Source organism: Nelusetta ayraudi, unplaced genomic scaffold (genome assembly GCF_046127955.1).
Source record: "Nelusetta ayraudi isolate G7.1 ecotype Tasmania unplaced genomic scaffold, CSIRO-AGI_Nayr_v1 ptg000097l, whole genome shotgun sequence".
NCBI classification, from domain to species: Eukaryota; Metazoa; Chordata; class Actinopteri; order Tetraodontiformes; family Monacanthidae; genus Nelusetta; species Nelusetta ayraudi.
In genome coordinates, this window is record NW_027466147.1 from 1822522 (window position 1) to 1966270 (window position 143749).

The 143749-nt window shown below is 49.1% G+C and overlaps 1 protein-coding gene across 1 annotated transcript; it reads left to right on the forward strand.

Moving 5' to 3' along the window:
- Nucleotides 1-673: 673 nt before the first annotated feature.
- fat4 (FAT atypical cadherin 4) lies at nt 674-98869 on the forward strand. Its single transcript, XM_076048029.1, has 17 exons — nt 674-6292; nt 53335-53466; nt 59673-59934; nt 60600-60950; nt 62361-63283; nt 65160-65334; nt 76443-76623; nt 78644-78894; nt 78979-83328; nt 84799-84903; nt 85538-85845; nt 87961-88046; nt 88599-88778; nt 89219-89343; nt 90679-90896; nt 93821-94082; nt 95613-98869. Exons 1-17 carry the CDS (start codon nt 1190-1192, stop codon nt 97517-97519), a joined length of 14919 nt encoding a protein of 4972 aa, XP_075904144.1. The 5' UTR covers nt 674-1189; the 3' UTR covers nt 97520-98869.
- Nucleotides 98870-143749: the final 44880 nt, after the last annotated feature.

Below are 143749 nucleotides of genomic sequence, written 5' to 3' on the forward strand. Positions count from 1 at the left end.
TGAACATAACAGTACCCCAATTCGGCCGCTAGGTGGAGCCAGTCACCCACATTTAAGAGCTTCCTTGACGTGCCCTTTCATGCGTATATGACACCTGTACCGATAGTTTCAAATTACAAATAGTTTACACCAACAAATACCTTATTATTATTTTTTTAAATATAGCATTTCTGTTTATTTAATTCAATGTGTTCACAAAAGAAAATGTTAAGAAAAAAAAAATCCAAAAGAGTTTGGAATAGCTGATGTTGAAGAAACTATTTGCTATGTCATGTTTACTCATTTTAATTCCTATGCATTGTACAGCGTCAATGTCTGACACTGCTTTAGTTCGAATAATTGACTCTATTGTAGGTGTGTGTTATCGTTGTGATTCCTGGCTGTCCTGCACTTTGCATTCTTGCCTTGAGTTCAGCCTCTAATCAATATTCCAGACTCATTGGAAGCCAATTAAAACAACAGAATTTACATTAATTAGTCGGACAGCGGACAGCTGCGGTCTGGAAACGCCTGCGCAGCATCGCTACCTGTCCCGGCTGATTGACGCGCCGTTGTTCAGGCGGGGACAGCGCGGCACAATAGAGCGGGGAGAGGCGGTGGGAGGGCGCGCGCGAGCGCCGCCGTCCAATCAAATCAGGGCTGGGAGGGAGTTTGTGGAACTCCAGCTTTGTCCTAAGTTAGTGGGACTCCTGAGCACAATATGACTGAAGCGCCTGCACCGTTATTCCACGGGACGGTGCGCGAAGGGCTCCAGCCGCCTGCGTTCGCTTGGATACGCCGCGCACACCGCGCACCAACTTTTCGGGAGGATACACTTTTGTTCGATTTGACTCCCGAGGAAGTGCAGGAACTTTGGCTTTTGTTTTTTTTTTTTCTTTTCTTTTTGTCTTCCGGCGGATTGTCAATGCGCTGCAGTCTGAGGAGTTGAAATGAAACTGGGAATTAACTGCGCGCATCCAGCGGATTTCGTTGCAGTGGAAAGGCAACGTTGCGCAGGATAAAAGGGGGAGCCTCTGGAGTTTTTCTTTCTTTCTTTTCTTTTTTTTTTTTTTGTTGTTGTTGCTTCTTTCCCCCCTCTTGCAAATTCTTCCTGGAGTACAATGCTTTTGTGACTGATTCCACCGAGGAAAAAAGTTGATGCATCATCGGCATGGACTCTGTCTGAGAAAGGTGGACTGGCTAACTGACCATGGCGCGCATAGGTAAGGGCTCCGGCCGCCTTTATATGACTTTATTGATGCTGTGGACTCTGTCGCGGTACTCAGCATCCAGCCAAGTCCGTCAAGAGTTCCAGGTGCTGGAGGAGCAGTCCGTTGGCACTTACGTGGGCACCATCGAGACCAAGCCCAGCTTCACGTACCGCTTTAGCGAGAACCACAAACTTTTTGCCATCAACGGCACCACCGGCGTCATCTACACGTCCACGGTGATTGACAGGGAAGTCCTGCAAAGTGATGTCATCAACGTCGTGGTGCTGTCCAGCCAGCCCACCTACCCCACCGAGGTCCGCATCGTAGTTTTGGATATTAACGACAACTCCCCGGTGTTCCCCGACGCGTCGATCGTCGTGTCTTTCAAGGAGGACGCCAGCAGCGGCAGACAAGTGATCCTGGACACCGCTACGGACTCTGACATCGGGAGCAACGGCGTGGATCACACCACCTACCGTATCGTGAAGGGCAACGAGCAGAGGAGATTCCGCCTGGATATTACAGTCAATCCGAGCGGAGAGGGGGCATTCTTGCACCTTGTTTCGAGCGGGGGCTTGGACAGGGAAGTCACTCCCTTCTACCAGCTACTGATTGAGGTGGAGGACAAAGGGGACCCCAAAAAGTTTGGCTACCTGCAAGTGAACGTCACCATTCAAGACATAAATGACAACCCCCCTGCTTTTGACCAAGAGCAATATCAGAGCAGCGTGTTTGAGGACGCAGCGGTGGGTTCTAGCGTTCTGCAGATCACAGCGTCAGACCAGGACGAGGGAGCCAATGCTGAAATCAGGTATTTCTTAGATGAAGGGACACCTTTCCAAATTGACCCCAAAGCAGGCACAATCATAATCAAAGAGGGTTTAGATTATGAGAGCAAGAGAGAGTACTCCCTGACGATCCACGCGGTCGACAACGGAGTTCCCTCTCTGTCAGGCAGAACCGAAGCCACGGTCAAACTTTTAGATGTGAACGACAACGACCCTGTGGTGAAGTTCAGATACTTTCCAACAACTTCAAAGTTTGCCTCTGTGGATGAGAACGCACAGATTGGAACAGTTGTGGCTCTCCTGACCGTTTCAGACTCAGACTCCCCCACAGCTAATGGTAACATATCAGTTTCCATCTTAGGTGGCAACGAGCAGAGACACTTTGAAGTGCACACGAGCCCCGTGCCCAATTTAAGCCTGATCAAAGTGGCCAGTGTGTTAGACAGGGAAAGAATTTCCTCGTACAACCTGACTGTGTCAGTGTCAGACAACGGCAAGCCTGTTGCCAGGTCCTCCTTTGCTAGTCTAGTTATTTTTGTGAATGATATCAATGATCACCCCCCTATATTCCAGGAAGCTTTGTACAGGGTTGATATCAGTGAAGACATACCAAAAGGCAGCTACATTAAAGGGGTTTCTGCAACAGATGGCGACTCTGGGCAGAATGCCAATCTGCGCTACTCCCTGGTGTCTGGAAACGCTTTGGGCTGGTTCTCCATCAGTGAAAACAGTGGTCTGGTTACCAGCGCCACTTTGCTGGATAGGGAAATAGCATCTGAAATTGTGCTCAACATTAGTGCCAAGGACCAGGGGCTGCAGCCCAAGATTTCTTACACTAAACTCATAATTAACATCACTGATGTGAACGATCAGGTTCCCACATTTGTGCAGAGCACATTTCATGTTTCCCTGGTGGAGCACGCTCCGGCCGGAACTGAGCTGCTGGTGCTCTCTGCCACAGATGACGACCTCGGGGCCAATGGAACTATCCGGTTCTCGTTTGATGCAGAGACTCCGGCTGCAGTCCAGGAGCTGTTTCGCCTGGATGCCTTGTCAGGGCGATTAAGCGCAGCCGCGGAGCTAGACAGGGAGGATGTGGCCTCCTACTTACTCCACATCCAGGCAGCAGACGGCGGCAGCCCTCCTTTGCGCTCTGTGGGGAAAGTCAACATCACCCTGAGGGATATCAATGACAATAGGCCAGTGTTCTACCCCGTGCAATATTTTGCCAATGTGAAAGAGAACGAGCCCTCGGGTTCTTATGTAACTGCCGTTTCAGCCACAGACCCCGATTTAGGCCGGAATGGCACAGTCAAATATATTATTACGGCTGGCGACGTTTCCAAATTCCGCATTAATAGCAACACAGGGAAAATCAGCACGCTGGTGCCTCTGGATAGAGAGGAGAAAACTGCTTACCAGCTGCAGGTGACAGCTGCAGACGGCGGCAGCCTGCGCTCTCACACCCAGGCCATTGTTACAGTAACAGTTATAGACACGCAGGATAACCCACCCGTGTTCAGCCAGAAGGTGTACAGCTTTGTCATGTTTGAAAATGTGGGCACGGGGACCGTCATAGGGACTGTGTCGGCTACAACTATTGATTTGAACACAAACATTTCATACCTAATCACTTCAGGGGACCAGAGGGGTCTTTTCTCTGCAAACAGTGCAGGTCAGATCACAGCAGCAAGCCAGATCGACAGAGAGGAGCAGGGGTTTTATCAGCTCAAAGTTGTAGCTAGAGCCGGGGAGATCACAGGGGAGGCTTTTGTTAACATCACGGTGAAGGATTTGAACGATAACGCCCCTCACTTTATTCACGCTGTGGAGCACGTGAGCGCAGTGGAGAACTGGGGGACAGGTCATATCATATTCCAGGCCAAGGCCTCAGACCCTGATGAGGGAACAAACGGCATGGTGGTATACAGCCTCAAACAAAACCCCAAAGGCCTTTTTCATATTCATGAGAAGCACGGCCTCATTACGCTGACTGGGCCGCTCGAGGTCACCACAAGCTCTTATGAGGTCGAGGTCATCGCAGCTGACATGGGGGTCCCCAAGCACACCTCCAGCCTGGTCCTCATTGTAAGCGTGTATGACGTGAACGACAACTCGCCTGTCTTTGACCAGCTTTCCTACGAGGTCATCATCCTGGAGTCTGAGCCTGTCAACAGCCGCTTTTTCAAAGTAGAGGCAACAGACAAAGACTCTGGTTTCAATGGGGAGATTATGTATGACATCGTTGGTGGCAACACCGGCGACGTGTTTGGTATTTTTCCCGATGGACAGCTGTACATCAAAGCGGAGCTGGACAGAGAGATACAGGACAGATACAACCTGGTGGTGGTGGCCAAAGACCGGGCCGTGGAGCCACTCAGCGCCACTGTCAATGTCACTGTGATTCTAGACGATGTCAACGATCACCGCCCTCTCTTTAACAGCACCAATTATGTGTTTCACTTTGAGGAGGAGCAAAAGAGGGGCTCACTGGTGGGCCGTGTTTTTGCAGAGGATAAGGATTTTGGGCCCAACAGTGAGGTCAGATACACGTTTGAGACCCCACAGTCCAACTTTGAACTTAACGCCATCAGCGGGGAGTTGACCAGCACGCTGCAGTTCGATAGGGAGTCTCTCATGAGACAACGAGGAGCTGCCGTGTTCAGCTTTATGGTCGTCTCATCAGACCAGGGTCTCCCGAAGCCGCTCAGAGATCAGGCTAAAGTGCAAATTTACATTCAAGACATCAACGACAACACCCCTAAATTCACAAAAGACATTTACCAGGCCTCCATCTCCGAGTCAGCACAAAACATGACGCAGCTCCTCCGGGTCTCCGCCTCCGATGTGGACGAAAGCAAAAACGGACTGGTTCATTATCACATCCCCGAGGGCAACGAGGAAGGACAGTTCACGATTGACAGCGTCTCTGGTCAGTTGACACTGATAGGACGACTGGACTATGAGACGTCTTCCTCTTACTCTTTAAAAATCATTGCTGTTGATTCTGGAGCCCAGCCTCTGTCTTCCTCCTGCATGCTGAGCATCAGTATCCTGGATGAGAACGACAACTCCCCGTCCTTCCCAAAGTCCTCGCTGTCAGTGGACGCCCTGGAGAACATGAGGATAGGTGAGCTTGTGGCTTCTGTGACAGCAACAGATGCAGATTCTGGTCAAAATGCAGACATAACTTACAGCATCACTGCCACAAACAACCACGGCACTTTTAGCATCAGCCCCAACACTGGCAGCATCTTTTTGGTCAAAAAGCTGGACTATGAAACTCAGTCGTTGTACAAACTCAACATCACTGCCAAAGATAACGGTCGGCCGTCCCGCTCCTCCTCTATCCCTGTCATCATCCGTGTCAGGGATTTTAACGACAACCCGCCCATCTTCACCCCAGGTGACATTTTCAAGTCCATCTCTGAAAATCTTCCCCTCTCAACCTCAGTCATGACCATCACAGCGCACGACACAGACGCAGACATCAACGGCCAGCTGGAGTACTCCATTGTTCAGCAGATCCCCAGGGGAAGCCACTTCAGCGTTGACCCCAGCACCGGTGTTATTTACACAAACAAGGAAGTTGACAGAGAGTTCTCAAATCTGTTTGAGCTGACGGTCAAAGCCACCGACCAGGCCGTTCCAGTCGAGTTCCGACGCTTTGCCCTAAAAAATGTCACAATATGGGTCACCGATCTGAATGACAATATTCCCACCTTTGTGTCCCAGAACGCCCTCGTGGCCGAGCCGAACATTGTTGTGGGTTCCATACTGACAACTGTGGTTGCCTACGATCCTGATGAGGGGGCGAATGGGGAGGTGGAGTACGAGCTCCTAGAAGGAGACTCCGGCACTTTCATCATGGACAGGTACAGCGGAGACATCCGCTTGGCCTCGCAGCTGGTGCCCTCCAGAATCATGTACACCCTCAAGGTTTCTGCCACCGACCACGGCACCGACCGTAAGACCTCCAGAACTGAGCTCTCCATCATCCTTCAAGGGTTGGATGGACCCGTTTTCTCTCAGCCCAAGTACATCACCATTCTGAAAGAGGGCCAGCCGCCCGGCACCAACGTCATCTCGCTGGACGCTTCAAGCCCGCGGGGCTCGGGGACCCGAGTGGAGTATTTCATCGTGGCGGTGCGCAGCGGTGGGAAAGCAGTCGGACGCCTTTTCACCATCGGCCGCCACACTGGAGTGATACAGACGGCCGCCGAGTTGGACCGAGAGCAGGGCTCCGACCTCTACCTGGTGGACGTGTACGCCGTCGAGAGTGACGCCAGCCAGCCCCGGACGCAGCGCACCGAGGTGAGTAACACCGCTGACTTTCCTACTCCCCTCTCCCTCTATTAGCGTATTTCATCCGTTTGGCAGGCACAGGGCATGAACTCGCCAACATTTGGATGAAACAAGTGTAATGAGATCAAGCTCTGTACTGGAAAATATGGGAAGTAAAGACCCTGGCGCGCACGAGAGAGACACTTATTGCATTCGTCTGCTCATTAATTAAGTTCCTCCTATTTTTGCTCTGTGTTATATTAAAAAATAATTTCCTTGGAGATTAGTGCGATGACTTTGCTGTTTGACATTTGACTTTATTGTTCGAATGTGTCACCAGTTTTTACATTAAGGGCAAAGGTTTTTAGGAAAATGTTTTTTAGGAAAAAGTATTTTGCGCAAGCTTCTGTCATACTTTTACCGAAGCAGCATTTTTGATGAATGTGAAGCACTGAAATAAGGAAAGGAGCGCTTTTAATTTCCGCGCCGTCGACAGAAATCAGTTAAGGCTTCTCTTTCGGGTTTAAGGCTGATGGTGGTTTCTGCATTGTCTCACGGCAGAAATGAGAAGGAGATTCATAAGGTCTTCCAGCGCAGGTATGCATCATCAGCACCAGCATTACTTTGAGCTGTTGAGCCCGAGGCTGTTTTTGCTGCTGGGGGTGGTCTTGGGGTACCTTCATACCACCAGGAACTTCTCCACAGGCTATAAGTGACCATTAAAATTGGGTGACCTCTTAAGGCTTGCTGAAGGCAGGGAGAGTGAAACTTAAGCTGGCCATGAAGTTTGCAATATTCTGCGCTGCACCTTTTTTCAGGTTTCCCATAAAGCAATAGAGGGTGTGGGGGGTTGCGGGGGGGGGGGGGGTTGGGTGTCAGATATCTCAGAAGTCTAATGCTGGAACCCAAAACCCAGTGTTGAGTGGCTAAAGCTGAGCTGCCAGGCTGAATTAAAAACACTTGTGAGTCTAAATATGTTTGGAGATTTTGTTTTTAAACGGGTCCTTAAAATTGCCGTATCATTACAGGCTTGGCGACATGCGTGCCGCCTTCAATTTAGCCCTTTTTAGAGCACGTAAAAATTAAAACGTGTGAGTCTCCTCACTCCGCAGCAAATGTGTTTCGCGTTACCGCATTTCAGAGGGCCCCGGAGCGGGATGATTTAGGGGTTTGAGATTAGTGGGGATGCTACTCGACAGACGTTATTGATGCGTTTTTAACTGCCGCAAATATTGCAGGCGAAACCCGACGCAGCAGCTGTTTGGAGGTGAGCTCCAAATATTATTGAAATCAGGGGACGTCTTGGCTAAGACCCTGTGAGCCAGGTTGACTTGAATATCGAATTGTTTTCTCTCGCCTTGCCTGCGGCGATGACGGCAGTCCGCTTCCCCGCAGACGCGGCTGCCGGCCTAACGAGAGCGCCCGGCGCTCTTTTCCCAGGAACTCCAGCTCCAGATTGGTTTCACGCTGTGCTTGAACCTTTTCACCCCTATCCCAGAGACGACTTTACCACGCCGCCTGGCTAAGTGTTCAAACTCGGTGTTTTTGAGAAGACTTAATAACTCTGGAGGAATTTGAATTACCGTACACGTTTTGGACGTGTACTGGTTTAGTGCTAAAATGTAATGGACAGCCGGCCTTTACGGCTTTATTTTCGAACAGCAAGAAATAGGTCGTAGTATTTGTTTCGGGCCCTGTCAGTGAGATCTCAAAGGACGGCGTCATATAATAGCGTAAACTTTCAGACTTAGACTAATGTTTTTCCAGTGCGGTGTTTATATACCAGATACCCGGTAGCAACTGGGGGATTATATCCATCCCCGGGGTCGTGACCCTTTCACATTCTCCATTCCCCATTTTCCCCATTGATTGGAAGACTGGCATTTTTTTTTTTTTTTTGCTATCCTGCTCATGTGATGTTTTGGAAATACTCAAACAAAGAGAATTTGGCTGGACATGCTTTATCGACAGCTCCGATCTTAAACAAGGCAGAGGCCTGCTGCGCCTGCACAGGCACTTTTTTTCTCTCCCTCCCTTGAGCTTCTTGGCAGCTTCGGCCGTTTCGTTGTCAGTGGCTGTTGATTAGATCCGTCACCGTTGGACTTTACGTGCCTTTTCTTTTACATCTGGCTTTTGTATACGCAGCAATTTACGTGTCTTTTAGCCAACTATAGGTTGTGGAAAGACTTAAAGAATTATAGAATTTGTTTTTGTGTGTGTGTGTGTGTGTGTGCGTGTGTGTGTGTGTGTGTGTGTGTGTGTTTTCTGCCTCAGCCAAACCCAAATCCGACAGTCGGAATGTTTTGCACGTGACTTCATCACTCAGAGACCTTTGTGTCTTTTCCTCTGACACAAAATGTCCTGGCAGTAGGTTCATCCATTGTTGATGAATCCAAATTCCATTCATACTTTTCAGTGGGGGGGGGGAGGATGTTTCTGTTTTTTTTTTTCACTATTCCTCTCCAAGTTGTGATTCATTACATCCTGCTGTGTTCCTGGTAGGAGGTGTGCATAAGTGGTTTGGACCCGTTATTGTCTCCGCTTTTCTCTCCAGGAACTCTTGTCTTTGTTCAGATCAACACAGTCGGCGACGCAGCGGCAGGTGTTGAAGACGAAACACCTGCTCGGCCGCCCGAGGTGTTCAAACGCCGGCAAACTGCCGGCTGCAACCGGGCCGCCGCGTTCCCTCTTCTTGTTTTTCCGTCCGCTCCGTTTACCTGCATCGTTTCGACGCCGGTCCTTTCCACGTGTTTATTCCCAGCTGCGGAGCAGCCATTAATTACTGCCTGCCGATTGATATCTAAACAGGGAATATTTATTCCAATGGACGTGTTTACCCGCTCTCAAAACAACAGTGACGGGGAGCCTTTCGTGCAGGAAGCACAACAAACACGACGGTTGGCTTTTGAAATGTGATGGCAGCGTGCGGCGGCGCTGCAGGTTAGAATGGATTCATCTTTACTGTCAAGTGCAGAGCAACCGAATGCAGTTAGCATCTAGCCAGGAGTGCTTAGCACTGAATTAAATACAAATGTACTGGACATACACATATTATGATAAAAAAAATATATTATAGATTTGTATGTATACATAGTGCAAATTAAGATATAACTCTTGTGATAAAGTGCAGGTATGAAATGAATAATACATATTGTTGCACATATGTGCAGAATCAAATCAAAAAATATACAGATGAGATTCGCATAATTATATGACAGTAGTGTTGTAGTGCAGATGCCACGATGTGCAGTTGAGTTGGATTGTCAAAAGTTGTGGAACTGGACCTCAATGTTGCAACTGCAATATTTTTTAGGTCATTCATGTCCGTGTGAAGGCCAACTGTGGAAAGAGTTTTGTTTGCACAATCTCAAACTAATTATTCATGATCAGGCTTTTCATGCATTACCAATGCCAAAATAATAATAAAAAACCGAGCCACAAATATTATAAATAATTGACGAGCGCGCCGCGGCCCAAATCATGTTTGTAGGACAAAAGTCTGTAAACACTGCGTGCGCTGCGTTTGCCAGCGTGACCTCGTTCTCAAGTCCTAAACAAGACGCAACCGCCAGTATGTCAGCGTGTTTTTTTTTTTTTTTTTCTAAATGGGTTTTGTTGTGGAACACCCCTTCAGAGAGGCAAACAAACACAACCCTGGGACAACTCGTCAGCCCAAGAGGGACTAAGCAGCGGGCCACTTGTGGGTGTCTGTCTCCTCAGCTCTGCCTCGTCACCGTCAAACCCCTTGACCCCGACACCCGCGACCCCCCCCACCCCTGCTTTGTGACTCCATCGCCGTGTGTTTCTTCGGAGAGAGGCTCTCGAGTGCCACATCACTCCTTGCCCCCACCCCCGTCCCCCTCCTTCCCCTCTCCTCTCGAACGCATTGTTCTGAGTGGAAAGTAAACACAGCCACGGCGAGTTCTGCTGGCCCTTCCTTTGTTTGGCCTGCTCAGATAAAGTGTTTTGCGCTGCCCCGGCGGCGGACCGCAGCCTTTTCCTCGTCCTGCCAGTGCCAGCTTTGGCAGATTTAGTGTCGTCCATATGGATGTTGCTGTCAGCCAAGTGTTCCTCCCCTCTGTGCCCCCGGGAGTTTCAATGTATGGAAAAGCTATTAGGGGTTGTGTGAGATAATTTTTTCTTTTTTTTAAAACATTTTTTTCATGACTTCTGGACATGTCAGACAGTGTTATTGTGAGCTGTGGGAATTGGGAAGGGGGCAGGGGCGGTGGGAGAGGTGCTGTCTGGACTCAGGACGGCCTGTCTGTTGTGTATGGAGGAGATCAAGTGGAGCAACTTTGCACGATAAGTTTAAAAAAAAAAAAAAATGTGTTGAAGGGGAGGAAACGCTTAGACGGTCAAAGGGGGAGGGGCCAAAACCTGGCTGGGGGTGGGGTCACAAAACTGGGAGATGTACCACTGCCCTTCGTGACGTCACAAAGAGACTCTTTTTTTTTTATTTAACACTTAAATGTCGAAAAAGTGAAGCAAGCAAAATAAGTACAAAGTTTTACTGCAGCGCTAGCGACAGATTGTCCTTGCATCATGTGTGACCTTTGAACTGTTTCTGCAAAGGTCAACAACAGCAGCCACCGGGGTTGCGAATCCTTTGCTGCCTTGCTAAAGGTGACTTTCAACGTGACTCTTTCAGGTGATTTTCTCTAACCGACCGACCGACTTGCGACACATTTTTGCAACGTGTTGCGTGAAGGAGCGGTGCATTGTGGGAAACACTTGGGCACCTGCTGAGGATTTTAAATCAGCATGGCTCTGGGTGATTTTCCCTCGCCGCCTTCTGCTGCTATTATTTGCGTGCAGCACGCGAACACTTTGGCAAAGTACGTACCGCACTGCGGGCAGGGAGTCAGACACTCGCCTGAACACGACATCTGCGCGTGTGGCGCTGCAGATATTGCAGGCTGACCTTGAAGCTCACAGGGCAGTCGAAGCTGCCCTGCTCGGCCTCCTTGTTGTAATGTTGTGTGTCTTTGTGTCTTTGTGTCTTTTCCCTTTGTACATGGAGCCTGTTGTGCTCTTCTGGGAATCTATTTGTGCCTCCCCTCTGTGTTGTGGACGCAGTCTGATTCACAGACCTAGCGAGCAGCGGCCTTCAGTTGCCGTGTCTCTCTCTCTCTCTCTCTCTCTCTCTCTCCATATATATATATATATATATATATATATATATATATATATATATGTATATATATGGGAAATACTGACACGTGACTGAAGGCAGAGGCGGCGACGCTGACAGGCGTCGATCGATTTAATTTGACAACTGGCGGACGCCGCAACGCCGGCATTAAAACGCTTTTGTGCGTCTCGGAGGAAACGTTTCACAACAGCTGGACGAGGAAGGGCGCCTTGTAACTCACGGTCTAATTTATTTGAGCGTGTCTCAGCTCTCTCTGGCGGGTCATTTATTTATTTTCTTTCATTCTTGGAATGGGCCATTTTGCCGGCGAGTGCCTTGCTCCGCTCCGTCCATCTGGTAGGTGGTCGTCTGCTGGACAAGGGCGGGACGTCCCGGAGCGCCGCGTCCAGCTTTATTCATTTTTATTTTATGAGATTATGGCCATAAAAGTTGGATAAACACTCAGTGCAATTCCAGCCGCGCACACACACACACACACACAGACGGCGACCACACTTTTTCTCACATGGAGGAAAATATGGAATAGCGGCCACAGTCAATAGAACACATTTCTCCTCCGTTGTCGTAATTGCGCGTCTGTCACATCTGATCGTCGGGATCCCGGTGAGCCGCTCTAAACGATCCTCCGCCTCCTTTTATTACGGCGAGCCAATTTGTTAGTTTGTGTCTCGGCCCATTTATTGTGCGGTGGGTTTCGGCTTCGTTTGGACGTGCGTGCGTTGAGCGGCTGAATATTAAAGCCCCTCCCCCGGCGCCTCTAAAGTTTCAGCCGCTCAGTCGTCGCGCAACAAGCCGTCTCGCCTTACGTTGGGACTTTCTTTTTTTTCCTTCCCTGTCAGGAGGCGACAACCGGCACTGCGCTTAATACTCGTTTGTCATATTCCGGGAGTAAGGGGCCTTAAAGGTCACTGGTGCGGTCGCGCCACTGCGTGGTGCCACATTCGTTAAAACAAAGCCAAATGTCACTGGAGAGAGGAAATAAGGAAAAAAAAACCTAATGAGTTTTTTTTTTGTTTTCTTATTCTTCTGGCCAGATGTTAAATCTTGCTTTTTTCATTTGGTTTTGTTCACATTGTATCCCCCCCCCCCCCCCTCCCCCCACAAACCAGACAGGATTTGAGGAGATTCAGATTTCCAGACGAGACCGAGGTGTCAAATTCATGGTCCGTGACATCGTCTTTCAGTACCGACACACTCGACACTGTTTCTAACGACCTGTGATGACAAGAGGAAAATCCTTCCAGAGCCAAGTTGTCTCCTGCAGAGAGAGGACAGTCAAATGATGGTGATTTCACACGCTAAAGCAGCACTATGTTCAAACAATGGCTTCAGAATCACTTTTCTGACTCGCTGACTTTGTAAGAGGAAGAAGGACACCCCTGTCATTGACACAGCGCCCCCTTTTGCCTCCGTACAAGGATTGTTCTCATGAGCGGGTGCTGGGCAGGCGACCAAAGTATCCCAGTGCAACACCAGGCCAGGCGGAGGCGCTGTGGCAATAGCAGGGTTGGACTTCTCTACCCCCCCCTCCCCCCGTGACAAATCAATCAATCACAGAAATAACTCTGACACTGTAATTATAAGCAGAGGGGAAAAGTACAAACTGCTCCTTTAAAGACCTAATGATAGAAATTGGCAATAGACGTCAGAAATACGATCGACCGCTTCCTGAGGTTTGTGTTCTGACCTTTCACCAGTGAGAGAATTTGCAGTCATCCCACTGTTGTGCGAGTCGTCAGCGTCGCCAGTGGCTGCAGAGACGTTTTGGCTGAAGGCTTCTGCGGTGACTCCTTCGCCCCAATTTTGTTTTTGAAATCGGAAACAAACAAAAAGAAAACCCTGGCGGCCGACTTTCCGCTGCGTCGTCGACGTGTCACGTCGCCACCAGTCCAGATACTGTCGCACGGCGCCGGCGCCGGCGCCGCTCACTGCATTGTCCTCCGCGGTCGTGGCGTCTCCGCCCCGTCGCTTTCTCCGAAAACAGGTCGCGACGCCAGCAAAAGTAGAAAAATAAATAAATAAATAAAAAATTATTCACAAACCCCATTTTTAAAACCATCGGTTTGCCACCGGTCCGCATTTCCCAAAGGGAATGTAAACTGCGTGTATATTAAGACTCCCGCTGCCTCTGCGGTCCACCGGCGGCACATTTTCTCTTATTTTGGAACGCGGGAACGTTAAATTACCGTCCATGTGGTCGCAGCCGCGCACCCAGCCGCAGAGCTGTGCATCATCGCTTCTTCATTTTCACATGGGAGATCCATTTCTCCCGCTCGGCGACTCTGATTGTCACGCCCCATTTGGGACGGATCGGAGCAAACGTGCGACTGGGGCCGTATTAATCTCTGCTGGGAACGATTTTCCCCCTGGGCTCCTTCGGGAGCTGTTTACTGTTTGCTACAGTCAGTCCCAGAGGGAGGGATCTTTTTCTTTTTCTTTTCTTTTCTCTTCCTTTTTTTTTTCTTTTCAAACGCAATCAAAAAGGGTCAATCAGAAGCTGCGATCTAAAGTTTCCGAGCTTTATAGTCAGCGGACCGCGGCCACGCTGATTAGGAGGCGGGAGGAGGGAGGGAGTGGGGGGGGGATCAGGTACGACTTTTGCTCCGGGTTGCGCAACAAAGAAGGGAAGCAAAACCTTTGCCCAAGTATGACAACATCCCGGAGGTTTTTTCTTCATCGCTTTTGCTGCTCCGCTCAGGGCTCGTAAAACATACGTGCGCAGAGTCGTGTGCGTCTTAACAAAAAACAGCAACAACGACCCAAAAAAAAAAAAAAGAAACGTTTTACTTCTTCCTCCCTCTTGTAAAAGCGGAGGGACAGAAAGAAGGAGCGCGGCGGAGTTGACTTTGGCACGAGCCCTCTCTGCGGTAATAATGGATCCCAGCCACACAATGATTTGTTCTTCCACGTGACTCGCCGAGCTAGCGGCTAGCGTCAACAAACGCTCAAACACATCCACGGGCAGCGACGCAGGCGGCAGGTTCCCATTGTTTTTCGGAGCTTCAGACTTCAGCGCGCTGTCTAGTTGACCCGTCTCGCTCAAATTTAATATTTTTGTATAATTTTTTTCATGATCAAAAAATGTTTTTCTTTCACAGCAGCAACATTTAGCTTCACCCCCCCCCCCCCCCAAGCAATCTTCCAGCGCCCCCTCAAACCCTCCTCTTCCTCCTGCAGCCCCGACAGATAATTTAAGAGGTAGAGGGAGGAGGGGGGTTTAGTGTCAGATGCAGGAGACAAGCAAAGATAGACTGGCACCAGAGATCCAGAGCCCCTGTTATTGTTATCTCCCCTCTTATTTTATGAGTTTTCCATCAAGAGATCCAGCGCTCCGGCTCCCCGGCGAGCAGCGCCGCCGCGTCTCCTTGCTTTACGAAGAGGATCGCTGCTGCTGCCGCTGCTGCTGCTGCTGCCGTCGAGCCCGTCGCCTCTCCGTGACTTTTGTTGCAACACGCGCTTGCGCACGTCGCAAGCAGGGCCACAGCGCAGACGCAGCTGTTTTCCATTCCGGAGCTAAAACATTTCTCCCTTCAAATATGCCCCTGCTTGACTTTTTGGCGGCACTCTGTTTCTTCGTAAGCTGTTGGGGTTTTTCTTGCAAGAGTGCGTCGGGTCGGGCTGTCTTTTTCCTCCTCCTGCTTGTTTGGCAGCTTGTTGGCTTCGTGTCCAAATATGTGATCAGGATGCTCACACTTCAGTTGATCATTTGGTTGAAAGGGAAGTTTTTCAGCATTTGGGTGAATTAGCCTTTTAGCTAAATAGCACAGCATATCGCCAGTTGGTTTTTATCTTCTTTGGATGTTGTGAAGGAAACGGGACGCCATCCACTGGCACAACGTTCAACTAAGACGATTGCTGTTCTATTCTATATATAAAAAAAAACTTTGCTAATGGAAAAATATTGCACTGGCATGGATCGGAGGGGCTAAAGTGTAGCCGTAAACAGCAAAATGGGTTTCATCAAGTTGTGCAGCACCTAGTTTCCTCTTGGGAGCCTCGACTTCTTCTTTTAATTACCGCCGTGCCAAGGTACGCCGCTTGCACCGCCACCTACTGGCAGGACTGCCACTGCTTTTTCCGCTCCAAGCACTCCAAACCAATGCGACTCATTTGCATTTCTCCCTTTTTGTCTGCTTTTGGGCAAAGGTTGCAAAGATTGGCTTTACATTAACATGGAAACCCGTCCAGCGTCGGGAGAAATTTGAATCGACTGATCCGGTGTCAGGCGGAGAGAGAAGCGAGGCCCTCGCCAGTCAGCTGCGTGGAAGCACCCAGCCCCCCTCCCCCCGCCCCCCACCTACCCCCTCCTTCTTTCTGCGCTCTTTCGGCCGGGTTTAATTGAAAGCAGCTGGCGAGGGCTCTGCGCGGCTCAACGTGACTGGCGTACCTGAGTTGCCCTCTGCGTCTGCGTCGTTCAGACAAAAGGTTCTGTTTTCACTAAGAGAAAGGAAGAAAGAAAGAAAGAAAGAGAGCGGGGGATGTGCTGCGGAAAAAAACTGAACGGGAGCCGCCGGAGGGCCAGAAAAAGAAACGCTTGCGGCTCTGGTTTTCGATTACGGCTCAAAATGACAATGTGCTATTTTTACTCCTCCGTGTCGTCGTCTTCTTCTCCTGCGTTTCTGCCCGCTCTGTGATTTTCCTGTGTTGACTGGCTGAAGTGGCCTAATTTCACCGGCTTCTTTTTGGATGTTGATGTGCAATTTGACAAAGTGTTGCCCTGAAAGTCGACCTCACGATTTTTCCTTTCCAGACTTTCCGGACTTTGCGTACGTACTAGCGGCTCACGTCTCGGAGTTGAGTTTAAAAATGCATCTAAACTCGACAGGTCCGGTGTGGATGGGTACATAGTGAAGCTCCCCTCTGTGGACGCTGTGTGTTTTCACCAGGTGACCAGGTCATTCATGCTGTCTGACTCCCGGTCTCTCTGTTGGTGGAGGTCCGGCCGACCGGGGGGAAAGGCAACTTGTACGACTCGACATCACATGAAACTAATTCTCGGCTCCCTCAAAGTCTGCCTGGAAAATTCTTTTCACGCTGCACGAAATCTGCAAAGTGTTAGACGAAACAATCCGGCCCCTGTTTCCAATACAAGTGCACTTGTTTCAAGATCTCGGGCTACACAATAGTGTCAGTACCGATGACGCCAAGAAGGTCTAAGGAGCTGCTGGAGAATTGTGATTTTTCGAGATACGCATCAAATATCCTCCACTTCTCCCGTCTTTGCCGCCCCGCTGCTGGTGTTTTCTGAGAAAACCACATTTGAAAGGAGACCGCAGCGATTTGTACGCGTCCAGATCGGTTTGCGCGGATCGGCCCGCCGTCAACGGTTATCCTTGTCCCCGCCGGATGCCTCTCGCCAACGGGCTCCATTCAGGCTAATCAAAGCCAAACCTCGGCAGGATGAAGTGCTACTTTGTCGGAGGGAACTCCAACCTCACGCCGCCTCCCTCCAAATCCCCCGCCGTCGTGCGGGGGGGCGCTAATCCCTCCCGTTTGCTTTACCCATGATCCCGTCTGATGCGGCGACTCGATAATGAGCGAACGATCCGGCGGAGGGCGGCGGTGGAATCGGGCGAACTCTGACCCCACTTGGCCGCCTCTTCACTCGGTTCAGCGGGTCACCCGAGGTGTGTGTGCGTGTGTGTGTGTGTGTGTGTGTGTGTGTGTGTGTGTGTGTGACTGGCAGCGGCCTGCGAACCCTCGCGCGCCTCCTTTTATCACTCTGACGTCTGACCAGGCCGAGCCGCTGCGAGCTAATGATGTGGTTATTACTTCCCATCATGCCTCTCTGCAGGCCGGGGCCCGTAAAAAAAAAAGTGCGTTGCCGGGGCGTCAGGGGCGCTCGCTGTGAAGCGCTTCGTCCGTACATGCACTCTGCGACGCTCGTGGGAGCTCATTCAGGGAAAAAAAGGCAAAAAGAAACAAAAAGTGCAGCGTCCGTGCAGCCGGACGTGCGGACGTCAACGCGCTGCGCTCCCCAGATGATGTTGCCATGTTGCCTCTTTTATGTTTTGCCTTTTTTTCTTTTCTCCGTTGCCCTTGATTAATGTGGAATCCTTCGCAAGTGCTCGCAGATGGCGAAGAATGAGGGCCCAATTAGAAAATAGAAATATTTCAAGAAGAGCTTTTCAAGGTTTTTCGTTCATAATTTATGAGCGAATATGCTGCTTGTAGCGATAGGAAATAAAAAACACCTACCTGCCTAGCATGTGTTTATGGAGTCCATATTCATGAAACAGCAAATAATATCCTCTCCTTATAATAACATGTGTAATAAGTTACATGTGTTTTCTAGTAGTGGAAATACTGTTTTTTTTTTGTTGTTTTTTTTTTTGTCCAGGCTTGTAGATGCAGTGCCATGCGTGGGTGATTACTTTTTTCACCAAAGACAAGAAATTATATGTATATATAATTAATTTAGAAGATGAAAAAAGTAGAAAAAAATAATCCGATACTAACATTTTTCACATAAGATCCTTTTTTTTTTTCATCGTCTCTTAAATGGAATTAAAGTTTTTTTTTTTCCCCTTCATGGAATTAAAACAATAATACAGCTGCAGTGTAGAATTTCAAACAGTCTTTGAAACCCAAGATTTATTCCCGGGCTTTATGCACGACACCCGCTGCTGCCCGATCTCTCCAGACTGGGAGCCGCGAGGAAGCCGCGGTTTTCTGCTGCAGGCCTGGACCGTCGCCAGCTGTGGTCATATGGAAAGAGTTTGATCCCCCTGGTTGTCATGGTGCCACAGCTGCCCACCTCCACCAGCAGCACCAGTATGACTCCACATGGAATTGGTTTGTGTAATTAATGAAAAGAAAATCAATTCCTCAATATGTGTTTTAGTTGAGTTACAATTCAAAAGGCCCCATATTGAACTTTCTTTTAAAAAAAAAAAATCTGAGAATCAAGTGAGGAATCATAGAATTGTCTCTACTTACATTTGCATTGCATTTCCAGCCTCTTTCTCCACATTTGGAAGTGGATATATATATAAAAAAAGAAGTTTTGGTCGTATGCGTGACGGCCATTGTATCGTAACGTCTCCAGACCTTCACGCGATATAAATGCAAACAAGATGGAGCCCGGGCGCGTTGCCCAACCTTCAAATGAGTTTGTTTGTTTGTTTTCTCTCATTATTCCAGCCAGGCTCATACATATATATGTATATTTAAAAAAAAAAAAAAACACACATCTAAATTCATGCAGTTACGACACAAATTAGCCCGCCTGCCCCCTCCTGCGCCATCATTAGCCCATTGTCGGCGCTTGTTTACGCCGTAGTTGTTGTTGTTGTTTTTTCTTTTCCTTCTCATTCTCCTTCTTCCTCTTCTTTTTCTTCTTCTTGCTGATGTGCATAAATCAGCCGGCTTAATTAATTCTTCAACTGGAATTAACTCGGGAGATGTCCCCGGATGATTCATTTAGGGCGTGTGTGATTATTAGGACCGGCCGGCCGGGAAGATCAGAGGAGGCTTTTTAATGTGCTGCACCACAGCTAATTCATCTGGCGGCAGACACACACACGCACACACACACACACACACACACACACGCACACAAGCCTCCGCCCGCTTCTCTTAGTTCTTTGCCGTCTTGTTTTTTTCTCTCTCTCTCCTCTCATCGCCCCCCCGCAGATCCCCCTTTTCAAGCGATGTGTGTCAGATGGAAATGAGGTGAATCGGTTTTCCGTGAGGATGGGACGGGCAGATCAGGGGATGATGGAGGGGTGGGGGGGGGGGGGGGGGTGGGGGGGGGGGTGGTGGTGTCTCCATTGAGTGGAGATTACATCGCCAACCGGTGGCGGCGGCGGCGACGAGGTGCGACGAGGCGGCGGCGACGCTCCTCCCCTGGCAGACAGCGGGACGGGACTCACGGGAGGCCCCCCTTTTCAAACCTTGGCCATTGTTGGGCGAGGGATTATTCTTCGGCTTGTTATCCCATTACGCTGTAATAGTAGCAATTTTCTGCCTCGGAATTGGGATTTTTTTTTTTTTCTTTTTTTTTTTCTATCGGGGAGGGTGGCGGCAGAAAGTTTATGCGTTGGCCGTCTCTCGACGCTGAATTTGGGATTTCTTTTTTTTTTGCAGAATCTCTGCACTGCACTGCCTGCCCGCCCATCCATCCATCCATCCATCCATGCATCTCAAGTGCTGGCACCCTGTGTTATATCTATTTATTTTAATAAGCGGTCAAAAGCTGAATTTCATTTTCTCATTAAAGCGACAGTAAAAGCGAGCGGAGAAGCAGGCGTTGACTGGTTGTTATTCCAACTATGCGGCTGCCCAGAACTTTAGCGGATAATACTTGAGTCAAATTCTTGGGATATTTATGGTATGAAAGCCTTTTTTTTCAGTTTTTTTTTTTTTTTTCCCCTCCCATCCCGACGTGAGCGACGGCGCTCTCCCCACTATGGGACATCAACGAGCCTTTTCAAAGTAATGCTCTTAACAGGTCATTAAGCTTTTTTTTTTCTCTCTCTTTTTTTTCCTCTTTTTTAAATAGCTTTTTTTCCTGTAAGTTTGCCCAAACACTAAAACCTTGTGTCTTTCACGTCTGATTAGTGACACTTTAATAAAGTCGTTTAAAGTTCAGCGGACTGAATTTTCCCCCGTTTCCAGTGTTTCTATGGTCACGGGGGTGGAGGGTGTGTGTGTGTGTCTGTGTGTGTGTGTGTGTGTGTGTGCGTGTGTGTTGCATTCAGGCCTCCACGCAATCTTTTAAATGCAAATCCTTTAAAAGTAACTGTGTAATTCTGTCTGTGGGGGGACTCTCCTGACTTGGCTGCCAGGGAAAGTGTTTTTTATATATATATATATATATATATACGGCTGTTTTTGTTGTTCTTTTTTTCTCCCCCTCCTTCCTGTCTTCTTGATCTGACAGCAATTGACTAAGCCGGTCCTTGAGCCGTGACAAAACCTTGGCAAAATCTTTACATTTCTTTCTCCGCCTCCCCTCACTTGGCTAACTCCTCTCGGATGTGCCGGACCGGACAAAGCCTGTCTTCTCTTCCACTTGATTGGGTCAGAAGGCTTGAAGTTAGATGTTTCCTTCAAAAAAAAAAAAAAAAAAAAAAAAATGCCTCGGCAATTTTTTTTTTCCTCTCTTTTTTGGCTGTTTTTTCTTTGTTTTTCTCCCCCCTCGTTTTGACGTCTTATTATGGCCCCCTTGTGGGAACGCCGCGTCCAATCGGCCCACAATCGGATCGTTTACGGTGAGCTCACAGCGAAGGAATTAATGCATTTTATATGAGGATGCCGAGTCGGAGGCAGAGTGCCCTCAGCAACATGCGAGGAGGAGCCTTATTGAAATTATAGCTGTCAGCCACTTCACAGGGAGGAGAGCCAGAGGGGAAGCAGGTCATTGACTTGATTTTCATGGGAAGGCCGATTCGCCCCATTCAGGCTCTGATAGCTCCAGTATTGACAGCCCCTCCTCCTCCTCCTCCTCCTCTTCTTCACTCCTTTTTTTTTCTCTCTTTGCGGGATCGGGGGTGTTGGGGGTGGGGGGGGGGGGGGGGGGGGTATGCCGCCTCCATTGTAGCCACGGTTTGCTGCGGAAAAACAAGAGAGCTGGCGGGAGACAAAGGGCTCAATGGGAACAGTAGCCCCCTGTGTCCCCCTCTCGGCCTCCCGACTGCCGCTGAGGCTTGTGTCCCCCCATTCTGCGCTCAAGTGCTCCGCCCGCCCTCCCTCCCTCCCTCCGTCTCCCGCTCTTTTCTCCGCGCTGTCAAGTGGCTGCGGAGGTGTCGCCCGTTCCATTCTCCGGTTGCAGAGAGCAGAGAGTTTGTCATCCCTCAGCGAACGGGAGGCGACGGGGGGGGGTCCAGCGCTGGGTCACCCGGGGAGGGGGTGAGACAGTGGGAAGAAGAAGAAGGGGGAGGTTCTGGACGCCGCCGCCGAGTGTATGACCAAGTTGACCTGCCGGCGGTGCGGTCGCTCCGGCGCCGGCGACCCCACTTGTCCTCCAGACAAGTGAGCATCAGACAGTTGAACATAGTCGAGGCTCCGTGTCGAGGCTCCGTGTCGAGGCTCCGGGTCGAGGCTCCGCTCAGCGAGTCGGATCATCAACATTTACTGTAACTTAGAACAGAAAAGACGGGTTTCTCTGAAAACTGTCATACATTTAGTAGTTCGGGTCTTGCACACACAAAGCCAGCGTTTTCTCTTCAACAAGGCTGTCCAGGTGTGGGAAAGTTCAGAAATGCCGCCCGTCCGGCTTTGTGTAAACGTTAAGAATTCTCCTTGGAATCTTTGCCATCTTGGTTGCGCTTGGTTGTGTTAGCGAGCGGCTGCTTCTGTCAATACACCCCAGGTCTTCTTCTTCTTCTTCTTCTTCTTCTTCTTCTTCTTCTTCTGCAACCTGGGTGGAATACTCACAGTGCCACACTAGACCTGGCATAGACACAGCAGCGGCCACTCACCTCGAGGCGACGTACCCGCTCCCCCTTCTGACATCACAGAGAGTCCGCTTTCAGAACCGCGCCTTTCAGCTCGCGCTCTCCACACAGGCAGAGCCGAGTGGCTGCAGGTTCACATCATTAGACAGAACTTGGTCAGTTTTGAGGAACCCTGAAGTTCGACCTTCAAGCCCAACATCTTTGAGGAGCGAAGGAGTTGAAAAGTTGTTTCTGCGTCACGACGCTGAGTGCTCTGAGGCTATCGGCTCACTCCTCTCTTTGAAGTGTCTGCTTCTCCCGATAAATACTCGACTGCGCCGGTCCAGTCCGGGCGCCGGTCCAGCCAGCGTGTGCGGAGGATGGAATCATTTCAGTGCCGGAGGGGGGGGGGCAGAACACAGAACTTTCTAACGTATCCCCGCTCGTTGCCAGAGGTAATTTGAAAGGGGGAGTCGGGGAGGGGGGGGGCTTGATTGGGGGGGAGGGAGGAGGTTGGACGGCGTCTCGTCTCGGCGTGTGTTTTTCCACCTCGCCGTCTTCCAGTTTGGCAGACACGCACGAGCGGCGGGGGCAAAAAGGCAGCCGGCCGTCATAATTTGTCAGCGTTTTACAGCCTTTTATGGCCGAGCGCTGCTCCCCGATGACGCGCACTAAAGGAGGCAAAGCCCCTGGATGGATGCGGGTCGGGAGGCGAGCGGGCGTTGGGGGGTGTTTTCAGGAGAAGGGCGGGGTGTGAGAGGGGAGTGGGTGCGGTGTTGGTGATGGGTGGGGGTGTGTGTGGGGGGGATGGTGGGGGGGGGGGGGGGGGGGTTGTGGTGACCCTGCAGGGAAAAAGAAAAAGAAATACAACAGCAGAGGCTGAACTCTGAACCCCCCCGCCCCCCAACCGACTCGGCTTCCAACCTCTCCGAGCGACTTCTGACCTCTCACCTTTTTCTTTTTTTTTTTTTTTTTAACTAACTCAGGAAATTGCAGCAGCCCCTCCCGCCTCCCCGCCTCGACGAGGGTCCGGCGAAGAGTTCTGCGTCGACGCCGTTGAATTCTGTTGTTTTTTTTTGAGCCAAAAAAAAAACCCTCGATGATGAGTCTGACTGGGAACCATTAGGCAATTTGAAACCAAATCCTTGCCCGCCAACCCCCCCACACCCCCCCCCCCCTTTTTTTTCTTTTTTTTTTTACCTGCCAGTGACCGCAGCCGATTTCGCGCGGAACACTTAATGGGTCGACTCCAAACGTCTGTCCACCCCCCACCCCCCCACCCACCCACCCACCCATCTTCTTCCCAATCCGACGTTGCCTCCGTTTGAAGTGAGGATTTTCTGCAGACCCACCCGCTGCCTGCCCCCCCCCTCCCCTTCCAATCTTCCTCCTCCTCCACCACCGCCCAAATCTACCCTATTGATGTTTCAGTGGCTTTCATAAAGGAGGGGGTGGGAGTCTGGGTATGTGTGTGTGTGTGTGTGTGTGTGTGTGTGTGTGGCGGAGGATGGGGGGGTGCAGTTGCTCCATTTTGAGCTCTTTATCGTCCTTTTACTGTATCAGGGAGTGCTTCCCTCCTGGTATGTGGGGATTGAAAGGAACGGTCATGTGCTGGACTGGTTAAGAAGTTGGTCGTGACCCGGGGTTAAACCCTCGGAGCGGAGGGACCGCGTGTGTGTGTGTGTGTGTGTGGGTTTAGAGGTGGGAGTCTTTAAGTGCTGGGTTTTGGCTGACTGACTGGACTTCTTTGGTGACTTTTCACCCTCTTGGCGACTAAGGTGACCTGGATGCCCAGCCGTCCAAAGAAATAAAAAATGAAAATCACCAAAAGTTGGTAAAAAACAAACACAAAAACCATCTGGTTCCCACTTGAGGAGTGAGACTGGGCAGAACCAGATAAACCCTCACTGACCCCCCCCTTCAGTTGTCATCTTGTTTTCGGTAACCCCCCCGCCACCCTCCGTCCTCGCTTATCATGCGCCGTGAAGTGGAGATTACCTCACCCCTCGATTCTCTCGTCCTCGCACCCTCGCACTCCCCCTCGTGACTCGGGGCACCCGCCAGACTTTGTTTTCGTAGCTGCCTCGTCTCGCAGTGAAGCGGACGGTGGCAGCTCGGCCTCCCGGAGGATTGAAGCTCTTTCTGTTCTTCCTTCCCCCGGTCAATAATAATGATGATAATGATAATAATAATAATGATAATAATAATAATAATAATAATAATAAATGTTATTTATTTAAGAGCAAAATCATTGAAAACAGCCAGTCCTCAGGCACAATGAGAAAACATTTGATATGAAATTGTACTAAAAAAAAGGCATAAATGAAACTAAAACATCAGATGTAAAATGATGTTAAGGGGGAAAAAATGAGGTTACCTGGGCAGAAATAATATCTATCTATTAAATGAGCCTTTTTTTTTTGGAAAAGGTTTTTAATGCTGCTGCTGCCGCCGCCGCTGCTGCGCCAACAGTGGCACCGCCTGGGACGGCTGAGATTAGCAGGCCGAGACGTCACCAGCCTTCAAAGGGACGCCTGCTCAGTCTTTTCCGCCACGAGTTATCGCACTGACTCGGATGAAACGATACAGGGCAGAAATTAAGGATGAGGGGGGTTGGAGGGGTGAGGGGGCTGCAGTTTTGCTCTCCGTTTTTTCCACAGCCTTTTTTTTTTTTCATACCCTCCATCCCAGAAACGCTCGGCGCAGGATTTCCGCTCCCTCCTTTGACAATTAGCCGACTGCTGCTGCTGCTGCTGCTGTCCTTGCTGAGTGGCTCTGACGGAACCGAGCCGAGCCGAGCCGACCAGCCGAGCGCACCGGCATTCGGATGGTAGCCGCGCGTCGCGTTCAATGTGGAAAAAGCGTGTCCGGGGCTCCTCGTCTGTCGGGAAAGACCCGCCTCTTGCCAAATTGGTGGTGAAATCCGCATTTCTTTCACCCCTCGCCCCACCGCCGTCCCCCTCCACCAGCCCCCACCACTTCTGATCGGAATCCTCGCCGCCATCCTCGCGAAGACGTCTCAATGAGCGTCTTTGTGGGACTCCCACGTCAGTCATGCGCTCGGTGAAAACCGTTCAAAATCGAGCTAAGTGGAATTAATGAGTGAATTTTGCCCCGCGGGACCCGAGCGGCCTCCACCTTTGTTCGTCGGAGGGAATGTTTTCACTGCCGCCTCCTCCCACTTTCTAGTTTTTTGTTTTTTTCTTCTCCACCCTGGCACTGGCCTTGCCAAGATCTCTTGGGTGCAACAGGTAATTCCCAGGCACCACCACCACCCCCATTTGGCTAAAGGGGAGGGAAAAACGTACCCATTCTACCCATCCCTGCATGTTAAAGTCATCAGCCGCTCTGGGGGGAGAAAAGGGGGAAGAAAGAAACACTGAGAAAGTTGAGGTCAGTGTGTGCAAGAGCCTACTTAATGCTTATTACTCCATTCAGCGGTGATGTGTCCCATCCTGGGAAACCATTTAAAGCGGAGGGCGCTGAAAAAAGAGGAGGGTGGGGGGTGGGGGTGAAGGGAAGAGGAATCTGGGTTAAATGGTGCTCTCCTTTATTATTACATCTGTCAAGAAACATTAAGGCGCCGGTAATGGGGACCCAGGTTGACTCTGAGCTTTTCCATTCGCGTCTGTGTCCGCGGCCAGAATCAATGGAACCTTTGATTCTGCTCCGATCCGCGGCGGGCCGAGAAGATGTGAGCTATCTCCCAGCAAATACTCCATTAATGTTTTTCATCCGCCGTCTCCGAGTTTTGTCCGTCTGGGTCTCCCGCTGGTCCGCTTGGCTCTGAGTCCTCGGCCCCCTCGTTCCCATGCGGAGGAACGGCGTCGTGTTTAAAGTCTGTAATGCCTTTGATAAGACGCGAACACGGAGCGGGAAGAAAGGTTTTTCATTTATTAGACGCTTTATCTGAGATTTCTGGGGATTTTATTGCAGACGGTTCCACACTACACTTTTTCTCCTCCTGAGTGTCCTCAGATTTTAGAATCTTTGATGGGATATCTGGCATTGCACACTGAGTTGCATTTACACGATGTTAATTTTTTTTTTTTTGCAATTTTATTTGCCGTCTAATTGCAGAATTTTTTTCTTTTCACGTCAGAGCTGCACAACTAATCATGTTAAAATCAGGATCTGGATTCATACTTCGAAGAAATCTCATTTCTCAGTGTGGAGATTCACATTCCGTGTTGGGGAAGTTTTTCGGAATAACAATGAAAATCAAGACATAACATAATGTTCATTGTTTTGCCAAAGTAACTGCACTGCTATCAAAGCTCAATCATCGCATTTTGTCCGATTTCCTTTTGCATCAGATCATAAGCGCAACAATTAATCATTTTGAAAATAAATTTTGAGAGAATGAAGAGCTCAATTTCCAGCAAAAAAAAAAAAAAATGTGACTCTCATTTTCCCCAGAACTATATACACACAAATATTGTTATATTTGTGTAAGGCAGCTAAAATAATCATTTGAAGGAAGAAGTTTACATTGAACAGAAACAACAATTCCGTGATATCCGCAGGAGTCATTTCAGAATTCCCTTTGCCTTCTTATTTCCCCATTTGTTCCCATTTTCTTCGGAAACCTTTGCAGAAATGACACCAATTCCAAAGGGCCGAGGCGTGCAGCAGGTTGCTGTCCGTCTTTTGTGCGTCCTGGTGGGGATCCTCTCGGGCCCCAGCGGCACAATGATAAAAGCCTGGCGTGACACTGATTCTCTGGACTTTAGAGGATTTCCACGGCCCTGAAAGGCAACTGCGATAGCTCGGGTGGGGGGTGGGTGGGAGGGGTGGCGGTCCGTCGCCGGTGGTCTCCCTCCCAGCGTCTCCCTTAATAACCACATCAACGTCCTTTCTCGCCCTCATTGGCCGATCATTCACAGAGCGGAGATAAGGTCGCTCGCTCTCGCTGCTCAACCGTTTATTTTCAGTGGTGGACCCCCGGGCGGCATCGCAGCCGGGTGACAAACGAGCGGCTGGAGGAACAGCTGAGGCGAGGGGCAGGGTGGCGGTTAAAGCCGAGGCTTCAACACCTTTAGGGGTTGTGGGCACCAGTCGGGTATTGAGCCTGATCCACCGCGGGAGGGGGTGGGGGGCGACGACGGCATTTTCGTTCCACAGCGGCGGCGAGAATCGCGGCGAGAATCACTAAATTGCAGCGCCGGCGATCTTTCCACGCGTCGATGGCTCGCTGTTGGTTGGAGTTGTTGAAAGCCGCGCGCTCGGCGAAAGCAGATAAGTGGTTCGTCTCGACCTGCTTTACGTTGCGATAACTGTCTCGCCCACAGATGTTTGGACTCGGACGATCTTCTTCTCTGTAGGCAAAGTCGTGAGTCGTGGACGTGCATACTGATTCCTCCCCCCTTTTCACGCCGCCCTAATAGGAAATAGCTGAGCCCCCCCCCCCATCCAGTCCACTATCTCAGACCGCCGCCGCCGCGGTGCTGGATGTGTACTGCGGCGGCGGCACATAAAGGCCGAACCCCCTGAATTGGCCGAGTTCTGCTTCCCGCCGCTCTGCTTGCAGCGCCGAGGCCCCCGAGGCCGTCGCCCCTCCGCCTGGTGGGGGGGGGGGTTGTCAGTTACTGATGGTTGCTTGTTGTTGCTTCCACAAGAAGCCCCTCCAACCTCAACCCCAACCCCCCCACCCCCGGACCACAATCCCGCTTGTTAAATAGTGTGAATTAATGAAGTGGCGAAGCTGGGAACTTCCTCGCCCCGGGCGACTCGGAGGGCGGCTGGAAGGAGAGAGAGAGAGAGAGAGAGAGAGAGAGAGAGAGAGAGAGAAGAGAGAGAGAGAGAGAGAGAGAGAGAGAGAGAGCGAGAGAGAGAGAGAGAGAGAGAGAGAGAGAGAGGGCCACTTCCTTAGCATTTCTATGGCCGCAACCCCCCCCCCCAACTTCTTTTCATCCTGTCGGCTCCCCCCAAGAACCCCCACCCCCCCCATCCTGCCGCCCTCCTGCTCCCTCAAAACTTCTCCTTTTTCATTGAAGTCCTTTAATCCTCGGGATTAATGCAGAGTTGGAAACAGCAACAGATAAGCAGTCCCAACACGGCAAAAATATATACGTACATATATACGTGTGTATAATAAATATATACATATTAAAAAAGACGGCGTCTTTTGCAGAGTGCTGTGACTAAATGCAGTGTGAGGGCTGCTCCGGGCCGCCGGCGTGAAGAAGTTGAGATGAAAGAGAAGCTGCAGATGTGAATGTTTGTGTTGCCGCGACTCCTTTTTTACTTTTTTTCCCCCTATTTTTTGGCACCGTTGCAGAAACTGTTGGTTTTCGTACTCCTTCTTCTTCTTCTTCTTCTTCTTCTTCTTCTTTTTTGCCTCGACATTGTCTCGCTCTCCCACTCAGACCCTCCTCAGACCTCTACAAGGAGGAGGAACCAGACCAGCGTCAGCAGCGACAGACAGAACATTCCCATGGTGCCGCAATCGCTCGGCTTTCTTTCCTTGTTTTTTTTAACCGCCTTCTTACTTTACCTTATTTTACGAAATACTCTCCGATTTCGTCGCCGCCTTTATTGGTCTGGCGTTACCGGGTGGGGGGGGCAGGGGGCGCCAGGCAGAGACACGGGAAGCCTTTTTTAAAACAGAGCCGTAAACTCCTCACACGGAGGAGTCGATTTAAAGGTCCCCTTCGATTCCAGACGGAGCGCCGGCGTTTGTCGAGCCTTGAAGGAGAGACAAAATACCACCTGAGGGAGAATTTATTCTCTCTCTGGTATGCATCTTGCTGCTCCCCCCCACACCCCCACTCCCACCCTCCGGACTCATACTTGTTGATTTAATGCGCAGCTCAAAGAAACACAAAGTTCAGGCGTCGCGCCTCTCGGGTTGCGGCCAGAGGAGGAACACATGGGGTTCTGCAGCTCGGACGAGTCCACTTTTATGGAGACGGATCGGCCTTTCGGCGGCGGCCGCACCTAGACCTGGCCCGTCTCGGAGCGCCGCGCCGCGCAGCGCCGCCGCTCGTGAATCACTCGGGGTCGCGGTGCCGAAGCGGCTTTTTGGCAGATAAGGCGGATCCCCTTTGAGGTAACGTTTGGTGGGCCGCCAGCTCCTCTAATGGGAGCGTGTTTATACTTTGAGTTTTTATCTACGGCGACGGCTGTACATGCCGGGCTGGAATTTCTCGTAAAACAAAAAACAAAAAAAAAAAAAAGGCCAACAGTGCAGCGGACAAAAAACACAGAAGGTGCAAGTACTCTGTCGTACAAAGACGTCTGTCGTTGAAAAATCCTGACTGATTATCCGGCACCAGTCCAGTGGATTATCAGCTGGTTACGATTGCGTTCAATGCAGAAATGACACCGCCCCAAAACTTTTAAATAATAAAATACGTAAAGGAAACAACTGTGCGAGGTGGGCGGAGAGGAGGCGTGGCCTGCCACTCGAAGAAAAAAAACAAAAAACAAAACGATCGTATCTGGAGGTTGTAAACGCGGCTCGTTGGAGCGACCCAAACACTCCGGAGGCTCCGATCCAGACCGTCGATAAGGAGCTTTTCCATAATGCCCCCCTTTTTTTTTTTTTTCTCCTGAAGTGCTTTGCTCGCACGGCGCCCAGCGGGGCCCCCGCAGGAGTAACTGATGTAGACGTTTCAGCGTCTCGCCGCGGCAATTTGGCCGGCGGGCCGTTTCCAGCGGTAATTACCGAGTGTTTGGAGTTTTCGGTGACGCACAATTATACCTCTCCGTCCGTCCGAGGCTATTTTGGGGGGATATCAGATCTATTTTCAGCGTCGTGGAGAAGAAACGACTCGGCCGACAAACACTGCGCGTGGAAAGAAAGGATCCCCGTCCAGCGACTTTTGAGATGCAGATTTGATTTAGCAGAGAGTCTGTTATATCTTCTGGCGTTCCCAAACAACATTAGCTTCTGCACAGGGACCCCCTTCACAAACCATATTTGTAAAGAAAAATGTTTTAGAATGTTTCTTTTTGTTTTGTTTTTTTTAGCTATTCAATAATTGTTGCATTTGTTTAGAATAAGAATAGAATTTCTAGCATGTTGATAATCATGGCCATGTTTCTGTGCAGTTGTAAGTTGGCCTTTGGAATTGTAGCTGGCCAATTCTCAGATTTTCACAGCTGGGCTGTTTGTCGGTTCTCTTTGTCAAAACCCGTCCATTTTGCACGACTATTTTCTTTCCTATCTTCTCTCCAGTTTTCTATGGCCTCCCTAGCGCCCCCTGGCAGCCCGCCTACTTTTAAACTGAGTAATAAAAAAAAAAAAAAAAAGAAGTGATAATTCCGCGGCATTAGAATTACAGCTCTAAAACATGTCATTTTGAAATATGTCAGGACTCCGGCGCTCTATCGGTGTGAAGGGAAATGTCAATAAATGGGTTTCAGACCGCAGTGGGACATTTTCAGATGTCAAAGTTCAGGAGGCGGGGTTTGACGATGACCGCTCTCAGCCTCAGTAGCGAGCAAGCACGGCTTGAATGAGTTGGGAAAAAGTTGGACCAAACCTCCTCCCCGTGGACTGTTTCACATTGAATAAAATATCAGGTTTATTAGCCGCAGCGGCGGCTCAGCCTCAAACATTCTCACAGGGGCGACTGGAACAACTGGAGTAAGACCAGCGTGCATCTAAACGCAGCGACCGATCAGACCCCAGAGCGCCTTGTTAGCAGTGAGATCACAGCAGAGTGACCGTCCTGCTGACCAGACCACCACCCTCCAACACCCCCCCCCCCCCCCCATCACCCCCGGCTCATCCCTTCCACCCGCCTCCCTCCGCCTGCTGCAAAGCAGGCAGCCGCAGGTAGGCGCCACGCTGAGCCGGCATCGAGTTTTTCAGCCAATCAAAGCGCCGCCCTCTCCGAGAAGTTTATGAAATTAACCAATTAGGAGCCGCAGGGGGAGCGAGAGTAGGGAGAAGAAGAAGAAAGAGCCCTTCTCTTTCTTTTTTTTTCAGCATCTTTCCTCCACACACACACACACACACACACACACACACTCTGCCAGCTCTCCCAGCACCCAGCGTGGATTAATCACTCTGTCTGGCCCCATGAATGGTCGTTCACATCGCCGGGGCCTGTTATTTACAATTAAGTGCTGGCACAATAAAACTCACGCCGTCCAGTCTGTCTCCGTCTCCGTCTCCGTCCTCGCCGCCTCGCTCTCACTCTCACTGGCTTTTGTCATCATTTCCCCCCCCCCTCCCCCCCTCCGTCCGTCACGGCTCTTAATTCTTCACATCTTCACGCGCTCTGTTTTCCTCTCTCCTCCCAGCTTGTCTTTTCTCTCCTCTCCTTCACTTTCCAGCCTCTGTTTATTTATCTTTTTTTTTTTTTTTCCTTTTTGCAAACGTGGCCGTCACTGCTGCGCCGCCCGGCTCGACGTTGAGAAGGTGCAGAGGCAGATAATGAGATGAAATGAGAAAAAGGTCGCGGCCCATTAGCTTCTCCCTGACGGACTCTCACTTCCTGGCAAACCCAACGACACCATGACTCAGCGCCACCGCACATGCACTGGTGTTTGTCTCGGCGCATGTGAGCCTGTAGGTCTTTCACTGCTTTCAAGTGCATTCAGCAACATCACAGGCCGCTGCTGTTATGCTCTTATGACAGCAAACAAACACTGCGCAGCGCCGAGGAATCGCGCTCGGGCTGCGTTTCACTCGTTTTCCGCTCTGTTCATCTTTGAAGACGTTGATCAGCATCCAGAGCCTCCCGCTTGATTTAATGCTTTGGGGATCTGGAAGGCGCCGCAGCGAGATCACTTTAAAAATATTTTTTCATTTGAGATTTTCCCCTGCAGACGCCAACACGGGCCAATTTCAAGTCAAAAGCAGCATCTCTGAACTCTGTCACTGTGAGTTAAAGATACGAAAAATTGCCTCAGTCTTCATAGAAACTAGGAAAATCTCTTATGTCTCACTGTAAGCTATCACCAGTCAGTGACCCCCAGCCACTTGTTGGCTCTGCCCTCTGAATCCAACTTGTTTTTCTCTCCTCGGCAAACAAGGACGGTCCAAGAACACATCAGATTTGGCAGGAGGCTGCAAACAGAGGGCTAAGTATGGCCCTGGAGAGTCTTTTTCAGGATGATGGACAGTGGGAGGCGGCTCACTGGAGTCCTGGCTGGGAAAAAACACACAGACGTTTTCACCACATTTTTATTGTGTTAATTTTGGCCACTTTAAAACTTCATCAGCCACACAGTTGACTGCGTTACTGCGAGATGAACTTCCCACGTCACCGCTAAAGTCAACATCAGCCGCCCTGTCGCGTCCTCCTCTGTTCGCTGAAAGCCACAATCTTGCACACAGACGGCGACTTGTGTCCAGCAGTACGGACAATCAGAACTCCCCCCCCCCCCCCCCCAGCCCCCCACGCCCACCACCACCACCGCCGCCCCAAGACTCAGAATTTACTACAAAACAAATAACAGGAAGCTGAAGCGTCGGCGCTGCCAGAATTCCAACAATCCCCGCCCTTGTGTTCCGCTGCTCCCCTCCCGCCGCTCGTCTTGACTTTACGACCTCGTCCAGGCTCGTGTCGCCTCGGTCAGATGTGGCCCGGAGCGGTTTGACACCAGCTGGGGGTCTAGGCAGAGCCCCCCCGGCCACCCCCCCCACCACCACTCCTCTCTCCCAATTGGCTCAGCTACTTGTCTTCTTTTTTTTCTGCTGCTGTGCTGGTTGTTCAGCTGGAGTCTGAAACACTGAAACAGCCTGAACCGAGGTCGAGATCGGATTATTCTGGCCTTTCTTTTGAGAATAAACGGTTGAAAATTTGATTTTGCCCAGTTTTCTTTTCAAATTAAAATGGAAAACTGGCAAACGTTTCTAGGAGAGATTTTTTTTTTTTTTTTTTTTTTTTTTTATTGCGTTGGAATGAAGATTTAATCAAACCAATGTTCCTTCCAGAAATCATTTTAATGACCCAGACGAACTCTTCACAGGCACCGACGTTGCTGTGGAAATTCTTTCACTTCTGGTTAAGAGTAAATTCTCTTTTCCTTGTGAGGTGTTTGGGTTTTTTATTTGTTTTTTTTTTGTGCGGCAACAATAACTTTTGTCTCTTTTCTTGAAAGTCTGCTCTAAAGGTCCCTTTTGTGCCTTTCCAGTGTGACACACACACGCACGCACACACGCACACGCACACACACACACTAGGGCCCATGAGCAGCGCTGCCGGGCCTGTAAATCCCACATACCGGCTGTTAAAGCTGATTTACAGACACGGCGACCGCACTCGATTACAGTTTGGGGCTAAATCTGTCTGGGCTCTGTTTATTTTCTAAATCTGGACGCTGCAGAACGTTTAATTAGTGTCAATAGTGGTCTGATTATGCCGTTCGTTTCTCATGTCAAGAGGGTTTAGCGACTCTGCGCAGCGTAAATCTCGCCGCGCTGCGTCTTGTGGAATGCGTGGAGAAATGACCGAGGCGCGGTGCCCTTAAATTTGACAACCTCACGCTCGGGCCAATGGATCTCCATCACGCTACCAGAGGAGGCTCTTTTTTTCTGACTCTGTATTTACGCTGCTTTGGTTTTCGTCTTTACGAAATGCAGCCCCTGCTTTTTCTTTTTTTTTTTTCCCTACCCTGACATGTATTTTTTTTTTTCTCTCTCCCTCTTTTTTCCCTCAACCATAATACGGCGGGAAGTCCTGATGGCTCGTACTTAAAACGTGATCCAACTTTGGACAATGTCATCAAGAGGGAAATAAACAGCCCGGGCCCCGGCGAAGGCGGAGAGCTTTCGGAAAACTGATTACAGGCCTCAGACTCGGAGCCCACACTCGACCGAAAAAAGACGAGGAGAAGAGAAGGGAAGAGAAGGGGAAAAAAAAAAAAACATATCAACAATTTTTTTTTTACTCTGTTACATTTTAGGAGTTGGAAGGCGGAGAGAGGGACCAAAACAGGGGGGGGGGAAAACAACAGAAAAATAACAGCGAGGCTCTTTCTGATTGCCGCTGCCCAGTTTTTCTCAGTTTTGCCAACCAGTGAAAAAAAAAAGAAAGAAAAAAAAAAATGAAAAACTAAAAGGCAGGTCGTGGCTCCCGTGGGAGCCGTGATTGTTCAGGGAAAAACAGTCTGCGTCTCATCTCTGTCAGTACGGAGAGCCGACCGTGTTCAGGGGGTTCGCCGGGGCAAAAAGGTTTTCATCACGACGGCTGCAGACACGCTGACCTGCACTCAGTCCCACTCCTCCGGGATAAATGGCAATCTGCAAAAGTGTGTTTGTTTTCATGCCTGTATGTATGTGTGTGTGTGTGTGTGTGTGTGTGTGAGAGAGAGAGAGCGAGTGTAGGTGAGATAATGCAGAATACGTCACCAGCCGGGCTCAGACGAGCTCTCGGGGCCTCGCTGAGTGATTCGCTCCTGGGTTATCTTAATTCTGGGAGATAACGCCGGCGCTCGGCAGACTCCCACACTCTCGCCGCTCACTCGCCTCGGCCGAGTCCGACTCCTCTCGTCTGCGCCGACACAAATCTGCAGCGGCGGCGGCGACCGGATAATTAGCACGCTGGCGAACCTTCACGCAACGGTGCAAATGTGCCGGCAAACTGGCGGCGGCGGCGGGGGCAGTGGCGGCGGCGGCGGCGGCGGCGGCGCTCGCCAGGGCCTGGATCACACTCGCTCTGCGTCATCGCAGAAAAATGGCCAAACCGCCAAACTGTGTTTTGATGGCATGTCTTAAAAAACGACCTTTTTCGGAAACACTTCCGAAGAAAAGAAAAACGCAAATTTTTTGAAAATATCCGCATTTGCAAGGAATCACCGGAAACAGAAAATGCTGCAGTACTTATGCCAGACCTTATGTGGCACTGTGAGCTTAGAAGACCTGGAGCACAGCGACATAGTCACAGAAGAAGCAGCAAAAGCAGCAAAGACCGCTCATAAAAAGACGGTGTGGATAAATGACAAAGTTGAACTTCTGCTTTCAGAACACAAAGCCTCAAAGCTCCATGATGAGGTTGACTGGGAGTTGTGCTTGTTAAACTTCACTGACATTTTGATTCATTTAGGTTTCCTGCCCCAGCGTCCCAGTCAGCCGACCGAGAAGAAAAAAAAAAAAAAGTGAACAGTGAAACTTGAGGTTCGCAAATCGCTTTGGTTGTGTTTATTTTCACTTTGCACACAATGCGCCGCTGTTCCAGGAGCACTGTGTGTTATTGTCCACTACTGTTTACTGCTTGTTGTAGTGGAGGGTAAAGGGAGACTTCAGGCTGATCGTCTTTGATAGCATGGAACACAAATCCAATGCCCAACGTAGTTGTTGTTGTTGTTGTTGTTTGTTGTTGTGAGTGGCTGTCTGCACCTCACAATTGGCTCAGGTTTGAAGGGGGGAGGGGAGGAGCAGGGGGGTTTGTGGAGGCTGTGACATCATTGTTTCCAAAAAATATGGGTTTGGGTGTTTACCCGACGCCGGACAGGGCGGCGTTTTCAAACTTTCCCACCCCGGAGGTCGTTCTACGAAAATGTGCGGTTTCAGTGAAAACGCTTTGTGCGGACGCAAGGCCGAAAGGACCGAAGCAGTGGTGTCAATGGGATCCGAACCTGAGGGTCGGCCGCCGTGCCGTAATGAACATCTGCAGAAACGAGGCGTCTCAATGAGATTTTTTCCAGAAGAAGCGGCTCCGCTGACGTCGCTTTCCATCTCCGCCACTTTTCTGACTTTGGAATTCACGTCGTGCCCCCGAAAACTTTCCCAACCCGGAGCTCCTCACGGTCGCAGACAGTGTTCATTAGCGTATTTGTCTAAACTTCTCGGCCTTTATTCCAAACAGAGGGGATGAAGCAAACACCCGGGAGTGTCTGCGATGGTCTCCCCAGCTGTTGATGCGCTAATTGCAGTCGGCGCCGCCGGTCTGTTCTGTGTATTCATTTATTTATTCGGTTTGTTCGGAGGGGGATCGTGCGCCACGGCCCTGTTGTCTTTTGGTTTTTTTGATAAACGCTTCCCTTTCACAAACACAGCTGCGAAGCTCGGACGAATTTTGATCTCCGCTCCTCTTCTCCTTTCGCTCCTCTTCAAAAATGAAGACGTCGCGGGTAAATGTGGGAGCGCCGGACTCCACCTGAAACCACTCAGCGCTGCGTGCAGCGCGGCGTGGGACGCATTATCCATGACGGCGTCCTCAACCGTAAATTATCATGGCTACAGGGAAAAAAAAACAAACGTGAGAGGGAGATAGAAGGGAGGCGCGAGGGAGCGTTGAGATGTTTCTAGCAGATAAAAATGACTTTGTGAGTACGACTTGGCGAGTGACTCTAATTAAAAGGGCCCACATCCGCCTTTGTCACAGTGCTGTGGATTTGCCTCTGCGTCCTCCACGTCCTGAGGCCATTAGGGAGAGACTGGCAAAAAAAAAAAAAAAAAAGAGAAAAAAGTTTCATTGTTCAGGAGATTAATCCTCAAAGCGCCACGGGACGTTTATAAACCTGGCAGCCGGCGTGATATCCACCAATTACTGAAATTCGGTGCAGCGCTGTCATACAAATTGACATAATCAGGCAGAAGAGCTTTTTTTTTTTTTCAGCAGAGACATTTGAATTTTTTTATTTACGGCAAGACAAATAAGCAACATGCATTTTTAACCCCAAGGTTCCCGATTCCTGAATCATCTCCATTCATTCAACATTCACGGAGTGAATTATTAGCTGGAAACACTTCACGTAAGGCTTCAAGTTCTGCTTGGGTGAATGTCGCGAGCATTTGTTGGACGCCAGCTGAAGATGACACCGATACAACAAAAAACAAAACTGCATTACATTTCATTTACGCAATCTCACACATTGTTGGAACTCCCTGATAGCGTGTGAACCCCATCCAAACGTCCCGCTGTTGCATTGATGCCACCAACAGAAACCTTTGCAGCTTCTCCAGAGAACGGCATTGTTGCCGGAGCAACGGAGAGCTATCTGCTGTTTTTTTTTTTTTTTGTTTTTTTTTGCTGTTGTTGTTTTTTTGCGAGACGTGCACCAGCGGGGTCGCAGAATCTCCCGAGAGAGGACGAGACGCGGAGAGGAGCGACGACGGCGTCGTCCTCTGGTCTTAACATTCCACCGGTGGATCAGCACCCCTTCGCGCGTCTTCCTCTTACGCTAATCTTTTCCTGCGTTTGGCTCCCCCAGATTAACAAGCAGGAAACAAGCAAACAATTGTCTGCCCCCTCCCTCCGACCGCTCGAGGTGACGTCAGAAATCTTCTCACGCCGCGACAGGAGCTCTTGCGAGTCGCTTCGGTGTTTGTTTCACGCGAGCGTGTTTGGCTTTGGAGTAATGAGGCCGAGCTTTGAAGGTACCCAGCAGGCGAGGCTTTTGACAATTCCGTTCCCCCGTCTGGCTGCCCCCTAATCTGGATCAGTTGATTTTTTTTTTTTTTTTTTTTTTTTTTTTGCAGTGGATTAACAGGTGGGGGGTTTGGGGGCGGAAATGGGGGCTTCAATTCAACATCACGCGGCGAATGGGTTTGAATCGCGGGATTGCGGCGCCCAGCGTGGCGCTGGAAGCGCAACTGAAAAGGCTCTAATGTCAGTGTGTTTTCCCTCTGCGGCCCACCGCCGCCGCCGCTGCTCAGCCAAACCATCTAGCCGTGAGAGAGTTTATCCTGCGCTTTCTGAAAGAGTCGCCGCAGGGAGGCCCAGGACTGTGGAGGGAGGGGAAGTGAGAAAAGAGTCGTGGAAAGGGGTCTGAAAAAGTCCTCAGGGGAAAAAGGGGCTGCGGACGCAAAGAAACATCGCAGTCCGAGACGTTTTTCGGTTTAGATGAGGCAATTTTAAACAGGAGCCTTGTGGAAAAGGCACACGTGGAAGAGCAGGAAGGGTCTAGCTTTGGTTTAGCTAGGCTAGCTAGCTGGCGTAGAAACCCAAACTTCCACTGAAGTAGAGTTAAAGGAGCCAGACGACACAAGTCCAGGAGCTTGTGTTACTCACTCGAAAGTCAGAAACAATTTTCCTTTTCAGTCATTCATATTCCACTGCTAGCTTAGCGTAGCATCACAGCGGACGCAACGAGCCTCCTCTCAAACTTGCTGCTGCTGCTGCGGCTGCTGACTACTGGCTGTATTGCCAAAAGAACAGTGCCTCCGAGCTGTGAGTTTGGAGCTCAGCTCTTGATTGCCGCTCTCGCTTTGCGCTGATGAAGTCGAGTTTCACCACAGATGGAAAATCATCACCCGCTAATGAAAAGCAAATCTCCCGCCGGGCGGCGAGCCTGGTGCAGGTGGTAAGAGAGGCACGCGGCAGCGGCTTCTTCTTCTTCTTTTTCTTCTCAATTTTTCCTCGCAGGTAGAAAAGGAAAGGCTGGCACGCGGCCTGAGCCGCATGTCAGAGGAATGTCAAATGAAAGAGGAGCTCCGGTGGAAAAATTGAAATGGGGCTCCAGAGGCGGAGACGAGTGGGATACGCATGTGGATTTTGGGGAGGGTGGCGACTGAGAAGTGGACTTTAACTGATAACAGGAGAACATCTGAGTACCGCAACCTTTTCATTATCAGCCCGCGCCGATGGGATTTCCGCTGGAATTCGGGGGTCCGGTCAGGCGTCCCGGGCGGCCGGTGGGCTGCGGCGGAGCTGCAAAAACTGGTTATTAGTTGATGTCTCTGAAAGGATGTGGAGGCAGAAAGTGTTCTCATCAGGCACGGGGACCATCCAGGACGATCAAAAGTTGCAGTGGGTATTATTTAGTGGGAATGATTGTAGGGTCGAACGCCCCTACAACGACGGGCCTTTTGATATACGTTGGAGAGTGGCGGTGGTGGGCGGAGCTTAACTAAAGCGCGTCCGGAGCCAATCACCGGTAGAGGGGGAAAAAAAACAAAAAGAAAAAAAACCACACTTTGCTGCTTTCGGCTCAGCAGCAGCATCCACAAGGTGGCGCACAAGGTGACAGCAGCGCCCCGCTGTTGCTGCTGCCCTCGTCGGCCGCAGTTTCAGTTCAGACAGAGACGAGGTGCATTTTTTTTTTCCCTCCCGGCCAACTGGCTCTCAGTGTTTATAATGGACCTGAAACTCGAAAGGTCAAGTTGGAGCTTCTTGTTTCATCACTGGCACGCTGACATTAAGAGGCCGTGATGATGGGAATTTTCTCTCTCTTTTCCCCGAGAGCACGCGCGATAATTTAAAGCTATGAGCGCTTGTCATCGGGGTTCGGACAATTTATGTCTGCTGTGTGTGTGTGTGTGTGTGTGTGTGTGTGTGTGAGGGGGGGTTGTGGTAAGGTGTCGGAGAGAGGAAGAAAAGGAGAAGAGGAGGGACAATTGACTTTAAGGGCCCCTCTTGTCTTCCTCTGCTGTCTCAATTGCTCAACCCCCCCCGCCCCCCCCCCCACCCCACACACACACACACACACACACACACACCACCACCACCACCAGCACCAACCACCACCACCTCCTCTGCCGCCTCCACCTACCTCCTCAAACAGACCAGTCGGTTCTGTCCGTGCTCGGGTGAGGGCGGGAGGGGTGCAAGGCCGCGGCCGTGGATGGAGGTCGGGGCGCTGACGGCTGCTGTCGGCGTGCGGATCAGATGTGACACCGTGAGCCTTTTCACCTTCGCCGCCGCCCGTCTTAAATCCTCCGCGCCCTCGCTGACTGACAGCAGCCAGACGTCCTCTGGCTCAGACCTTTTAAATTCTCTCTCTCTCTCTCGCTCTCTCTCTCTCTCTCTCTCTCTGTCTCTACGTGCGAGCGAGTGCGGCGGCGTTTCTGACGTCTCGCCTCCGTCCCGAATCAGTGGTTGAAAGTGGAGCCGGCGGCTCGGCGGTGAATTTAGCTGCGCTTCAAAGCCACCCGGCAGGAAAAATTGGAAAGCTCTTCCGCTTCTTAAAGGGAAAGTTCGGCCAAAAATTCACATTTCACACATTTTCTGTGCATCCCTCGCGTTTAGCTTCCTCGCGTTTGTGCAGATTTCTGGATTCAGCAGCTGCGTTTCAATTATAGTTTTTTTGCGAATTCAATGACATTTTTTGAAAATTTCAACAAAGTCCAATTGCGATATGCAGGTGTTTCCATTGAATGGGTACAACGTGCCATTTTCACCTCTAGTGAACTGGTCACGTGACCCCGCACGTCATGTGCGGTGACGTGTAAATGCCACACAGAGCGAGGGAAATTAATAAAATGAATGAATAATTAATTTAATTGAAATTCATTTAAATGAAATTAATTAAACATTTAAAACAATACAGTTAAAAATTTAAAAGAAGTTAAAAACTATTTAAAACGACAACAACCTTGTTACAAGAAGTTGAAGTACTGACGTTCAGAACTTTGGGATTTGTGTGAACTATCCCTTTAAACTCCTGCACCATCTCACCACTCTGTTTGCAACAAATCTTTCCTTGTTTGTTTTATCAAACTGTAAACACTCGCCCCTAAAGATGTGTCCGAACGTTTCTCCTCCAACGTTTTGTTTTCCTGACAAAAAAAAAAAAAAAAAGTTTTGTAAATGTTGAGTTAATTGCCCACTTGATGAGTTCTGCTCTCCGCGCTCCGTCCCTTCGTCGTTTTCAAGTGAAATTAATAATCCCTCTTTTGTTGCCGTGAGACTAAACAACATTTGCGGCTCTTCCAGCCTGGAGTTTGTTGAAGTTTGAAGCCTTTTTTGTTTGAGCCTCTCGCTAACAGGAGGCGCGTTCCTCTCCAAGTGCCGACAAATCTTGCTCTCTCGGCCGGCTGCCTCTCTTCTCTTCCCCTCCGAGTCCCCCGGGATTCATTTTAACAACAAGCGATAGGAATTTTGTTGTCCCTCTCTCTCTCTCTCTCTCTCTCTCTCACTCCTTCCTTTCTCTTCCGCTCCCGTGCCACAATATACATGTCAGCCGAGCGGCAGAGGTCGGCTAACAAATGACACCCTTGTGCTCCGCCGGGGGGGTTTGACCTCAAAGTAACCAAGAGGCTCCCACAATGCAGGAATTAATCGTCACCCCCCCGACCCGGAGCTCTGACCCGGAGCTCGGACCCTGGAGGAAGAAAAAAAAAAAAAACCCAAGAGGTGTTATGGATGATAGTAGGGAGGGGGAGGAGGAGGAGGAGGAGGAGGAGGAGGAGAAAAGTCCCGGCGACGTGCGGCTTCCTCCCTCTCGGGGAGGATCCGCCGAGCCTTTATGAGCAAACAATTAATAGTCTCTGTAGGTTCCCTCAGCGGGGGAGGGGGTCCGAGGAGGGAGGGCGGGGGGTGAGACGGATTGTCTCTCGGCTATTCGGCTGCGCTCAAGCGTGCCGCGGGACAAAACGAATTAAAGAAGAAAGGAAGAGGGAGGAAAGAAGATGGCGGCGGCGATGCAGAATTAGAGCGTAGAGCTGTTTTGAGGTTTTTTTTTGTTTTTTAAGGAGACTTTAAGGGACCGTACAGGAAGCGGAGTTTGGATCGGGGTCCAAATCGACCGCCCGACCAGAACGCTTCCCCAGCATTTGGCTGCTCTGACTCGCTTCAGCTCAGTTCAGTTGTTATAGCAAAGTTGCACAACCTTTATCAGCACGATTTCTGGTTTCAGGAGGGTTTTTTTTTTTTTTTGTTGGTGCTGAACGGCCTGATCACGCACCCGTGTTTATTAGCGGTGAGCCCTGACCAAAAGACTCACATCATTTATCGTTTTTTAAACTCATTGACACTCGAAATCTTTCTTGAATTGGAGCAGCCAATAATGGAAAGTTGACTGTGTGACGTGTAATGTGTGGTGCAAATGATGAAAAGAAGTGTGTGTCTCGTCGCAGTCGCTGTTGTGTTTTCATTCACCAATGTTAAATGTGGATATTTACAGAAATTGCGGTTCCGCTGGTGAGGAACGCGGCCCGGAACCGCTCTGGCATCCCAGCAGCCGCTATGAAACAGATGTGAATGGAACCCGGAGATCAGAGATTTTTGGGGGATGGGGAATTAACTCGAACATCCTACAGGCGGGTTTGCGCTGTGTTTTCCAACCACTGGATGCTACTAAATCTTCCCCATTGGGCCTTTAAAACTCCAGTTGCCAGTTAAGAACAAAGGAGGGAATAGATGATGATTGACGCCAGCGGAACGCAGCTAAATCTGCTGAAACGTCTTCTTTCTGTCGAGAATTCCCAGTTTTTGGAAGGACGGGAATGCATTCTGATGAGCTTCCAGTGGGCACAACGCAGATTTGTCAATGCTTTTCTCCAATTTCTTAAAGCAAAGGTAAAATCTTTGTCAAATACCTGCCAATTTCGACAGACCAGATCAGAAATCCAATGTGATTTAAAAAAAAAAAAAAAAAACTTTTACCTTAAATATAAGAACACAGAGAAAAAGTTTTGAAAACGAAAAAGGTCAAATGAACTCCCATGCTATAAAACTCTGTGCTGTCAAGAGACCCACCTCCAGCGGAAAGAAGTCCTTCCAATTACAAACCACTCAGCGTATAGTTCCTGCTTTTAAAAGCCTCAAAACTGCCCCAAAACAAGCAGAGTTGGGTTTTTTTTTAAACAAGGATCTTTCAGCAGCTGCCGTCATGGAGAGAAAACAGATCATATCGAGGTTTGTTTGTTCGTGCCTGACATCTGAAGGCAGATTTCATCTCGGGCCAGTTTAGCCCACCGCCACAGAATCACATGCTCGGCGCTCGCGGCTTCTTTTTCTGTCTTTATGTTTTTTTTTCTCCCACCCCCACCCCCTTCTCCCCCCTTTGCTACGCCGACACCGAGGTATTGATGTTCCGGCTCGGGCCAGGCCGTAAATCACAGACGGAGCGCCTCAAATTATGTGGAACTACGTCTCCTGGAGGGGGCGACGGGGAGGCTGAGGGAAGCGCTCGCCTTCCGCGGAGAAAGTTTCCTCGCGTGGGCCGAGCCACCGGGGGGGCCGGCCGGTAGCTGGGAACGCCGGCGGGAGATAATGAAATGTGCAGGCGACATGGGAAGGCCATTGAAGTTTCTCTTCTGCTTTAATCCGCTAATGATGTCTCCCGGCCCTGTAATTCGCCTTTGGACCGCGGGATTTCTTCCCATGCTATTCTGTCTGGCGGGGCTGAAGAGCGTACGAATGGCTTGTTAATTAAGATGGATGGTGCTCGGTGTGTGTGTGTGTGTGTGTGTGTGTGTGTGTGTGTGTGAGAGAGAGACAGAGAGAGAGAGAGAGAGGCTCATCTTCATGATAATAAGAGAGTTTAGCGCGAAGCCTTGTAAGACCTCCGAGCTGTTTAGTGTGGAAGTGGGGGGGGGGGGATCATGCGTGTATGAATGAGCATGTCATCGGCATTTTCCTTTCCGCTCCGCACTTGTGTGTGTGTGTGAGAGTGTGTGTGTGAGTGTGTGAAAGAGAAAAGAGGGTCGGAGGCATCGCGAGGCCTCTGTCGCCATTAAAAGACCCCAGCAGGGAGAAACTGTCCCGCATTGTCAACTTATTTGGCAGAATTCTCTCTCTCTCTCTCTCTCTCTCTCTCTCTGCGCCGCCTCATGTTAAATTCATCGACGTATTCTGTGTCATTTCTTTCCCCTCCGTCGCCCCACAGAGTTGCCTCAGATCAGGTTTTCTCGCCCAGCTGTACCTTTCTTTTTTTCCTTTTCCTGATCGACCGCGGCAGATGCGAGGCACTCTGACGAGCTACCAAAATCAAATACATATATAGAGCTGCACACAGGACAGTTTAATCCTGGATCAGTGGGCCTCAGTCTTGCCCATTAAAAGGCCACTGACAGCAGTTTATAGACTGGTCCGCTGGACTGAGATCTAATTACGAGCACGCGGACGGAGCAGACTTTCCCAGTAAAACTTTCACAGCCAGTAAAGTCACCTGGTGCTCACGGAGACTGGATATGTTTCTTTTTGTCCGCTTGATGAATTTTCTGAGGTTCAACCATTGGTCTAATTTTAGAAGTCGTTGCCGTCCAAACTTTTGTTGTGCCCGGGCTGCTGGATGGCTTGAGTAGAGTTGTGAAGGGAATGAATTTCCAATGAAGTTCCAACTGGACTCCCTATCGGCTTGATCAGAGTATGACTGGACCAATCAGTGTCCTGGGCTGATTTGGCTTGGAAGCTTGACGCTCTGATTGGCTCCTTCATTGAACTTTCAAAAAACAAGAAAAACAAAAAAAAACACAAAAATTGAAGAGTCCATTCCCTTTTTAGATGTTTTCTTTCAGCTCTTCCCCGGATAAATTTATCTCCTGGATTTGTGCTTGTCAGGTTTTTGGCTCAGAGACAAATGAATGACTTTTTTCCTACATGTATGTCATTCCGCTTGTTCCGCTGAGATTCTTCTTTGTTTGTTGTTTTATTTTGTCCTTGTGTTGTTTATGTTTTACCTCCCAGATGGTGATCGCTTCTAAGTCGTGGCATCATCATATAAACAGAGCCGTCCAACAGTGTTGACCCCACTTTGTTATTTTTAGTCCGGTCAGCAGAAGCTTTGTGTTGAAATCAGGAGCAGAGGTCAGCCTGCGAGGTCGGCTAGTAGGACAAGCACACACACACACACACACACACGCACCGCCCCCCACTCCCACTCACTTCCTCCTACCAACGTTAATGTTAGCAGGGGAACAGGGGTTGCTGGAGGTGCCTGCAACTCCACCCCCCCACCCCACCCCCCCTTGCACAACAATTCAGCTCCTGTTTTGGATTAACGCTGCTTTCCACACACACACACACACACACACACACACACACACACACACACACACACACACACATAAACGTGCACAGAACTTCACAACCTTACACTGACATTCCTCGCTCTAAAAGTTGGTAAATCCTGCGCCTGACCTTGTCTGGTTTCACTGAGCCGCCACCACTTCCCCCCTCGCACTGCAACACTTTCTGTCTGGCTCTGAATTTGACATTAACACCAAATTTATTTGGTGTGTGTGTGTGTGTGTGTGTGTGTGAGGGGGGCAGGGGAGGGGGGTAAGTTAGTTGCAGCCAGAAAAAATAAGCAAATAAGTTTTATGATAAGATTAGGAAATACTTGGCAGGCTACCCGAATCTCATTCAGTCAGACCAGGCACAATTTTTCATGCTAGAAACAGCAAATTAGTGGAATCATGCTGCTTTTAATTCAATAGAAAATGTTTGCAGAACAACTTAGAAAGCAAAAAAAAAAAAAAAAAAAAAAACTGTTAGCAGGTCTGTTGCATCGTAGCTATTTTCTGATTTATTCTGAACTCCAGAGGAGCAACTTCACTGAATAAATAATCTAAAAATCCTCCCGAGATGTCCAGGAAGTGACATATTTAGCACTTGTTTACAGCCTCCTGCTGAAAATAGCTTCATAGCTTCCTCAGACCGACCATACGGAAGAAGGCGGCCTCAGAGGGCGGAGCCAATGTTAAGCCAATGTTAAGGGAGCTTTGACGTCGATACTTTGATGATGAACCTGTGCATAAATACTTATTTGTTCAAAAAGTCAGCCCCCCGTCTTCAGAACAGATAAAGGCAGACAAGGAGGCAAGGACAGCCAAGCACGTCAACTTTGATGCCGTGCACACGTGATGGGAACCAGATCCGCGGCGTCGATAAGAGAATCAGTGGACGAAGCATCAGCACATTTGTCTTATATTGTGTTACCTCAGATTTGAAAAGAACTGTGACGGGTTTGTGCTCAGGTCAAATAGATAAAAAACTCTTTACTTTGCCTTTTCCCCCCTCCTTTTTTCCCTCCCCGCCTCTTGGTTCTTGGAGATCTCGTCCATTTTTCATTGGGTGACGGAAAAAAGTGGAACCCTCCCGCCTCCCCTCCTCCCTCTGGTTGCAGTCCTTCCAAGAGTTCTGGAAACCAGCTCTGGCATTAGAAATAAAATATATGACGCTGACTGTATATCTTTTGGATTAAGTCTGCATTTGCAGCAATCCCACTGACATCAGACACAGGATCACTTGGAACCACCTCCGTCTTTCAAACATACATGTATGTATTTATGATTTGCAAAACTAAATCTAATCAAATTGGCATTAAGGACAATGGTATTGCTCTCTTTTGGCCCCCGGAGAGCTCTTGGATTACGGTTCAACTATTTTTCAAATGTGTCAGTTGGAAAAAAAAACAATTGCTCATTACAAGTAAGATCGCAACCATAAAATATATCCATGTATCAAAAGTGAGTATGATGAATAACGGGGGCCTTGTGTTGCTCTCAGTGAAATTAAAGATTTATTAACCTTTTTAAGCCATGTTCTCCAGTCCAGGTGGCACCAGCTTTGACTTCTTCATTATTCTCTTGGAGGGTCTCACCGCTGCAGTTTGTTATATCGCAGCTGTCGGATAGAAGCCTGAGTTTGCGTTGCCAATTTTGGAAATTTTCTTTCCCCTTTGGTATCAGTTGAGGGATTACACGCTCCTCCACTGGGCTGGAAAACATCCTCCAGCCTCCTTCTTCTTTTGTGGTAATGTGCCGCTGTCGGGGTTCTCCTTGAGAAGAAACCTTATCGTGAGAAATTTCAAACGAACTTATCTTTCTGGCGGACGCAAAACCAAGGAGTGTGTGGGAACGAAATCGGGTCGACAGAAAAAAGAGAATCGTCGGCGTACAGTATGATCGACGCCAAAAAACGTTGCTTGGGTTACTGTCCACTAGCCACGTTTCGGGGTTTTAGACCTGGCGAAAGTTTGACCGTTGTGTTTCTGAAGCAGTCACTCCCAGTCGTACTCTCAGAATGTCTCCTTGTCATGGTCTGCGGGGCTCCAAACGCCTTAATTGTGGCCTCATTGAGTAGAAAAAAGAAGCGATAAGGGAGGCGAGTCATGCAGAGCTGAGCGCAGAGTGGCTACGATGTATGACGGCGCTCGCTCGCTGTTTCTTTGCTGGAAATAAAAGCAACGACTGATAAAGGAGAAAATACTTCTTTTTTTCTCGCCTCACATCTTGAAAGCATACTTTTCTCAAATTGGCTAATTATGCCGCTTTTTTCCTCTCTTTTTTTAGCTTTCATCACAAGAAAAGGAGAAAATGCTTGTTTTGATGTCGTTGCTTTGTGCGCTCGGGCAATTTTGGGCGATGGCTCCGACTTGGCGGAGCTCGCGCTCGCCTCCGCTTAGCTCTGCCTCTGATCTCCCACCGGGCCTCCGACTTTTTTTTTTCTACCTAACTTTCCAGCCAGGTAGGGGTCCCCAGCAAAAGACTTATGGCTGTTTAGAGTATGAGCCGAATCCCAATTTGTTGTAGCGGCTCGCGTTTCGGAATCGGGTACACTTGAAAACGTCAATTAATCACAATTTGTTTCCAGGCTTTGGAGCCCAGAAGCAACGTGAAACCATACAGTGGCGGCGGTCCGTGTGGGCTGCAGGGCGACTCGCTGTGCCCTGCAGTAGGCTCGGAGGGACGGCCTCCCTGCTGCTGCAGCTCCTGCTGCTGAGGGGCCTCGAAGAATCCTGCTGCAGACAAACAATCTGTCAACAGTTGGCAGAGCGGAGCGCCTAGCGCTCGCCGCTGGTTGCCTGCAGAAGGCCGAGCTGCTCCGTGATTGTTTGCAGACCCGCCCGCTTTGTTTTGTCTAACTCCTTCCTGCGCTAGCTGGAGGGGGCATACACACTATATATACATATGTATATATATATATATATATATATATATACACATATATATATGTATATATATATATATATATATATATATATATATATATATATATATATATATATATATATATATATACATATATATATATATATATATATATATATATATATATATATATATTATATATATATATATATATATATATATATATATATATATATATATATATATATATATATATGATCCCGTCCCGACTCTTCTCCAGCTCCTTGAGGTTTTGGCTCTCTCGGGTCTTCAAAACGTGACAACGGCCGCGGTCGGAAGTGCGGATCGCGCTGAAGGCACCGCAGTTTGACGGGTCGAGTTGGTTTTCCGATCGTGTTAAAGGAACCCCCCGGAAGAGCCTTGTGACCTTGTCTCGATTATTCAGTCACGCTTCCCCCCTTTTTTGTGGTAAAAAAAAAAAGTTAAGAAAAAGCTGCTGGTGTGTTTCCCCCAAACCCCCAGAAGTCCTTAAACTCCCCATAAATCTGCAGCCAAGAGGTCGAGAGGTCCGTCCCAACAAGAGGGAGGCATCGATGAGGGTTGAATAATGATCTGCCTCCGTCCTCATATCTCGGGAGTGAGAGGGATATGATGGATGGTGAATGTGGATTATTGTCATCGTCCCACTTGAACAATATCTTCCACAAAGCAGAGCCTTCCATCAGATGGAGTCAGATCCTGGCATAAGGTTTTCAGATTTAGGAAACCCAGACGAGAGGCCTGGTCTTCTTTTCTTTTTTTCTAGACGGCTGGTAATCCATTCTTCGGAGCTCTCAGCGTGACAGATACCCTTTTGCACGAGGCAGTGCCTCTTGAATAGAAGCGACAATCCAGGGGAAAGTATGATTTTTGTCTTACTTTTTTTGTGCTGATCAGTCATCGAGTCCACTGGGAGTCTTGCAGCTTTGATCGAGAAGCTGTGGAGAAGAAGGGAAAACGGTGGGGTTCTTTTCAAAAAGTTTCACAGTTAGAGGTTGGGAAGGGATGCGGCTGCCCTGGCTGAGCGCAGGAGGAGTCGGTGATGATTCTCACAAACTCTGTGTCTCTGGAGTGGCTTTGGTTATTTATTTGGAAGATCTTGACAGAATCGGAATGTTCAGAAAGGGATGTCAAACAAGGTGCTCCCTGAGGGTGGAGTGAACGCATGGGTGCGAGTGTTGTCCCGAACCTGAGAGCGGTATTGGTGCCATTTGTGACATAGCAAAGTGGCAAATTGAGTTTTTAATGCACATTACTTTTATTAAAGGTCCAGAGAGTTCACTGACCGGTCTGCGACGCAGACACTTCTAGAAGCATCAGTGAAGCGATTTTTGTGCGCCACTCAGGACATTTAATGGCTTTGACTTCTTGACTCTTTAACGACCTCGCAAAAAAAACCCTCCAGAGCGCCATCCTGCCGCGTCTGACACAGCGAAAGCTGGAGCCATTCGTCTTGACTGCGTGCGATTCCGCTGCTTCAACGAACTGTTACGTTTGGCTCCGCGAGTCCGCTGCTTCTTTTTTGTCGTCGGTCTTAAAAAGGGATCACACAACGCGGAGTCAGTCGCCCTCAACATAACGAGATCTGGAAGTCGCCGCTGCTCCTCCGACCCCATGACCCCGGCGTGTCAGCGGTGTGTCCTGCCACATCTGTAGTCACTCAGAACTGGCTGCAGCCTCTAGGAGGCGCACCCTGCACTTATTTTTTGTCTTGGTTTCTTTTTAATGAGTGGATGACATCAACTTTTACCGTTGCATCAGTTGCACTTGATTCCAGCAGCTGGAAGACGGTCGGGCCGATGATGTGGAGCCTGCAAGCGAATACTCAGCAAGTTACTCTCCTCTTAACGCGTCTCATTCCTCAAACGAACTAATTAGGCGGTCGCACTTTGTGTAAATACTTGTCCTGGTGATGGAGCGTGTGCGCAGGTTGCGTCAGGTGCTAGATGGCCTGGCCGCACCGTGACCTTTCCTCCCTGAGGAAGACTTGGCAGGGCTGCAAGCGCCCGGCGCTAGAGCTACCTTCTCCTCTCAGATGTTGAGGAAATGTCAAGGCTCGTTCGCTTTTATCCTCAGCCATGAGCGGAGGCTGTTTCTCTCTTTCTCTGCTCTGGAAGAAAAAAATAGAAAGAAAACTGCAGCATGGTGGGACGTAAGAACTATTTTGGTGCGCTCAGTTTCTCCCGAGGTAAGACTCTACTTTTGCACAGACGCGGCCGCTTAAAAACAGCTAACTAGTGAGTGCTGCCATTACACGGTGACGGATTTATGGGGCCACTTCACTAAAAGGACAAGACGACGCGGCGGACTTCAGTAGAATCGCGTCTGTTCACGCCGGATTTAAGCTTTCACAGCCTGTTTCTTCATTTGGGAGACTTTCCAGACAATGCCATTGTTTTGTTTTTTTTCTTGTGTTCTACTGAAAAGACAAATAGCTGGTGAAAATGTCCTTGTTTATCGTGTTTGCAGCGCAACGAAATGAGAATCCATTCTCACCACTTACGGGTTTACCACAGACATCTCAGATGGAAACAAAACCATCTGCGGGCAACAAGATATTGTGAAAGTTCAACGCAAGGGGGGGAAAAAAATGCCCTTTCGCTACGAGTGCGAGAGACAAAAAAAAAAAGAATGGAGGGATTAGATTACGTAATGTAATCTCGACCATGTAAATTTCCCCTTTGCCCCGTCGTCTCGCTGGGAGTTTTGCAACACGGCTGAATTTATCGCCGCCAAGAGTTTCCCAGTTCCTTGGACAAATACCTTCCATCACCGAAGGTCCGGCCATCGACAAGCGCTCAGGAACCGCTTGACGTGTGAATCATTCATGCTGACGCCATAAATAATGAAAAGCTGCCGGCCGCTCCGCGGCACCTGCAACTCGAAACAGCCCTCGGTGAAACGCAACCCTCCGGCCCTGTAAGCTAATGTGTTTCACCTGCCTCCGGGATCCCCGCGCACAGGTACTAGGAACCAAAGAACCTGCCTCCTGACCTCGCTTCCCCTTCCTCCCGTTAATACCCCCCCCCAAAGAAAAACAAAAAACAAAAAACCCTCTTTGATATACACAACACCCCCCTACCCCCCCACTCACCAGTTCCCTCCCGGGGAAACCTTGGCGAGCGCAAACTGGAAGCGCGGAGCATAATTATGTCTCAAAACTGCACTTCTAACCTAATTAGCTGGCTCCTCACAAGTGGGCCTTGCATTATTTACACATCAAGGGGGGGACACACGGGGCGTGAAATAAATATTCATTGTTTGTTGACTTCGCCCCGGTCCCTTGGCTCGGGCAGGCGAGTGGAGTCGGGGAGTCGGGACACAAACCGCCTTGTTCCGCAGTAATTATCTGCGCTCATGCGGACACCAAATCAGAGTGGCTTTAATAAGTGGACAACGGCGTGGCTGGCCGGGCACAGCCGCCTCGGGTGACTGGCTGCTCGCTGAGGGGGACGGACTATCGCTCCCGACCTTGGGCTGACTCTGGAGTCAGACTTTGGCGACTTGGATCCAGCGGCGTCGCTCCCGTCACTGTTTTTTTTTTTTTTTTTTTTTGTCTTTTCTCAAAAAGGAAAAATGACTCACATGGCACGAGAGGCTTCCTGCTACTGTTAAGCACAAAGCAGATTTGCGGGACACGTGAGGTTGATTTTCCTGTGAGTGGTCGGAATGAATAGGTAGCTGTCTCAGTCACACCCCCTCCTCCCCTCCCCCCCCCACACTCCTGCCCAGCCAGGTGGTCACATGGCCTTGGGGCCTATTGTCTATCCCTTAAACAGCCCGCGGAGAAACTTAAGTTGCCCAAGTGAACAAAACTGTACACCCATTGTTGACTTTTCCCTAGCATTTCCTATTTCATCTGGCTCATGTCTCGCTTCCTCGGTGGGTTTCTGTGTTTTGTGGCAGGCGGCAGAGAAATTAGGGGTTGCGGGGGGGTGTCTGAGGGGCATCTTTTTGACGCCTGGAATCAGGAATTACCATAATCACTGTCAACATTAATCGGAGAGCCCATCGCTGGAGGATTTTAAACGCGGCCTCTCCATATTTATAGAGCCAATAAATAGCAAAATGTCCCGTTATGATTCAGATGTGCGCCGTGTTTACCGGCTTTGAAATGCATATTTGGGTTAGAGGATGAGGCGGCGGCGGTTCGCCGACCAGGTTGGCGGCGCAGCAGCAGCTCATTGGAGCTGTTTTGCTTTGACAGAGCAGAGCAGTCACACTGAGGATTTTTTTTTTTTTCAGCAACCAAATCCAGAAGCTACACTGACTTTTTATTGCAACTCATTGCTGCAACTGCAACAGCTGCCTTGACAGTCGATTAATCTTTAGTATTAATCTGTAATCTTCAATTATTAATCTTTGTATTTAGATTCAGCCGATTCTAAATTTTGCTTCAAAATGTTTCGCTGCTTGTTCGGCTCCTGCTGACACTGGAGACAGATTTAAATTCATCTTGCTCTCTAGCTTGCAGTTCATGGGCTAAACTCTCTGTCTTTAGCTTTAGCATATCTGTCCAGCAAGCTTGATAACAAGCTAATTGTCCCAACATGTTGAGATATTCAGGAGTCCAACTGTCCTCCAAATGTCTCTGCAGAATGGCCTTGCTCCAAGGCTCCAAGACTCCAAGGCTCCACTTGCAAATTTTGGAGGCAGTCCATTTTTTTCCGTGTTGAGGACGAAATGCTTCCGCTCTATAGTTTATTGACTTTATCCTGGAATGTGATGGAAGTGCGTCCGCTGGTGGACTACACACTGTTTAGTTTACCTGAGCTTTTCTATCATTGTCAGAGCTAGGAAGGAAGACAGATGGCTCGCTTCCGTCATCACCTGCGGAAAATCCTTTTCTTTCAATCATTTTTATTCATGTTTAATTTTGGTCTCCCGGTTATAATTATTTTGCGGGAGACCCTCAGTAATGAACAGGGCAAGCACGGCTGTGCCTGAAGTTGATGTGTGAGCGTGCGGACTGCAGAATGGACGGGGAAAACGCCTCTTCATGGACTTTACGCAACTCTGGAAGGAGCCTTTCAGAAACGTGTTGCTTTAAGTTGAAAGCGCGCAATTGTCTGCAAGACTGTATAGCGGTAGCATTCAAACTCTAAAACCATGAAAGGCAACAGCTCCAAAGAGAGCATGGGAAAAGTCCTCGATGGCCGGCGGCATAATTGCTACTTAGGACAGTTATCGATGGTTCTGCAGTGCAATAGGGGAACCGGTTTTTGTTTTTGTTTTTCTGCCGTGGTTTCTTTCTTCTTTTTTTTATTTGGAAAAGTCCTCATGAAATGTTGCTTAATTTGCTTAAAATCACATCGAGGCCTTTTGCAGTGTTTGTCTAAGACTCGGATTATCACTCTGACGGGCGGGACAGAGTTTGTCCACATGGGGGGTCCGTGGTCTCCAGTAATGTGTGTTTGTTTTGGTTTTTGCCAGACCTGAAGTTGAAATTCCCCCAGCTTGATTTAGTTTGTTCTCCCCTTTCACTCACTGTAAGTCCGTGGGGAAACGAGCCTCCAGTCAATTTGTACGTCGTACGCCCTCCATGAGCTCCAGTGACTTTGGGGTATGTGAGGTCTACCATGGGCCGGCCCACAGTGCACGGCTCTAGATATGCCGATGGCAGAAAGGCCGGTTGGTGGGGGCTTGCAGTCAGCGGAGAGGGAGCCAATCGGTGCGGGAAGTCGCTCTTCTTCATCTCTTAATGCAGTCCACTTACTGTTAAGCAGATCAGTCCTCACATCTCACCAAGTCAAAACAGTGCGTCTTTGTCATCCATCATATTATCGTGTGCTCAACAAACCTCATTTGGCCCAACTAGGGTGTCACACCAGCATCCTTTCGGGCAAACAGGGTCAAATTCTTTACTCATTTCTACCAACTCGGAATTCTTGGCATGTTTTCTTTCTTTCACTTAAAACATTTTTTTTGTTCTTGGAGTCAACAGAATTCAGCAGACTTCAACAACCCTGTAGGGACCTGTTGTGATTTTAGCAGATGTGCCTTTTGCCGTGTGCCGTTAACCCTGAGCACTTCCTCCTCTGTCTCCTCTGTTCCGCAGGTGGAGATCACGCTGCAGGACGTCAACGACAACCCGCCCATCTTCCCCAACGACATTCTCGACGTGACCATTGAGGAGAACGTCGGCGACGGCTTCAAGATAATGCAGCTAACAGCCACGGACGCAGACGAGGTAACGACTCCCCGGCTCTCTCTTCTGCCTTACAGTGTTTTCCTGCCAGTTTTCCACTCCGCTGCCTTTGGAATCGATGCCCTGGGAGTGATTGCATTAGAAATGGGCTCGAAACTCTCGTCAGATAGTTTAGAGTGCTACTATAAATTCAGACGGGTACCAGAGGCCAGAGCAGCTGTCACTGTTGAAACAGTAAATGATTAGTCAGCTTCAGTGTCTACAGGTTTTTTTTTATGCCAAAGGAGTTGGAGATTTTCGGGACAAAACCCACAAACGGATACAAGGCAGTTTTTGGGAATGAACGAGGAAACTTAGCAGGAGCAGTCTTCAAGATGATTCTTCATATCGAAGACATTGTGTTGATTACTGGAGAAGGAAGAGTTTCTTCAGAAGCGTCGATGACACACTGTACTCCATGTCTTTCTTTGTCTTTTTGCTCACTGTATAACAAATGAACGTCCAAGTTCTTGTGGTTTGTGTTTGACGTTGATTTATAAATATAGTGAAATATGCAAATTCAATTTAATCCTGGGTGGCCTTGTAAGTTTGACTTGTGTGCGGGTAAAAAAATCAAGATGAGAAAGAACAAACATGAGTGAGTTAGTTTTTTAGTAGCACAAAAATAAATCTCTGCTTCCATAGTTTTTTGTCAAAATAGACTTTTTCATAAGCGGTTTGCAGAAATTGGTTTCAGGAAAGGTAGCGTCGTCCAAAGAATTTGATATGGATTTGGTTTTGAGAAACTGTGACCATCCTGCAGGCTAATCAGGTTATGAAAAGAAATAATCACTGCCGCATTTTGATAATAAATTGCTTCACAATGCAATTAGACCTCCTTCGACACACCTGAGAACACACAGTCATCTGAGGTGTGTCGAGGTGTGTCGAAGTGCCGTCACACTCCTGAAGACACACACATGAACACACACACAGACACACACACGCACATACACCATGGTGGAATTGTCTTTTTGCCCTCGTCTGCACCAAGTTACCTGAGACGCCGTGAGGCCGCTGGTGTCAGGGAGCCTGGAGGAGGGCGTCCAGGGCCGCAGAGATTGATTTTTCAGCCTGCCGCCTCACTATTCCCTCCGCGGTCGCCGTAGTTCACATTACATCAGAGGCTTCACTGTCAATTAGATCAGGCCTCCATCTTTAGCTGCTTTGAGGCAGGATGTGGACATTAAATCCAGCAGTGAGCGAAAAGCAAGTCCCTGCCGGCAACTCCAAGGTCTGCGGCCTCACCGTTCATGCCAAAGGACACAGTTGAAGTGAATGGAACAAAAAAAAAAAAAACTCAAGGCCAAGGAGGGGAGAGAGATTTGAAGGAGAGAGTGTATTGATTCAGATTTAGCGTTGGCTTATGAGGTCACACGTCTTTTTATTGTCCAGCTGTTAGCTCGACCCCCTGCTTGCCACTGTGAATGTGAGAAAAGTGGCGCGAGAGAGACAGAGTCTCGATCCTGGAGCATGTTCTCCCGATGGACGCCTTATCCATCGTAAATCCCCAACTTGGAGGAAGGTCAGTCCTCTCAGTTGGGAAGGTTTTTGAGGACACAAGTTGACTGCTATAATTTTCTCAGCCACAGGGATGGTCAAAGGTCAGAGATGGAACTGTTCTCCAAATCCTTTAGATTCGGTTTGCATATCCTTCTGGTGAAGAGCCCGCAGAGATCGAGATCGGAGTCAAACCTTTGGTCTGGACCGATCTGATTTGTTCCTGCCAGGTTTAGCGAGGCTTTCTATTGGCGTGAGGAGAAACACATTGGTTTTGGAGTTAAGATAAATGTTTAGCTCCAAGATAAAGCTCACCGCACTCGTCTTTTCTTCTGCTTTCCACCGTGCAAATGCCACCCAGCTCTGATAGAAAGCATCCACACAAATCAGCTGCTATTTAAAGCGAATATTAACGTCTTCCTTCCAGTTTTCTTCTGTGGTATTTCAGAGCTGATTTGTTTATCTTTAAAGGAAGCTGACTGATGATTAAATCCTGGGAACACGAGGACTGATTGAAAACTCTGTCTGTTGGAGGTTAGCAAGATGTACGAGTGGGATTTCGAAGTTCAAATCGTAGCGAGCCGGCTGCCCTGCAGGCTTACCGGAGGACGATATTTAATAAAACTTTTTTTTCCCTTCGCTTTTCTGCTATTGCCGCAGTCAAGGAGACAAAACCTTGTGTCTCCCCTTGAACAAAACACCCTTTTGTAAGTCACCATCACTGGGTCTAAGTCATCCAAAATGATCGGTTTGAGGACCTTTCGTGGAGCCACAGTTCGGCTCCAGCCAGACGTTCGAATGAAAACAGAGGACAAAGAGACACACATAGTAAAGGAGCCTTTTCCTGAAGAGTTACAGATTCAAGAGATGTTTACTCCAAACTGCCGACCTGACATGAATGAGCCGCCGAATGGAAGCGGTTGCCAGATACGAGGCCCGGCCAACTCTTTGCCCACATCCTCCAGGCGCAGGAAACTGAAGCGGCGCTGACACCGGCCGTCGGGAACACATTCAGCGGCCGTGTTTGATAGAGCCACATGTGTGAACCGGTACGGAGTAGCCAAGAGCTCAAGCTGTTGGCCATCTGACGGGCAGAATTCAGACATCATAATCACGAGACAGGCTGATTTTTGTACATTTCTTTCCCCCAACAGCGTCACATGTGGCGTTCATATGCCGCGATATTAAAACGCTGTTTTCTACGACGCATCCGTTTCCTCGCGGCGCCAGATCCCACCCTGAAAAAAGAATAAAGAGCGTGCGCTGGGACTGCGGCGAGAGGAAGAAATTCCCTATAAAGCTGCGCCGGTCGCTCACGTGCGTGCAGGCGTGTTTCTCACATCATTTAAAAGAAATTCAGCCTTTCTTCCCTATAGAAAGGCAATTGTTTTATTAGAATTCCAGCTTTATGTAGAAAACGTGGCCCGCGTTTGGAAAATCTTGCTTAATGAACTAATGTGGAACAGCAGGCATTCTTTTTTTTTGAGAGAGAGTGGAGTCTGTGCGAGCATCGCTTGAGAATGAACCAAGGCTTTCAAAGTTGCTTGCCAGGAATATTTCTTCAATCTTTTGGTTCTTATTTCATTTTCTTATCATTCACAAGGAATAAGCAGACAAAAGTGCTATCAACTGGAGGTTGGCAGGATGGGTGAGCTTGCGTGCCAATTTTTCCAATTTAATTTTGGTCATTTTGTGCGTAAAATAAGTTAAGTTCTGCAGCTGTTTCCCCACCAAGGTCAGAGCTCCTGGCCAATGCGTGTCTGCATTTTGGGGGGGGGGGGGGGGGCAGCGTGTTTTGATTGGCCCGCGTGCTCGACACCGTTATCGTGCAGGAAGCCGGCCGTCCCCGCCGGCGCTGTCTGCTTCACACCTCTTCGCAGGAACAGCGTGCTCCCCCCCCAAAAAAATCACCCATCTGCTAAATGAGTTTCCTTCTGTTTTCGGCCTTGCTACGCTTTCTTTGCGGCCCGGAACGCCACCATTTAATTGGTCGGCGTCCTGGCCCCTCCCCTCCACATCCTCCTTTTGCTCGCACACCAACCCGCGGTGTTCTTTGGAGGGCTGTAAAGTAGTCAAACCCTTGAGTGCGGGTCAAGAGGGCCAGGCAGTGTGTTTGAGCGCTGAAGTGTGTTTGTGCGCAAGAGATCTCATTTACTGGTGTCAGTGAGAGAAGATTAGAGGGACAAACAAGCATTTAAATAGCGGCAAAGGTTTTTCTTTTTTTTTGAGGACGTGTGCCCACCTCCTTCGCTCTGCCTTTGAACCCCATCGGAAAATTAATTGGCAAACGGCGGGTGTTGGGTTCCGGACTGTGGCCCAGGTGGCTGATGGGATTGCCAGATCTCAAGTCAGCGATTAATGACGGCGGGAGACTCTGATGACTAAAGCCTCATTCCCCTTGTCCTCGGTTCGTTCACCTCATTCTTTTATTGGCCGTCTGGCAGCGCAGTGCGAGCCCAGGTCAGCGCGACAGAAGCTTTTATCCATCACAGAGACAGCGATAAGAGCAGTCATGAACTTTGACTCATGATTCAGACGAGTCAGTCTGAAGTGTCTTGGCCCGTTGCCTTCAGATAAATGAACAAATTTCGGGAGTGAGAATATTCAACCTACAAAGACAGATTTGGAAATATTTATCACAATATCTTTGTGAGCTTTTTAAAGTTTTCCCATTGAATGAAAGCAAGGTCAAAGACACAGCAGCAGGCAAAAGTTATTTTATGTACGGCAATACACTGCAGCATGGCAAACACCCAGATTAAGATTTCCATACATGAGAAGGCTCATCTCTGAGAAGAAAACATGCTAATCAACACTCTGACAGGAAGCAGGGTGAGGTTTAGCTCCATACAAATTGTATTTAAAAGCGGCCGTGTTCACAAAAAACATACTCGCGAGGAGTTAAATAACATGAATCGTGCATGCTTGAAAGATTACTTTTAATCTATGAAGGCTAGCATGCTCTTTTGTGATGCAGCGCTAGCGTTAGCCTTTAGCTCTGCTGCCAGCAAACAAACAAACTGGGAGTTAAGTGGCAATAACGCGCCAACGTGCACTTGCGGCTTAATGTAGCCGCTTCATATAAGCCTCTCCTTTTGTCCCGGCGAGATCAAAAAGCACAACACATCTGTCAGACGCACCTGAAAGACTTTCTTTTAGCTGGGAAGCTCGCGTGTAACCGGAGCCGCGTCTCGCTAAAGAGCTTCGGCTTTTTGATGTCGCTCTCTCTGCCTTCTGGGCCGAACACACACACGGTAAAGACAAGTCGTCTGAGCCCTCATTGTGCCCGACACAAACGCCGATGTCACGGCTCCGTCGTCGGGCTCATTCATTCGTCGTATCGCATTTAGTCGCCGCAGTCTGATCGCTTCCGTGGCGGCGCTAGTACGCAGACGCGCCAGCTCTTTAAAGTTGCGTTGACGCCGGAACGCCAGCAGTTCAAAGCCTTGGCTTGTGTGTCTCTTTCTTGTTTTTTGTCCGGTTTTCCCCTTGCAAAAAATCTGTACTTTGTTAATTACAGTAAAATATGTTTATTTGTCTTAACGCTGATATTTCAGGGCTGACAGGGATTCTGGACTGAACAGTAAAATATTAATGCACATAGTCATTAGTCATAGTCAGATAGTCACAGGCTGATTAATTGATAAAAAAAAAAAAAAATCCCCTTAATGAAGTCTGATTCTATTTATTTGAACAACCCTTTCACCTTGATCTTCTCCTTTCTTCTTCCCAATGTCTGCGTCCTAAATGGAGGCCACGAGACTGAGAAGAGTCACCAAAGGGTCTCGCTCGCGCCGGACAGTTTGGCCGTTTGAACTGCAGACGTGGCGCGTTAACATGTGTGCCGAACAATCCGATTTTCCTTCCAGTTAAAGTCAAAGCTTTGATGCCTCTAATCGTGACGCGTCTTCTCTCCTGGACCCTGGGAACTTGCGCGCTCCGCCAAATTGCGCCTTACCTCTTGACCCCAGAACCTGTTTTCTAATTCACCGGAATATTTCTTTTGAATTGAGATGGCGAATATTTAAATGCAGATATTTATCTCCAGGTCCTCGTCCAAGGGCGCAGCAAAGTGTGGTGGAAAACCAGATGGAATTTTCCCTAAATCTGTTGGATCTATTTCAAGTATCCGTCTGGGAAAGAGCCCACAGAAACACTTTGCAAGGATAGGTCCATTAAGAAAAGAGAGAAATGAAAAGTTTAAAGGCGATTGGATGAACTTCCTGTCTGTACCATTTAAAGCGAATCGCTCTGATATATATTTTTTACTGGCTGTTGAGCCGAGTAGCAAGCAGTTCAAGGCCTCGCACTGATGAGATGGAGCTCAACTCTTTTCACTGCCTCGTGGCAAGTGTTTAACTAAACTTCTGCCAAATCCAGTCAGGAGTAAAACGAAAACATCTTTTCCGCCAAGAAAATCCTTCAGTGCCGCTGTTTATTCCTCTTTTTACTGCCGAAATACCATTTGCTTTTCATTAAAAACTGCCGCTGCCACCGTAGCTGCACTAGCCTCGTTAGCCGCGGCTCGGCTCGCTGTTGCTTCCTCTTCTTTCTCTTCTTTTGTGGTTTTAGGGGGGTTGGCTTGCCACAGCTGAAACTTGGTTAAGAAACGTTGGTTATGTTATTAAGTCTGACTCTCTCGGCCGGACCTTCAATGAGGGTCATTCAGGCTGATGTGGGCAACGCGTCTCCTGTCTTCTGCCCTGCAGGGTCCCAACGCTCTGGTCACCTACACCATCATCAGCGGGGCGGACGACAGCTTCCGCATCGACCCCGAATCGGGCGACTTGATGGCCACCAAGAAGCTGGACCGCGAGCGGCGCTCCAAGTACTCCCTGCTGGTCCGCGCCGACGACGGGAGGCAGTCGTCTGACATGAGGTTGAACATCACCGTCAAGGACGTCAACGACCACACGCCCAAGTTCTCCCGCCTCACGTATTCCTTTGACATCCCCGAGGACACGACGCCAGGTAAAGCTTCCACCTCCAAACCTGGGAACCTGGACTCGCATGTTCTGTCCCCTCCAAGAGCCTGCAACTCTGACCTGGGAAAGTTCTGCATAGGCTATCAAGAGCCTTAGATTATTGTTAATGGCTTCCTAATTTCTCATTCTTATATGGATGTATAATTATGAAGAAAAAAAAGCAATTCTGTATGTCTGCCAAAGCTCTCCAAACTCCTCCTGTGTGTGTTCCTTGAGAGGAAAATTAAACATTTCGAAGGTCAAGGAGCCAGTAGCTGATATTTGATTTATGTGGAAATCCATCAACAAGCAGCAGGATTTACAGCGATACTGACAGATGTCTGGCTCCGTTCCAGGGTCCCTTTTTAAAAGAGAAATACTTTGGGATTTTTTTTTCCAACACTTTGATGATTAAAATAGCAAGAAAAACACAGAATAATTTGCCGTTTGCCCCAAATCCTGCACTTAAACAGCGTTAGACCGAAGAATGCAGTTAACGCAGCGTTACACACCAAGCGAGTGTAATTCCAGCAACTGGCACAGCGGCTTCTGACTCACTGGTTTTAATAAACAGTCCTAATACATCCCTGCAGATATATTAAAATCTTTTTTTTTTCTTGCGCTGGAGGGCCAGTAAAGTGGAACTTCTCGCCTTTGTGTGATGACTCGCAGGCTCCATCGTGGCGGCGATCCTGGCCAGCGACTCTGACTCAGGGGTGAACGGGGAGGTCACCTACTCGCTGGCGGAGGACGACGTGGACGAGACCTTCCTCCTCAACCCGGTGACGGGCGTTTTCAACGTGACGCGGCCGCTGGACTACGAGACGCAGCAGTTCTACATCCTGACGGCCAGGGCGCAGGACGGAGGCGGCCAGGCCGGCCTGGTCAGGGTCTACTTCAACGTGCTGGACGTCAACGACAACCCGCCCATCTTCAACACAAGCGCCTACAGCACGTCGGTGTCGGAGAGTCTGCCGGCGGGCTCCAGCGTCGTGGCCGTGGGGGCTACTGATGCCGACGACGGTATGTGGATGGAAAAAAATAGCTTTATTCCCTTTTTAGCCAATCTGCTACATTTATTCACATGAAAAACTCTGAATTAATCAGAAAACGATGACTCTCTGTAGAACCAAGTGGGTCAGCCGCAGCGCTTTCTTTCTCCCTGGGCCAGAACTGATTAAGTGCTGAGCTCATCCTTGGTCGACCATCCCAGAAATGTGAAGATCAAGCGGCTTGAGGTTCTCCTCCGGTGGCTTTTCCGTGCCTGCGTGCCTGTGAAGAGTCGCCGCCACTCTCCTCCGCCGTAATTACAGCTTCGCCCGGCACTAATGTGGTTATTGCGACCTACATTCCTGGGAAAACTCACCGCCTTGTTCTGGACCAGAGTCTGACTGCCACCGTCCTGAGCCTGTCGTCCTCTCACGTGCACTCAGCCGCCGTCAAAATAAAACCATTATTAGTACTTCCTCCGCCGCGACCTCCTGACCCCCACGCCCTGGCCTGTGGACAGCGCGGCCTGAGCTGAGGTGGAGGCAGGGCTCGGGGGTTTTGATAAGGGTGAACTTGTGTGCTGTAAACAGAGGCGGCAGTGTGGGAAGGTGCCGGAGCGTTCCGCTTGAACACCCTGCTGACTTGAATTACGGACGCTCGATTTCAGGCGGATTTCACCGGGCCAGTGAAGAGGCTTCCGCCCAAGTCTGTCAAACTCTGCTCGTCTCAATTGAATAACAACAAGCGTTTGTGTCTGGTTTTGAAATTTTTTTTTTTCTCTTTAAAAAAAAAAAAAAATGCCACCAACCAGAGTTGAGGTTTAGCAGAGTTGGCATTTCTCTGGCGGTGTTTCTCTTACGATAGGAATCCGCCCGCGCCACGTCAGCTACGATCGGACACACTTAGCAAGAGCTCCGGCCGCCGCTTGCGCACAATTGGTGGAAATGCGCATCGATAACGCGCCGAAGTGGCGAGGGACCGTGGACGTGCCGGGTATTGAACCAGCGCACAGTGGAACAATGGTCACCGGTCAGAAATATTAATGGTTGACCTCTGCTGCAGCGCGTTATCCCGTCTCTTATCTGGCTGTTTTGTTTTAATGCAAGGTCATAAAGAATAGGTTTACTTCCTGCATCCAGCAACAATGCCTGTGCCGCTCAAAAAGTCCCCTCCGCACACTCAGGCTATCGAAAAATGTCAAATATTTTGTCAAGTTACTTCCCACAATTTTAGTGTTTTGACAGTGCTGCATTTGCCCCTCTGGTGAAATAAACAGACGGCTTTTGCATTTTAAGAATGACATTTTCAATCCATCTAAATGTTCATTAGCTGTCCCATTTTCAAATTCTAATTTTGCGTGGAGCAATAATTAGATTTATTATCCCAAAAGGCTTTTTAACCCCACGTTCTGTTTTAAACGTAATGCACTCTCCCTTCTTCCAGGCCCCAATGCTCAACTCTTCTACCAGATTGCGTCCGGCGACCCCCAGAGTCACTTCACCATCACCAAGGACGGAGTCCTGAAAACCAAGAAGGCCCTGGACAGGGAGGCCCACTCCTTCTACAACCTGGTGGTCACCGTCAACGACCTGGCCCCGCCCCCCATGGCCCGCTTCACCAGCACCGCCCAGGTGTCGGTCATCCTGCTGGACGTCAACGACTGCCCTCCGACCTTCACCTCCCAGAAGATGACCTACATCCAGGAGAACACGCCGGTGGACACGGTGGTGTTCACGGCCAAGGCCTCGGACGCCGACAGCGGGCCCAACAGCTACGTGGAGTACTCGCTCCGCGGGCCCTTCGGCAACAAGTTCAGCATCGGGACGGTGGACGGGGACGTGAGGCTGGTGGGCGAGCTGGACCGCGAGGAGCTCTCCAACTACACCCTGACGGTGGTGGCCACAGACAAGGGCGAACCGCCGCTGTCCTCCACCATGGACGTGACCATGACGGTGCTGGACGTCAACGACAACACGCCGAGCTTCTCGCAGAACATCTACGACATCGAGATCGAGGAGAACACCCTGACCGGGACCGACGTCACCCAGGTGTTTGCCAGCGACGCCGACGAGGGCACCAACGGGCAGATCCGCTTCTCCATCGCGAGGGGCAACGCCAACTCCGGCTTCCGGATCGACTCGGTGACGGGCGTGATCTCCGTGGCCAGGCAGCTGGACCGGGAGACGCTCTCGTCCTACTCGCTGGTGGTGCAGGCGGCCGACCGCGGCAGCAGCCCCAGGGTGGACCAGGCCACGGTCAACATCGTGCTGCTGGACGTCAACGACTGCTGGCCCGTGTTTGAGCTCTCGCCGTACACCGTGACCGTGGAGGAGAACTGGGAGGACCTGCCCAAGAACATTCTGCAGGTCAGTTTTTTTTTTTTTTTTTTTTTGCTTCCCAAAGACCCTCATTGAAAGATTTGCACGAGTGTCGCCTTGAATGGCAGCTCTCAGAGCCTAAACAAGCTAATCTTTTAACTGCATTTCGTCTGATGCTAACCCAATAAGTGCAGGTATGTGAGCAGCAGCAGCAGCAGCAGCGCCGTTCTGCTAAACCACTCTGTCAATAAAGGCAAATGACAGACGAGCCGCTCAAGCTTTTAAAAAGTTAATACATGACCGCAATTAGCGACGCACGATTTAGGGCACGATTTAGCGTTTCGCCGAAACATGAATGAAATGGGGGGGAGGAATTTGCACGCCGTGGCAATTAGCATCGGCCTGATGACTAAATGAGCCATGCAGTGAGAGAGAGAAAAAAACGGAAAGTGGCAGCAAACAAAAGTTCCAATTTTCTCTGCTCGGTGTTCCTCGTGTGGAAAGGAGGGCAGGGTTCTGTGGTGGGGAGGCATCCAGACGTCGGTGGGATTTTTTTTTTTTTTTTTGCCTCAGAGGAGCTCACATCTGAATACTAAGCCGACCTCCAGGGTGGGCCGGAGAACCCACATTGCAACTGGGCACGCCGACAAAGTGTAAAAAAAAAAAAAATCTAAATTAAAAAAAAAAAAAAAAAAAAGAAAAGAAAAGAAAAATGAAGAGAAGGAATTTTTCCCAGAACCTTGAGATCTTCACAGCAGGATGTGTTGAAGGTGAACTGCGGCCGACTTGACAGCAGAGCGCTGATCTCAGCTTCGCTATAGAATTACCGCCACGGCACCGCTGAAAAGCTTTGTGTGGGTAATTAACCCGTAGCGGTCAGAGTGGAAAGACGGCGTGAGCTATATTTGGTTCAGCCGGTTGAATTGGGATGACTCGTCCAATAGGAATGTTCACAACAGCGGTGGGTGGGGGGGGGGCAGTCATTTTTTTTGTCTGGAATGTGCCGCGCTGATCTGTGATTTTCCTTCTCCAGCGTAACAAAAGGTTGACGCACATCTCTTGATTAATCAAGTGAAATATTGGAAATCTCAAACTGTGCAAAATCCACGTCTCCATTATGCCGATGAGCTGCAAAAAACTCATCCTTTAATCTTTCTGCTCTCTCAGCTGTCAGAAAAGTGAAAAACTTCTGAAAAACAACAGTTGTTGAATCTTGCTGTTTGTGATGTCGCAAAGGGACACTTTATTGTCCCCTTTCCATGCATGTGGAAGCTCTTTTGGCAGGAGGCTCTAAACAGAGGGCTAACCGAGGGAGTTTTTTGGTTATTAAATGTGCAGAGTCTTTGTCTCCGGAGTCTGGGATGCCACATCTGAAAACAGGATATCTAATATGGGACCTTCATCCAATTCATCCTTCACAAACAAATAAACAAAGTCAAGCGAGATTTAATGGAACCTACTTAAACACTTATGGTTCACCAAGACTTGAGCACCAACACGAGGATGCACTCAGCAAAATGTGACCAAAACTCGGCCTGCTGAGTTTAACTGCATAATATTTTACCGGCCAATTCCAGAAGAAACAGCAGAAGCAGAAGAAGAAGAAAATTGAATCTGCGACGTGCAGGAATTGGATAAACATCAGTTAGCGTCAATATCTGCAGCCGTGCTGCTGCTCCCCTGCTCATCAGTCCTTGTGTTTACCCGAGACCGAGCCATCTCTCTCTCTCTCTCTCTCTCTCTCTCTCTCTCTCTCTCTCTCTCTCGCTCCTTCTCTCTCTCTCGCTCCTTCTCTCTCTCTCTCTCCTTCTCTCTCTCTCTCCCCTCGCTGCTGGAAATGAAAAACATATTTTCAAAATGAAAAGTACACAGTTGACGGTGACACTCGATCGCGGCCGACCTCCGCCGCGTGTTTGTCTTCCAGGTGGTTGCCAGAGACGACGACCAGGGTGCCAACGGCCAGCTGAGCTACATGCTAAGTGGCGGAAACGATGAGGGAGCCTTCAGCCTGTCGTCCAGCGGCCAGCTGAGCGTCACTCAAACTCTGGACCGCGAGGCCCGGGGGAAATACGTCCTGTTGATCACGGCCACGGACTCGGGTAAGGACCACGCGGGTTTTGGTGGCGGTCCGGCTGGCGATCGCCGAGTTTCGGCCTTTTCGAAGCTGCCGCTGCTGTTTATCCCGTCGAGCCAAAATCCGACTTTGTTGTTTTTCGCACGATCGGGCAAAGCTTGGGTGACGCATCAAGCTGTTACAGGAAGCAAACCTGAGCCGCGAGGGCGAAAAAAAAAGGTGGTGGGGATGGATGGGCTGGGGGGCCGGGGGGTCGGGGGGGTGTTGAGCAAGAATGTCAACAAACAGCATGTGGGTTTCGCTCTGTTTACAGTGGCAGCACGTAAGCCCCAACGAACCTCGGTGAGTTTCCTCGGCCGGATAAATCTGGGCCGATTCCCGAAGACTCCTCCGAGTCCACACACACACACACACACACACACACCTTGACCCCAGGAGCGGCGGTAGGGCTGCTTACGGGCAGATAAAAGGTTGACTTGTTATTGTGCGGAGGCCACTTAATGTGCAGTTGAAGGAGTGCGCGCGTATCCTCGCTGCGGCCCAAATCACATGCCGGCCCAGTTAAGTACATGTTTGAGGCCGAGCTGAGGGCGGTTCTGTGTCATTCCTGGGGGCCGACCACGTGAGCGTTCATAATGCCGGGTATTTTTGAGCGGGAGCGCCCCGGCTCCGGTGAGAACTGTCGTCGGGATTGTCCCCGTTCCGCCTTGGGTTTTCCTCCACCTTCGAGTCGCTTCCGAGTCCTCGGCCAGCCAAGATTAAACAGCAGGAAAACAGAGACTCTGACGCAGCGTCGCCTTCTTGACAAACACAAGTCGTTGCCTGTGTGTTTTGTTTTTTTTCTCTTGTGCCACATGTACAGAGTTATCCAACAAGCCAACGTACTAATTAGGATTTGATTCCCCTTTTTTTTTTGTTGTACCCATTCACATGGAGCCCATATTTAGATCCCCGGACAACAATTCCAAAATATTTTGACAAGGAGTTTGAGCACAATGTCGGTGAAAGTCAGCGAGGGAGATTTGGGGGTAGAAAATCAAAATATCGAAAACCCCGTAATCATAGCGGAGGCCAAATTACCCAGGAGCTTTTTCTCACATTTTTGAGGCCTGGGCAGCCGAGACGGAGTCCTGGGGTGGGTGGTGTGGAGGGGGAGGGGGAGAGGGAGGTGGGAAGAGGGATGGGGGGGGGGGGTTTATCTGGCAGGAAGCGGCGGCGGCGAGAAGGTGGACGGGAAGACTTGTCTCCCAGTCTGCCGCGACCCACATCGGACCGCAGACGTTTGTCTTGACACGCAAACGTATCTTCCCTCAGAGCTTCTCTGAGTCCAAAGCGCCCACGATGGGCACAGAAAAACGACTCACTTGATAGCAGTCATTACATGAGGCCCTCAGGATGTTATTTAGAGGTTTGTGAGTGAAAAAAAAAAAAAAAGTTGTATTTTTGTGCAGTTCCCATCCTGATCTTTTCCCTCCACCAGAGTATTGCGTCGTTTTGCGTTTTACACCAGGGCTACCGTCTTTGTTGCTCTGCACCTTTTTAACTTCTTTGTCAGTGAATCATCGCCTGACTCTCATGTGTGCAGACGAAGGTTCCTGCGTGTCTGCGCTTCACTAGTTTATTCTCCGGGGGGCATTTTCACTCGCTCCGGCGAAGGTAAACCCATTAATCTCCACCCGAGCGGAGCCGCTGGACCCCTTTTTTGCCGCACCGCTGATGGAAATCTGTCACGGAAGGGTTTCTGGAAACGCCGGGGGCCGCACCAGGTGCCGGTTCCCGCAGCGCCGTCTGGCACCGGCCCGAGACCACGAAGCACGTCTGGCACCATTTGAGACCTCGAGCTTGCGCCCACTCAGGCTGCCAAGAGATGTTTTACAAGATGTCTTGTTGAGAGAAAAACTGAAGCACAGACCTGGAATTTTTCAGGAGTTTAGTTTTTTTTTTAGTTTTTTTTTTCAGTCCCGCTTTAAAAGTTGTTTTTAGACTTTTTTCTGAGTGAATTATTCGTGCAGACGGAGGTTCAACGCAAGGACGAATCGCAACGACCAGAGGCAAAGATTCAACAATATTTATGACATTGCAGTATAAGATGACAGAAACTCTAAAAGATTCATAATAGAGCCATTTTAGGCAACCGTGTGGATACACAAAGCCACCAAGACATTTCTGCTTCAGTCATTTTTATGTCATTAATTGTTCATCAGGCCTCCAGTAATAATGCAATAAAAAAAAAACTTCTAGATGTCCAGAAAACAGACTTGTTAGCCCTCTGTTGACAGCTTAGTGGTAAAAACTCTGCTTTCTTGGGAGACTTTCAACGTGTTTTGAAGGGGCTAAGAACAACACCTGATTAAGTGTTTGCTCTTTTTTTTTTTTTTTTCCCTGAACGCTCTTTGCAGAGCAGTGCGTGTATTCTGAAAAGTGGAGAATGCAAACAGAAGAGAAAGATTGAAGCCTCTGCCGTAGTGGAAGATCGGCCAGTCGGAGTCAGTTTCGATCGGTCGCGTAAGCTTTCTTTGCGTTGCCGTGCGTTGTGTGCGACGCAGCGGTGGGAACTTCCTCCGGGCCGCGCCGACGTGCAACGCCGTTTGGTCACATTTATTAGGGCGAAGGCGCAGCAAATCCCCTTTGGACCGCGGCCGATACGGTGGCACAGGAGTCCTGCGTCTTTCTCAAGCTTCCTGCACGTCGCCCCCTCGGCTGCTTGTGTTTGTCTTTCAGGGGGGCCGCTGGGCGATGGGAAGGTTCCCGGGGGCCAAGCGGGCCGCTTAGCAGATAAAGAATTTTAATGGCCGTCCCTATTTAAACGGCGGCTCTTTTCTTCTGCTTTAAAAGCGCCCATGAATCCAGTGTGCGCCCCGGCCCTCTCTGACCGGCTCTGCTAAATAAAGACGCGTCAATCACGCGCGTTTATTTAACGTATGATAAATAGAGGCGAGCCTTGCACCCGCAGACGCCGCCGCGATTCGTACCTTAAAAGAATTTAAAAATCTGGAACTGACATCTGAACTTGTTTTTTTTTTTTTTTTTTTTTTTGTTTTCATATGCGAGAAAAATAAAGCATCCTCTCCTCAGATGAACTTTAACAGCGGCAGCGGCGCTAAACTTTCACGAAACTTTTGCGATAACAACGTGCCTTTTTTTTTGGCCCAGTTTGGGTGTTGAGGAGACGGAGGGGGTTGAAAACAAGGTGGGTGATTAGTGCCTCGGCTTGCCAAAAACCCTCTTTTTAATGATGTTTATTAGCTTGTGTTTTTTTTCCGGAGGAGCCCGGTTAGCGCGTCGCCCTCCAACAAAGCTTTGATGAGCGTGGCGCCGTGGAGCAGCTCGCGGCTTTCGCCGTTTCTGCCGGAGCCTCGGCGCCCAACATCAAGCGTGCGAGGCCAGCGTTTGGTCCGCCTCCCTCCACGAGTTCAGATTTATTGAGCCTGTGTAGGAACATTATGGAGCTGCATTATGGACCACAGAACACTGCCACTACATGTATACATACATGTATGTATACATGTGTTTTGTGCACATGGGTGCGTCCGTGCACTTATGCGTGTGTGTCCATAGGCCCACAAACCACCACGGTTAGGGTTCTTCAGAAGCTGCGCTCCATAAAAACCCTGCTCCCTTTTATTTCCGTCCTTATTTTGGTTTTTAATTTGGCAAATTCCACCCAGATCGCTGCGTTATCACCAGTGATATTGACTCCGTCCCCCTGGAGGTCCCTTTCACATTCTCTCCCCGCTGACTGTGAGAAAACCCGTGTTTGCCGGCTTGTGTTTGGCACACGGTGCTGCTGCGGGGGCAGCCTGCGCTGGGCTCCTCGGCCCCCGGGGCCTTTTCACGCCGTGGCCGGACGGGGAGCGGCATTAAAAGGAGCTTTGTCGCAAAGCAACAGGTTCTCAGGGGCAGAAAAATGTCAATTTTAACCCCCGGCGGCGGCCAAAGTCTCTCCTCCTCCTCCTCCTTCTGAGTAACGACGCGGCCTGTTTGCCCCTCTCAGAGGACAATCCAGCCGCAGTCCATAAACCGCAATTAAGCCCTCGGCCCCCTTCATCCTCTGCCTGCTGATGGACTCTCTCTCGTAAATTCACACGTCTATCCGTCTTCTCCAGAAGTCGAGCCGTCCGCCGCCTCCCTGCTTCCCTGAGTTGAGCCCCCTCAGTTTGTTTGGACGTCCCACGGCCTCGGCTCTTGTTTGTCCTGTTTATCGATAAGACATCCGTCACTATGTGCTGAGGGGACGGATAATCCCCTGTGCCAGCAGAGACACTCAAACCTGAGTCTTAGAGCAGCTTAGAGGCTGAGCGACTCTGCTGCTGCTGCTGCTGCTGCTGCTGCTGCTGCTGCTGCTGCGGCCACTTTTTTTTTGTGTTGTTCCCAGGAGGTGGACACTGCCCTGCAACACCACCCCCCCCGACCCTCCTCTTCCTCCTCCCCCCTCCCCCTTCAAGTCTGGAGGAGGTAGAAAACAGGAAGCTTAATTGTCATTAGCGCATGTATTTGCCGCCCCCCTCCGGTTCGGAAAGTATGGCCGCGCCACCTTCTTTGAGGTTAATGTGATTTGTCTGGTGGTAATGTACACTGATAAGGTGCTTAGACCCTGCCATATGCTTATGCTAGACAATACTTTCTGGGCTGAGAGGCTTACGGTGGTGGTGGTGGTGGTGGGGGGGGGTTCTTGTGGAAGGATGGAGGAGGAAGAGGATGAGGAGGAGGAGGAGGAGGAGGAGGAGGGTGACAGATGGTCAGCCGCTCCCACTCCAGTCCCGGGTTCGTTCATATGGCTGCCGGGTCCTCTCTGGTTATTTTGGGTCCAACCCCCAACCCCCCCCATAACCCCCCCCACACACACACACACACACACACACACAATTTTAGATTTGTCACGATCCTGTCCCATGGGCGGAGCTGCACGATGGTCTAACCCACAGGGTGGTGGCGGGGGGGTTAATTTGACAAAAGTTCTTCCATTTCCACACCACAGCATCTCGAGTGGTGATGCTCAGTATCTCCTGACGTCTTTCTGACTTGATGAGCGGCCTGGATTTAGTTCCAGACACTCCAAGAAGAAACTTAATGTAACACTAATCCGAGGACAGTAGGAACAAGCCGACATAGGGTTATTATCAATGTTAACATGAGTGGAGATTTGCTTTCCTCTAATTCTGAGGAATGGTGACAGATCGACTGCTGGAAGGTCACCCTGAAAACACTTTAGAAATACAAACAACTGCAGTAACAATTAGAAATAACAGCCATGTGGACATTTCAGGTATCTAGTGTGAGTCATGATCTCACCCTGCGGACACCCAAAGGAAAACTCTCTGGCTCCGCCACTGTCCCCTCCCCCCGCCGTAACGTAACGCAACGCTCAGATGCAACTTTGAAACCTCAGCAGCCGGAGTTCTGTGGGATTATCGTGCAATAGCAAACAGAGCTGCTCGTGTTTTGCTTGTCACCGGCCCAGCGGCATCGCTTCCCAGATCTCAAATCCCAGATCTGTGAAGCACGGGGACGTCCTGCCTTTAATTAAATGGTTATAGTGTTTGTAAATTCAATTAGCGGAGGGGAGGGATCCCCGCGAGGACGCAGCCGTCTCGAGCCTCCTCGAAGGATTCGCCCGTTTCGTGCGACGGCGGCGGCGGCGGCGGCGGCGGCGGCCGATCGTCAGGATGAATCAAAAGAGGAAAAAAAAAATAGTAATCTGAATTCCATCAGTCTGATGTGTTTCCCGTGGAGAATAACCCGAGTCTTGGAGACAGGGTTATCGTCGAGACTTAGCGGAGACTTATTCTTTTTGGTATCCATAGCACTTCAGAGCGCTAGCGGGATCAGAACACGGTATCACAAATATCACACGGTATCACAAAGTTCCCAACTTCTCTGGAAATTAACCCCCCCCTCCCATCCCCCCACCTCGCCTTCTTTGTTTTCTCGTGAGAAGAACTAATGGAGAAGGCTTTTGCGCGGCGACTCTCTGTCCCTCTTGGGTCGGAACCAGAACTCGGTCTGATCTTTTTGCCATGAGGTAAATACAAATAATTGAAGGGCTTTAATCGCCAGCAGAGTGCCATCAGGTCAGGGCGGCGTGCTTTGGGGAAGTGACCAGAGATTAACCCCACCCCCCACCCCCCAGCCCCGCCACCTCCTCCTCCTCCTTGAAATGAGATTATGTGCAGGAGGCACCAATCTGCAGGCGGGAGGTGCGGTGCCGCCTTGATTCGCTTGATCTGTTTGGCCAAACAAAGCCATCGACAAATTGGACTTAGTCTCAGAGGAGGCGAGAGGTGAGCGCTGGCGACCCGGTATATCTGCGAGCCTTCGCCCTCCGACGTCACCGCAGGGAACAACAAGGGGGAAGGATCTGGAGGCGGCTGGAAAAAAAAATACTTTTTTTTTTTTCTGCAGCTCTGCCAGCCGGTAGCCGAGCCGCCGCTGCAAGTTTCCACCAAGTTTCCGACGGCAGGGTGATGTCACTGCTCAGTAGTGAGCGACAGGCCAGATTGTGTCCTGCCAGAGCCGGGCAACCCCCCCCCCCACCACCACCACCACCACCCTGCACTGCCCCCCTCTATCACACAGGGTGCCACACGGTGCGACTGTGGCTCCAGATTCCAGCAACAGACAAGATGCTGGCATTTCTCAGCGCTCTCGGAAAGAATTCCTCGGCTGTTGAGTCACTGCAGAGTAAAAGAGGGGAAGGAAAAAAATCAAGCATCAGGATGAGGACGGAGTCTATTTTGGACATAATGAGCGGCTGCGGTTCTGCTTTCTTTTCTTTTTCTGTCTATTAGAGCGTCGCTGTTCGGTTGAAACCAAAAGAAATCGGAACCAGACGGGCAGCAGCCGCCCCCGGTTCTTCAGAGGGCGTCGCCCTCAGTGGCGCCGCCGCTCCGAGCTGACGGTCGTTTGCATGTATTTGCATAGTCGACTCCGTCGGCGGCTAAATCCGTCGGACCCGCGCGGCGTAACGGGATACGGATCGGCGCTGTAAACGCCGGCGCGGCGGGTTGAGCAGCTGCCAGGGGTCATGTGACATGCGTGAGCCCCGGGGTGGCGGGAGGAGGGGAGGCGGGGGGGAGGCGCACGACCCGGCGAGACGCGAGCCGGTCGGAACCATGTGAAAAATTCCCCGTCTGAACTCACGCTTGTCATCGGAAGGGTGCGGGGGGGGGGGGGTCGGCGAAGGGTCACGCGTCGGGGGAGGAGGGAGGGGCTGCGGGTGGGTGCGGGTGGGGATTAGCAAAGACCCCGAGTTCCTGGGCTCCCCAGTGCGCGTTTGGTCTGGCAATAGAGGTCAAAGGTCGCACGGCCGACGCTGACGAAGGAGAGCGGCTTTGGTTTCCCGGGGACTGTAAACAGGTTGTGATGTCACTTCCTTACACGTTGCCGGGCTGAAAGGAGAACAAACACACACACACACACACACACACACACACACACACACACACACACACACACACACACTGAGCCGTTTCCCTCTGGAAACAATGCCATTGCAATGCAGCACCGCACTCTCCTCACAAATTAAGCAGCAGGAGAAACGCAGCAGTCGGCTGGATGTTCAAAACCTCAAATATTTTCTCCCCACTTTCCCGCCGTCTTCGGCTGCAGACGCTCTCGCGGCGTGTTATCGGCCCCGACGTAGAGCATCTTTGATCAGAGACGGTCTCGGCGAGTGCACCCGCGCTCTGCCCGGCGGCGGCAGCAGCAGCGGCGGCAGCAGCAGCGGCGGCAGCGGCAGCGGCGGCGGCGGCGGCTCCTCGCCGGCTGACTCAAAGTGATACGGACACCTTGCTGACTCAGACTCGCTCCCTAATTAAGAGGATCAGTGGAGGACTGCTAATCTGTTGCCGCGGCAACTGGCGGCAGAGCGACGACTCGAGTCAATCCTGCAGCATTTATTTTTTTTTTTTTTTGTTTGCTTGTTTTTCTTCTGCGTTTTATTTTGCAAAGCGTGCCACACGACGGAGCGGATTAGCAAGCCGCAGTCAAGTGTGCCGTCGATCAGGTAATCCTGCTGCCGGCGGCGTCTGTCAGCCGCACGTGGTCTCCAGCCTTAACTTCCTGTCTGAAGTTGGCGCTCCAATCAGGTCCTTGCATTCGACACCAAAGTTGTCGCTGCGCAAAAAAAAAACCCAAAGACGAGCATGAAGGGATTATTTTGGAGGGAACGGAGACGTTGGACACGTTGAGCGTTTGCTCATATTTGGTCATAAAGACGGTGTGGGAGGTATGGGAGGGGTGGAGGTGGAGGGGGGTGGGGGGGGGGGGGTTCAGAGGTGGGCGGGCTCGTCAGTCATAGGCCGACCTGCGCGGAGCGTGAGTCACTTCGGTGAGGAGTCACCAAAGATTAGAGCCGGTCGGGTTTATTTGCGGGGCGGTGGGATGAAAACGGTGTTTACCGTTGCCTCTGTTTGTATCATTTATTTGGCTTCTGGAATCCGTGGCTGTTTATCCTCCGCGTGCATTTTAGCCACTTCTGTTCTGGCCGGGAAAGGAAAGGAAAGGAAAGGAAAGGAAAGGAAAGCGATGGAAGGGGGGGGGGGAGTGGAGGGAGCGCTGGATACGCGATAACTTCAAGGCTTTGTGTTTGTTTATCGTCGGCAAAGCCGCAATGTTACAGTAAATCTCCAATCTCATTCCGCGAGGAATCCCCCTCCCCTCCCCTCCGGTCCGCGCCGCTGCGGTGGTCTCCCGAGCCCGCAGCCGGGCTCGGATTTGTTGATGTTCACGAGGAGAGCTCCTCTCGGCCTCCCTTTGCCCACACGGAGGGTCACAGTTTGGTGTCAGCGCTTCGGCGGCAGCTGCGGGACTTGGAAACTTTTCATTTTCGGCCGCACGGACGCGTAAACCGGTCCCTGTTTGCACAGCGGCGCGAGAAAAGACGCTGACGAATCAGCTGCTCCCTGACTAATACAGGCAGATCCTCGAGGTAAACAAGCCCGCGATAGTTTGTTTCTTCAATACGACGTGTATACAACAAATGATCTCCAATTGCCCCTTTATTACGTGCATTTCTTTCTGTGAATTACAACCCTGGCGACTTCACATGTATCACTCAGGCAGAAAAATACAACTTTAAAGTCTTTTAACTTAATAATCTGCCTCAAACTGAAGCAGATGTCCCATTTAACAGCTGGTAGGTGTCGCAGAGTGTTCACTCCTCTCATTGTGTTTCTGTTTGTGGCGCCAGGCGGTCATCTTGAACCAGCGTTCCCATCAGTAATTGGTGCTTTCGCGGAAAAACACACGAGAGTAAAAAAAAAAAACTACGAAACAATTAGCGGAAAAATGTGTCCCTGATTGGGGAAAATGAAATTCCGTCCCAAGCTGCATCATATCGCCTTTTCCTTTCAGAAATCCTTGACACATGTTAGGAAGCCTGGATACATGGAAGGTTTTTAATACCACTAATCTGCGAAGCAGACCATAAAGAATGTGGGAAAACTGCTGCCCATCACATTTGACGATGTATCTCGTCGGTTGAGCCACTTTTCGTCTTCCTTCCTCGCCTGCAGCAGTTCATCCATGAAGGAAGCTGATTGATTTTTCGGAATTTTGGGACTGAGTGAAAACCCTGTCTGTTATAGTTTTTGCAAGACGGACGAGCGAGAGATTTCTGAGATGAAATACGAGCGATCCAACTGCCACATAAGTTTAGGCCGAACTGACACTGCTGTCACCAGCGCTACCTGCTAAAGTCTTACGCGTTTTAAAGAACCCCCCCCACCACCACCACCACCACCACCACCACCACCCCTCTACCCCATTTTTCCATCTGCTGATGACAGGATGTCAGGAAGAATCCATTCCATTAACAGCCCCTGGGAGGCTGCCGAGTGAAACCTGAATCACCTGACATTCAAATGAGTCAATTTGGCAAAAACTAGCATCAGCACATTGCAACGATTTTATCATAGTGGAGATAATCCTCGCTGGCCGCAAAACAGAGCTGCCGTGTCCCCGGAGCCTTTCCCCTCATTCCAGGGCTTTGATTTTTTTTTTTTTTTTTTTTTTACCCTGCACGCCATCGTGAGATAATTTTTTTTTCATTTTTTTTTTTGGTGGCCACCATCCAAATGTTTTTTATTTTCTCGGATTAATCCGGGACCCCACGGTACGCGGGTTCAAGCATCTGATGTTTTCAACAGCTGCGTGCGTCTGGCAGAGAGGAGTCGCACAAGCCCGGCGCTGAGCGTGTGTTTTTCATTTGGACACATCACAGTTGACACGTTCGCAAAGAAGACGCCGGAGGAGATCCGCGGGAGGCAACGGCGGATCTCGGCTCTGGTTCCTGGGCTCTCCGGAGATCTCCTCGTAAACACTGTAAACACATGCAAACAGTTAAAGAGTCTAAACACCTCCAGGCCTCTGAAGACCCCCCCCCCCCCCCACCAAAAAAAAAAACTCAGGAACTGCAACGCTCAGGGAGCCACCGCTTCAGTTTGCGTTTGAAATTTAGATCAGGCTGTTTAAAGAAGGCAGGAGTCGTGATTTTCTTCTCGTCGTCGGGTCTGTCCGCACCGCGGCTCATTTTCATCTGCTATTGATTTAAATCCGGCCCCGCGGGGGAGCCAGCAAACCCCCGTGCCGTCACCAGCTCTGGGGGGTAAAAGGAGGAAAGAGACTCTCATACTTTTTGCTGAAAATAGCACTTCTGGCTCGCTCGCATTGCACAGAGTCACCCGCTCGGCAACCGCTCACCTTAAAATAGATCCCCTCGCTGTGGAAATGCAAACCCACGGACGTCCCCGGACTCCGAGGAAGGATGGCTGAAAGGTTTGGTTTCAGAGTCGTTGGGCCCGTTTGATGTGTTCTGGAGCTGCTGCTCTCGTGTGCTGATTCGGCAGCAGATGGAAACTCTAAACGACATCCAGAGGAGCAAAAAAAAAAAAAGAAAAAAAAGAAATGGTGTCCCGAGAGCATCAATCAGTTTCCGTGTTGATCGGGCCGCAGATAACTTGTCGTGTGCAAAGGGTCGGCCAGAGGTCAGCGTGAGTGTTAATGGGATGTCAGATGTTACTGTCCCATCGTCACCCTCCTGCAGAGGCAAAAAAAAAAAAGAAAAAAGATGCGGCATGACACTTGACTCAGAGTGTAACTTCAGTTTTCCCCTGTCTTTCTTTTTAACTTCAGGTTCTCCGTCTCTGAGTGGAACTGGAACGGTAACGGTTCTGGTCAATGACGTGAACGACAACGTCCCCGTCTTCACCTCGTCCACCTTCCACACCACCATCACGGAGGACGCTCCCACAGGCACCGACGTGCTTCTGGTCAACAGCTCCGATGCGGACGTTGGCGCCAATGGAGTCATAAGGTAAAAAAAATAAAAATTATTCAGATGTTTTTAATCTGTATAGAGAAATGAACCAAGACATGTAGAGGTTCATTTGCCCCCTGTCTGTCCACTAGGGGCAGAACAGCGAGAAAAGTCACCCTGACTTTGTTTTTGTTGTTCGTTTCATCAAAGGAACATATTACTATGACGAGTTGGTTTAAAAAAATAATAATAAATTCAATGCACGAAAACAGTAGCTGTTTTTTTCAATTTTCAATTTTTCTTGAACTGGCCAACAATCCATCATCATCCAACAGTTTATCTGATTTTATAAAGATTTTTCCAGTTCAAAAGGCCTTCCCAGTACTTTTTGAACTGACTTAGAAGTTTTTTTTAGAAAAGGGGAAAAACAGCAAAAGAGCCAAAATAAATGACCTCATGGTTGGACAACTCGTCTTCCTGCATCCACTGAAGGAAACATTGGATTATTTCAGATGGAAATTTATTACAATTTTTTACTCTATTGACGACATATTGCGGCAGAATTAAAATAAATAAAGTTTGTCAGCATGTGACTTAATGAAGCATGCTCTTTTTTTCCGCTGCCAGAGCACATGTAGTTAGTTCCTGTAACTACTATGAGTAATCAGGTCACATCCAGTTTGCTTTGATGCCTTATTTTTTTCATTTTTTCCCCCATCCCCAATTTTTTACCAAATTCCAAGCCGATGTTGAAACAGCTCAGGAGTTAAACGGGTGGCTGCAGTTGTCATTTTCAGCACACAAAGTCATTGTTTGGGCTGCGATCGTCAAACTGGTCGACTCGGAGGGAAGGGGCGGGGTTTATCAAAGCCGGACACTGACTCGCGTCCGACCCCTCCCCACTCCTCAGCAACCCCACTGGTTGCACATTGGGGGGGTAGCAAAGCACGCTCCAGTTTCCCAAAACACTGTAATGAGGATGTTAATGGTTCGTGACAGGACGGGTTCTACCCATCAGGGGTTCTGAGGGTTTCGGGGCCTTTAATGGAGAGCAGTACTGGCCACCTTCAGATATTAGTTTTGATTCTCACCGCCCAAGAAAAACGCCGGCCCGAAACCCAGACTTGTCCCTGGACTGCGATCAGACCGCAAACTCTTGTGGCTAGTTTATGTTCCCGACGATATCTAAATAATTCCTCATCCTCTCTGCTTTCACACGTCGTTGTGCAATTTGTCGTACCATCTCTGTTGGGGGAGGATCTTTTTAGGGTTTTTTTTTTTTTTTTTTTTTGTCCCCCCTTCTACAGGCCTTTTCAAAATATGCACTGGTGTGTACATGTTCGTGTCAGTTTACATTTGCGTCCTGCTCCTGTGAGATACATAGTGAAACGTGATATTACACTGGAAGCTGGAAAAAAAAACAGTGTCAATGAGTTTAATGCATGAATGTTTGTCTTCTTTTCTATATTGAATTGTCTGAACTGTCGTTTTAATGTCCTCATTTTATGAAAAAATCTCTTTTTTTTATCATGATACAGATCTCTGTCCTGTCATTGAACTCTAGAAAATGAGAAAAGTCCACCCTTCACAAAAATAGGATTAAAGACTTCTTTGTTTTTTTTCTTTTTTTCTTTTTGAATAATAAATCTCATTGGGTCACATGGGAAATGGGTCAAATACAATGCTCAAAATGAGTACCAAATGTGTCAGAAAGCATTCTACATCAGAACAATGTTTTTCTGAGATGTGTTTTGGTGTAGGCTGGACCACAGGCCTCTTGAGACCGCAGTGTGACAGCACCAGCCACGATTTGAGATGCAGAGCTTTAGGTTCAGGGGCAATGACTCATGTGAGGTCACTTTTTTAACATTACAACCACCTGAAACAACCCAATTACCACACAGTTGAAAGCTATTTACCACACTTAGGTTTTAGATGAATTTCATGCAAGTGTATAATATTTCATTATAACCAAGACAAGCCTATAAATGCATCCAGGTGTGCATCCAAGCAAGAAAAAAGAAGAACTAATCGCAGAGATTCCACTGATTCTCCTCTTTGTGTGTTTTATCCACAGCTACAGCTTGAGCGGAGGACACGGTCAGTTCTCCATCAACCCGTCGACTGGACAGATCATCACCAGCTCTCTGCTGGACCGGGAGGACAGGGCCAATTACCAGCTGCTGGTGGTGGCCACAGATGGCGGGCAGCCACAGGGCCTGTCCAGCTCTGCCACCGTGTCGGTGACGGTGGCCGACATCAACGACAACCCACCGCGCTTCCACCACCACCCTTACGTCACGCACATACCCACTTCTACCGCAGCAGGTGGGTTCAACATTTGACGCCTATTTTTGCAAAGAGATCTTTTTTTCTCGTGGAGAAAAATGTAAAACTATTTTGTGCCTGCAGGATCTTTGGTCTTTGCTGTTACGGTCACCGACGAGGACGCCGGCTCCAATGCCCAGCTGCACTACTCCCTGATTGGACGCAACTCTGAGAAATTCAAAATTGACCCCGTCAGAGGAGCCATCACTGCTAACGAGAGGCTGACCGGCAGCTCCGAAGTCACTCTCACCGTCAGGGTCAAAGACGGAGGAGCTAACCCCAAAACCGACATGACCACGGTGACGGTCCGCTTCGTCACCGGCGGGAGCTTCCCCGTCATCAGACTGAGGGAGCACGCCTTCACCTTCCCCGAGAGCCAGCCGACCAACCACGTCGTCACAACGGTGTCCGGCTCGTCCAAGAGGGGCGGACCTCTGTCGTATTACATCGCCAGCGGCAACCTGGATTACGCCTTTCACATTGACCAGCTGACAGGAGAACTGTCCATCAGACACCCGCTGGACTACGAACACATTCAGAAGTACGTGCTCTGGGTCGAGGCCAGAGATCAGGGTTTCCCACCGTATTCATCCTATGAGAAAATGGAAATAACCATACAGGACGTGAACGACAACCACCCCGTGTTCAATAAGGACCCCTTCCACGCCGAGATACTGGAGAACCTTTCACCCCAGCGCGTGCTGATGGTCTCTGCCGTCGACCTAGACAGTGGACCCAACGGACAGCTGGAGTACGCCATCACTGACGGCAACAAGGAAAACAGTTTCAGTATCAATAGAGCAACCGGAGAGATACGAACCACCCGGCCGCTGGACAGGGAGAAGGCGGCGCAGTACGCCTTAAAGGTGAGAGCCACCGACCGAGGGTTGCCGGCGAAAAGCAGCGCAGTCAAGGTTTTGATCAAGGTCCTGGATGTAAATGACAACGCTCCCAGGTTCTCCAAAATCTTTAGCGCAACAGTGGCTGAAAACGCACCGGTGGGCTACACCGTCACCAGAGTCACCACCACGGATGAGGACGCCGGTTCGAATGCCGTCAGCCGATATTCCATCACAGACAACAGCCTTCCGTTCAGCATAAATCCAAGCACAGGGGACATAATGATAAGCCGGCCGCTGAACAGAGAGGACACTGATCATTACATCGTGAAAGTGTCGGCCCATGACTCCGGCTGGACTGTCAGCACAGACGTCACTATATTTATAACGGATATTAACGACAATGCCCCCAGATTTAGTCGCCCTTCGTACTATCTGGACTATCCTGAGCTGACTGAGGTGGGCTCCCTGGTCACACGCGTGTCTGCAACGGATCCCGACGAGGGATTTAACGGCAAAATTTTCTACTTCATCCGCTCCCAGTCTGAGTATTTTAGAATTAACGCCAGCTCTGGGGAGATATTTGTGAAGCAGCAGTTAAAATATCAGAACTCAACAGGTGCCAGTAGCCTAAATATAAACCGCCACAGCTTCATTGTCACCGCCTCGGACCGCGCCATCCAGCCTTTGATGAGCGAGACGACCGTAATTGTAAACACCGTGGACAGCAACGATAATCCCCCTGAGTTCGATTCGCACAGCTACTTTACACCTGTCACCAAGAGTGTGAAAGTTGGCACCAGGCTGCTGAGGGTTGTAGCTCACGACAGGAAAGACTTTGGCCTTAATTCAGAGGTTGAGTATCTGATAACAGGCGGGAACAGCTCGAGTAAATTTAAGCTGGATAAGACAAGCGGATGGATAACGGTCGCCTCCTCCCTGACATCCGATATGGGGAGGATTTTCCTGATTGACATCACAGCCAACGACAGGGGAAATCCTCCTTTGTCTTCTCGGACCTCGGTCCGCATTGCAGTCACGGAGGAAAACCACCACACGCCTGAGTTCTCACAAAGCCAAATCTCTGCCACCGTACCTGAAAGCCTTGCTGTGGGGTCAGCTATCAGAACCCTGTCTGCCAGAGACAAAGATAAAGACATGAATGGCCTTATCACCTACAATATCACATCAGGCAACGACGAGGGGCTCTTTTCACTGAACGCCAAGAGTGGCGTGCTATCTCTAGTTCAGCCCCTGGACTTTGAAGAGAAGCAACAGCATGAGCTCAGAGTTTCAGCCACAGATGGCGGCTGGATTGCAAAAACAAGCTACGTCTCAGTCACCATACGCGTGACCGACGTGAACGACAATCCCCCAGTGTTTGACCCAGACGAGTACTTCCCTGTCGTGCAGGAGAATGTTCCCAGTGGGACGACTGTAGTCAAAATGAACGGCACCGATCGCGATTCAGGACCCAACGCGGTCATGGCCTATGTGATTCAGTCGTCAGACAGCGACCTCTTTGTTATAGACCCCAACACGGGCACCATCACCACCCAGGGCTTCTTGGATTACGAGGCCAAGCAGGTCTACCATTTAACAGTGAAGGCCTTCAATGTCCCAGACGAGGAGCGCTGCAGCTTCGCCAACGTCAACATCCAGCTAAAGGGAGCCAATGAATACGTGCCGCGCTTTGTCTCCAAACAGTACTACTTTGAAATCTCTGAAGCCGCTCCAAAAGGCACAGTGGTCGGGGAAGTTTTCGCCAGCGACCGGGACCAAGGAGATGATGGAGTGGTGCACTACCTCATTTTTGGAAAGAGCAGAAAGAAGGGCTTTGGCATCAATAAGAGAACTGGCCAGATTTATGTCACAGGTACTCTGGACCGTGAGAAAGAGGAAAAGATTTCACTCAGGGTGTTGGCAAAGAACGCAGGAAGCATTCGCGGAGCGGATATTGATGAGGTGTTTGTGAACATAACAATTCTTGATGCTAACGATCCCCCTGTTTTTACTCAAGAGCTGTACGACGTGCAGGTCAGTGAAGGTCTCTCACCGGGTGGTCTGGTTACCTTTGTGAATGCTGAGGATTCAGACTCGGTGCCAAGCTGGAGCAGGTTTTCGTACGCAATCGCCCCCGAGTTTGATAAAAATGTTTTTACGATCAACTCTAAAACCGGCCAAGTGTCTGTGGCAGCGGTGCTAGACAGAGAAACAACACCCGTCTATAATCTGACTGTTTTTGCTGTGGATACTGGCACGCCTCCTGCGACCGGAAGCACCACTGTGATTGTCAATCTGGAAGATATCAACGATAACGGCCCAACTCTGACAACCGAGTATGCTGAGGTCATGGAGAATCAGCGAGCCGGCGCTGCAGTAACTACACTCACAGCTTCCGACGCCGATCTACCACCCAACCAAGGCCCGTTCTTATTTAGCCTCATGAGTTCCGGATCTGCCAACAGCTACTTTAGCCTGAGTGCAGCTGGGGTGCTAACCACCAGTCGAGAGATCGACAGAGAGCAGATCAGCGACTTCTACCTCTCTGTCGTGATCAAGGACTCAGGCGTGCCTCAGATGTCATCGACTGGAACCATTCATGTCAAAGTGAACGATCAGAACGACAATCCCTCCAAGCCGCGCTCAATGGAAATTTTTGTCCACTACTTTGGCAACATGTTTCCCGGGGGGTCGTTGGGAGACGTCAGACCTGAAGATCCTGACATTCAGGATAGGTTTCACTGCTCTCTAATTCCTCCTTCATCTGGCCTCTTTAGCATCCCAACGGGAACGTGCAACCTCAACTCTAAAGCTCGCTCAACGGACGGGACCTTTGAAATCACAGTCCGTAGCAGCGACGGCGTCCACGGCCCAGTGAGCAACACAGCCAGAGTCTTCTTTATGGCTTTCACCAACGCCACAGTAGACAACAGCATTCTCATCCGGCTCCAGGCAAACGGGGTGAAAGACTTCCTCACCAACCACTACCTCAGCTTCTTACGCATTGCCAATTCTCAGCTTGCCGGTCTAGGCACAGGGGTGCTGCTTTATGGAGCATTTGAACTCAACAATCAAACTTTCCTAATGGCAGCTGTGAAACGGGGCCACGGACAATATGTCAACCCGAGCGGCGTGGCCACATTCTTCCAGAGTATCAAAGACATTTTATTTAGACAGAGCGGAGTGCAAATAGACGCGGTGGACCATGATCCCTGCACGCGTAACCCGTGCCAGAACGGAGGCAGCTGCAAGAGGCGTCTCAGTGTCGGGCCTGACATGAAGACAGAGGAAAGCGTCCCAGTCATCCTGGTTTCCAACCACCCGCTGCAGCCCTACGCCTGCAGCTGCAGGCCGGGATACGCCGGAGCCCTTTGCGAGACGGACATCGACGAGTGTCAGCCGTCACCCTGCCACAATGGCGGCACCTGCCACAATCTGGTGGGGGGTTTCTCCTGCACCTGTCCCGAGGGCTTCACCGGCATGGCCTGCGAGAGGGACGTGAACGAATGCCTCTCCAATCCGTGCAAGAATGGGGCGCTGTGCCAGAACTTCCCCGGCGGCTTCAACTGCCTCTGCAAATCCGGCTTCGCAGGTACTACACACGTAGGAGTCGCATTCCGGCTGACCGCAGGGTCACTCACTCACATTAAGCGATGGGATAAAAATACGTCGGGGGGGGGGGCACATTCACACGCCGTCACTCGCGCTACGCTCACACGCATAGCGGGTCTGCTTCCAAGGAAAAGATTTGTTCCACAGAAGCGGTTTTTCTTTTTGGGATTACTAGCTGGGGAGTATCAGCTGTGATGGAGACGAGCCTGCCATGTTTGCTTTAATAAACAGGATGATGCAAAGCTGACCCTCGCAGTGCTGGAGTGTAGACTGCGCACGCAGTGTTACGTTTCGCCAGCGGCCTTCGTGCGCACGCCGCCGCTCTGACCACACACAGATTCATTTCAAGCTCAGCTGTACGCAGAAGGGTTTTTTTAATCAAGCATTTCACAATTGGCCGCTTCTCCACTTGTTTGACAAATGATCGGCTTTATAAAACATCCAAACAGCCTTTGTAATTTGCTAATGTAATAAATGTGCAGCATTATTATCCTTAATAGAACAAAAAAAAAAAAAAAAAAAAAAAAATGGGGGGAGTGCATTTTAAGAGGAAAGGGCTCTTTGATTCCGGCCTGTTGTCCAAACGCTCACTCCGGCATCTGAAAGACATTTTCAAAGCGGGCAATTTGCCTCGAGTCAAGTCATTACTGTCCCGTTTTATTAGGACCATAATAAATGACCACACATCTTTAAGTTTCATCAAGACAAATGACTCTCCCGAAAGAAACGCACCTATTGACTTACAGTAGTTTGCGTGCCCTGATGGTGAACTCTAAACTTCCTGTTTTTCGCCGTCTGGTTTCTGGCAGCAGGATTTATCTCCATTAGTCGACTTGTTGCAGGATTTACAACCAAGAATACATTTGCAGAACATTGTCCTTTGGTGTTGTATGGCGTCTCGTGGCATTTTAATGTTCTCTGCAAGGCCGATGTGTTTGTTTTTAGTTGCATAGCATGTTATTAGTATATTCTTGTCTTCTCATACACGGAGCAATTCTGCATGCACTGCAAAAAATGATAATGAACAAGCAAAACAAAAATATTTTTAAATCGCAAAGATTTTAAACAGCCAAGTGCAAAAATCAAATCAGTTTTATGGAATGATTCCTTAGTAAAAGAAAAATATGCACTTTTCATTTGTGTGTTGCATTTACAGGCAGTTTTATTCCAGGTTTTTATTTTTTTTTATTTTTTATTTTTTTTACTTTTGGGTCCAGAAAAAAAAAATCCTGAAATTAATAAATAATCTTGATATAATCTTGAAATAATTTGCTGGTACCCAAAGTGTTGGGGGTCTTTTTTGCTGTGTATTTCAGAGCTGCGAGGTGATGAAAGTCCTGCATGACCTGCTGTGGGGGGGTGTGAATCATTTCCCCCTTGCAGCAATCTTTTTTTTCTGTGTTGTCTACCACCTCATCCATTTTGATTTGTGTTGTTCTGTTGAAACCAGGCAAAACCTGTGATTCCATCATCAATCACTGTGAATGTAACCCATGTTTTAATGGCGGCTCCTGCCAAAACCGGGTGGATGGATATTACTGTCATTGTCCGTTTGGTAAGTAAAGACTTGGACAAAGGAGAAAACAAAAGCAGCCGAGCAGTTTTTAATTTGTATTTTTCAAACTGAATGTTTTCCTTTTAATCTGTGTCTCTATTTTTCATTCAATTTTATTTCCTTTGTCATCACTCAAATGTCACCTGAAGTTGACCTCAGGCTACATGTGTTTGAGTTTTGTGAATGCGTCCCCTTTTCCTTTAAACAGGGACATTTGATTTTAAAAGGAAGCATAGAATCATCATCACTTTGCCTGTACTGCATAGTACATATAGTGAAGAAAGTACGAACATGCAAACTTAAAGAACGCAATCGAAATGGAATTGTGTGCCACTCCTCCATGAACTTAACCTCTATTGGTTTCCTATCAGAAGTGATGAAACGGCCTTAGCATACTAGTTAGCGCTAGTATTCGTGAGCTAACAGACGTGTTTCGAGCTGCAGCATAAATTCTCATGTGGCATCAACACTCCGAGTTCAGCTTAAGGCAAGAAAAAAACTTCTCCAGAGATAAAAGATCATTATCTGCCAGCAGTCTTATCTGTTTCGTCACAACTCAGTGCACAGCGCCCAACATTAGCGGATATTTTTTATCGCTTTGTAAATCACTCACCGCTGCATCGCTTGTCCTCAGGGGTTTTCGGCAAACACTGTGAGCTGAACAGCTACGGCTTCGAGGAGCTCTCCTACATGGAGTTCCCGTCCCTGGATCCCAACAACAACTACATCTACATCAAGTTCGCCACCCTGAAGAGCAACGCGCTGCTCATGTACAACCACGACAACCAGACCGGCGACAAGGCCGAGTTCCTGGCTCTGGAGATCCTGGAGGGTCGCATGCGCTTCTCCTTCAACCTGGGCAGCGGAACCTACAAGCTGATGACCATGATCAGAGTTTCAGACGGCGAGTTCCACACGGTCATCGCCCGCAGGGCCGGAATGGTGAGTTTGTGTATTTTGAATGCCCGAAGGGGGCTCAAATGTTGAGTTCGTATTTATTACGCATTCCTGAAAAACTCCCCAATTAGCGCCTCGGTAGTTCTTGCGGGCTTCCTGTCGCTTCTGCACGCTGGAAAGTCAGAAAGAATGCCACACGGTGCGAACAAAGGAAAAGTCGTGTTTATTTGCAGATTTTTACAGCGAAACAAAAAAAAAGAACTGCATCCAAATTTGGCCGTGTGATTCTCTTTTGCGCCACTGGATGGTAATTAAACTCCAACCAAGCCGCAACCAGCTCAGCTCATGGTTTCTATAGTTTGTAATTATATTCCAGGCTCTAATGTGATTTACAATACGAGAATCTGAAAAGGTTTTTTTTTTTCCTTTTGAGTTGAATTTGTGTCTCTGAATGGTTGGCGCCTTGCTGCCAGTGCTGCAGTGGCAGAGAGGGCGGGTTTGTTTTGCTCCAGTCGGAGCCGCTCTAATGCTGCTGGACCTCAGATCTGTCAGTTCCCACAGCGTGCACAGACTTTTCAGAGGGGGGGAAGCTGCTAAAACCATTAAAATGTCAGGTTTTTGAGACGGTGCAGAGTGACGGGATGGAAATGGATACGGACCATGTTGATTTTTTTTTCATTTTCACCTCCTGATGCCCCATGGAGTCGTGCACACAGGGCGTTTTAACCAGTGGCGTGTTTTGCATGCAAGCGTTGATTAACTCAGGCAGCGACGCCTTTACGTTTCAGCGTTGAGAGAACTGATCTGAATTTCAACCCATTTTCATTTCTTCCTTCGAGACATAGTCAAAAGAGCAGCACAGTTAGCCCTCTGTTTGCAGCCTCCTGACAGATGATGATCCGGGGGTGAACTGGCCGAGGCACCAATGAGTTAGCAGCACCCTTTGTGACATCACAAATGGCTGATTTCACTTTTGTGTCACTTTTGAGTTGCAGCTACTTCCTTGATCCGCCACTCTGCTGTAGTTCTGGCCGAGCTCAGGCAGCGGAGTCCCCATGCGGCCCGAGTCTACACGTGTCGTGCGACAGATGCTTGCTGCAGCTAATTAGCAGCTAGCCATTCATCACCCTCCTTCCCCTTTAAAAACGAGACAAAAAAAAACCCTGTTTGTCAGCATCTGCGCCACAACAGAGGGCGACGTCGTCTAAATAAAAACACAACTAACGGCGGCGAGCGAAAACGCACATAACTCATCCTCTGCGAGTGCGTCGGCTATTTGTTTTCAAAGGGTTTAAAGGGATAAATATTTTCTCCCTCCACGTTTCCGCCTTTGATGACCAGGGAGACGATGGGGGGGGGGGGGAATTCAAGCTCATGTTCCTTTCACAAATATCCTTTGAGTGTTTTACTCTGGCGGGACACTAGCGGGAACCAGGGCAGCCCTGCGTGTCAGTGCGTGCGTGTTTGCGAGCCGCGGGGGTTTTGATTTGTGTTGGAGACCCGGGGCCGTCGTCGTCCGTGTTTAGATAAGATCCAGCGGAGGTGGAGCCCGATCGCACCGGCTCCTCCACACTTTCACACACTGGTCCCCCACCGGTTCCTCGCCCCGGCTCGTTTCTCGTCTCCCCACCGAGCTACGCAGTCGCACACATCTGGACAAACGCTTTCACACCATTAACGGGAAACAGGGATTGTTTCCTGTAACGTGTGCCCTCTCCCTCTCCCCCCCCCCACCCCAACCCCCACAAATGCCAGTCTGCCATCAGCGGCTGTGATGAATGGATGAAAAATAAGCGGGACTGGCGCAGTTCGCCCGGACGGACCTCACGCGAACCGTCGAGCACGACTCTGCCCCAACAATTTATGGATGGAGGCGGAGCAACGCCAGAGAACTTATGGAGTCTGACACCCTCTCATGCGAGGCCAGTCCTCAGCACCTGAACGACTAAATAAATCACCGCGAACGTCACCCAGTGTTTGACTAGTGAGGTCCGGGGTGGAGTTTTTTGGAAGAAACTTTTTTAGCCGCTCTTGTTCGGATGCCAGTTGTGTCCTGGAATGAAGCACTTGATTCTGACAGAATCTGTGAAACTCTGCAACTTTTTGGAGCCGCTTGAACTTCAATTAACATATTTTTTTTATCTCCCTCTCCCTTCATAGGCCGCGTCCCTGACTGTGGACCTGTGTGGCGACGACCAGGAACCGGGTTACTGCGCCGTGAGCAACGTAGCCGTGCACACCGACTGGTGAGACAACCGCACGCAACGGCACCGCAAACGAAAGCCTTTTTTTTTTCTGCGCCGGGCCGACGGCGGCGGCGACGACGACGGGGCCCTCAAAGCCTCCCTGCTTTTGTTTAGCGCCGAATCTGAAAACTCCTCTTTATCCTGTTCGGAATGACACGGTGCAAGGGTAGATCTGGAGTCACAATGAGGTCATCTGTTGCGAATTCACTAAACATGATGCAAACCATCATTAAATTACCGGCTGATCACCGGCTTTACACGGAGGCGGCGCTGAGCCAGGCCCTGTGGGGTGAGAGTGTGAGAGCAAACGTGCGCTTGTGCATGTATGTGTGTGTGTGTGTGTGTGTGTGTGTGTTTGCGTGAGAGAGAGAGAGAGAAAGAGAGGGAAGGAGACTGACTTGTGTGCAGGGCCTGCAGAGTTCTGCAGAAGGTTTGATTTAAAAGACGCTGGGTTGTGACGACACTGGATGCACAACTTTGAATGCCACATATGCTCAATGTCCTTGTGCATTGAAAGCCCCGTTTTGTGTGTGTGTGTGCGTGTGCGTGCAGGATCCTGGACGTGCAGCCCAACCGGCTCTCGGTCGGGGGCGTCGGGTCCATTGAGCCCCTCCTCCACCGCCGCGGCCAGGTCGCCGCCCACGACTTTGTGGGCTGCATCATGGAGCTGGCGGTCAACGGGCGGCCGCTGGAGCCCAGTCAGGCGCTGGCATCTCGGGGCATCCTGGACAGGTCGGTGTCACCCGTCCTCCCCCCACCTCCTTCCCTCCCTCCGCCATCTGGTGGCGCTCTCATGAGATTTTGAAAGATGTTCTTTTCAATAAAAGTGGCAGATTTGTTTTGGTTTTTTTTGTTTTGTTTTTTTTCTTCCCCGACGAGCGAGAAAAACCCGTCGCAGGATTCTTGAGAATTTCTCCTCCTGCGCCGCTGGTGAATAGCGCCGCCGCCACGGATCCTTTAATATGCAAATAACCTCCATTTTCTCTGTGAGCTTTTCAGAGCGGAATCGAGGCTCATCTGCCGCCGTTTTTTTTCTTTGACTTTTTTGACTTTTCTTTTCTTGACGACCCCCAGACACACACTCACACACACCCCGCCGCCCCCCGCCTCCCTCTTCTCCCAGTTGACTCGTCTACGCGTCCGTCTGATTGTGGGGGTTTGTTTCCCCGCAGATGTCCGAGACTGGAAGGAGCCTGCACCGTCAGCCCCTGCAGACACGGGGGCACCTGTTTGGACCGCTGGTCCTGGCAGCAGTGCCAGTGTGTGGACGGCTTCACCGGCAAATTCTGTGAGAAATGTGAGTCCTTTGAAGTGTCTTCTCTATCGCTGATGCCGCACTTCCTCAGGAATATTCTGCCATGACTATTTATGATTCTTCCCTCATGAGTCATCGATATGCAGCGCACAGCTTAATATAGGCCACATCAGTGCATTCGGAGCTCAGCTTCAAAGCGACTGTAAAGTAAAACAGAGAGAGAGAGAGAGAGAGAGAGAGAGAGAGAGAGAAAAGTGCCAGCTACTGTGTAAGGTGCTCTGGCGTGTTTGGGAATGGTCCCAGTCACTGTTACCACGTTTATTTGGAAAGTTTTCCGTGTCGTTGCGGGAAACAAACAAGTCCCAGGTCCCCTCACGCTGGATTTTTCTCTCTCATTGGGTTTGATTCTGTGGCGATTCCTCTGGTTTGTTTCATGGCTCATAAAGGGATCACAGACTTTTTTTTTTTCTTTTTCTTCTTTCTTTATTTATTTGAAGAGTTTCGGGAACCGTGCACATTCATAAACATTTCTGCCAATGCGGCCAGTTGAACGATCGGAGCCGAAACACCACAATATTAAAACAGTGCCGAAGCCACGGCGGAGTGCACGTAAAAGCCGGTGGAAAACCAGGTCAGCGCGACGGCATTAATGCCAGAAAGGCAGTCTGGGATTTCTCTGAGGCCTTTGTGCCATCTGCCGAAAACAACAAGGAAAGACGTTTTAATTCAAAGCTCCCTCATTACACAAAATTCACCTGGTGTTTAAAAAAAAAAATCACTTTCAGCAAACTTGAAAAAGACTCAATCCTAGACTCAAGAAGTTGTGTGCTCAAACACAGGAACTCAACCCCTCTGTGATGTCACAAAACTGAACCCTCTACCCGCTTTGTGACCACAACTCCTTCCAGGTGTTCCAGGCTTCGTCCTCTGGGACCTTTTGCACCACAGTTAGAACAGAATAGAGCTCTGCATCATTCAACTAAGTCTTTTCATTCACCTTTTACAAGGTTTCTTTTTTCCGTATCAAACTTTAAAGTTAACCCAGTCATCCAATGCTGGCTACTGACCCAAACTGGATCAAACCCTCTGCCTTGGATTGACGGCTTTGATTAAAGAACTTCAGTGGAACTTGGGAGAAATGTGTTTGAGGGGCTGCTCTGTCCATTGACCTACATCTTTCATTTATGGGACGATATTTGTAGTCGCTGGTGAGAATGTACGAACCAATTTGTGGTTATGGCAATCCGATTAGGAAAAATCGTTTGGGGCCCAAGCGTCCGCCCGCTCCAAAGTGGAAATATAAGTTTTACAATTGGCCGTAAAAACGGCGGTGAAGTCAGACAGAGACTCACTGAGGATTTTCTTTCTCCGCCGCAGACTCCACGGCAGACACCGCCCTGTCCCTGGATGGCACCGGCCGGCTGGACTACGCCCTGAAGCAGGGACCCAAACGGGACGTCCTGCTGAGACGGGCCCTGCAGGGCGCCACCTCCGAGCCGACCGGCCCCAGCAGCCTGGAGGTCAAGTTCAGGACGCGCAGCAAGAGCGGCACTCTGCTGCATGTGCAGGAGAGCAGCAACTACACCACCGTCAAGGTACGGGAACAAAAAAATAAATAAATACAAAATATGATTTGCAGAAGTTTGAGTGAACAAACAGTGGCCATTAGAAGGGAAAATGGTTGGGAAAAGGGAAAAAACATGTATTTTCTGCCACGGCTCACATGGCGAATTCATCAATATGCTTTCCCACAGTATTGTCTTAAGCAGGAAAATGTCTTAAGTTGCACCAGAGTAGCACCGGCGAGACGAGAAAACATAATGAACCTATAAAACAGAGAAAAAGAAATAAATGTCCTCCCAGACTCTTCGTCTATTTAACAGCTTGCAACGCGCGCAAGCTTTAAGGCGCTATTAATCGTCTATAGGTTCCGTAGTTGCAACACAAATCTCCAGCAGACTCACGGCAGGCGTGGTGGAAGGTGACTCCTGGCTTCACATTAATAATAATACCAACCCCCCCCTGGGAAAAATGGAAATGGCAAGTTATTAAATAGAAACCTACAGTTTTTATGCCTCGCCTTCTTATGTTGGCAAAACGTTCAAAGACGTTGGAGCAAATTTCAACGAGGAGTCGGATCATTGAACACTGACCGCACTTTTTAAGTAGCACTATTTTTATTACTTTTTCTGCCTTACAATTCTATCAGTCAAATAGTACGGTACATTGACAACGAATTGGAAAGACGTCCCTGGTCTTCGACACAGCGCCCCCAGCTGGCCTGGAATGGGACTGCATAACTCCTCGTATATCACCTGTCCAGTCGGAAGCTCAGCTACGTTAACCCTCTACGAAGTCTTCTTTGGTCCTTTTGGCCCCTTTTTACCGACCCGAGCCTGCACAATCCAGGAAGCTAGCTAGCTAGCTTAGCAAGAGATGTGCACGTTCTAGTGTTGTTTTAACAGCACTATGATCCGCCAGACCAGCGACACACAAGGCCGGTCAGCTGCCTCATCAGAAGTGAGTGAATAAAGGTGGCGGCTCCCTCCCATTAAGGAAATGAGAGACCGGGGGAATCTTCTCTAATATTTAAACACTACAGCCGGAGGAATGTCATAAAGTAACGACATTGATTTAGTCGTTTTAATTTTACCGTCGGCGTCAGATGATGTATCTCCACATTAAAAGCATATTTGCGGTCGGGGACTTGCAGTCAGTGGTGGTCCGTGGCTGGGGAAGGTCGGCCTTGAAATGTTCACGTCACTCTTGTTTGTACAGCGCTGGGGTTGTAATAGACGGGCTACACGCGTCCTTGAACTTATTCCTCAAGCCACAAACACATTTTTTTTTCTCTTCATTCACAGACAAATCATTATCTGCCTCTTCAGTTTTGTCTCTGTTTTTCCTGTTTTTCATCCTTGTCAGGTACACAAAGAGCTCCATGAAAACAAAGGGACAATTGAGCTCTCAATTGTCCCTTTGTTTTCTTTTCACAAGCCCACATCCACTAACAAAACGCTTGTGAATTAATCCCTGATTCTGTGTCGTCAGCTGCTGTTTTAGTAGAACCGCACAAGGCGAGGGGATTGCTGAAATGTCAAGACGAAATTCTCACGGGTCCGTCTTTAAAAAGCACCAGACTGAATAGTTTTCAGCCTGTCAGAATATGACCGAAGCAGACGCCATCCTGTCAAGGCAGAGCTACAGCCGCAACAAAAACAGGAAGCTAAAGACGCCGGGTTTTGCCCTTGTCCTGCCGGTAGGAAGCATCGGGTTATCACAAGCTGCCTTGACTGATAGAAACAGAGCCAACAGCCTGGTTTTACAGTTCACCAGATGAGAGACTTCAACTCACTCACCGTTCATGGTCACATGGTTTGTTTTGATGCCAGGTCGGGGACGTACTAGTGGAACTGCAGCAGCTGCAGCAGCTTCCCGAATCGGCCTGAGCTCCGCTGTGGCCACGAGGGTAGAGCAACGCGTGCATGTGTTTATAGTCACAGTAATATTTACTAGATATATTGAACAGGGTGCTAAATAGACATAGGAAGAAACTCTGAGATGGGTTTTCCAGGTCCGGAGCGCCCGGCATTCCTTGGCCCCAGACGACAACTTTTCCACGTTTCCGATTTTAAATCAGTTGCTCCGGAAACTACTTATCATTGCTGATTTCAGGGGTCTTTGAAAGCAGGAGAAGGGGATTGCTTTTCCATGAAAGTGGGGGACCAAACATATGGGATTACCATACTCGATGTAAGCCGCAAATTTGTTGTCCCTGCCAGAATAAGCTTGATTGATTTCCCCCTCTTCTCCCAGTTTTTTTTTTTTCTTCTTTAAACTAGTGGGCGTTTGGAGGGAGATTGTTTTTGCTGAGATCTTGTTGTAAGCGGCTGCTCGTCTGCTTCGACAGCCTCAGCTCTGGTGCGCGCGTAGGCCTGCGCAGACATGATGGATTGCCGCGTGTCTCGCCGGCAAAGAGATTCATGAGTGCCAGGCAGCAGTTTTTTGTTGTTGGTCTGACCTCGACACTGGATCCAGGGTGGTGGCGGAGGGATTGGGAGGGGGGGGAGGGGGGGTCGCAAAGTCTTCCTCTCATCGCCAAAGATTGATGCTGACGCCATGAGTCATCGCACCAATCAGCGAACAAAATAAACCCTGCTTTATTTGACTTACCCACAGAGGGCCATCAACTGGAATAGTTATTGGAACGGTGTGAAGATTGAGGGAATATAAACATATCAGGGGTTTTATTGTTCTGTACACGTGTTTCCCGTTAGACGCACACAACTTTGCGTTGCTATTTATACTCATGCCCCGTCATGTCAAACCCATTTTTAGAATCTTTGTTTTGCCAACCTGGACCCCAGTGCATCAGTTTCTGGAAACCAGTTATCCAAAATAATCGAGGAGCCCTAAAAGCAGCACGTTTAGCCCTCTTTTTACAGCCAGAAACACTTTTAAACTTTCCATTCCTGCATTGAATAGCAGCAGTTGCACTCATCCCTACTCTTCTTTTCAGCTGAGAAACGGCAACATCCTCTACGTCTCGGACGCCGGTGTGGGAGGGAAGGTGGAACGCACCGTCGGGGACGCAGTGCTGTCCGACGGCCAGTGGCACACGCTCAAGCTGGTGAGGAACGGCTCGTCCACGGCGCTCCAGGTGGACGGCAGCCTCTCCAGGCTCATCCAGCATCCCACCCAGGACTTCGGAGGCCTCGGCGTTTCCACCCTCTCCCTCGGAGGGATCCCACACAGTCCTGCTCAGCAGAAAACCGCAGCAGGTGAGGAGAAACTGCATTTTTTTCTGAAGAGGCCACTTTGACCCCCCCCGAGCAACTGGATGTTAGCATTCCACTTTAGACTCCCTACTGTCCCAAAAAGGGAAAGGGGATCACGTTCCTTTCAGGAGCCGCTTGCTGTTTTCCCAGCATAAAGAGTTTCCATACTTTCATTCAAGATGTCCCATGATGATCTGCTAGCTGTCCAGAGGTTTTCCTTCCCTTTAAGGCAAACGCTGCACATGAAACTCCCGAGTTTTGTAATATTTGGACAGGAAAATGTGTCACGTTTAAAAGTTTGGAAACGGCAGCCTTGAAATGCACCACTAAAGCCTGCTCATGTGTATGCATGCACGCGTGCGAGTGCACATTTGTGTCTTAATACCAAACACACATCCTGACGCGCTGCCTGTCCTCTGTAAATCACTAGAGCAGCAGTGTTTTTACATGTTTTGGCAGCCTCCGTCACAAACTGAAGGTGTGTGCTGATGCGTGTGGAGTCTGGGCTCGTGTGTGCCGTGCGCACGAGCCCATGAGCCCTTATAAATCCAGTGTAAACTTTGATTTCTCAGCTGAATTAATGGTCGCGCTGCAAGCAGCAGAACCATATTTGGTGACCATCCAATGAGACTCTGCGAAATCTGTTTCTACTTGACCCCGGCAAGATTTTACCTGCTCTGAATTTACAGTGGTTGCATAAATATTTCTTTATCAGACTATCGACGATGGACAAAATAGCTAATGTTGATTTAGTTTGACTGTGTCTGGGAGCGAGTGCCTTCGGAGAAGTCACACATTTCCGCGGGCGCTCGTGTCGGCGTGGACCTGAACCATCAAGGGGCTCAGATGTCCTCCAGCGTGAACAGGGAACAGTTTGAGAAAGGTGAAGGAGAGGGTTTCCAACAGAACACGGTGCCAAGATGAATCAGGAATGAACTCCACCAGTATTACAGAATGATATACTGTTAAAAATAAGCAGTGAGGAGCCAGGCTTCTCAGCATGCAGTTCTCTGGCCAGCTGCCTGCGTTACCAGTACTTTACCTCAACGTGCCTTCTATCTAGTTTTCAAGAGCTAATGGGAAGGCACAAATGGATTTAATCTAGCCGAGGATTAATTCAATAAAAAAAAATCTATTCATTTCGGTGAGGCAGTGCTGTTGGGGAAAACGTGAAGCAAATGATTGAGTTAGACACAGAAGACGTTCATCCAACACAGATGTATGTCTGGAAGCGCCAAGTGATCGGATGATGAATTCTTCGAAAATACTTTGGGTTTCTTTCAGATTTGCCAGTGACTGCTTTGGTCCATCTTTTTGCTATGTGTTTGTTTGTTTTGTTTGCCTTTGCTTGAACCCTCTAAAAAGAACCCTCTATCTTTGTTTTGGCTTCAAGTTCTTGCTATGTACAAGTGTCAGCAAAACCCACAAGCCAACTGGAAGTGGTTCTCTGTGTAGACCACTGATTTGTCCCGCTTGATGGTTGACGGCTGTTTCTCGTTATCTGAACTGGTTTTCTGTCCTGTTTCCTCGCAGGTTTTGATGGCTGCTTGGCCTATGTGAAGTACAATGGGGAAAACTTGCCTTTCACTGGAGAGCACAGCCTCGTGGCCTTAACCAAGACCAGTTCGTCTGTCAAGATCGGCTGCAGGGGTCCCAACCTGTGTGAAAGCAACCCGTGCTGGAACGGCCTGATGTGTGTCAATCAGTGGTACACCTACCAGTGTGTCCCACCGGGAGACTGCACCTCCAATCCATGTCAGAACCAGGGCAGCTGTGTGCCGGACCCCCACTCAGGTTTCACTTGTGTCTGCTCTGAGTTCTACACAGGAAAGTCTTGCGAGACCTTGGTTGCCTGTTTGGGCGTCCAGTGCCCTGAGGGTACAGTCTGCAAGACGGCCAACAACGGAGCCTTTGTCTGCAGCCCGAGCCCCACTGCCGATGCGATGGTCCTACCAATTTGGGCCGTCCCTGCTATTGTTGGCAGCTGTGCCACCATCCTTGCCTTGGTGGTGCTCAGCCTGATCCTGTGCAACCATTGCAGGGGACGCAACAAGACCAAAGTGCCAAAGGAACCCAAGGAGAAGAAACCTAAGGAGAAGAAGAAGAAGAAGAAAAAGAAGAAGGGCAGCGAGAACGTAGCGTTTGATGATCCGGATAACATCCCGCCGTACGGGGATGACATGACGGTGAGAAAGCAACCGGAAGGGAACCCTAAACCGGACATCATCGAGAGGGAGAACCCATACCTGATCTACGACGAGACGGACATTCCCCACAACAACGAGACGGTCCCCAGTGCGCCCTGCGCCCCCTGTAATGGCCCGGAGGCCGACATTGAACACTACGACATCGACAACGCCAGCAGCATCGCCCCCTCGGATGCAGACATCATCCAGCACTACAAACAGTTCCGCAGCCACACACCCAAGTTCTCCATCCAGAGACACAGCCCGCTGGGCTTCGCCAGACAGTCGCCTCTGCCCCTCGGAGCAACGAGCTACACCTACCAGCCTCACTACACGCAGGCCCTGAGATCGACTCCGCTCAGCCACTCTCACTCTGCATGCCCCACCCCAAACCCTCTGTCCAGACACTCCCCAGCACCGTTCACCAAGCCCTCGTCCTTTTACAGAAACACCCCAACTAGGGAGCTCAATCTGGCCCGCCGGGAGGGCAGCCCGCTGGACTTGCACGGCGACATGTGCCAGCCGCCTCCCATGTTCAACTACGCCACCCGGCTGGGGCGGCGCAGCAAGAGTCCGCAGACCATGATGGGCCACACGTCCCGGCCAAGCAGCCGGCTCAAGCAGCCCATCGAGCAGATACCCCTGGAGACGGGGCCTCCGGTGGGGCTGTCCATCGAGGAGGTGGAGCGGCTGAACACTCCGCGTCCGCGCAACCCCAGCATCTGCAGCGCCGACCACGGGCGCTCCAGCTCAGAGGAGGACTGCCGCAGGCCGCTGTCGAGAGTTCGCAACCCTGCCGACGGCATCCCCGCCCCGGAGTCGTCTTCAGAGAGCGACTCGCACGACTCCTTCACCTGCTCCGAGATGGAGTATGACCGGGAGAAGCCGGTGTCTTACAGCTCTCGGGTGCCCAAGCTCTCCCAAGTCAATGAGTCCGACGCCGACGACGAGGAGTACGGCGGGAGGCTCAAGCAGAGGAGATACTCGAGTCGGCGGGCAGAAGGTGGGCCGGGCATTCCACAAATGCCACCTACCGAGCAGCACTACACTTTACCCCACAAACTGGGCCAGCAGGCCGGGGGTTTCAACTGGGACAATCTGTTGAACTGGGGCCCCGGTTTTGGACATTATGTGGACGTGTTCAAGGACTTAGCCTTGCTTCCCGAAAACGCGGCAGCGACAGACATTGAAATGAACAGCGGGGATGGATCAGTCACCATTCTCAATGAAGGAGAAGCCGAGCAATATGTGTGAGACTATTTATTACAGTGTTGTAGAATATGATGATGATCTAAGTCGAAGAGAACAGAAAAGGAAGATTGTATATTTCAAGAGAACTTGGACTATAGTAGTTTGTTTGTTTGTTTGTTTGTTTGTTTCAATATTCAAAATAATAAGACAACTTTCAATGCAGTAAGGCAGAAAAATGTCACCTGTAACAGGACTGATCTTCTCAGAAGCCACACTGGACTAGTTTGCCGGTGTCTTTCCTTTCATTCTGTACAATCCAGCGTTCATCTCGTCAAGGCCTCATATCCGCTGACACAGAATGGCTCAAAAGAAAGAGGAAAAAATAAGGTCCATGTCGGAATTCTATTAAGTGACTGTCGAGCTCCATTCACGCTATCTCGATCAAGCTTTCCTGTATTTTATTACCACTTTTTTTTTTTTTTCCTTTGACTCTCCTTCCCAAAAGCGTCTACATCTTCACAGCTGTGAGATAAGACGGTAGATAATATTAACACAGACAGGAAGCGAATTTTAGCAGGTAAAGAAAAAGACGACTCAACGGTTTTTGGTCATTTTTTAATTTAGTTGAAAGGAAGCACGTGTGTTTGATCTGACTGCACCTGCAGCCGACAGGATGCGGCCTTGGATGTGAAAGCGAGCGCGCCGTTTTTCGTTCGCACGGTACGGTGGACCACGCCAACACCCCCCCGTTTTCTTTTCTCTGCGTCTATCTTTGCTGGGATGCTGTTTTTATTCCCATGGACGACTGGCTAAATGGTCCGAGACGGAGGAGTAATCCCCCTGCCTTACCCGACATTTTAGAACAGGGGAGGACTTCCCCTCGTTCCGGTTTCTGCTCAAAGTTGAAAGAGGTTTTTTGGGGGGCGGGGCTTGACTCGTTCACACTCACAAATTTAATTCTTCTTACCTGCCATATGTTTTTTGTTTGTTTTTTTTCGTTTTTTTTTTCCTTTTGTTTTTCTGGGTAACAGCATTACCGATAAAAAACTTTTGTGATGGTGATTATGATGTGTGCATCTTACAAAATATGACCCCAACTAAAACACTTGTGTACATTTTCCTGTACATTTTTTGTTGTTGTTGTTGTCGTTGTCGTCCATCATTTTGACACATATGGTTTCTACATTTTTGTACTGTTTATTAACTTAAATTACTTAAGCTGTGTTTTTATGGATATTTTCATATGCTGAAATGTATGTTCTTACTTTCGGGGAAAGTAAGATTGAAGACTTATTTTTTACATTTGTTACATAAGTAACATCAGTATTTTCCACTTTTTGATAAAACTATAACATGCTGTATGCTTTGTACCTGTAAAAAGCCAATAACAGAATAAAAAAAGTATTTATTTAAAAGGCGCTTTGGAGGATTTCTTTGTTTTCTGCAGTGGTGGGTGACAGATTTGAAAAAAGGTGGCAGCTGCTGTTTTTGAAAAAAAAAAGAAAAACCTGCAACCAACCACAGATTATTTAATATGCTTTAATATAGACACAGATTATAATGTACAGAAATGTACAACATTACAAGGTGACTGAGAGCTGCAAATGCACAGCTAAGGTCACAAACCTCAGCTGTGTGCAAGTATGTTAATCTCCTCAGGGTTTCATAGCGATATACAGATATCACAGCTGATGATGTGAGACCAAGCCGGATATCAGAAAACAGGGATTCGTGATTGTCTGCATCGTGCTTGCCTGTCATTAGAGGCCGCTAAATCTGACACGCTGGGCCTTTAAATAAAAGAGAACATTCAAAAAGGGACTCAGGGGTGAAACTGAGACGCCTCTCTCCACGGCCAAGCAAAACACCAAGCTGACTCAGCGACGCAGGGCCTGATATTGCTTTCAACAATTATTTACATCTGGCTTATTGAGCAGAACCTGCTTTTTGTCACAGCTCAGTGATCCGGTATGCAGCACGCAGCTTATCTTCTTTGTCAAGGAGTGTGGAGGAGTGTGACGGCTTGGATCAGGGCAAATGACCTTGGCCCCTGTGGAGAGTCCAGTAGTTAGGACAGTAATGATAATAACAAAAATAACCCTCAGAATGATAATGATGGTGTGGGAGGCGAAATGAGGATGAATTCAGGCGTAACGCAGCGTTGCAGGAGCCCTGAAAATGAGGGAGGCCGGTTGAGCAGCGGATCTCTGCAAGCCGTGTAGGTAGCACGAGAAGCCTGTGCAACACAAAGGCCACATTGTCAGAGGCTTTCGTCGGGACGTGAAAAACTCACAAGGACTGACATGAATCTGTCTTCCCGGCTTTCAGGCAGTCAGGGTCCAGTTCTGCTGTCCTTGGACGATGTCCAGACGGCCCGCCGCCGAGACGGCAGAGCTTCGTGATGTGTTTGAGGATTAATGGCACGCACGGATCCAACGTGCCGTCATTGAACGTGACATTGCGGGACGTGGCCCGTTACAAAAACACGACACATGTCATTAGTGTCGGGCCCGAGCGAGCGATGGGAAGCCAGTGGAGCGAGCAAAGGAGCTCTAGCTGGAGGTAATGGGACATTTCTGCTTTTTGGAAAAGTCATCACTTTCTCTGTTGCATCGTGATTTGCAAGTGATTTGGGCCTTAATGTGATTTTCAGAAGGAGTCTCCCATGGTGCTAATAACCCCCCCCCCCTCTCCAACCATAACCCATTCCACAAAACAAACAAAACAGAATGAAGACGGGGTTCTAATGTTGACTTTAGAGGATCGCCTGCATTAAAAAAAGGGATTTGTTGTGTAGAACTCTCTTGTTGTGTCAGCTAATTAGCTGGCCGCATTTTTGCTCACAGTCCACCAAATGTTGAAATGTGCTGAGATTTTGATGCCGTCACATTTGTGTTTGAGAAAAATGTTTTTGGATACTATTCAACACCTCGTTCACCTTTTTGGTTGCTGTAGATTTGAAGTTATTGTTCCCTTTGTCTTTCAGTTTCTATCCTACGGGGCCTTTTTGTTTCTTGAACCCACATTTTCCCTTCAACGGTTTTTCCTCTTCATTGTACTCATCAACCTGACCTTAATGGCTCTCACCTGTGTGTAGTGTAGTGGCTTCTCCGACCGGTGGTTATTTAAATCCTGGTGTGTCAGATGGCTCCTCTGTGTTTGTATCAAGTTGCACAGTCCTCCACCTCTCTGCCCTCCAGCTTCTGAAGTTGTTTTGACGGGGCAGCTCAGCAGAAACCCCGAGCAGATCCACGTTCTAGTCAAGAGCTTGGTGGCGTGGTGAGTGTTTATGTCAATTCATTTTTAATTGTTGTTGGATTAGTTTTTATATGCGAAAAAAAAAATATTTACTATTTTTAGTTTGTTCATTGAACTACAAACAGACCAAAACATCTGACTTAGTTTTGTTGGTTTTTATGGTATTTCCACCCATTTTTTTTTTATGCACCTCATCTGCTTCCCTTGCATGCTGAGACCGAGCTGTGTTGTTTTCATTGGTGTTTCTTCGCCTCTCTGCGTTCAAACACAATAACTGCGGAATGATGCGGTTGAGTCCCATTAACTAATAAATCTAGAACCCAGTGCAGGATACTGGCCAAAGCTTATCAGACCACCACCATGGACTCAACTGATGGTCGGGGTCGTTGCTCAAGTTTCGATGAGTGACAGGTCAGATGACGTCATCGAACTTTGCCTCTGGTGCTCTGATTGGTCATTGGCCGCATCGTGCGTCACTCACAAAGCGTCGCCAACACCCCGGCAGTCGGCGTCCCGTCCCGGTGGCAACTCTCCTTTTCACATCTGCGTCAAAGCTGCGAGCGGCAGCCCTTCCATCGTCTCTGCATAATTCCCTGTGTACTGCAGCCAGCTGATGCCTTTCAACACACATGAAAAGGCCCGGGCGAGTCAGAGCTGTTGGGAAATGAGGAGGAAAGATGTTTTTGTGTTTGAGTAAGGAGATGACTGTCTCATGTTTGGAGAAGTGCCCCTTTGTCTCTGCGGCTCGCTGTTTTGTTGTTCTGCCCGGCACCGGGGCCTCCATCAAGTGGTGCCCCACTTGCCACCAGCTTGCAAACATTTATGTTAATTATCTATAATATATTATTGCATTTATAGTCTTTTATCCGCTTCCACTGGGCGCCGCTTTTTGTGCAATTGCCTCATGAATTGCAGCGGTGAATCTGCGGCTAATCGCCGCTCTGCGTCTTAAACTGGTGCTTTCGCAGAGATTAACGCCGTAATTAAAGGTTGAATAAACCCAAAATGTGCTCAGTCACCCCGGCGTGAGACCCCCGGCTCGGTGCCGTCGTTGTTTCGGAGCCCTGCAGAGACGCCACATCTGTTTCTGATCACATGTGCGACAATGCGCTGCCTCAGCAATTTTGCCGCTTTTGTTTTGTTTTCTAATTCGAGGGGGGATGCCGCTGACTAGAAGCTCCAGTTAACTCACCGAGTGCGGAGTTGTCACTCCGGGCAAAGTCGAACCTTTCTTTTGTTTTTTGTGATGGAGTCGTCACTGGCACCATTTTGCGGTTGGACAGGGTTTGGCGGGAAGAATTTGACGTCTTCTGTCAGAGGTCTGATCCTCAGTGTGGATCAAAACTCAACGGTTAAGTTTCGATCTCGCCCTCTGTTGACAGGTCGATCTCATCCCACCTTAATCATCTTCAGGCGTTTGTTTCTGTCTCGTAAATCGAGTTTTAATCTCTCAGCTCTTCATATGTAATGGATAAGAAATGCGTTGATTGACAGCCTGTGCTGAATCTGAACTGGGCGCTGCATTGCAATCCTGGCGACCCGCAAATTGCTGTTAGCTAGCTCCACCCGGCAGTTAAACAAAAAAGAAAAGCGTGAACTTCATCGTTTTACACTTTATTCATTCACTTTTCTAACGGCCCCTCCCTTCCAAATTATGATGGACAACCAAATTGACTCTTAGAGTTTTTACATTTACTGTGGTGTGCAAAGCATTAAACACAATGAGTCCTGGGAGACCAAGACAGTGGTTGTCAACCTCCAACTATTGCCCGGCAAAAATCCAATAACTGCTTTGCAAAACCTTTTTTATTGTGCTGTTTTGTTTTGTTTTTTAACTCGTGAACATCGATGTTTGGCCTCCCGTAGAATCGAGTCCGTCCGACCAAGCAAACTGCTGCAGAGGACCTGCCCCGCCCTCCTGCTTGTTTGTTTGTTTGTTTGTTTGCTTTATAGGCATAGAGGTCTTACTTTGGAGTTCACCGCAGCTCCATCCAAGTGTCTGTCTTGGATGTGTGGGTCTGCTACGAATCACTTAATATTGGAGGCTTAGGCATGAAAACATCACATCAATGATGGTCAACAAGCAAAAACCGCACAGGCCGGGCCAAAACACAAAAGTACAAGCGCAATACACACACTCACACACACACACACACACACACACACACACACACACACACAGAAGTCCCCATGTGGTCATTATGTGTGGGCGGCCCGGCTATCTAAATGTTTACTGTTCCTGCAGCCACTGCTTGAAAATTTCAGCTGCAAACAACAGAGCGAAACAGTTTTCAGGGTTTATAATGTGGAAAGCTTCATTCGAGGGAATATCATCATTACCCTACAAGGCCAGATGCAAACCTGTTGACACAAAACATATCTGTGGACTTTTGAGAAAAGAAAAAAAAAAACACAACACCACAGTTGTAAGCGGCTTTTGCTGCTCAAGAATCAATTAGAATTCCTTCCTGCCGACTGACCCGAAGGACGCGCCGCTGCCAAAACCCAAATGGAGTCAAGCCGGGGTTTTATGGTGTAAGACTGATGCTTTCTATTCGTCGGCCGTCCAGCCCCGGCATGGTGGCGGTCGGGAGAAGCCGGAGGATGTGTAACCTAAGAAAGCGCATGCAAAACAGACCAAACAGTGCGGTGCGTTCGGGAGAAAAAAACATCATCAGTCGGACAGCCGGCGCTCGGCACGCTGCTCCGGGGGACACGGAACAGAGCTTGAACCCGCTGCTCTGAGGCAGCCGAAGGGTTCGCCGTTCACCGGAACAGCGCAACTCCTTGAACCCTCCGGTCCTGAGTCTGCTAGACGAGGAGTCCCGGGCCGGGCCTCCATCTCGGGGCCCCTTCAGCCACTAAAACGCGGCTTACGGCGCCGCGGTTGGTACGGTTTGGTACCAAACTGGTGTTTAACACGTTTTTATGAAGCACCAGGAACCTTCGATAAAAGTTCGTTCTTCCAGTTGGTTTTCAAACCTGACCCTAAACTCCTTTCAGACATAGCTGAGGTTGGCCTCACCTCAACCAGTTTAAACACTGGCACTGCACCGACCAATAGGCCGCCTGTCTTGCACTGTGAAGAAATCGGATTGGCTGTGACGTACAGTTGCTTCTTCCCATTACCTTCCATTCATTTGTTATTGAAGGAACCCCCCCCCACACACACCCTCCCCCCCCTTGCAAACTCTTGCAGGAAGCCCTTTCTCCAGATGGACATGTGCAATAAATCCCTCTAACACCGTGCACATGGCAAGCGGTCGTTTTCTGTTTCCCGCGCTTGCGTCACTTCTGCTGCGATGCTCCTTGTTGTGTCAAACTTGCAGCACTCTGACCAAGACGTTGCCCTTAAAATGCACTACTTTGTTTGTTTTCTTTTCCTGCAGCGCACCATGTTTACGTCGAGCCACTCCTTGTGTTTTCCCTCCGCAGCAAGCTAACTACACGCTCGGCGGGACTCCGAAACGTTTAGCGACATCAGAACACACGTGCGCCACTGCGAGTCGTGTCCTCCTGCCTTGGATGTGACACTTTTCTCCCCGCGTATCGCTCTGCGGCGCGGGACGGTAGCAATTTTCTCCCGCCACCGCGCTCTAGTAGATGAAGGAAGGGGGAGGGAGGGAAAAAAGAGAAGAAAAAAAGCACAAAGCACAAAACAATGCAGCCCTGGGCTGCCAGGCCCCTTACTTCAGCAAAACAAACATGTGCGAGGAGCTGGGGGAGGTCACTGTTGTTCCGTCCAAACCACAAATCACCAGGCATCAGCACAAGGAGGAGGAGAAGAAGAAGAAGAAGAAGAAGAAGAAGAAGAAGAAGAAGAAAGACCTTTTTCTTTTTGCACGTGTTGCATTATCACAGAGGGGAGGGACGCCTCCCTGGAAACTACAGCGCATTAAAATCATCTGTCGCGCACACACGTTTACAGCTCATCCTCAGACACGTTCTTCATCTTTCATTCCGAACCCAGAGACGTGGGTCCCCCGGAGCTCTGGTGTGTCACGGCTGCAGAATGTGTCGTATGTGCGCTGCGTGAACGCTGCAGCGGAGACGATCTGCTCCCCCGGGACCTTCATGACGAGTTGACGCTCCATAAATTAGAGACGGAACAGACATAAGCGCTTAGCGAGTCTTTGTGGAGTTTCATCAGAGGATAGGAAATATAAAATCAGCATTTTTTTTTTTCTATCCGCATCTCAAGTGGAGCAGCATCACATGACAATGCAAAAAAAACAAAAAAAAAACGTAGCAGCATATTTAGCCCTCTGTTTACAGTCTGCTACTAAATTTAGCGTCACCCGCTTGAAAGGACGCCTTTATGGAGTGCCGGTACATTGGCCAACAGCTGTCCGGGGGTGTGGCCACTCACCCAACAGAAGTATTGTGACATCATGAAGGGCTGCTTTCCAGAACGGTTTTAGCACACAGTTTCTGAAAGGTTAAGCAAGCAGAAGAAGCAAAGGATGGACTTTCCCTTGTTTCACATCGTTGCAGTACACTATCTCATTCTTTCCATTAACAAGCATATTTTAATAGTATGAATTATTGTGCATTATCATTGATCCCAGTTTTCATTTCTTTCTTTTTTTCCCCCTCAGCAACAGCTTAGCAAGGCTTAGCTGAGGAGGAATATAAAAGTTCAGACACAGTGATAAGGTCCAGATCAGGCAGCGGGGAAAAAAAGGAAAAAGAAAAATCCCTCCTCTGTGCTGCTCTAAGGGAACCAGATGCTGCTGATGCACATTCGGCATCGATTAAGCTCCACTCTGTCTCTTTCCTGGTTATTTTACAAGCAGAACACAGCAGACCTTGGGCTGATGTGACGCCTGCGTCCTCCCCGAGCAGCACAGACACAGAAACAGCTGCCGCGCACAGTTTGCAATTACCACGTATTTCTCCGCAGCCTGACTGCTGTCTGTGGCCACAGCAGTAAATTACAGCCACGCTTTCACTGCAATGCCTATACATTTGTGCCTAAAAAAATAGAAAATACAATAATAGAATAGCGTGATTGTCGGAATTTTCACCCGCTCTCTTGATCGGCAAGTTTTCGGGCCATCTGGCTTCGATTTTACGGGGCGGAATTTAGAAGCAGAAAGTGCCGGTGACCATGTCAGATTTGGCCAAAAAAGGAAATTCAGTTTTAGTTTCAATGTAGAAGGACAACTTTTTGTTTTCACATGCCGGATAGAAAAATTCTGCCCAGCAAAAAGAGGAATTTTCATGCCCTCTCACCGAAAACGGTTTTGAATGCTTTGACACGGTGGGTGCGCACACACACACACACACACACACACACACACACACACACACACACACACACACAGCTGAAATCAGCTCTGCTGCTGCGGCGTCCGGGCTTCAACTCCTGCCATTCTATTGGCACTGACGCCTGGAGGAAGCGGCAACAGGCTAAATGTCAAAACCCGCCACAGCGGCGTGGATAATCTGCTTCCTGAATCTGCAAACTGACAGTGGAGGAGTGGAAGGGGTCGGGGGGGGGGAGTGTTGGGTCGGCATCCCTCACGGCAACGCCGGACGTCCACAGGAAGCCACGTGTGAAAAGGGCCGCTCATTAAAAAAAAACAACGGGCACAATGCGAGCTGCTCTCACCATAACACCTGTTGGAATCCACAATCTCCCCCCCCCCACCTTGAATGGCGGTCCGCCTCAGCAGGCCCCACCCCCACGCCTTTCACCCTCCTGACAGGCCGGGCCACCAAACAAAAGTCACGTGCGGACCTACGGCACGGAGGAATGCGGCGATACACTGGGCGGCTGTCAGGAGCACATTAATTTTCACCCCCCCAACCCCTCCTCCTCCTCCTCCTCTTCCTCCTCTTCCATCCCCCAGCCCCTCCCCTCCCTGCTGCCTTAAAACAGAGAGAATAAAACACTCATTGGCTCGCCGTGCCCATTGGCCACTTCAGTCGGCCGGCTCCTTTTTTTTGGATTTTTCCCATGCCCCCGCTATCTTTTTCTCAAGTCTTAATCTTTTCACTGGGCCGGGGCAGCTCCGAGCGCCACTTCCAAAAGGGGTCCGGGCTTCATGCTAATTGTCCCTCAATGGCGCAGTCGCCTCCCACCGACATAATGCAGCGCAAACGTCCGAGCGCTCATTCAAATTCCGCAGGGAGACGGACTGTGGAAGCAGCGCCTCGGGGCTACGAACGGCCCTGCAAAGGCGGCGACCAGATGAAAGAGGGTCTGGGGGGGGGGCGCGATCGGGGGGGGTCGGTGGGTGGAGGGTGGACGAGAGAGAAGGGGGGGGTCACTCACCATGCCGTTTTGCCGAAAGGTTTTCGTGGGTGGGCCAGTGTGGGTCGTTCTGGAAGGTGAGTTGCGTGAGATGGCTGTTGTGTCTTTGCTCAGCTACACGTGCAAACGCTCATGAGACACTCCATCATTTCACACACACACACACACACACACACACAGTTGCAAAATGGGATTAGCTTCACCGGCTCTCCCACGTCTCGGAGACTCGGAGACTCGGCCCGGAACGCTGAGGAGGGGAGGCCGAGGTTACGAAATTCCTGGCCAGCACGCGAACGCCGAGCCTCTTCGCGCAGGTTAAACGGGAGCGCCGTCCTCCAAAAGGCGCACATTAATTTCCCGCTAATTGCGTCCGCCGCGCAGACATCCCTCGTCGGTTGTTTTTTCCCGCGGCCGCTCGAGGTCTCGTCCAGCCCGGACCGAGACGGCAGCCATGCACCATTAACAGCCATTCAAGAGCGCACGCTTTGATCTTCAGCGAGAGGGAGAGAGAGAGAGAGGGACAAGAAGAAATGGAGAGAGAGCAAGAGAGAGAGAGAGAAAAAAAACATCATCAGCAATTCAAATGCAGCCAATTATTGGGCCATAAATAAAAAGTCTAATTAGCATAAATTGCTTCCACATTGTTGCTATTTTTACGTTTTTCTTCTTCTCCTCCTTCCACCGCGCTGGAGTGTGCAGGTTGTCGGCGGCACTGTGAGTTATGATCGAGACGGTTAATTGCGCAGTAAAATGGCAGCGCTAATTAAAACTGCCGGATAAATATTTGCATTTGTTGATTGTTGTTTTTTTTTGTTTTTTATGTGAAGCAGGACTAACACGTTTGGCATCCAGCAACATGCTAGACGTCCAACCCGAGTGCTCCTCATAAGTGCTTCTTCAGAAATGGAGTAGACTTTAGCTTTAAGATGCGGTTAGGAGGTGAGAGGGTTCGCCGACTTGGCAGGTAAACTACGAAGTTTGGCTTCAAAAACAGCTTGCGGACAAAAACTCCCCCTTTTCTGCCCACAGTCAGATCCTCCTTTCTATCGTTTCATCTGCTTCACGCTTATCGTCCAGAGCACGGCACTGACGTGCAGGAAAGAACAGCCTTTTAGCCCTCTGTTGACAGCCTGCGGCTAAAGCCGATCACCAGCACTGGGGGGAGTGTGAGTGCTCTTTGTGACATCACAAAGGGCAGATGTGTCCGTGCTCGTGTTGTTTAGCGCGAAGCTTCTGAACAGTAGAGTGAGCACGGGGAGGTAAAGGGAGTTCACTGCAGGACAGAGACACAGTATTTAATGCAAAACAATAATTAAAGTAATTATTACAATTCACAACAACAGCATACATTCTGTTTGAGTTTGAGTTCATTTTTTCGAAGCCACTTGGGGTCTTCTGTCCTGGAATCGTGTCCATGGGCGAGCTGGAAGCATGAAAAAGAGAAATAGGATGAAGCCATCAAGCAGCATCCTCTAGGAAGCTCGTCCAATGGAAGGATCCTCCACACGTCTCGTTTTCATGTCACAGTTTTCCACATGAAACACGTTGCTTTGTTGTTTGGGGTAATGAAGAGCCCGATTGAGCCTGATGGTTTTGGAGCCGAGCAAATATTTTGAAACACTGTTTATAGGCTTGGATAGAGTTTCAGTGAATATGTTGCGTTCGCAAAAGTCAATAAATCCTCTCAGCTTTTTCTTCTCGCTGCTTTGACTTTGCGATTTACAAGATAACGCCTGAATGCCACACACAAATGTGTGGCTGCAGTAAACATGCTGTCACCATAGCAACAACAGTGGCATGAGTCAGTGCTTCAGCACCAGGCGGCGTGACCTGATCCGTTCCCACTGGGTTGGACTGGGACAGAACCACGTGTCCGATCTGAACCACCAAGCAGAAGCAGCCTCACTCGTTGCACTGTGCGTTCTTCCAACCCTCTTATCACTCACTCGCATAATTAGTATTTAGCAGAGCTGATTTCAGCTTCTGCATTTATTTGATGTCTGTTTACGTCTTTGCTCTTGTTGTTTATACTTTGCTTTTAAGTCTTTTATTTATTTTTATACTCATTTATGGCTTTCAAATTGGACCTGAGTGCTAATTTCCCACCATAACTGTAAAAAGGTGAGCTGGTGTGACAATAAAGAATCCTTGAATACTCACCCTGCCTGCGGTGTCTGCTTATTTATTTATCTAACCTTTATTTTCCCTGCCAAGCAAATTAAGAACAGATTTTTTTTTTTTTTTTTTTTGGCTTCAAGCTGAGGAGTCACTATGAGGATCACTGCTGCATCAGCGTTTCCTCTCCCGGCCTCTTCGACAACACCGTCCGGGATTCTGGATGTCCAGAAAGTGTTTCCATTGAAAACTCTGGACAAGCAGCCAGCCAGGATAGAAACATGAGGGGGTGTGAATCTAGTGTGCGAACCAAGCGGTTGCAGTTTCAAGTGTGGGACCAGAACTCCGTGGCAGGAAGATGTTGTTCCCATCCTGCTTCCTGTGAAGCCGAGGACCTCCGAGAGCAGTTTGACGCCGCTGCCGCCGCCGCCGCCGCCGCTGCCATGGAAGCTCTCCTCCCACACGCTTTCGACACGTCGGGCCTGCGGTTCCATCGTCAGGAGCCAGAGACGTCGTTTTTTGGGGGTCTCTTGTGGTTTTCAGTTTCTTTTTACAAGACGCTCCGATTCGTCCAGTTCCGATTTGTAACCGTCTGCCGGAGCCGCGCGAGGTTGAAATAACAGTGATAATAATCGGTAAGTTCCCCCCGGTGCGACTGTTGATGTCATCCGGACCGCGAAGCGCCAAAAGGATGACAACACTCGCGTTCAGGATAGAAGAGCAATTTACCGTCCCTGTAGTTTAGTTTAAAAGGTTGCACATAGATTATATCCACATGCAAAACCTGTGTTCAAGAAAAACAGTTCAGCGCTTCTGTTTTAAAGTCTGTTGGGATGCAGTTGAGTGACCGCCGCAAAGAAAGTCCTTCATTACTAAAAATGACTTGTTGTGCAATAAACAAAGAAAACACATGAAAATAGGTCACAGAAGAATGTGAAATAATTCCAGCGTTGGAGAAGAAGGAAAGAAAATATCACATTTTCTAATTTAATGACCCTACAAGTCTAACTGAACCAAACTGGACCAATCTGCGTGGGCCGAGGAGAAGGAGGCGGAGCTACAGACGTGGTTTAGCCGAGAGACACTATGACACTATGACACTCGTTCCCTATGCAGGGAGTTGCATGTCGTCAACTATGTAGTGCACTCATTATTTTACACTTACACATATATATGCATTCTATTTAAACATATATGCATATTTACATTGTGACCATCGGTTGTTGTACATTGTGAGATTCATTCAGTGCACTACTGTAAGGCAAACACCGGAGTTGACTCGGGATTTGGACGCCACTACATTGGTGTATCCCCACTACAGTGCACTATATGGTGAGTAGGCGGCGGCTTCGGACACAGCCAGTGTGTGAGAAGCAGCAGCTCCTCAGGTGAACACAGATTTTGAGATTTTTCTTTCCGAGATCTTTCCTCTTTGAATCCCCCCCCCCCCCCCCCCCAAACACTCCTTTCCCCCTCTTGCCAAAGTCGAGGCTGTTTTCCGCCGAGCTCCCATCCCGGCTGACCCGCCACTGAACCTCTGGGCTCTGCCTCGCGCCGGCTGCCAAAGTAAGCAGATGCCTCTTCAGGGTTGGCTTTCAGGCCCTTATTTATGCAGGGGATGATAATGCTGCGCTACTTCAAGAGAGTGGGGGGGAGAGTCAATAACTAATGGAATTCATGCTAAACAAGCACTCTTCCTCCCTCTCCTCTCCTCTCCTCTCCCCCCTCCTCCTCCTCCACCTCCCCCTCCTCCTTGGCGAACCACCCACCCGGGCTTTTAGGTTCCAACGCGCCGGCTCACCTCTGCGCAGCGTCCACGGCGAGCCCACACATTGCGCCACAGCAGCTTTGGGGCTCAATTACTGCAGGTCCTGAGCCCTTGATAGCTGCAGCTGGGGAGGCTCAGCGGCCCTGGGACTCCGAGGGCAGGGGGAGCTTTTGGAAAGAGCTATAAAATGACATTTAGGGTTTTAAAGTAATGAAGGGGGGGGGGGAATGTTGCTCCCTCCCGTCCTGCCTCCCTTCCTCCCTTCCTTCCTTCCTTCCTGCCGAACTGCTCCTCCTTCCTTTCCACTGCTCTCTCCATCACAGCAGGGTTTCACAGCTGGAAAGTCGAACAAGTTCAGGGAGCAATTTTGCAATCAAGTCGCTCAGCGTGTTCCTCCTTTTTTTGGCCCAAAACTGTATTTCTACTTTTTGATTATGTATGTTTTTAATTTCATTAGCTTTGAATGAATTGTAAAAAGAAAAAAAAAAAAAAGAAAAAGCAGGCCACACACTACCACTGGCACAGCACCCCCAGCTGGACAGGTGTAGGGTTACATGCTCCCACCTTCACCAACAAAACAAACTCAACTTGAAGACTTCAGCAGTCGGGGCCATGCAGTCTATCTGTGTGGAAGCACCACAGGTAGAAGACGTTTTGTTGGTCTCACTGCTGCAGGTAAAGATTGGAGGCAGATCTTCATCAGTGCATCCGCTCCCTAGAATACATATAGACGTATATATATACATGTTTGGTGAAGCCTCTCGATGTCTCTTCCTGCTGCTTCTTGTTGTGTCGTCAGCGCTGCAACATTCCTCTGTGATGTCACAGATTGTGGCGCTGGCTGCCTGCGAGCCTCCCAGGGATCCTCCCTACTCACTCGGTGGGCACACAGGGTGGCGCCCTCCAAGGCTTTTTTTTTTTTTTTGTCTCTTTCTCTCTCTGTATTGTCCCACAAGCCCCGGCTTCCCAGAATCAGCTGGAGGTTTACATATTTCCTCCGGCTCGGGAACGCCTCTGAATCATGTGGTCATTGCGTCGCCCGTAAACAAGCCCTGAAGGAATGCGAGATTTTGTGCTTTTGCGTTTTTTTTTTTTAATTACTTTAAGTTCTGAAGGATCACATTTTTGTTTTGTTTTGTTTTTTTTTCATCTCATTTTGTCTCTAATTTCCAGTTTTTGCATCATCACAACCACCAAGCGCAGCCTCAGGCCGTCTTTCCTCTTATTTCTGTCTTCCTGGGCTGCGACCCCCCCTCCCCATCCCCCGGCCTCCCGAAACCCTCCACAGGGGGGGAAGGGCGTGGCTTCCCACCCGCTGGATCCTGGGTGATAAAAACCACCTACCGTGCTAGCATATCTTTGGCTAAACCAGAACGTTTCGCTGCAGCTGTCCTTTTGTGGTCGTGTTGCTTCTTTGGCGGGTCACTCGGTTCAAATCTGTTTGACTCGGCGCATTTCCACCAAACCCTCGAAAGCTGCGAGGTCGTAAATCACTGCAGTCAGATGTTAGACAGGAAGAAATAAAACAGATCGAAATGGATGACACCTTCCTGAGTTGTTTTTGTCGCTTTTTTTCAAATCTACCAAAAAAAACACAAGTGAGGTTTCACAGCCAAGGCACACTGTTAAAATACCAAATTAAATTGTATTTTACAGAGAAAGCTAACCTGTGAAACAGTCCAACCCATTGAATCATGACAAACAGGCAGGTAAAAAAGTGTCATAGCAATAGCAATAGCAATAGCAAATGGCAAAAACGCCAAGTGTTAAACTCGTTGAGCCAGTGAAGGAATCAGGACCAGACGGCTGAAATATTAGAAACACAACAGTTTCTCTGACGCACCAGAATAAACAGTCGGAGGAACAGGTTTCAGGTAGAGTCCTGAGAGCAGACACAGTGGATGGGGACGAGTTCGGTTCCCACGGTGTTTTGCAACCTCATCTCTCATCACTGACCTCATCTTTGCCATTTTCTCCAATTTCCACTATATTTCAAGCAGTTTCACGTCCACCTGGACATTGTTCCTTAATTTTAAAAGCTACTTTTGTCCAACTCGGATTCCAACTCTGGGGAATGACATCTGCAGAAGGTTTTGAGAAGCACAAGCTGCGCTGATTTCTTTATTTTTTTTTCAGTTTTTTTCATTTTTTTCATTTTTTTTTTTTTTTTTTTACACATGAACGCTCACAGATAGTAATGAGAGGAAGCACCTCAACGTCACTCATGGGGGGGGGGGGGGGTTGTTGAAAAAAGTTGTTGATGACTACGAATACTGGAAGAACTGACCTCTCAAAGACCGGTGATGCTGGCAAATTGGTTCCGATTCCTTCACACACCTGCGACGCTGTCCCCACGTTCAACTCCTAACGGTTGTTGCAAAGGCGACCCGTCGAGCGATTGGACTGCGAGGCCGTTCCAAACGTATCTCCACCAGGCAGCACGGACGAGAGTTCAGCGGTTCGGCTAAGACGGCTTTTGTTGGGATGGTTTCTGCCGATTAAATCCAGCGATGAGAGTCTCTCCAAGGCCCTCCGAGCCCGGCACCTGGTTGCTATTCTCCTCTCGCAAATCTGCTTTTTTCTGGACTTTTTTGTGGGACTTTTCATCTCATTTGGCTTTAGCTCTTTGAGGTATAAAATATGCGTTGACACTTCAGAGCTATCTTCAGGGGACGGCGAGGTGGGGGGGGGGGGGGGGGAGAGGAGCTGGCACTGGGACTGTCTCTTTTCATTTTTTTTTACTCTTAAGAGTCTTATTAAAGGACTAGCAGCAGGGCGCGGGACCGAGTTCTGAGGACGACCCCGAAGCCGCGCCCGTCCATACAGCGACGCTTACGAGACACATTAATGTGTTCTCTTCGCCACGGCCGCCGCTTGAACGAGTCAATCTTGGTATTTTTACGAGTCGGTTCAAAGGGCCTAAACGGCACCGTGACTTCCTCGCACGTTTCCTGCCTTTCGCTGAGGAACATCGGCAAATGGACCCAAGCGCGTTGGTCTAAAAATTCCATCTGCCCCGCAGTCGGAATCAGGCTGCACTCTGGCCTTTTTTTATGATGAGGCAAACAGAGTTCATCTATAAGTGAAAGCGCTTCCAGTCGGTGCCACGATCATCTGAAGGAAGGACGCTCACGGATATCCTGAACGGGTTTTTTGTTGTTGTTGTTGTTGTTTTTGGTTAACGGCGCAAAAAGTTTGATTCGCTGGCATCAAAATCAACATTTGATTCAAAAGAAATAGTGGTTGAGTCATGGTGTCACAAGGCTGATTGACTCCTGTCCATCAGTTTCAATGCAGTCAGCCAGTCAGGTTCCGTCACTACCCGTGGGTGGGATCAGTTCAAAACAGCTCAGGGTGGCAAGGGCAGACTTGATTTATTTATCTTTTTATTTTTTTCATTTTATTCATGCAATTGTTTTCACTTTTCATGATTCAATACGCAACATAACATCTGATAATGACCTACAAAATTGGAATTGTCGCCTTCATTGCGCAAACAAGGTTTCTTCATTTGTCATGTGACTCCAGACTGTGGAGGGGGATTTGTTCATCCTCGCGTCCGTACAAATGTTTCCCCACCAATCTGGCTGCAATTACAGCGGTTTGAAAAGCCATTTGCATATCACATAAATATAATCCTGACAAAGTCGGGTCGGGCTCGCTGCCTCAGCAGGATGGACGCAGCTGCTCTCCTGTGGTCGACCCCTGGAAGCCACAGCAGCAGCATCAGATGAAGACGGTGAGGAGGGAAGGTGGAGTCCACAGCTGCACGACTTGCACAAATATTATACAAATATTTATTTTTAATGTTTTGATATGTAATCTCACTTCATAAGATGAAGACGGGCCTGTTTACACCCTGCGTAGGTTGCAGGAACAAAGCCTGCGAAGAGAGAAATTACTGCCGATGATGTGGGACATAAACAAGACGTGGAGCTGAACGTTCTGAGACAAGTTCTGTTTACTTCCAGTTGTTTGTGAACCTCGTTTTTGCCACAACTTGAACCTCTTTTTTCCATGTTTGGTCGTGGTTGGTTTCGGGTGGGCGTGGTTGACTCACCTGCACACCTGGCCTCCCCCTTATTGGATGAAAACCATGCTGACGCTCCACTCAGCTGCTGACTCAGCTGCACTCAGAGCTGCTGTGAAAATGCTGCACCAACCAAAGAAGCCACTTCCTGCTTATTGCTGACACGCTAAACTCAACAATAGTGTGATAGTACATCATGCCATCAGGAGAAGCTCATTTTGCTCTGTAAATAGCTGATGGCAACCAACACTGACAGACCAAAGACTTGGGTTCATTTGTGCAGGTGGGCAGAAACAGTGGACGTAGCAAGCAAACCAGCCTCTCAGACACTTTAAAGTTATTTGGACAAAAACAGCTGCCAGAATGGAATTTAATGGAGTACCTTCAATGGAATTTTCCCTCCAATGCATCTTCTATTACTGCCACTGATTGGACTGTGACCATTCGATGGAGGAGCTCAGTGAAAGGTCAGTCAAATATGAAGTGTAGCTGCTTTTTGCCACGCTAAACTGCCTCTTGGTTGTGCTAACTGGCTAAAGTCTTTTGCTGTGCTAACTGGCTAAAGTGTTTGTTTTGTTTGTTTGTTTTTTGCTAACTGGCTAATCTGTTTTGCTGTGCTCACTGGCCAAAACGTTTTGCTGTGCTCACTGGCTTAAGTCTGCTGCTGTGCTAACTGGCTAAAGTGTTTGTTTTTTGTTGTTTTTTTGCTAACTGACTAACCTGTTTTGCTGTGCTAACTGGCTAAACCGTTTTGCTGTGCTCACTGGCTTAAGTCTGCGGCTGTGCTAACTGGCTAAACTGTCTTGCTGTGCTGAAGGGCTAAACTGCCCCTCGGTGTTGCTGCTGCGTTTTGTTGAGCTTATACTGTGGAGGAATAATAAAAGTGGCGCCTTTTTAAAGGAGTGTTTAGCAGACATTTTGTGGGCTTTTGTTTTCTCAGTAGAATTAGCTTCTGCTGAAATGTGACTTTTCTTCATCACAGTCTCGCGTTACACACACACACACACACACACACACACACACACACAAAAGTGGCAGTGTTTATTTAGTGTTTTGTACACTTGCCCAAATGACTGAGGTTGGTGGCTTTCAGAAATTTGTTGTTGTGCTTCCGCCCTCTCCTGTTTTTTTTTTTTTTTTTTTTTTCCTACTCTACTTCCTACAATATTAGTTTTAGCATAACTCTGTGCTGCTTCTTGTCATTATGTGATTTGGGCTCGTTTGTGTTTAGGAACTGCGACAAGATGTTTCATCACGTTGTTGATTCCTTGATGTATGAGTATCGATGGTGAAACACTTTTTGCATGTGTGCCATATTTTCACAATTTCACAAACATTGAGAACATTGTTTTCATTCCAATGATCCTCAGCTGCTCCTGATCTTCTGTAAACATCCCTATTTGTGCATCTATTACACTTGAAGTGATGTTGTAAAAAAAAGAAAATTGACATTGCATAATGGTGAAAGATTGGCGGTTTTAGGCCATCTAGTGGTTTGATTTCTCTTTAGGCTCATTCACAGGCCACGGTGGAGCCTTCATTGACTACATTTAAATCAGCATTAAGCATCACATCCACTAAACCAGTCTGGGAAACAGTCTGCTTTCAAATCCAAAGTCTGATCTCCATCAAGCTTGAAGTCGCTTGAAATTTTCTTCCCACTCTGCTTGTTCTTCCATTTCTGGTCCTGGCTGGTGGGCTACACTGCTCACCACTGCTCCCACAGGTTTTTCAGTGGCACTGCTAAGTTTGGTTTCTGTCCTTCATACTTCCAAGACACTTGCGGAGATGTAGTTTTGGCATTTTTTTCTACTTCCCTGTGCAAAAAATTTAAAGTGGTCTTGGAAAAAAGAAACCATGAAACACAAGCAAATAGGGAGCCGTCTGATTGGCCACAAGTGTATTGTGACCCTGATGTCAACTTCACCCTGTGTTTCTGAAATGATATGGAATAAAAGACACATGTGAGCAGGATTTACTCAACCGTAGATTGTCGAAGGCCATTGGGACATCGCTGGTTATGATCACTATTGTTTGATTCAGTCTGCAAGAATGACATCATGCCATCTCATCTGCAGAAATTCGGCTTCTGGGACTTGTAACTCTCTCCAGCATGTGCTCAAGCTCCACCGGGTCATCGGCTCAACAACAAAAAAAAAACACCCCTACAAGGCCAAAACTTTCACCTGTTAATGAGATGCAGAAGGACTCTGCGGTGTACCACAGCTGTGATCCACACTGATGTGACCGTCTGGTGAGGCTGCATCGGCCAACCGTCCGACCTCGCGCTGATCTATGTTGTCCCGACTGTCAGATTTTGGCACCGGGGGACAAATCGGAGCCTGAGCTGCTGCTCCTGCTGCTTCAATCTATGATCCAAGCTATTAGCAGCTCGGTTCTGCGCTGACTCGCTTCCTGCGGACTGTTTGGCGCCGCTGCTTCTTTGCTCCGGCGTCCAGATCGAGTAGACGAAGCATCCTCCTGGGACACGGAGCCTCTCCTGGTTCAGGATTTCTGGCTGCCGCTGCAGTTCCTGGCTGTTTAGGCGTTGCTTTTCAATCCAACTTGAGCTCTTTGTTGGCCGCGCAGGAGCGCGAGCAGCGTGCAGTTCTTCTGGCGGCGGTAAGAGGCACTCAACCAGGAGTGGCCGTGCGGCCGGGATGTGTGAGTTTTTCGGTGTCCCTGCGGAGTTTGAGGCCTGCACGAGCGAGTCAGGGGCCTTTACAGGAGAGCCAAGAGGTCTGGCTTTTTCCTGGCGCACAATGGCAGGAAGTGCCGCCGCCGCCGCACTATAAATGGAAGCTGAAGCTGAGCGGCGAACGAGGAACTCTCTGCTCTGTGCCACTCTTTTTTCCCCAAAAAAAACTGTGATAATGAAATTAAGGAGAAAAAGAGCAACAGGAGCTTTTCCAGTCGCGACTTCGACCCAAAAAGCTTTTGAAAGCGGATCCTGACAGCGAGTGGGGGATCAAAGTGAGCCCACTTCTTGTTTAATTTGAACCACGTTGGGCCATAAAATTACATAAAAACAAAGGAGGAGAGCTTGGCCGAGTCCTCCAGATGAAATTCCTGCGAGGGTGGAAAGTTAATCACCCCTCGGAAACCAAACTCATTCATTTACTGACTCGCCCCCCCCACCCCCCCACCCCGCCGCCCCTCAGTCACAGCGGCCTCCGTTTCATTCGAGCCGACGTGTGATTGGTCTGCTGGCGGCCGCTTATTATACGGTATTAATGTGACAATTGGTCATTTTGAACCGCGTGGTTCGCCCCCCAAAATTCTGACATTTTAAAAATGTTTTTAAAATGAACATCAGCGCTGAGTTGTTGCAGTCGGATGAGATGGAATGAGTTCTTCTTCTGATCCATGCCACTTTAACTTTTTCTCCTTGAGAAATAGCAGGAGTCTGTTGGCAGACTAGGAAGAGTTTGAGCGCAGGTTGGGGGGAAAAAAAAAATAGTGATTATACAGCACAACTTTATCCAGATCTGCAGTTTAGTTCATCCTCAACAAAATTTAAATGATCTCTGAGGGAGAAGTGGGTCACTGCCGCCGCAGCAGCAGCAGCAGCAGCAGAAGCAGCAGCAGAGAAGATTAAACACGAAGCAGAGAAACAATTTCCACGTACTTCATTCTCCTTTTATAAGCAGGTCAGAGTCTCTGCTGCCGGGTTTAATGCTCATCACTTTCTGGCGAGCACGTCGCGTCCCTCATCTCGCCGTGTGTTTGCAGCTCTCCGCTGCTGCAGTCCACGAGAAGCAACTCGGGATCCGTGGAACGTTGGCGGTTGACCTTGTGAAAGGAGACGCTCACCTGCCTGAGCGAGCTGCTGAGATTTCACTGCTGAAATTACAACGGACCCGCTTTGGAGAGGTCACGCATGGATCAGTTCTGTCGGTCTGAGCGGGACCGGGCCAAAAGGGGCGGGGCTACAGCCAGGGTTCGGCCGTGACAGGAACAGGAAGTTGTTGCTGCTGCCGCTGCATCAGCAAAAGCAAAGAATTAAAGCCAATAAAGCTTTTTCTCCACTGCTGATCGGCTTTGGGCTCTCTTTAGTTAACTCCCTCCGATCGTACCGTTGTATCTGTTGAATCCCATCACCCTCCAAGTTTCATCCTTTAAAAGAACCGCTGCATTCTGAACGCATTAGAAATGACTTTGTCCTCCAGACGGACTCATGCTAATTCATTGTCACTGTTGCTACAACCTTCACATGAGACGTCTAAAATGTTTTCTAATAGTTTGTCAGGTCAGGAAAACCATTTCACCTGACACAAGCGCTATTCTGTTATTTCAATAACGTAAAAAAAAAAAAAAAAGTCAAATTTATTGCGTTCAAATAAACTCATCATCCAGGACCTCGTTTTAAAAATCAGAATCCATCCAGCCTCAGTACTGCCCTTAAAAACAAAACCTTAAACGCAAAGACGTGCTGGGATTCAATTTATCCTCCACCGTTCCAAGATGCATCGCACCAGCCGTCGGCTTGATTTATTAGGTGGTAATATTTACAAATCACCCTGCGGCATGTAGCGTGCACACGAGCCCGGCGGGTTGAACACGGCTTTCGGCAATGAGAGCGAGTGTGCAGAGATAAAAGAAATAAAATAATAAATAATAAAAAATAATTAAAGGAAACAGAATCCCTCTTAAAACTGCCAGGTTGTCGACGGCGACTCGCGCGATGGTGGACACACACATGTATGTGTGTGTGTATATATATATATATATATATATATATATATATATGTATATATATTGCTTTTTTTTTTTGCTATGTTAAATACTTGAAAAGCATCTGCCACTACTTTTGTTGCATAACTTGTAACGATTACATCTCACTCACCTCGTTTTGTCGAGTGTGATGCTGAGTGTGAATCTTGCCGTAAATCTAAGAATAAAGACACGTCTGGGACGGATTTCTTTTTTTCCAGCATTTTCTTGGAAAAACTCAATGAACTTGTTTTTTTTTTGTTTTTTTTTAATCCACACATTCCGGTATTTGAATTGTTGTTTGTCGCAATACTGACTAAAACTCAAATGTTCTGTAACTTTTCTTTTTTGTTTGTTTTATTTTGCTGAAATTAAATCAGCCCGCTGATTACTGAAACAAAACAAAATATTTCAGATTCTACCCCCCCCTCCCGGCACCCTGCGCCCTTCTTTACTCATCTAGCAAAATTCCTCCATGAATCACTCGCATACTTTCACTGGAGGCCTCGCGGAACGTTGGAATCCACCATCTTCTTAATTCAATCAGTTCACTTTCAACGGAGCCAGGGATTCGTTTTGCCGCAGCGGGGGGTGGGGGGGGAGGGAACGAAAATGGTGAAAAGAAAAAAAAATCTTTTAATTATGAGCTATTAACCGACATTTCAAATCAATCGTCGACCGCGAAAGTCCTAATCTGACTCCCCGAGGAGGAAAAAAAAAAAAACCTCTGCGCTCTCGGTATCTGGGATCAGCGCTCGGCCCTAATGCTTCTTAAACAAGCTGATTGGATGTCGACACCGGGCCTGCCGTCGCCCTGCCAGGCGTCTGGGAGCGGCGTGGGGCTGCGGAATGATAACCATTACGGCTGGTGTGACTCACTCAAGGGTAAACATTAGCTTAGCCGGTGTGTATTTCTGGCCCTGCGCACCTGTTTGCATGTCACGGGCTAATTCATAACTCCTGCACTATGCGAGGAACACATTTCAGCCTTAAGCAGCTCCATATGGACAAATACGCTCGTTCGGGAAGATTTAGGTCGACTCGGCTGCCTTGCCACGCAAAATTAGGCCCGTACCAGTCAGCCCGTATTACGACGCGGCTCTAATTTGGGCCATAAATTTTGCCTCGCAACAGCCTGGGGAGAGGATGGACTGCTTGGCTAAGGACTTAATAACTTAATTACTGTAACGCCTCATGCTGCTCCGCTGCGGGGAGACGTTCTCATCGTTTCACAGGTCCCCTTTTTTTTTTTTTTTTTAAACCCTGTGTGTGTGTGTGCGTGTGCGTGTGTGTGTACGCACACAAGGCGAGCAGGACAGCCACCATGTGTGAGCACTCAAGTCGCGCTCTGATTTCTCCTACACTCACACTTTTACACGGTAAATGTTGATCTGAAGAACTGGAAGGTTGCTGAATGGAAGGAGAGACGTTCAAATCCAGCGCTGTTTGTTTGTTTATTTATTTATTTATTTATTTATTTATTTATTTATTTCTTGTCGATCATTTTTCAGGACCAATCGCCGTCCTCCGACCAGATGGAGGAGGGGCTTTTCATTCATTATCATGAATCATGAAGTCATGAAGTGATCTCTCACTTTGAAACAATTCAACCAGATCGACAAAAAGGAAAAAGTGACGGTGGCGTTGCCCAGTAACGAGTGATTCTCTGTTTGCCGCCAGCAAAAAAAAACAAACTAAAAGACCGAAAACTTCATCGTCGTCGTCGCTTCTTCTGAGGTAATCGGCCGAGACCGTAAAAGGTAGAAAGCTTTAAAAAAAAAAAAAAAGTCCTGCCATCGTTCTGCCCTTGGTAAACAACCTCACAGTGTCACAATGTTAATTACGGTGCAAACGCGCCGGCTCGCTGCGTTTCACAGCTGACTGGGCTCGTCATGGCGACGCCGCTCGCTCCTCTCGGCCTCCTCAGCGCCGTGAAAGACGACACAAAGCGCCGTCTCTCGCTCGGAAAAAGAAAAAACTTTGAACTCTCCTCAAAACAACTTTGAAAACGCTGCCACTCTCTCTCTCTCTCACACACACACACACACACACTAGTGCACAGGACGGGGCCCCCAGAGGTGAGATTTGTGAATTGAGCTGTAGACAGAAAGCCCCTCCCACCCCGACTCTCCATCCCCCCTGGAAGAAAAGCGCTAATTAGCTCAGATGTCCACGCTAGCGCCGTCCCTGAGAGAACAGGAACCGAGCCGTTGTTGTTGTGTTGTTCGGGTACAAAGAGGGGGGGGGGGGGGGGGGAACCTTCACAGGAAGGAAGTTTTACATCCAATTACGAGCGAGAAGCATTTCATGGGGAATGGATTTAATCAGCGCAGAACATATTACCTCATACACATGAAACAACAGCTGGACAGTTTGCAGTTATGAGCTCATAACGTCTTTTGTGGCTAATAAGGGAATCCCTCGACCTCCACTTCCCTTACCCCCACCCCCCCACACTCCCCCCACTCCCCCTTCTCGTTGGGGTGACGCCGATCGGAAGCGCTCGTTCCCCGGAACCCGGAACCCGGCATCGGTTGGCCACCGCAGCGAGACTTGATGTTGATTGCGCTGATCAAAAGGATCAGCGTGTGTGTGTGTGTGTGTGCCTCGACGGCTCCACCATGAGGCCAAGGAACGGTGCACTTCAAAGGCCGACGTGCCCCACCCCCCTCCGTGCTAATCCCAGCTGGATTATTTCATTAGCGGCGGGGGGGGGGGGCGATATTGGAGCGCGGCTGTCACGTTTGAGAGGGGCGGCACCGGACTGCAGGTGCGACGCCGCCCAGGTTTCCACCGCCGTCTCTTCTCCGTGGAAAAGCCTTCGCAGTTCTCGCAAGTTCTGAGATTGAAGATTTTGGCGACGGCTTCGCTCTTCCCATTCCTTCTGCTTCGCTGCGTCAGTTCCTCTTTGTTGGCCTGATCGCCATTCCAGACAACATTCCCCAGTTTGGTTTAGATTAGTTCATGATGGCGAGAGAGAAGGAGGGGGGGAGGGCGGGGTGGGGGCAAGTAGTGGAAAAAGTGGGCAGGAGGGAAGCTGTTGCCTGGTGCCTGGCCGATGTTTGGACCTGAGCGTGGTATCGCTTGGCGCAATCGCAGCATGAAAACATTTGTTTGCGGGTTTTTTTGAGAGGGAGAAAACACGAAGAATGCGGCTGTTTACCGGAAAGGAAAATAAATAAATATATAAATCTGGTTGGGGAGGGGGTGGGCGGGCTGCTATTGCTCAAGTTCTCTCTTGACAAACTTTTTAATTAGCCCGTTTGGATTTTTTAAGCATTAAATGACAGCGGGTATTATCCAATTTTGGTATCGCTGCCACTCTCTTGCAAACTGCGGTTGCAACTAATTAATTTAACGTAATTTAATTTGGTTCAAATTTTAGATGCATTACATAACTGCATTGGATGGACTGCGCGGCTGCAATTTGCAAAAGCAGGCAAATTTAAGAGAGTTTTAGGAACTGGCACGGCGACACAAAGGGTTTTGTTTCGGAGTTGGACCGGACTCGGGTTTACATTTTTCCAAGTAGCAATTTCCTGTTTTTGTTTGAAAGGTCCCACATTTTTGCAAAATTCACTTTACCAATGTTTTCAAACAATAATCTGCGTGTTCTATCCTGGATCCTGGACCTGTCCAGAAATTAGAAAAGTCCATCCTTGACTTTGAAGGATCCTTGAAGATCCTTGAAGATCCTTGAAGAAGAACAGCAACCAGTTGGAAACAAAGGCTGCTGCTAAGATTTGAGTTGATGATGCATCAAGGCAAAAAAGGAAATGAAGTGGCACAAAGGGTCTTCTTCATCGTCTTCTTCTTCTTCTTCGTCTTCTTCTTCGTCTTCTTCTTCATCATCGTCTTCTTCTTCTTCTTCATCGTCTTCTTCTTCTTCTTCTTCATCATCTTCTTCTTCTTCGCTTCTTCTTCTTCGTCTTCTTCTTCATCATCTTCTTCTTCATCGTCTTCTTCTTCATCTTCTTCTTCTTCGTCTTCTCCTCATTGTGTCTTCTCACTAGATGTAACTCTGGGTTCAGGGGTCTCCTTGTGTGCGGGGGAAGGGCACCACGATCTTGTTTCCCAACTACGTCGGGAGCCAAACAAAACTGTGAGAAATGAAAGTCCTCTGGAGCGTTAAACCTGCCTCCACCTCTTTTTAATTGGACCTTTGGCTCGTTTATGCTTCGCGTCACATATTTTATATTTGCAGTCTGCTCTGGATTTCAGGTCAAGATTACTATAAACAGGGGGGCCGTCCGGCGGGCGACTACCGTCTGTGTGTCTGTAAACATTTTTATGCTCAATTCATATCGCACTCCATTAAAGGCCGACTGGATATACATGCACAGTGTAAATATACTTGGAAACGAAATACCTCCGTGACAGCCTCACTCCGCTGCTCGCTGCTCGCTGCTCGCTTTGTCTCCGTTTCCCACGCCGGCTGCGACTCTCTCCGCGAGTGTCGGTTCATGTCCTAAAGCGCCGCTAAGTTTAACAATATGATAAATAGCTTTGATGTCTCCGAGAGCTTCAAAGATGAGACGTTTTCCTTTTTAATCATTCATCATGGCCTTGAAGCCACAAAGTTTTTTTTTTTTTGCTTCTCAATTGAAATGCTAAAAAAAAAGAGGAAAAAAAAAAGTAATTGGGACGTTGCGGTGCCAGACCGCCGAGGAGTTCCTTTAAAATAAAATGTAAAAAAAAAACAAAAAAAAAAAACAGGACTGTGCAAATAGACGTAGACTGCAGCCCAGCGTGGACAGGAAAGGACGCTTTGTGAGGTAATCAAAGCCCAGTCACAACAAACATCAGGCTGGATATTTGCGACTCCGTAAACACTGTCACCGTGGCTAGCAGGCCTTATCGCTAACATCCACAAATCTTCGACCTCGGCCAAATTTCTATGGAAATAAAAACGGCTCGGACGTGATGTGGAGCAACACGCTTCGAAGGAAGAGACGGAACTCCGTTTCCTGCTCCGCTTTAAAGGGACAGTTCACCCAAAAAGGGAATGAATCATCAAATTTTGTGTGCACTGTCCCTTTAATTCCCCATCAGCCCTACGGAACGTCTAAATATCAAACGGTGGGTTATTTCAAGCCGTGCAAAGTGAAGTTGGAAGAGGACTGGGACCGTCCTCCCTCCAAAAAAGTTTGCTCACTTTTTTTCTTTTTTTTTTTGCCCAAAGACATGAAAGCGCTTCCAACGCGACACGGCGTCTCTCCAGAAACCCCTGCAGAGGAGCCGGTTATGGTGCTAACGCGGCTGTTATTAGCATAAGGTCATTGCGTTCCCAGACAATGTGTGCGCGCTCCGACGAAAATAAATCCAACGTTTCCTTAATTTGGCAGATAAATTTTGAATCTCGCAACGCTGTAATCTGATTTATAAACTCTCGCCTCCTCTCTCTTTTGATGTCGGGGGAGCGGAGCGGGGTGGAGGGGGGTGCAGGAGGGGGACTCGGTTAGCGAGCGCGCACACATTTGTTCCTGGCGTTCCTGGAGACGCGCCGCCGTTTGCCTCGCCTCAGCCGTGTCGGCGCTCGGTGATTAATTAGCTGCGGCTCCGCCTCCGCACGGCCTCCAGCTTGTTGGCACGGCCTGCCAACTGCTGCTAACGTTCCCACCTGTTCGTTGGAGGACCGGGAAAAAAAAACAAGGAGTCGCCGGCCCCCTCCCGTCTTTCATCTACGCGACGTTGGCTGCGGAGATGACTTTTCTTTTTTTTTTCTTTTTTTTTTTTCTTTTAGTTTTGCGTCTGCCTGAGAATGATCAACATTAAAAGTCTTATAAGTTTTTTGTTGTTTTTCAACAAACATGCACAGCTGACACTGAGGGGGAGGTGGTTTCCCAACAGGAAGCTTGCCTGTGCAAAACACGTAAACAATGAGGGAAAAGCGAGAGATAAGAGTGGAGGTCACAGGAGCCGCGGCCTGTTTATTTTGCTCCCTTGCTGAGTGACAGAAGGTCCAATCGCCGTCCGTTTCGTCGCCTTGATTCCATTTTTTTTTTTTTTATGTCGGATTCACGCAACAAAAACAAATAGAATAAGTACACCACGACAAAACGACCGCATCGTGCTGAACGAGAGGCCATCCAAAAAAAATTGCATGCGGAACGTATAACGACAACAACAACAACGTAACTGCATCATAAAAAGACAATGCACGCAAATGGCCTGTAGAATAAACAAACACAGATTGAATCCAATTTCGAGTTTGGGGGGGGGAGGTTCTTCTGTCTCCAAAACATTTTTCCCCCCCTCGAGCTGGACGTGTAAAACATTTTTCTGCCCCCCCCCGCCCTGCTTTCAACATTCCGTGCGGTTTTTTTTCCCCCAGAATTCCCTCTCTTAGCCTCGTTTGTCAGCACGTATCAAACTTGGCGCGGATCTTTTAAACAGCGGCGGCGACTCGGCTATCTGGCCTCCAGGAACCGCCTCCAGATAAACGCCGCACCAATCCAATCGAGGAGCTATTGTTGGGACTCTGGGTGATGAATGGCCGCAACACAACAATACCGCACTTCCTCCCCGCCGACCCCCCCCCCCCACACACACACACACACACTCACACACTCAGGCTGATCGGCCGCCTTACGTCTTCTGCCGTAACTTCCTGTCTGACTGCTTCTGCTGAGGTTCCCGGGGCTTCCGCACTTTGCTTTCCGTCACCGACGCGACTCAAACTGTTGCATCTTTAAAAAGAAAAGAGAAGAAAAAAGTAAAAAAAAAAAAAAAAAAAAAAAAACCTGACGCCCCATTCTTCTTTTTTTCCACTCTCTGGAGCCCCCCCCCCCCATGAAGAATTTCCTGCAGGGTCAAATCTGGTCCTTGCGCACTTATTTTTGTCCTCGCTGCCTCTTTCCTGTATTTTAAGGCTATTGTTGGTGAAACATGAGAGAGAGAGAGTTTTAAAAAAAGAAAAAGAAAAGGTGACCCCACGCTGTCAGAGGTTGACGGCTGACTGGGAATTTACTGCGAACCGCCTCGTTGTTTTTGTGTCCACCGCTGACTGCTGACGTGTCCCCCTCACCCCCCAACACCTAGACGTACATGCACGCACGCACGCACGCACGCTCACACACACACACACACATGCACGTATAAACAGAACTGACTGCGATGAAAGGACATTAATCCCTGAGATTGACAACAGGATTACAGTGTTAAAGAGCATCGCCGTCCCACTTCCTGCCCCCCCACCGCCCTCCGTGTCTTCTGAACTCGGCCCAAAATCCTTTCAAAGGCCGAACGCCGTTGGCAGAGTGGGGGTGGGGGTGGGGGGTGCCCCCCCGCCCTCCCTCCCTCCCTCCCTACCCCGCTGGGCCCGCCCTCTGAACTGTACGCTGACGTCTAACTCGAGCCGACGGGTTAACTTGGGCAAAAATTAAAGTCTGCGCCGCCGGGACTTGGGAGGAGGCGACGCCTTCTGGGGGCTCTTTTCTTCGCTAATTGGCGATTGTGTGACCATAATAAAGAGGAGATGATTACTCATGTGAAATATTCTGCTTCCTCTCCCGCCCGCCCGCCCGCCCGCCCGCCGCTGCGGCGAACCGCAACACCTGTCAGATATTTGCTCGAAAAAAAAAATGATTAAAAACATTCGCGCAGCTGCACTTGGCAAAATTCTTTATTTGATTTGATTTTTTTTTTTGTTTTTGCCATAACAACAGATTTATAAACACTACTCCGCCAGAGTAGGATTATACTAACAATGTCATACTGGTGCATTTAGAAACGCCTCCGATTACAAAATGATCTGTCATAGTCCCGCAGCAGTGATTTTGGGTCAGAATATCCAGGCTTTTGGAATGAAAAACTGCCTTCCTGCGCGTTCCAGGTGCAAACTGGAGACACAGCTCGAAGTCGTTTGGAACAAAAGTGTCATAGCTCTGCATCGGGAAGTCGCAGGGAAGCTTTATTGACCACTGGACTCTTTCAACTCTGAGTTGGTCCCCACCGACTCCTGGTGAGGAAACCTCACTCACTGCCTCCTAAATAATTCCCCCAATTATTCTGATTAATGGCTGTGGAGGCGCAGGTGGGCAACATTATTCCCACCAGCCCCCCGTCTCCAACACACAAACCGCTTTCTGTGCCACATAGCCAAAAAAACAAAGACTTATGTTGGACGCTGAGTGCTGGACAGCAGCTTGTTAGGAACTGGTGTTGCATCACACACACACTGAGGGAGAGAGCATCACACACACACACACATACACACACACACACACACACACCACACACACACTGAGAGAGAGAGAGAGAGAGAAGGGGAAACTTCAAAGACGTGTTTCTCGTAATTCCCAAACCGATGCTCGCGCTCGGCGACTGGAAAACAAGAGTGCAGATGTGAGGGAACAGACACAGTTGGTCTCAGGGCTTCGCACAGTGGCTCAGATCTGATTCATGGAGATGAGGTCAAAGGTCTCAAACAACTGCTGAGAGATAAAGTCTCCTTTTTTTTCTCACTTTAATCTGGGAATTGTAACTACTTTTCTTGCACTTAAAACTTAAACAAGATGCTGCAACGTGAAAGCTACTGAGATACAAGTTTGAGGTTCGGGAGATGATGGATGAAAGATGAGGGACGCTGACGAACTGACCTACATGTTCACTTTAAAGTACTTGTTGTTCATACATTGTATGTGCGCAGGGTGTGTGTCGGCGTCATCGAGACTCTTTTTGCAGAAACACATCATGAATGTAGCAAAGGGAAATGTAGCATTATGTTTGCGGCGGTTGTTAGAATGCCACCTGGTGAAGTCCCTGTGTCTCCCTGTTGTAAATCCTGCTGAAACTCCTGCTCTACTCTGCAACAACCTCTCCACTGGACCCGAACACCTCTCACGTTACCGTTATCTGGGCTGAACATCCACTTGGACCAACAAAGCCAGAGCACTTTTCAGAGGAACATCGCTGCTGTCTGAGCTCGGCTTAGTGTTATTTTCACACCTGATTTGGGCTCCAGACCAGTTGGCCCCTCCCAGTTTGCCCTGCACACTCCCGTTTGGTCTGGTAGAGCGGCCCAGTTCTTGTTGACACAGAGGGGCTGTGGTGAAAGTGAAGACCTAATCTGGCCACCGAAAGGTTTTTCTTCTTTAAAGGGACCAGTGTGTCAGTTTTAGCGACATCTGAGTGACCAGAAAGCAAATTGCAACCACTGTTTCCCTCACGTCCTTCTCTCTTGGTCTCTCGTCTGTTTAACACCAACCTTGGTTGGTGACCAGAACCTCCAAGATTCCTGCTGTTGGCTGCTGAGATAAACTTGACTTTTTTTTTATTTTAGTCTCCTCTTTTATGCTTTGTCATCTGCTTATTTTGACAGATTCCAGTCCCAGTCTGTGAAGCATCGCCTAAACAAGTCATTTCTTTGCAGTGACTAACTTGAAAACACAAATTTTGCCCTCGATCCCACGCCAATAGATGCCTTAAATGTGGCACGCTGGGCCTTTCATAAAGATTTTAAAATTTGTTTCCTACGCCTTACAGTAACGCCACTGTTTTTATTTTTATTTTTTTTTAAAAAAAACAAACAAAAATGAGACGCTGTTTGCCGTTGGTGTATTAAAATTCCACTTTTAAAAAAATGAGCTAAATCAGCTAAATGTTGTGTGTGTCTCTTTAAGCCATCAGAAACCACTGATCTTCACTGCTCTTCAAGTGCTGGTCAGGAGTCTGCTACATTTTTTTTTCTTCCTAAAATTAGTGGAAACAAACCCTGCAGGACACATTTTTGCATCTGTTTAGGGTTGGAAAACATACAAATAAAAGACAATTTTCCATGAATGCCTGTGCTTTGCCAGATTCCCTGCGCCTGCTGACTTCTCCCAAAGGCCTGCTGGGTGTTTTCATGTTTGTTCTCTCACTACCGCAACAATTATTGGCCTCCTTTTGTTAGACGTTAGCCTCAAACTGGAGAACTGTGGAGAAAATTGTTCACCCACCTAATAGGAGTCATCTCCAGCGATCAAGCTGATTCGGTTTTTAGTTTTGTTGAGTTTTCATTCCCCCCCCGTCGTAGCTCTGAATGCCTTCGAGCGACACACACACACACACACACACACACACGCACACGCACACGCACACACACACACCCAATATGAGAATATTCAGGTCTCTGAAAGAAACATCAGGCGCTGTGGAAAAAGGAGTCATACGAGGACTTCTTTCCCTGCACCATGATAGAGTTACAGCCTGTGACAGCAGTAACTTTATAACCTTAGAAAAAAATAATAATGTGAGACAAATTTGATTTGACTTTATGAGGGAAAAATCAGTTCGTCCAATACATATGGAACAGAAAAAAAAAAAAAAAAAAAAAATCACCTGGAGCATTCGACATGTCTCTATGAAAACTTGTTGACAAGTCTCAGTTTTGAGCAAAAGTATCTCCATCAAGACTCGGGGCAAAGCAAACATCACTGGTGTTGCCTTCTTTCTTCTCTTCAACCCATATTTCGCCATCCCTTTATCTCGCACGCGCCACATGGTTTGAGAAAAACGAACGCAACACAAATGCAAACGCAGCAACTTCTCCAGGCAGCTAGGTGGCAGCACACTGTGTTCTTGAGTACAATCTGTCTTTAGCAGCGTGGCAACGAGTGAGGTTGGCACACAGAAGACCCATAATGCACCGGCTGCTTTGTGGTTTGGCCGACTCATCGGTGCAGTGTGCTGAGAAAAAGGTCATTCTGTGGCAGCCTTCTTATCCTGTGTTGGTCTCTGAGACGAGTCAATGAGAACCTGTGCACAACTTATTTGGGTTTTGTTTGTATCTGCAACTACTCAACCAATCAGACTGCGTTTTTGTATTGGTCGTACAGCTGTTGCACAGTCCAATGGAGGATTAATACACAAAACAACAGCAGGTGAGAGAGAGGAAGACAAAAAAAAAAAAAAATGCTCTGATTAAAATGTTGTTTCATCAGCTTCAATTTTCCTTTTCCGTCCTCTCAGCAGACTAAAATGAGCTCCTTCGAACGAGATGTACAGTTTGTTAATTACGTTTTTGTTGACGGGGCTGTTTTCTCATCGTTATTAACTGGACTTATTAGCGGCAAATGCATTGCAAATGACACAACGCAAACATCCGCTGTCCTCTAAAATCCCATTAAAAACCAATTTCAGCCTTTTCCTCTCAGTAAATACGCTTCAATCCAATTCCAGTTTATCAGCCAGCCTGGCCACTTAAAACTGGCTTTTGTTTCCGTTCATTTCACAACTAATCACAACTTGTTTGTCATTTATTCTTCTTTTTCTCCTTCAGTATGTCAGCGTTGCTAAATGGTAATAAAACAAATAATGCACTGGTTTATTCTGGCAACAGTGTGCGGAAGATATTAAATGGCCAGTAAAAATTTGAGAAATCCAGATTCTTTCTTTCATTATTTCTCCAACTGTTTGTGTGACTCATGTACGTACACCACAGCACAATGTTTAATACGATTCTTTGTAATGCCCCAGCACTAAGTCATCAGAGAGACAAACATTGTTCCTTTCCACCAAGTAGAAACCATCAAACGCAGCGTCCCGGAGGCTCGGCGGTTTCAAATGCACGCCCCTCAGCCCAACAAGACGGGTTCAAACACGGTTGTGGGGCTTGTTGTTCCCACATAAGTGGCCAGTGCCATGTGTTTTATTAGAATAAGGGGGGGGGGGGGGGGGGGGTACCGGGGTTTTTGAAGTTATTCAAGCTCCTGCTGGTTCCAAAACGACGAAACATTTGTTGGGATGCGGAGCGACTGAAGGTGGTTTTTGTTCAGAAATTCTATAAATTTCGAGAAAAGGCTCCTGTTCCCGCCAGGAAACGGGCACTTCTCGCTGATTGTTGGCCGCGCTTCTGATGCTGATGAATGGTTTAATGGATGACCAGCAGCGTTTCGGAGCGAGATCCAGCGGGGTCCGTCATCACTTCATAAGAAAGTCTTTGTTCCGCCCACTCGCTGCTTAATATTTCTACCATTCGTGCATTTCATTTTGAGATTCGCTCCCGGCTGCAGTGTATTGGCTTTCAGAGGGATGGAAGAGAGCCCACGTATTGCTTTCTCCTTTTTTTTTTTTTTTGTTCAAAAGAAGAAGAAAAAAAAAAACAGCACATTGCTGTGACAAATCCATATTTAACCGCCACCGTCGAGCAACATGACCTGACGGAGCGCTTGGGTTCCAATCCAGCTCCATCCAGCCGACCTCCACGCTGAAATCAGAGCAGCATGTGTGCGAGACGTGTGTCAGCGAGCTATGCGTCGGGAGAGTCGGCCGTCATTTATCAGTCTGGGCTCGGGGGGCCGTCGGAGGGGGCAGGCGGCGGGGGAGGAAAAAGGCAGAGGGGAAAAAGAAAAAAAAAAAAAAAAAAAAAAAACCTCCACCGGACACCAGTGCCTAATGCGCACAGGTGTCAACCGCCAGCTGCCCCCGACACACAAGAATTCCATTTAGAGGGTCTGCGGGGTGTCATCTGGGGCGACGCCAGTCAACTCACGCTGATTCAGGCCATTATCGCCTTCAGCATTAGCGCCCTCTCGGAGAAAAGGGGCAAAATTGCCATCCATCCATCCATCCATCCATCCATCCATCCATCTTCCACCTGGTTACTCCTGCACTCAGGACTGCGGGGGTCTGCTGGAGCCTCACCCAGCTGTCAAGGGGCGAAGGCAGGGTAACACCCTGGACAAGTCGCCACTTCATTGCAGGGCCACATTGAGAGAAAAACCATTCACACCATTCACACTCCACTTGTACTGTGGGAGGAAGCCAGAGAACCTGGAGAGAACCCACGCAGCCACAGGGAGAACATGCGAACTCCACACAGAAAGGTCCCAGACCTGTGATCGAACCCATAACCCACTGCCACACCATGTTGCAACAAAATTCCTATTTTTTTCTCTTCTGTGACGAAACCAGAGACGAGGAATTCTGAACGTGAACAATCCCAGGGATGCCGGTATTAAAACTGCATTAAAAAAAAATAGGAAGATGCTGATAAGATGGAGGCATCCAATCAGCTTGCATGTTGTGGGCCAGTTTTAAGTCCTTTTTTAGTACAGGTTTTCCCAGCGTAGGTTCAAGATCAGCCCAAAAGTCCTGTTCCTGCTGAGGATGCAGTCACGGTACGGTGGCCATGCACAGTCAAACTACACCGTGGCGACTGAGGACGGATGGCTGAATATGTGTTTGAGTTTTGAGAGTCAACAACTGGATCTGCTGCCAGTGAAATGATTATCCGATCACCCGAAATTTTCACTTGAAAATGATCCGGTACTGAATGTGAATTGCACTCCCTCCCCCGTTCGAAACCTAATCTGTGGATTCATTTTCAGGCAGCACGTGACGTAAACACGGCAGTGTTGTGACAAAGTCCAGCTGCCGCCCCAACACACTTGGAACTCTAAAGCGAAACAGGTCGGAGTGCGTTCAACAGAGTCTATTAAGTTGTGGTTATGGATGCAGGAGTCTCGGCGGCCCAGTCCCCTTGGAGCGTGGAACGCGCACAAAGGCCTGATGTGGCATAAAGAAGCAAACCTGACATCACGTTTCAGTTCAAAGCCAAGATTAATAACAACAGCCAGCAAATCCTCGGCTAGGCCCCCCCGAGTTCACGCTCAACTGGTCCAGCACAGAGGAAATGTGCCCTGAACCCCAGCACCCCCCCAAAACCGCCCTCCCAGTGGTCCCACTGCGCGGCGGCACAGAAGCCCACTGTGGAGGCTCCGCCCACCCCGTGTACACACGGCGTCACGCACTGTTAACGTTTCAGCAGGTTTGTTTTATTTCACTTTTTTTTTTTTCTCAGGGATGGAGGGTAACGTGTGGGGGGGTGGGGGGTGGGCTGGGGGCTTAAACCCATCTGCGTGCAGCATGTCGTCGAGCCTCCACCGCAGTAAATCACATGATGCTTTTCCTCCGTTTAATATCTATCAGAGACGCAGCTTATATGCGGATATAAGGACCTGGCTTATTGATGACAGAGATTTAGGATTTTTTTTTTAGACCCTGTAAATGTGGTTACCACGACTTCACGTTTGGTGGTCTTAATTCTTATGAGGCCACTGCAAACGTGTGAAGCTTCTCATGAAAGCATTAAATATGTCGCAGAAGACGGTAGGCGTGATGCCAGATGTGCCAGCAGGTTGTAAGTGTATTCAATTCAATTCAATTATGTCTCTCAAAGATTAGCGACAATAACACATAATGCAGCGTAGGAGCATTTCAAAAGGAGAAATGCATAGGCCATAAGTCAATGTCAATGCCGCAGAAATAGAATTCACACTGGTTATATTAATATTGCGCTGTGAGGAAATCAATATCAGGTGTTGCAGGCAGCGATGATCAAATTCAGGTCCAGGGCTTCCATGATTGTGTGCAGATATTCCACATGATTCTCCACTCTCTTCCACTTATTTTCCTCACCTCATTGTTTTGATCCTGCGGGATAATAAACATAATTGCCTGAGTATCGAGTAGTTTCTTCTTTTGAAACAAAGACCATCAGCAAACACTTTGGAACTCTTTGATGTCACAGCGCCAAATTCATCACACCTCTGCCAGTGTGTGGGGGGGAGGGTCGGGGCTGGGGGTGGCAGTGAAACCGCATCTTTGCTTTTCCAGATTTTTTTTCTTTCCCCGGACTCCCGGCACAATAATTCCACTGCCTTTGAAAGCAAAGACTCACTAATTTTGCCCCCTAAAAAAAGGCAGAAGGAGCCATTTAAGCTGTTTGAGGGCACCACCAACTTCTCCTCCATCTCCTACTGCACAAGTCCCGTGCTGACGGGTTAATGACCAGGTGAATGGGAACCAGGAGAGACTTCTGGATGTGGACACAGTTTCATCCACATGTTTACCTGCAAGGTTTTCCGAGGAAGTCTGCACAAACAAACTCGGTGTTTCCTTTCACGTTGCGCAAAAAAAAGTGTTTTTCATGGATGTGTTTTCACAGTTTCATCGAGTCTAAGCTGGCACACGGAGGATTTCGCATTTCACTGCAGTCGGGGCACGAGCTTACAACGTCTGTTCAGCAGAGCGACTAGAAGCTTCTGTACAAGGGGCGGCCACACACACTGGTTGCAAGCGTGTGTGCAGGCAGGCATGCCTTCTGTGAATAATGACTTCAAGGGATCACGGCTGCCTGGGCCTCAGATGAAGCCGTGTGTCGGGCGGGAGGCAACGCGTTCAGCTTTTAATTTAGCATAGCGCTTGCCGAGGCTTGTAGCGACCTACAGCGCTGGCGTAAATCCTCCCATGTTGCTGTAACGTCTCCGGGAGGCGCTGCAGAGCGCCGGGTGGTCGCTGGAAAACCCGCAGAGGACTCGAGAGGTGTTTTACTGTCAACCTGAATAAAGCGAAGGAGAAAACGGTGGCGACGCTCCGAGACGGCAGACAACGTTTTCCATTCGTGCCCCAAAATCTTTTTGTTCTAAGAGGCGTGTTGGACCAGCCGTCAGCCCGCCGGGCCAGGCTCTGCTTCATCGGCAGACCTCCGCTCAAAACCAACTGGGGACAGGAAGCCGGAATCCTCGCGGCCGTGCCAATTCGCCCGCAACTTAATTTGCCCAACGTCTCCGCTCAGCAAATTGAATCTTTTCGGAGCAGAGATACAGATGATAACCAGCAGGCTGCCGACGAGGCCCGAGCGTCTTCGGGGGAACAGGAAGGAAGGAGGAAACGCAAACCGCCAGCCACTGAAAGCGTTCTGGGGCAAAATGGAGGCCGTCCACAAATGTCTGTGTAAACAGGAAATGGAATACCTGGAGCCGGCCACACACGAAACCCTTATCGAGCCCTGTTTTGCTTCTTCCTCGTGCCTCTTAAAGGTTAAGTGTGTAGTCTTTGAAGATTTTGAGAAGAAACAGAAACATCAAGAGGTAAAATGTTTGCTTGCAGCGCTCTTTCGCTTACCCTCCCTCTCCCAAGCTTGCCAGTGAGCTACGGTGGCCTGAGCACACAAACCTGGATGCCTTGTCCATCATCTTCTTCATTGGTTTATTTGAGGACGCGAGCAGTCACCCTAAATTCAAAATGCGTTGACATGCAGCCGGATCGTCCACACCGGCTTTCTTCAAAATATGGCGGTGCAATGGTAACTAACTGGGAGCAAGGCCTTCAAATTGCACGTTACAATGAATGTTATCGATTGGTTGCTTGATGGACTCACTAACTCGTTGGTTGATTGATTATTTGACTGATATTGTTGTCAGAATATCAGGGTGAATGTTGACCTCTCCATGTGCTGCACAAAAAATGCCCTCACCTGAGGTTTTTGTGTCGTGGTTTATGAGTGCCGGTTCGATCACACAAGCGGGGATTGTCGTGACCCATATTTAGTGTCGGAGACGAGCGACAGGTCGAGAGTCCAGTCACGAAACCCAAGGCTCGTGGGGGGAAAAAAATACAAAACAAAAACTTCCAGGAGTAGCGCCACGTTGCAATCGTGGTGGCTTTGATTGGACTGTTTAAAAAAGCATCGTCAGTGAAGTTTCCCAGGATGCTGCGCATTTGCAGCTTTTTTTGTCCGGGGGTTCCGTGGGTCAGAACCCAAACATCACCACTATGTGTTTGGATTGTTCATTTTTTTTGTTGTCGCTATTGCTGGTGTGAGGCCGAACAATGCGTTCTCTGGAGGGGATGAGTCCTGGTCCCTCGACCACAACTGAGAGCGCTGACTGTGTCACATGGTTTAGGTTATGGAGGGATGTGTAAAGCCTTATTGTACCGTGATCCAGAATTAGTCAGCGGCGGATCAACGCAGATGTTTGACGCAGGAATAGACGGAGAACTCCACGTGTCCAGAAATAATCCAAAGCGAAGCAGGACGTCTGTTGGGGAAACTGAGGAATGCACGTGTTGTTGTCGAACGCAGCTGTCGCTCACGCTGGTATTAGTTTCACAACAGATAAGAGGAGTCTGCAAAGTCCGCACCAGTCGAGGGAAGGCGAGCAAGCCAGAGTTTCAGCCTCATTAAAACCTTCTTTGCCCATTGGATTTTGCAATTAGCATCAACTACCAAGATGCAACCGGTTTCCTGGGCAACCAATTCCAGGATCTTTAACCCTAATTGTGGAAAAAAAAAAAAAAAAAAAGATTTGTACGTAATCTTAATCCAGTCATCTTTAAAAAAAAAAAAAAAAAAAAAAAAACTCCAATAATAATTTTCCTATGTGTATTATTTTGGTTTTGGTGGACGTGGAACCGCTGCTACTGCTCGGCTCCAGTAAAATCCCATCTTGGCAGCAAGACTGCCTCATGGTGTCGCCGCAGCCACACTGTCACTTCTATTTCAGCTTGACCGCACTGAGTCAACACTTTCATCCGTGATGCATAAAGAAATCCCTTTTTTAAAAGGTTTCTAACAAAACCACACCTGTTTTCTAAAAAAGAAATCAACCCGACCCCCAAAAAAAACAACCTGAGACAAACGTGACCAACTTCAACAAAACATATTGCTTGAAAACATATTTTCATAACGCAAGTGAGTAAAAATGAGTCTTTGATCAGTGATCAAATTTTACACAAAAGTCTCAGGATGAAATTTGTACCACGTTTTGCTCTCCGGCTGCAGACGGAAAATCCTCCCCTCACCTCATTGCGACATGTGTTTCGACTCGACGCTACAATTGCTCCTCTTACGTTCCTTCCTCTCCTGCGAGATCTGATTTCAGCTCCAGGTAAATCAAAATGCAACACGGCTGCTTTGTGTGTCGTTTCAACTGCACTAAGTACAGTTGTGTGTGTGTTTTGCCGAAACGGGTTTCAAGCGAGCGCTCCTCCAAACGCCATAAACAACCGGCAGTGGGATCCGGAAAAATAAAGCAAAGTACGGCACAACTCACATCGGGATTGCAGAGGCATCGAGCCCAAGAGGGACAATTTCAGACGTAGATTATTAAATGACTCATTCTTTCGAAAGCAAGACAAAAAAAACAAAAAAAACAATCTTTCTGTTGCTGTGAAATATTTACAAAAGCGCGCTGAAATTGGGCCTCGTTTGGAAGCCCTGGGAAAGTTTCCGCTCAAACCAACAACCTCCAACTGATAATTTGAGATGGAAGCTGACGACGCGCCACATGAGTCGCAGCCGACAAAATTGCACTCCCCCCTCTCGCTCTTCGTTTGGACGCCGTGCTAAATCACTTCACGCATTTTCGGCCGCTCCTCCGAAAAGCCCGACGGCCAAAGGAACGTGCGGGACGTGCGCGAGGATGGTTGTTGAAGCACTGATCAAGTCGCAGGACAAGGGGGGGTGGGGGGGAGATTACGAACATGTGCTATTAATGGCCGGCATCTGCCTCGTCCTGAAGGCTTTTTTTTTGCTACGTGGTGCAAGACACGTGCGCGGCAGAGCGTCCGCAGGGCTGAAGGATGCGTGTTCAACATTCACTCTTTCTGGTTTATAACTGCAGGATGCAACGCCCCTGTTTAAAAGCAAAGCTGCTTCTGAATGCTCACTCGCCGTGGCTGCTGTGTGGGGCCACGGAGCAGAATACATCGATGTGGTTTCTCCCGTGTGATTGTTCTTCATCGTACCTACATTTCACCTCGCGTTATTCTCGTCATGCCGCCGCTGCTTGTGCTTCTTTTTTTTTCTCTCGCGTGTATTTTCCGTGTTCAAAAGCACAAAACGCCGTGCCGCTCGCTGAAAGAAAAAGAAGCAGCATGGAGCCAAACATTTATAGCCGCAATCTCCACTAAGTGCTGTATACATGCACTCCGACAAAGGAGGAGACGCTCGAACCGAGCGGCTCGCTTTTCCACGCGGCGGCTTCACAAAGGCGTGAAGTCTCACGGCAGCGTTTACAAGAAAACACGAGCACCAAAGAAGATTTGAAGGTCATACGTGTGCTTTTCATCTGTGACATTTAAAATATTTTCCTCCAACACCAGGGTGACTTGACTTTGCTGTCGGTATGTGCGCAAGATGTGTATAAGTCGTTGTCTGAACCGTTGTCTGCCATTGACTGACGTAGAAAACACGGTTATCTTTTGACACAAATGAAGCAAATAGTCTCAATAGTCTCAATAGTTTTCCGCTTTGACGTGAAGCAGAGATTCCTGTCACGCAACGAGACGTCATAGCTACCATCGGTATTTTTATGGACTGCGCGATGTGAACATCTCGCAGGACAAACGCACGTTTATCCTTTTTTTATCCGTTGATCCTCTTTCTTGAGAGGATGAGTGAGGGAGTTACGCCACACTGGCAGGAAGCAGGAGGAGTTCAAACAGACACACGTGTGCGAGTTATCAGCAGGAGGCTATGAGCATCCATCCCATGTGGCGGCTTCCATTCTGAAATTCATGTTTTTGTTCTTCTTTTTTTTTTTTTACTTTTTTTACTTAAGGTCACCTCAGTACCTCTGGGAATACTAAAAAAAAAAAAAAAAAGGAGGGGGGGGGATAGTTATGAAACTTTCTGCGTACGGAGATATGAGGATTTATTATCGACATCTGTAGCTTTTATCCCTGGTCGTAATACCCTCGCACCGGAGATACGAGCCTTTTGTCTCTCTGAGACGGCGTGCCGTGAGTTCTTTAAAGAGCCGACAAGCTGCGGCTCCTTCTGAGACTCCCGTCAAACTGTTTGCCACGGACGGACGGACGCCTCTGGGCCGGCCCGCCTCACCGTTAATCTCGCCAGGTTTGTCCTGCATATTTCGCTGCAGAGGTCCGGCTCAAGGGTAAGTCCAGACAGATGGGAAGGGAAAAAGAACAAAAAACTGCCATGCCAGCTGCAATTTTTGTGTTTCTTTTAGAGTCACAGTTTTAGAGTCACATCTTTAGAACATCAAATCTTCACCGGGATCAGCATGTGAGCCTCGTCAATTAGGCCCCGATCTGCTTTCTGTCAGTGTTGGACTGGATTCGATGGCTTTTCTTGGCGTACGTGCAGCGTTTTCCAAGTAGCATCCAAACCCCCGGCTCTGCTAAGGCACCAAAATAGCAACCCAAAATAGGACGATGGCACCGAAAAATAATCTGGTTGTGTTTCCAAGGTGTTTTGTCATTAAACAAGAAACACGGCGGCCCGACAATTAGCGTGTTTTATTGCGTTTCCGCGTTGATTAAAGGGCAGGACAAAACTACAAGTACACCACTTCCACCTGTTATCTGCGTGCAAAAAAACAAAACGACCCTGAGAGCAAACCAGGGCGACTGTGTCAACTGGATTGTTGCAATCCAACAGTCAGAATGTGGGAGCGCTAGCTAGCTAGCTGTCTGGCTCCCGCTTGACAGGCTCTTTCAGCACGGCCGGGTAATCAAAAAAAAGTGCTCGCCACATGCATTTTCTTGAATGCAGTCAAGAGGAACGAAGGGGGGAAATAGCAACAGCGTGGCAAAGGCTCACAAATCAAAAACTCTCGGGCAGGCGTGCGCGCACGTGCGGAGAGCTTCTTGGCCGATTTTGCGAAGTATCCCCGGCTTCGTTGGGATTTTTTTTTTCTTTTAAGATATTTGGCGGCAAACGGCCACCAAATATCACGGCCCGCCCACTAATCCTCCCCACAACTCATTAAACCGCTTCGTCAGCGACTTTTCTCCGAACTTCTCTCCACGGCGCCGAGTTTGAGGTGCACAGCGACATGTTTCACACTGACGGCCGTTCTGTTTTTAGACCCCCACCCCTCCACACACTCACACAGGCCGAGTACCATCGGTTCTTCTCATCTGTCAGAGAAGGTGATGGCCGGCCACCAAACAAGTTCCCCCTCCAACTTCCGCAACCTCCGTGTCGACCCGTCCCTGGTGCTTCGTTTGCCTCCTTCCTCCGCGAGGCCCCGCGTCTTCTCGCCTTTCAGCAAACCTTTCTAGCAGACGGCCCAGGAACACGCTTTGCCTGTTTTGCCCGGATCTCGCCTTCGACAACGTGGGAATCGCACTGCATGTGCGAAAAAAGAGTCCGAGGAGTCTCTCTGTCCGGGACTTCGGTTTTTCAATGACCGCACTCCCTGAAAGTGCGACTCGGAGCGAGGGGGTTGGGGTGGGGATGGGGGGGATCTTGCAGCTACCACATGCGATGGCTGGAGTCCAAGGCAAACACTCCCACCGGTACGCGCACCAAGACGGATGACTATGGGACTCAAGGCCTGGCTAGCACAATATAGGCCCCCGTTCACTATTTATTTTCCCAGTTCAAAGAACTGGCAGCAGCCCACTTAGTGTATGCAGTCGGGTCCAAGGCCTCTCCTCATCGCCACACTGAGGCTACGCAGCCCGCAAAGTCATATAGAGATGCACGTGTGCCAGCGACTAAACCCCACATCTGCAGCAGCAGCAGCAGCAGCAGCACCTCCACCCACAACCCACCCACCCCTCCAGTCGTGGGGGTGGAATAAGAGCTGGTAGTGTGCGGGATCCGCACTGGGCGATCACACAGCCCACATGAAAGCCGGCGCTGCGATAAGCAACGTCTGGCAGGCCACCGCTGACTTTTCCCAACAGCCTGGGGAGTTTATCGCCACCATGGCTGGATAGAGTTGGAGCCGCCCACCTGGTGCTCCTGTGTAAAAAAAATCAAATCTCTGTTTAAAGTATTTCACTTAATTTTTTATTCGGGACTGAGCCCCGGCGATTAGACCAGCTCTGAAGCAGAGCAGGTCCTCGTAAGGCGAAGACCCGTTTGTTATAGTTGTTGCTTGAAATGGAGCTGAACTCTGCTGCTGTGTACTTAAATAGTAATGAGTAAGCTTTGCGGAGAGTCGGTCGTTTCCAATCGGCCCTCTAATGGCTGATGTGCACTGGACGCATTAAACCCAAAGGTGGAACATCCACCAGAAACGCACTTACAAACACTCAGGCGCCCCTCCTCATACTCTGAGAAAGACAAAAAAAAAATCTTATGCTTGGATGGGAGCTACGACTTGACCTCAGTCCTGTGAATTAATTCATAACGACTGCTCAGAAAAAAAATTGCTAAATTATTGTTTCAGTCTCCGGCAGATTTTATGCATTTTGCTGTTTTTTGAACAAGCACTGCGTTCGCACTGCCCAGGAGACGTCGTCAGCACTCTATATGGTGCCAAGCCAATGCATACAGGATTTTATATATTTATATATATATATTAATATGTGTGTGTGTGCTTAACTTTTACTGCCTGGCTGCTCCTCTGCAGCTTTTTCCCCTCGTTCTGGACCTTTTGTCAGGAGCAGGTGTTAGCTGTGCACGCTACGCATTAATTACCGCCTATAATTCTCACCAAATATCGCCGACCTGCCCGAGTTGGATCGACCCGCCGCTGTTTAACAGCGAGCGCCACGGGACGGCGGGGACCCGTAAAGTTGTCTCGCTCCTGTTGCGCTTCTATTTTTAGCCGCGACGCCCTCCGGTCCAGTCACATTCGATTTCCAAATGCAGGAAACTGCTCGGCTCCGTCCAAAATATGCAACGTCTGCGTTTCTATGTGCTCACAGATGTACCTAAAAAGAAAAAAAAGAAAATGGTTTCCGACTTGGGGGCCCACAGACTGATATATATTTCTGCACGTCGTGTTGTAGTTCTTGCATCCGTCCGCTCATCCAAACCGTAGGGAGCTTCTCAAATAAACTCCCTTCCTATGCCGCTATTTTGATCTCGAAAAGCCGCCAAGTCAATTCTCTAAATACAGGCTTGTTAGCGCGGAGCCGTCCTCCTAAACGCTGAGGAGAGAACAAGCTGCTCCTCTCACCAGATGAATCAGCGGGAGAGCAGAATTAGGATGTCGGACTCCCTGTTTGTTTGACGCGTCGTGCCAAGGCGGCCATCTCCAAGCATTAGACGCTAATGATTCGGGCGGTGAAATAATTTTGTTGGGGCGAAGCCCTCTTCCAGCGGGACGGGAAGTCCAGTTTCCCAGCGCCGCGTGTCAAACAAACACACAACGGTTTATATGGGCAGGATGAGTGAGTCTAATGAGCCCCTTCATAACAAAACGCAGGCATTTTTTATGTGCTTGGTGCAGTCGTCGCTGTTTTTTTCTCTCTCTCTCTCTCTCTTCTTCTCTTGTTTCAAACACAGTCGCTTCAAAGTGACTGTGTTTTTGGGCGCTTGCGCGACTGGTGTCGTCTCAGGCGGCTTTTATTTTCCACAGCTGACACAAAGACTAGTCCTTTCGCCAAACGCAACCTGCTGCAGCTCTTTCTTGCCAGGGAGCAGCTGAGGTAGATGGAAATGTCGTGTTGCACACAGCAGGTCTGGAGAAGGCCTAAGAGTAAAACCCCTTGTGCCCAATTGGGTTGGAATGTCTGTAGTAAATCCTGGGTGGCGGGAGGGGGGGGGCTTCTCCAATAGTGAGCTGCTGAAACCACGTGGTGTTGCCATGTGGTCTTGGCGGAATGCCGCTCATTTTTCCGCAGTCTGTGTTATTTTCATAAAACTAAAGTATTGCACCACAATGTCACAACAGCTCTTCCAAATTTGGGCCCATAAAATTCAGACATTTTTTTGCTTCCCTCTGCGTCAACTGTACTGCTTAGCTACCAACAGATTCGCACCTCGTCTCTCGGGAGGTAGTGGGTTCGAGGCCACTTCATCTTCGTATGCCCATATGCCCGTTTTGGCATTGAACCAAGTTATCAACGTGACCAGCAGGGGGAGTAGGAGAGGGACGGCACCACGCTAGCGCACAACTGTGCGTGCGCGTGTGTCCCCCCCCCTCGAGTCTTGCTGGCGTTGCTCCTACGGCTCGGCTTTTTAGCACGCAGTGCGGCGGGCGAAGCCGTGTAATCCAAGATCACAATCTTTTTCTGCCTACCGTGCCAAAGGCAAACAACAGGAAGTGGTTTGGTCCAGACAGTTTCACTCCGAGGAACCTACTAAAGCCGCACGGCAGGTCCTCGCTGAGTGACAGCTGCGCACGAGACATGTAATTTAACGCGAAGCCGCCAGCCCACCCACGGCAAAATATACACGGGGACATCCAACTGGGAGAGCTCGCAACCCCCCCCCCCCCCCCCCCCCACACACACACACACACACACACACACACACACACACACACACACACACACACCCTCGGTTTCTTCTTTTTCAGTTTTGTTTTGCTTTTTGTTTGTTTCAGAGGAGCTGATCTCACTCTGAGTCACTTTGTATCTCAGAGATACTTTGTGTTTCTAGACGCCAGACGTGTGATCCTGTTTGCACACGCTCGTGAGGTCCAAGATGTGACGGAGAGTAAACAACAAAAA

What these genes read in the sequence shown, in the direction of transcription:
- fat4 (XM_076048029.1), top strand. Translation starts at nt 1,190, where the DNA reads ATGGCGCGCATAGGTAAGGGCTCCGGCCGCCTTTATATGACTTTATTG. An exon ending in TGCCCAAGAACATTCTGCAG is followed by an intron (nt 63,284 to 65,159) that starts GTCAGTTTTTTT and finishes TTTGTCTTCCAG; the next exon opens with GTGGTTGCCAGAGACGACGA. An exon ending in TCAGCAGAAAACCGCAGCAG is followed by an intron (nt 94,083 to 95,612) that starts GTGAGGAGAAAC and finishes GTTTCCTCGCAG; the next exon opens with GTTTTGATGGCTGCTTGGCC.